This window comes from Musca autumnalis, unplaced genomic scaffold (assembly GCF_047663935.1).
Source record: "Musca autumnalis isolate F117 unplaced genomic scaffold, ASM4766393v1 scaffold_5, whole genome shotgun sequence".
In the NCBI taxonomy this organism is placed as follows: domain Eukaryota; kingdom Metazoa; phylum Arthropoda; class Insecta; order Diptera; family Muscidae; genus Musca; species Musca autumnalis.
Genome location: NW_027412088.1, coordinates 88135028 through 88279206, shown reverse-complemented (window position 1 = coordinate 88279206; position 144179 = coordinate 88135028). Strand labels below are relative to the sequence as shown.

Sequence of the window (144179 nt, the reverse complement as noted above, 5' to 3'; positions counted from 1 at the left end):
CAAAAAAAAATCAAAGTGATTTAATAGCAGGTCTTAAAGTGAACTTATCCAAAATTTTGTGTGGGAGGTACGGGATGGAGTGGACAAATATAGTCCATATTCGAACCTGATCTATATCTGGTAGATATTATGAGAATGTGTAAAGTATGAACCAAATCGGTCACTCCCATCAAGAGTTATGGTGCGCACAATTTTTCCGAATATTTTTGAACTTTTGTGGGGTAGGTACCTGAAGGAGTGGACCGATATGGCCTATCTACGAACTTAAAGTTGGTTTGGAAACAATATTACGAAGGCCAAATTTTGGCCGGAATCGGCATTTCCGTTCGAGAATTATCTTGCGCTTCCACCCAAAACATGGTTTGTTTTTCAACTTTCAGGCTATTTTTTCAGGAAGTATGGACTTGCCCCTGAGGAAACTTGTACCTTCGTATATGGGACAGTGAATACAATATGTTACAACAAAAACCAAGGCGATTCGAGAGCAGGTCCTAAACTGAACTTTTCCGAAATTTTGTGTGGGAGGTACTCGAAGGAGTTTACCGATTGAGTCCATATTGGAACCTCATCTAAGTCTGGTATTAATTTCATAATGTGCAAAGTATGGACCAAATCGGTTACTCCCTTCAAGAGTTATAGTACACACAAATTTTCCGAACATTTTCGAACTTTTGTGGGGGAGGTACCGGAAGGAGTGGACCGATATAATCCATCTTTGAACTTGAGCTAAGTTTGGACAAAATATTACGAAAGCCAAATTTTGGACCGAATCGGCAGGTCCGTTCGAGAGTTTTCTTGCGCTCCAACCACTACACACGGTGTCATAGGTTTTTTTGTAACTTTCAGGCTATTTTCTCAGGAAGTATGGACTTGCCCCTAATGAAACTTACAGCGCCGTATAGAGGACAGCGAATACAACTTGCGTAAACAAAAATCAAAGCGATTCGAGTACACGTCCTAAACTGAACTTTTCCGAAATTTTGTGTGGGAGGTACCCAAAGGAGTGGACCGATTGAGTCCATTTTGGAACCTCATCTAAGTTTGGTAGAAATTACACGATGTGCAAAGTATGGACCAAATCGGTTATTCCCTACAAGAGTTATCGTGCGCACAAGTTTTGCGACAATTTTTGAACCTTTGTGGGGGAGGGACCTGTATGGAAAGAGTGGACCTATATGGCCCATCTTCGAACTTAAATCGAATCTGGACAAAATATTTCGATACCCAAAATTTGAACCAAATCGATTGATCCGTTCGAGAGTTATCGTGCGCACCAGCCTGCCAGACAGACAGACGGACGAACATTGCTAGATCTACTCAAAATTGTCTGAAACGGATATCGTACCCGACGATTGGAACCTGAGTATCCTGTGCCCCGTCCACAAGAAGGGAGATAAGACTGTATGCTCTAACTATAGGGGCATAAGTCTACCCCCTATTGCCTACAAGATCGTGTCAGGGATATTGTGCGAACGACTAAAGCCAATGGTCAACGAGATTATTGGACCATACCAATGCGGCTTTAGACCTGGCAAGTCCACCATTGACCAGATATTTACCCTGCGGCAAATCCTGGAGAAGACCCAAGAGATGCAGATCGACACCTACCACCTTTTTGTCGATTATAAAGCAGCCTTCGACAGTCCGCTGCGCTCAAAGGTATTCCAAGCCATGTCTGAATTTGGTATTCCCGCAAAGCTCATCCGGCTTTGTAAAATGACTTTAACTGACACGAGGTCCTCAGTTAAAATAGGAAAGAACCTCTCCGAAGAGTTTGGTACCAAAAGAGGTTTCAGACAAGGAGACAGCCTTTCGTGTGACCTCTTCAACATCCTGCTAGAAAAGGTTATACGAGAGGCAAACGTCAAAAGAAGTGGCACAATCTACACCAATAGTCACATGTTACTTGCTTATGCTAATGATATAGACATCATGGGTCGATCAGTAAAAGAAGTAACTGATACCTTTATAAAGGTCGAAGGAGAATCTGCTAAAGTGGGTCTGGCGGTAAACGGTGAGAAGACCAAGTTGATGGTGTCGACGCACAATGCGTCCATTGAGCTCGGACCGACTGTGGAAGTTGGTTCCTATAATATTGAGGTAGTAAAAGACTTCGTCTACCTCGGCACCTCCGTCAACACAACAAACGACATCAGTTGTGAAATAAAAAGAAGAATTGTATTGGCCAACAGATGCTACTTTGGATTAAGTAAGCAGTTTAAAAACAAAGCCACATCTCGTCAAACAAAAATAACGCTCTACAAAACACTGATACTACCCGTGCTGATGTATGGCTCCGAAGCCTGGGTACTTGCGCAAGCAGACATGGCAGTGCTTGGTGTGTTTGAGAGAAAAATTCTTCGAAAGATCTACGGACCAATCTGCATTGACGGTGAATATCGACGTCGCATGAACCACGAGCTGTATCTGCTATACAACGACATCAATATTGTTAAACGTATCGAGATGCAGCGATTGCGTTGGCTAGGCCATATCATAAGAATGAGCGATGATGAACCCGCTAAAAAGGCGTATGAATACATGCCACATGGCGGTGCACGCAGAATTGGCAGGCCAAGGAACAGATGGCGCAAACAAGTGGATGATGAGATGACAAGGCGCGGTATTCCAAAGTGCAAAGCAACAAATAGAGAGGAATGGAGATCTCTTCTTAGTTCGGCCTATAGAACAAATGTTCTGTAATGGGCCAGCTAAGTAAGTAAGTAAGGATATCGTACAAACATACTTGGGGTCTAAAACCATTATTTCGATGTAAATACCCTCCTTAGCCTAAAGGCTGAGGGTATAACAAGTAAGAACGGCGTTAAGTTCGGCCGGGCCGAACTTGTTATACCCTCCACCACGAGTTATACTGAAGTAAAATGGAACAATTACAGGCTGTTTCTGTATGTCGAAAGAAGAATGTGTGCGAAAGAAACACGTCCAAACTCTTGTGTGTGTTTCAAATTTGTTTTTTGTTTTGAAGCAAAAGCAAAGGTAAAATTATTTCGAAAACTAAAGTTCGGGCGTGTTTCATTCGCACACATTCTTCTTTCGACATACAGAAACTGACTCTTACTGCCAGTTTCTGTATATCGAAACGATAATGTGTGCGAATGAAACACGCCCAAACTTTAGTTTTCGAAATTGTTTACCTTTGCTTTTGTTTCAAAACAAATAACCAATTTGAAAAACACAAAAAAGTTTGGGCGTGTTTCATTCGCACACATGTTCGTTTCGACATACAGAAACAGGCTGTTAGTTTCCTTTCGTTTATAAAGAAGACTAATTACCAAATTTCAGCAAATTTCGTCGATCTATACCGACAAATTCATGCGGAAAGTTTCAAAAGGAAAGACTCAAAGAAGACTAATTACAAATTTCCGATATTTCGGTAAGATAATGTGGCTAAAACCTTAAAAATACGAAAATTATACTAATAATTCTTTTCAGGAATACTTTATAACCCCCTGGAAGACTAAATAATAAAATCCAGTAATTTCGGGGGATATTGACGTCACAACCTTTAGAATTACGAAAATCGGGAGCTATCGTTCTATGGGGTCTATATAAAGACGTGGACCTATACCCACAAAATTAGAGGGAAAAGTTGAATACCCCCATCGAACTCAAAATACCAAATTTCAGCCACTTCGATGGATTATTGTGGCCATAACATTCAAGACACCGAAATTCGGGAGGTACCGTTCCATGGGGGCTATATAAAGGCGTGGACCTATACCCACAAAATTTCATATTGGAAGTTTTATACCCCAAATGATGACTAAACAGCCATTTAGGCGTAATATTGAGGCCACAACCTTCAAAATACCGAAAATCTGGAGGTACCGTTCTATGGGGGATATATGAAGGCGTGGACCTATACCGAAAAAATCCGGGGGAATGTTTTATACCGTTCTATGGGGGCTATATGAAGGCTTGAGCCTATACGGACAAAATTCTAAGGGAAAGTTTTATACCCCCAGCGAAGACTAAATACCAAATTTTAGCCATTTCGAAGGAATATTGAGGCCACAACCTTCAAAATACCGAAAATCGGGAGAATCGTTCTATGGGGGCTATATGAAGGCGTTGACCTATACCGACAAAACTCTGGGGGAAAGTTGTATACCCCCAACGAAGACTAGGTACCAAATTTCAGTCATTTTGGTGTGATAATGAAGCTAAAACCGTAAAAAACCCGAAAATCGGGTGGTGCAGTTATATGGGGGCTATATCAAAACGTGGACCGATATAGCCCATTTGCAATATCAATCATCCTAGGAGTAATAGACACTTCTATACCAAAGTACCAAGCTCTATCTTAAAAATTGCGAGCTGTATCTTGATTTCAACAGTATGACAGACGGACATGGTTATATCGACTTATGGTTATTTTACCAATATTATTTCGATGTGTTGCAAACGGAATGACAAATTTAATTACAGTGACTTTACAAAATTGTTAAAAGTTCTGAAAAATAAAAACTTTAAAAGTTTTTATGCGGAAGCTTTTTTATCGAATCACTTTATAATTAAGTTTTTATGTGGTCTTAGGTAAAAACTCATCAAAATATCATACAGGAATACGAAAAGTCATAACCCTAATGTACACATTAAGAAACTCTACCTCGTCAGTCCCACACTTTACTGCTACGCCCACCCCATGCATTCCAAACATGTGTCAGTAGAGTCAAGCTCAAGTTAGATAGGTCTTTGCTCTACAAAATGTTGTAACCATCCCAAAGTTGCAAGCTGCATGTGATGCTGAGCTTTGTTTCATGGATCGCGGTTGAATCACAAAGTCTACAATTCCGCTGACTTTTTTGCGTAGGACATTGCAATTAAATTGCGTTTCCGGGTGCGGAACAACAACTAGGGGAGACTGCGGGGTGTCTCGCATTACGACGATGACGAAGATGTTCTGGGAGATGTTCTTACTCAGCGCAGTATAACTGGAGTCGATTAAAACTAGCCTCGGAAATGCACCTAAAAATTGGTTTTAGCTTTGCTTAAGTAATGTATATGTATTTTTGAAAATTTAATAGAAGAACCGGCATTTAACGTCATTGTTGGTTTCGTTTAACCAACTATACTAAGAACTGTTGCTTTTAAGCGGCCCATACACTATCAAATTGGCTTGTCCAGCCGATGAAGCCCTTCTGTACGTGTGTGCCTGATAAGTGTGTAGCAAAACATTTTATTTTTTTAACTGCAACCGAAATCTTCAAATTTTCCTCTAAAGCGGGGCACTCACCTATCAGTCTGATTGTTGCAACTTGTATTTACTGTCCCCTATACGACGGTACAAGTTTCATCAGAGGCATGTCCATACTTCCTGAGAAAATGACCTGAGAGAGGCAAAAAAACCTATGACACAGTGTGTAGTGGTTGGAGGGCAAGATGATTCTCGAACGGATCTGCCGATTAGGTCCAAAATTTGGCCTTCGTAATTTTTTGGCTAAACTTATTTTAAGTTCGAAGATAAACCATTCAGTCCACTCCTTCAGGTACCTCCACCACAAAAGTTCAATCACCACAATCCCGCGACGGCCGGTTCTATGCACTGGATTGACTCGGAAGAATCTTCGACCAGGGGCCGCCACCTCAACAATTATGTGTTTGTGTTCGTGTATTTTTTCACTATGGGAGCGGCAATTTATCCCGGAATGCCTGCTCCGAGCTCTTCTGGTCCGTGCAGGGATAGGAATGAACCCCGGGCCAGTATGGATCTGTTCCGTTTGCCAGATCCGCATCCACCACATGTCAACAATGGTGAGATGTAATGGATGTATGGAATGGGTGCATTTTTTGCATTGCTCTGGCCTTAGTAGCACCCGGGATTACAGCGACAGGTATGTTGCTGCTTGCCTCATCAGCGCATCACCCAGTGCATCTTCTACGTCGTCGTCTGACTCTTCGTCATCGTCGGAATACGAGACGCCCCCGCAGTCTCCCCAACAACAACAACAGATGCAGCATCTAACACCACATGTTGTTGTTCAACGGCCCGGAAATGCATCATTCCTGCAATTCAATTGCAACGGTCTCCGCAATAAGGTCAATGAAATTGTGGACTTTATGAGTCGGATAAACATCATGGTCGCCGCGATCCAGGAAACAAAGCACACCGCCACCTGTAGCTTACGTTGTGATGGTTACAACGTTTTGCGGAAGGATCGCACAAGAAGCGGAGGAGGAGGACTTGCCTTCCTAATACACCAGTCTGTCCAGTACAGACCAGGGACGTACGCAGGATTTCATTTCGGGGGGGGCCCAACTTGACCAAAAATCATAAAAAAAATTAAATGTTGTGTAGCGTTACGTAAAGCTATTTAAAGGGGTTATGACCACTTATAAGCATCAGAAAAGCCATTTGCATGCATTTTTTATAAGACATCTATTAAACCTTGAGTTACCTTCTAACGTTTTTTTTTTTTGTTTTTTAAAAAAAAAAATCTTTCTGATTTTTGAAAAATCTTTCTGTTTTTACTAAAGCAGTTTGCGGTAACCACAGTGGTTTGAAAAAGAATAAACCGATCAGCATATATTTTTGTTGGATCATTACGAACCTAATAATCTTTTCCATTATCGAAACGGAATTAAAAAAATCAATTTTTATACATTTTGAAGAGTTAAAATCAAAATTTCGATTTTAACAAAAAAAAAGCACCGCTTTCAAAAGTGCCACTTCGAGGAAAAGACGTTTTTAATTTCTATGCTACATACAAAACACAATAAATGTTTCCCTTCGAATGCTAATATCTCGGTAAATTTTTGTCCGATGGACTGGAAATTTTGGCACATATTCTATTCTACATGTACTTTAAAATGAGCCAAAAAGTTTCGATTTTTCGAATTTTATATGAAATACTGGTACAAAGTATGTAAATTCAATAGAAAGAATTCAAAATATTTAGGATACAATTTTAAATATTTGCAGAGTAGTCACGGTGCTCTTGAATCAAATATAAATGGAAAGTGCTTACACATGGGAAGTTTTTGCGGATTCTGAAACTACAAAATTCATAGATGAGAAAAATCAAAAAAACAAAAAAAAATCGCCGGAGCGCTTTATAAAAAAATCGCGATTCAAGTTGACATTTTTAGGGGTAGTTTAAGTTTATGCGATTTTGCTTGGAAGCCGCAAGTCCTATCAAAATGGGAATAAAAAAATGTTATAGCTATCAAAATTTTCTACAAGATTGACCTTAATAATATTTTCGTAGGTTTTACAACTTTTGAGATATAGAAGTTAAAATTGGGACAATTCAAATTCAATTCAATTCTGTATCGTCTCCTTATAAAACAACGTCATGACTGCAATTTCCCAACTTAAACTTATATATCTAAAAAAAATGGTACAACCCAGGAAAAATTACATAAGCCAGTCTTGTAGAGAATTTTCAAAGCTATAAGATTTTCTCAGGTCCCACGCCGATAAGACTTGCCGTATTCAAGCAAAATCGCGAAACCCTAACAAAAAAACCTAAAAATGTAAACTGAGCTTATTTATCTCAAAAATGGTACAGCCTGAGAACAAACCATAAACATCAATCCTGTAGAGAATTTTCACAGCTACAACATTTTCTTTAGCTCTATTTTGATTGGACTTGTGGTTTCCAAGCAAAATCGTGAAAACCTAAAAAACATCTAAAAATTTCAATTTTGGCCGCGATTTTTTTAAAAATCCCTACAGCGATCTTTTCTTGTTTTTGGATTTTTCTCATCTATGAACATTGTTGTTTCAGAATTTACAAAAACTTCCCTGTGTAAGCGGTTTTCATTAAAAGTTAGTTAAGGCGCTCCCTTCATAACATTGTTTTATAAGGGGGCGATAGAGTCAGTGCATTGTCCCAATTTGAACTTTAATATCTCAAAAATGGTAAAACCTACGAAAATACCGTAAAGGTCAATCTTGTAGAAAACTTTCATAGCTTTCTTCAGTGTTATTTTGATAGGACTTGCGGTTTCTAAGTAAAATTGTGAAAACCTAAACAACCCCTAAAAATGTCAACTTGAATCGCGATTTATTTAAAAAACGCTCCGTCGATTTTTTTTTTTTTGGTTTTTTGATTTTTCTCCTCTATGAACATTGTAGTTTCAGAATCCGCAAAAACTTCCCAGATGTAAGCACCTTCCATTTAAATTTGATTCAACATCACCGTGTAGTATATTTAGAATTGAAAATAGACAATATCGGGCCACGTTCGGTAAAGTCGCCATGTAAAATTTACGCCCCGTTTTTAGTATATTGAAGTTTTTAATCATACATGCCCACGTTATAGTTTATCGCAGAATTTTACAACCACAAAGAATTGCCGTTGTCTTTGCTATAGCAAGATTTTTACTATTTCGATGATCTGAGCCGAATTTTTAAGAATATCGGCTGCCGTTGTCTTTGATATGTTTCCAAATGAAAACATTAAGAAAAAGTTAACAGTTTTTGAGATATGGTGCGAAATCTATACAAATTATGGAATTCTTAGATATATTATAAAATTTAAGGCAATAAATGTAGTTTTTCCAGTTCATTATTTGTCCAAATATTTTATTCTGACCCTTATCTACAAATTTGCTTCAGAGGTCAGAAAAAGATTTGCATTGGTTTCACAGATATAGCCCCGAGTTGCTTTAAAAAGTCAATATTTAACAATGTTTAGATGGGACCATAATATCCAAGCCCGATATGACTCAACAAAACGCAACTAGGGCTTTCGTACTTTGGGTCTGTACTTTCAAAAAATCCTCACTTCAAATTGTTTGCACAAGATTACCTTAAAAATGTTGCACAGTGTTATTTACTGCTAAAGTGGGTCTGGCGGTAAACGGTGAGAAGACCAAGTTGATGGTGTCGACGCGCAATGCGTCCATTGAGCTCGGGCCGACTGTGGAAGTTGGTTCCTATAATATTGAGGTAGTAAAAGACTTTGTCTACCTCGGCAACTCCGTAAACACAACAAACGACATCAGTTGTGAAATAAAAAGAAGAATTGTATTGGCCAACAGATGCTACTTTGGTTTAAGTAAGCAATTTAAAAACAAAGCCACATCTCGTCAATCAAAAATAACGCTCTACAAAACACTGATACTACCCGTGCTGATGTATGGCTCCGAAGCCTGGGTACTTGCGCAAGCAGACATGACAGTGCTTGGTGTGTTTGAGAGAAAAATTCTTCGAAAGATCTACGGACCAATCTGCGTTGACGGTGAATATCGACGTCGCATGAACCACGAACTGTATCTGCTATACAACGACATCAATATTATTAAACGTATCGAGATGCAGCAATTGCCTTGGCTAGGCCATATCATAAGAATGAGCGATGATGAACCCGCATAAAAGGCGTATAAATACGGACCGCTTGGCGGTGCACGCAGAATTGGCTGGCCAAGGAATAGATGGCGCAAACAAGTGGATGATGAGATGAAAAGGCGCGGTATTCCAGAAAGCGAAGCAACAAATAGAGAATTGGAGATCTTTTCTTAGTTCGGCCTATAGAACAAATGTTCTGTAATGGGCCAGCTAAGTAAGTAAGTTATTTACCGGGAGAGATAGAGTCTGATCATATTCTTTTCCGTTTAACTCCTTGAGGAGCATAGGGCCTCTAGAGTCTGATACCAGGATTATTTTTACTTTTAATATAATGTTAAAAAGAAGCGTTATATTTTTTTCTTGATTGTACGATTAGAAGTTTTTGGACTCGATGACAAACACTTTGAAGGACTTAGTTCTATATAGTTTTGACAAATAACAATTCGCTAATAATAAGCTAATTAATTTTAGAAATGGATCTTATTTTGAGATACACTCCTCTTGATAGTTACCGCGCCCATAAGCTATTTTAGTTGGTCGCCGTAGTATTTAGAGCTTTGTCAGGAAGCATGAATTTGTCCACGAAAATAGGATATCGCTGTAAACAAGACTACAAAAAGTCCAAAGGATCCTCGAACAGTCTTTAAACTGCAGTTATGTTAGACTTGTATGAGGACCTGAAGATGTTGTCCAAACATATTCTCTTGGAACTTGATGTACTTTTGGAATTAATTTTGCGAGTGGACCGAGATAGTCCATATTAGGTTCGATATGTCTAAATCATTATTTTGATGAGACCTATTTGTATACATAATCTCGTAACCTTAAAGTCTGAAGCTACAAATATACTTCGGTGATGATAAGGAAAAAAATCAAGTGACGCACAAAAACTCATTTGTCTTCAATATTTTCTCATACTGTTTAGCAGCAAATTTGTCTAAAATCGAATAACAAAGATTTGGCGATGGCAGTAAAACAAATATCTAATTAGCTTTCAAGATGTAGTCCACGAAGGACCGACCCTACATACATTTTATTCAAAAAAACATTTTTTCATATACTTCCATTCCCACAATACTGAACTCGTTATTTTTGTTTTTACAGGATGAGTTTTAAGCCTCGAGAGCTCTATTTAGTTCGAATATAAATAAACTTGGAGTATATTCATTAAGGAATTCGCATTTGATAGTGGAAAGATATGACAAGAAGAAGTAATTCAGATTTCATTGGAAGTTTCCCTCAAAAACAGCATACAAATAAAAATTTTTAAAATACTTTCTTACAAAACTTGTTAATGATGTACATTTTTTGTTCAGAGACTTAAGAAAATAAAAGTTTTAATTTGAAATCTGCAAACATACAAACATTTTTATGATAGAAAAATATAATAACTAGTTACAGTAGCTTAACAAATTTTGTTCGACCAAACCAATTCGGGGGGGGGGCCGGGCCCCCCGTGCCCCCCCCCTGCGTACGTCCCTGGTACAGACCTATCTCGCTTGAGCTTGGCTCTAGTGACCCATACATGGAGTGTATGGCGGTAGCAGTAAAGTGTGGTACTGCCGAGCTGCTTAATGTGTACATACCGCCGATGAATAGCTGTGCCCTGCGTTATATGCCCGATATTAGTTTGCTTTTAGAGGGCGATAACCGTCTGGTGCTAGGGGACTTCAATGCTCATCATGAGCTTTGGCACTCCGTCCTAGGTAATGACCAGAGGGGTACAGCGCTGGCAGAGCAAATCGATAGCTCCACGTTTTGCGCGGTGAATGAAGACGCTCCTACGAGGATTAGAGGAAACTGCCACAGCTCGCCAGATATCACCATTGTGGCAGCAGTGGTCCTATTCTCTAACTTTTTAACAACTTTACTCATTGTTTATTTTACAACAATTTCATTTGTACTTTATATGGGGCCTTATATGGGGGCTATACCAAAACGTGGACCTATACAACCCAATTCGGTGGTAAAATGGGCCAAATATCTTAAAAACTCCTTAAAACGACGACGCGTCACGCGTCATTTTGTATGGGGGCTATACGAAAGCGTGGACCTACATAGCCCGCTTTCAATACCAAAAGTCCTACGTACATATAATAGAGTTTTCCAAAATTTCATCCACCTACGTCAATCCGTTCGGACGCTAGAGTGATTTCCACAGACAGACGGATGGACATGGCTATATCGACGTAGAATTGCACGCTGATCAAGAATATATAGTTTGTGGGGTCTACAATGATTATTTCGAGTAGTTACAAACGGAATGACGAACTTAATATACCCCCATCCTTTCGTGGGATATACGTTTTTTTATATTTTTCATTTCTCCGTTCCTATATTTTCTTTATTTTTGACAACAACAATTTCCAGAGATACCATTTTAAAATATTTATTTTCGATAGTATTTTAACATAAGTTACTGAATAACACCATCGTTAGTGCAAACCCATGGTAGAATAAATACAAGGTAAAGTTAATACTACAACAAATACAACTCGAACAACAACCACAAAGGAATTTGTTTTTGTTTGGAACGTTAGTGTCAAATATAAATGTAAACAAAATAAGGAAATGTCTATAAATTATTGGAATTTAAAAAACTAATAATTTTTCACATTTGATTGAATATTTTGAAAAACATGAATGAAAACTGGTTAGATTTTCAGTTTGAATGTTTCCGTATCATTCCACTAAATACACAATATCACGCAGGAAGTAGAATTCTTGCCAAAATGTTTGGGGTCGCTCGTAATTCATTGAAAAAACAGAAGCTGTTTCAATCTTTTGTTTTTGAAAACAAAAAGCACATGTTTATTAGGGCTTTATTATTTTCAAGTTTAATAAAATACCACACATATTAACAAATATTGTACCGCCTCTATAAGTGGTGTTTTAGTGTGCGACATGTCGTTCGGACCTGGAGGAGGTTACATGTCATTGATATGAAGGAGTCTTTATGGGAAATTGTTTTTATTTCAGATGAATAATTTTTTTTCTTCAAAAAATATATATCCCTATTATACATCGAACATAGAAATAAATATATAAAATGTCGTATGGAATTTGACACTAACACTACAGCCCAGTTCTGTCAGCTGGGTATTGCTGCTACCTTTTCTTGTTCTACCATGGTGCAAACCCCAAAACCTGGCGATAAAAATAACAACTCGACTGTCGTTAAAAAGTTACAGAATAGGCCCACAGGTCTGATAAATGACGTATCCTGGCAATCCGTCATTTCCCATAGTTCGGACCAGCTCCCTATCATCGTCTCCGTAAACAGACCACCCGACTTTATAACCTCTGAACGCCATACTTTCCTGAACCATGGGAAAGCTGATTGGCAAGGTTTCAGAGAATTTACCAATCACCGCTTCAGACAATTGCCCACCCCCTCAGATCCTCGGGTAGCTGAGAGAACTTTCCGAGACATCATCACTAAAGCAGCCGCTCGCTACATACCTGCTGGTCGAATACCCGAAATAAGACCAAATTTCCCAGCAGAGGCGACGGGACTGGCAAACGTGATGAGCTTCGTCGTACGAACCCCGAAGACCCAAGAGTTAGAGAACTTTCTCTTGAAGTCAACAGGCTAGTGGGCGAACATAAGCGGAAAAAGTGGCTAGACCATCTGAAGCAATGCAACATTGGTGCAGGAATAAGTAAATTGTGGGCAACGGTTAAATCACTCTCGAGTCCGGCAAAGAAGGATGACAGAACGGCTGTTACTTTCAACGGCGTGACAGTAACTGACCCAAAGAGGTGCGCGTGTTATTTTAACCGGCAGCTCATAGAGCACACCGAGAGTGATAGGGCGAAGAGAAGTGTGCTACGTCGTATAAGAAGAGCTCTTCCAGCCGAGGAGGTACCACCACAATTTACGATGAGCGATGTTGCAGATGCCATCCGAAACGCTAAATCATCCAAAGCGTTGGGCCCGCACCGAATATCGATGGTAATGCTTAAGCAGCTGGATGAACCTGGAGTTGAGTATTTAACAAGTGTTCTCAACCTATCGTTAGCCACCCATGTTGTACCGGATGCCTGGAAAGTTGGCGGGGTGGTCCCGCTACTGAAGCCTGGCAAGGATGCCAGTAGAGGTGAATCGTACAGGCCGATTTCACTCCTGTCGCCAGTAGCAAAGATCCTAGAGGCGCTACTCCTCCACACGATGAGAAGGTGTTTTCCAGTTACCCAACATCAACTTGGATTTCGGAAAATGCATAGTACTACAACAGCATTAGACGCCATATCCACACATATCAGTAGAGGACTGAACCAGAAAAGGCCGTGCGACCGAACAGTCATGGTGGCTCTTGACCTATCGAAGGCCTTCGATACCGTCAACCATGCCAAGCTGTTCGAAGATATAGAGAAAACTAATCTCCAGCCATGTTTGAAACGTTGGGTAATCAACTATATGTGTGGACGCCAGTCGTTTGTAGAATTCAGAAACAAGAAGTCCAAAACCCGTAGAGTGAAACAGGGACTTCCCCAAGGAGGGGTGATATCTCCGGAACTGTTTAACCTCTACCTTTCTGAAATTCCACACACTCCAGACGGCATAGAGATCGTGATGTATGCGGATGATTGTACGATCTTGGCGTCGGGTCCTATCGTCGATGACATATGTGATAGGTTAAATGTCTACATAGCTGACCTAGTGCAGTTCTTCCACCTGAGGAATATCGAAATATCCGCCGCTAAATCCACAGCCACGCTGTTCACCACATGGACGCCTGAGATGAGACTCCCACTGAACATATTGGTCGATGGTGCACTGATTCCGACCACTAACTACCCTAAAATACTGGGTGTAACGTTCGATAGCATGTTCAAGTCGTCCGCACATGCCACAGCTATTTGCAATAAGATCAGAAGTAGGAACAAGGTTCTCAAGTCGCTGGCCGGTAGCACTTGGGGTGCTGATAAAGAAACCTTGTTGACCACCTACAATGAATAGGCCGGTCTGTGGTAAGCTATGCGGCGCCAGCGTGGTCCGCAAAGGTTAGCGCATCGCAGTGGAAGAAGATTCAAACCTGCCAGAATGCCGCCCTGAGGACTCATCACACCAGTGGACCATCTTCATGAGGAGGCGAGGGTTTTACCGGTGCGTCAGCACAATAAGATGTTGTCGATGTTGTCGGTGTTACCGCAGTGAGCATCCCTGTCACGATTTAATGGACAGGCTCCCCCCACCCAGGCACGTCAGGAGAGACCTTCATGATCTAGAGAGAGAGGTCCAAAGGTATAAAAGAGAACCGCTAGATCAACGAGCCTATCAGGCAGGCTTGAATCGCATTCACACCAACATGGTTGCGCAAGCAGTACGATGATACAGTTTGAATGCCGTACTTGGAGACCACCCTCCATCCATCGCAGCAGAAGAACGCCAGCTGCCAAGGCAAACACGAGTGGTTTTAGCTCAGTTAAGATCCGGACGATGCAGCCGCCTCAATTCGTATTGGGCCAGATTTGACGCCACGATACCCAACATATGCCCAGCATGTGGATTGGGACCACACGATACTCTGCATTTATTCAACTGCCCAGCTAACCCCACTCACCTGTCTCCTCATTCTTTATGGACGCAACCAGTCCAGGTTTCAGAATTCTTAAGTCTGGACACAGAGGAACTTGACAACTGAAATAATACACGAACGAACATATATGCGTTGCTCGACAACAACAAAAGTTCAAAAATGTTCGGAAAAATTGTGCGATAACTCTTGAAGGGAGCGACCGATTTGGTCCATACTTTACATATCCTACCATATCTACCATACATAGATAAGGGCTGAAAAGGGACTATATTTGTTCACTCATTCGGGTACCTCCCACACAAAATTTCGGATAAGTTCACTTTAAGACCTGCTCACGAATCACTTTGATTTTTGTTGAAGCAACTTGCATTCGCTGCATCCTTTACGACGGTAAAACTTTTTTCAGGGCAAATCCATACTTCTTGATAAAACAGCCCTAGCCATATGTAGTGGCTGGAGATAACTCTCGAACTGATTTGATCCAAAATTTGGCCTTCGTCATATTTTGTCCAAATTTAGTTTCAGTTCAAAGATGTTCAATACCGGTCCACATCTTCCGGTAATTTCAATTCGAAGATGGGCAATACCGGTCCACAACTTCAGGTACTTCCCCCAGTACTTTCAAATTCACTAAAATGGTATGCACGATATCTCTTGAACGGGCCAACAAATTTTGTCCAAACTTGGGATCTCCTAATATTTAGTCCAACTTTAGTTTATCTTCTAACTTCAAAGGCAAGTTGAAATGTCCAAAAAAGGGCCATGAAATTTCTGAAAATACCCTAAATATATTCGATCTGTCCTTTAGATGAAAGTTTCAATTCACATAGGCCGAGGGTATATCTCTGTCGGCAAAGCCGACTGATATTTTTTTACTTGTTTCATTTTCATTTGTTAATGTTAGTGGATGGTTTGGGGAAGTGCGGTTAAGGCCAAACACATTCAATATATCTCAAATGGGGGGAGCCCTCATATTGGAGCTTCATATAGCAAAACGAGAACCTACGTTTCTAATATTTCACAAAACAGTTTTCTACAAACGAAGAACAAAAAATGCCAAAATACAAACAAATAGGTTGGTAAACGTACTTGGAACCTTTAAAATATATCATATCGATCGGTTCCGCTCAATACTATACGCGAACAGGTATTGACAATATTCACTAAAACCCCAATATACCAATTTGTAGCAAAATCGGTTGAAAAATGAACCTAATATGTAAAAACGAAAAAAAAAAATACTGCGGGTCTATATGGCCCATATTTATCCACATGCGATCCACAAATATAAGAAACATTTTTGGAAAACTTTAGTAACCTACGTCCATATTTCGCATTGTGCGGTGCAAAGAACCACAAAGATAGTCTCACGGAATAAAACAAAGTTGTGAGCCCTCTGGGAGAAAATGGTGGTCATGAGTCCCAGTAACAATGTTCTGTAGAAGTTGGGAATCTTTATCTAGAATCTGCCCCGGAAGTCGACCAAAGCTAAACCCACACAATATGCAATCCCGCGCCTTCTTGACCCGTGTTTTTCACGTTTTTCTGATTTTGAAGCGGTATATCTCGGAGTGTCTGCTTCAGATTCTTTTAGTCCGCGCCAGAAACGGCTTTAAAGACAGCAGTATATGATTTTAGGCGCTTCACTTGAGTTTATTTTTGGGGGAACTAACGGATATCCGGTTCTAAGAAAAAAACTATATGAGTTTTTGATTTCATGCTGAAAACTTAAACCATTTTAGATTTTCTTTATTTTTAGACTTAAAACAATTGAACACTAGTCTTAACAAAAAATAAACGGGAAGATATAAATTATAATATAATTAAAAAAATATTTCATTAAAATTGCATTTCTGTTCGGTTCCTCTTTTATCTCAAAATTCATTTACGTTTGATGCCACCTAAGGTTTTAATACCAGTCATTTGCGGGACTTTTGCGGCTGCCTTCTTTGCCTCCTCAATGGCATGCAATACACGAAGTGGTTCGGTCAGAAAATAAACCCAAAGCAGTTGGCTGTAGCGCCACAATTTTTCTTTTTCCTGAAATCAGAAAATTAACAAAAAAAAAATAAAACATTGTAAAAATATTAGAATTTCCACTTTCTTGGGTCATAACAGCTCAACTCGAAAGAAAATTATTTAGAAATATTTTGGGTCATATATGGTCTGTTCCACAACTGCAAGAATCTACTAATTTTTACTATTTTTTTCCGATAACATAAAGGAAAACATGTTATCGTAGTAAAAATTAGTAGATTCTTGCAGTTTCTGGAGCAGAGCAATAGTCTATTCTGTGTCGTATTTTAAACTTACCAAACGCTCCTTAACATTCTCATGAAATTCTGTACGCAATTGCCTTAAATGTTTATCGATGCGATATTGTTGAGTTTTAACATTGAAAATTGGTCTTAAATAATGGACATTTTCAAACATTGGTGCATTGACTGGACTGTCATAAACAAAAGGACGTAAAATGCTTTCAATGCGATTACTAGAAACACACAAAAAAAATAAAACAACAAGCCGTACATTAACATAACAGCAAACAATAAAAAAACTGTTGAATAAACAACAACAACACTTGGGTAACAACATACATTTCTTTCAACTTCTCTATGGCTAATGAATATGGTTTACGATTCAATAGCCCTTGCAATGAATAGGCCATTAAACGTTTAAACTTTTCGTATTCATACAGGCATGCCTTGACCTCACAACGTAACTGTTGTTGTAAATGTTGACCCAACATTTGAACCAATTGTTGTACAAATTCTCCCGTCAATCTTTGAGATTGTGAACACTTCATGTGTTGTATACGCATGGCACAACGTTGCGAATCTATGGTCAATTGTTCCGTGTTATCAAATCGATTACGTTTCTTTTCCATATCCAGCTGTATGGTCATCCATATTAGTTCGGCATTTGATAGAGCTTCGGAGATTATTTTACGAAGATTACGATCGTTTTCATGGCGTTTGAGGGCCCTCTCCAATTTCTGTTTGGTATTTTCATAGAGTATTAGTTCAACGGTTTGTTGGGCCTTCTGTTGTATCTGATGTTGTAGATCAACCATTAATGTTTGATGGGCAATTTCCATGCGAGATTTTGCCTGGGCCAGTTCATGGGTTTCTCTTTCCATATCGGAGAGGCTAATGACATGGATTTGTGTCAGATTTAATGCATCGATGGCACATCGTAGGGCATGGCTTTTGGCCTTTTCCATAATATAGGCTAGGGTATATTTTTCAATGCTGCAAAGGAGAAAACAACGTCAGATTTAATTTAAACTTAAAGATTGGAAAAATGCAAATCTTCTAAATAAAACTTTATTGTTGTATTTTGAACCGTTTGGCCCTGTGGGTACCTAGCCCACCGTGTTTTTAATAAAATTAAAAAATTTTAAATTAAAATTAAATAAAATAAAAGTAACTAAAATGTTGCGGAACGCTGTGTCAAACCTCGACTTTATCGTTCTAACTACCTAAGTAGGCAATTTCTTGTAATAAGGGAGGGCTACGACATGATGAACCTAAACACAACCAACTAAAAGATGTTAGCCCTCTGGGAAAGAATGGTGGTCCTGAGTCCCAGTAACGATGATTGTTCTGCAGAAGTTGTGAACCGATCTCTAGAATCTGACCCGGAAGTCGGTCAAAGCTAGACCCAGACAATATGAAAACCCGAGCCGGCTTGCTCCCTGTTTATCTCGTTTTTCTGCTTTGGAAGCGGCATATCTCGGAGTATCTGCTTCGGATTCTTTTAGTCCGTTCCGGAACGGAGGAAAACTTGTACCAATTTGGAAGTGTTCGGTCTGTCACATCAGCATCTACCACACAAAAACTTTGCAATCCCACGGTGGCGGGTTCATCCATGTCATGGATGTCACCTCAGTGTACACATATGTTTGTATTTGTATAGTTTTTCTGCGTACCGGGACGGAGGAAATGCCAGGACCAATATATTTGTTGCCGGTTTGTCACATCCGCGTCTTCATCTACATCCAACGGTGAGATGCAATAGATGTAAGAAGTGGGTGCATCTCAGGGGTTGTTTTGGACTCGTCCATGTGAGGGACTATGTTGCTGCATGCTACGTGAACACAGTGAGTCTTCGTCGTCGTAATGAGACTACGCAACTACAGCAGCCTCATAGGCACGCACACGCAGCACCATCCGTTGAAGTTCCAATCCTAGAAAATGCATCCAATTTTTGCAATTTAATTTCAATGGACTTCGATGTAAGATCGAGGAAATAGTGGATTTCATGAGTCGGAAGAATATCAAGGTCGCGGCGAGGCAGGGAACCAAGCTCCACAACAGCAGCAGTTTACGTTTTGATGGTTCTAACGTACTGAGAAAGGATCCCACCTTTTCAACTGCCCTGCCAAACCTATTCATCAATCAACGCCAGTAGCTTTGTTATTACAACCCATCGAAGCAGCCGCAATCCCAAAACTAGAGATAGACTTAGAGCCAGATTAAGCAGAAAAAATTAACTTACAACTTAAAACAGAAATATTACTCAAAATTCTGGTCAAGGTATGTCAAGTATGACACGTAAGTCACGAATTTTTAAAACCCGTCTTTCGAACCGTAACTCCCGAAACCCATTTCATTGTCCACTTACCCCTTCTTTAGTTTTCCCAATTTTTCAACGGTCTCCTGATTTTCGGTGAAACTCGTTTCCAATTCAATGAACTCTTGTATTTTGAAATTTTCCTTGATATACAATGAGAAATATTGGGTGAATGATTCGCATTTTAAGAAATACTGGTCCAAAGGCAATTGGTGCATAAACAAGGGAGGCGATTGCTAGAAAGAATAACAACAAAACATTTATATCAAAAAACAAACAAACCCTTGCAAACCCCAATCTTACAATTTTTGAAAATGTTTTCAAGACCTCTTCACATTTCTTGTGATTTTCCATTTCCATATCTTCCAATTGTTTAGCCTTGGACTGGCATTGTGACAGCAATTCCTTTTCTTTATTCTTCAAGACATTAAAACGATCCTCCAAGCGACTAAATTCGCAGTTTAAACTGTTCTTTGTTTCCCTGAGAAAATAGAAAGTGACGGTATTTTAGAATAGTTTACTCCACAAGCTTTTTGCTTCAACTCTTTGTTTACCTCATATCTTCAACCATAACATTATAGTTATTATATGTCTCCTCCATTATTTCACATTCTTGCTGCAAGTTATCCAACTCATCCTTGGTGTGTGAAAACAATCCCACGTACTCCTTTTCCAAATCATCTAGGCGTGGTTTCCTTTCGATGGCATCTAAATATTCATTACGTTTAACATATTCCTCATGATCCAATAACTCAGTTTCCAGTAGAATATTAGTATCGGTAATGTTATTTGCAAAGAAATCAAAGAATTTGTGAAAACGTTCATCATAAAATATCCATTGATTGGAAGAATCAAAGTCCAGCTTTTTGAAAACTTCCATATTCTAGAATGGTACAAAAACAATCATTAAATTTTCTTGATATCGTATGTGGCATTGTCATTTAACGTTTGTTTCCATTACATTTATAATATCACCCATTTTGCAAATAATTTTGTTTTTTTCTTATTCAGGTAATAAAAAAATTGGTGGCGCGTTAAGATTTAAAAACAAAATAAAAAATGTCAAACGTCAGTTGACATTTTTTTGTTTACTCTCTCTTCAATGATGTCACTTGGTGAGGAGAGACGAACTTGTGTAATATCGCCTTATTATAGTATGTTCACACGTAACATTTAATACCCAGCAAAAGTTTGCATCACAAATTTGTACAAGTACACTCATAACTTTCTCAGGCGCGCGGCTAGTATGTCGCTCACTCTGCGTCCACAGCACATTTTTTGAAGATTTATAAGGCGGCCATCAGACCATCTGCTTTTTCACATGTATGTTGTCGCTTTGGGTATACTAATATACAGAACAGCTGATGTCATACATGTGAAAAAGAAGATGGTCTGATGTGGAGATGGGCGCGTGCTTAAAAAATTAGGCACGAACATGCACGAACACGAACCAAATTTTTAATGCACATTCACGCACAAACACGGCGTTTTTCGAGAAGGCACGAACACGTACACTCACGCACGAAATTGCAAAAAAGAGAAATCGATAAGGTTGTACATTTATCACGGCGCGCCTTAACTAATTTTAAATGAATGGTGCTTACACCTGGGAAACTACACTTGAAACTACAATGTTCATAGACGAAAAAAATCAATAAACGAAAAAATCGACAGAGGGATTTTCGCAATTTTGCTCGGAAAATGCAAACTCTATCGAAATGGAGCTAGAAAATGTTGGGAAAATAGTCTACAAGATTGACTTTAATGTTATTCTAGTACAAATTGGGACAATGCACTGACTGTTTCGTCTCCTTATAAAACAATGTCATAACGGCAATTTCCCAACTTAAATATCTAAAAAATGGTACAACCAAGAAAAAATTACACAGGCCAGTCTTGTAGAGAATTTTTACAGCTATAAGATTTTTTCAGGTCCCATATCGATAAGACTTGCCGAATTTAAGCAAAATCGCGAAACCCTAATAAAAACTTAAAAATATAACCTCAACTTCATAATCTCAAAAATGGTTCAACCAGGGAACAGATCGTAATTTTCACAGCTACATCATTTTCTTTGGCTCCACATCGAAAACATAATAATGCTCTAAAAAGCAGCGATTTATTTGAAAATCCCTCCGGCGATTTTTTTTTTCGTTTTTTTGATTTTTCTCATCCATGAATATCGTAGTTTCAGAATCCGCAAAAACTTCCCAGGTATAAGCATCTTTAATTTAAAATAAGTTAAAGCGCACCGTGTTATTTGTTCAATTCTTTTTTATTTTTAATTACACTGTGTAATTTGTTGAGTCATGTTTTATTCCCATATTCTGACTCCACAGTCATGGTAGAACAAGAAAAGGTAGCAGCAATACCCAGCTGACTGAACTGGGTTGTAGTGTTAGTGTCAAATTCCATTCGACATTTTATGTATTTATTTCTATGTTCGATGTATATTAGGGATATATATTTTTGAAGAACAAATTTATTCATCAGAAAAAAAAACTATTTCCCATAAAGACGGCTTCATATCATTGACATGTAACCTCCTCCAGGTCCGAACGACATGCCGCACACTAAAACACCGCTTATAGAGGCGGTACAATATTTGTTAATGTGTGGTATTTTCTTAAACTTGAAAAGAATAAAGCCCTAATAAACATGTGCTTTTTTGTTTTCAAAAGCAAATGATTGAAACATCTTCTCTTTTTTCAATGAATTACCAGCGACCCGAAACATTTTTGCAAGTATTCTACTTTCTGATAGAAATTATGCATTTAGTGGAATGATATGGAAACATTCAAATTGAAAATCTAACGAGTTTTCATTCATGTTTTCCAAAATATTCAATCAAATGTGAAAAATTATTAGTTTTTTAAATTCCAATAATTTATAGACATTTCCTTGTTTTGTTTACATTTACGTTGACACTAAGGTTTACAAACAAAAACAAATTCCTTTGTGGTTGTTGTTCGAGTTGTATTTGTTGTAGTATTAACTTTACCTTGTATTTGTTCTACCATGCTCCACAGTGTAGAGTGTAAAGTAGAAGTCGTAGAAAAAATAGAAATTGCTAACTCAGAAAACGCATGTTTTGAGTTATGCCACTCTTTGAGTAAATGAGCGATATGTGTTCACAGTTTTTATTCTTTAAGACAAGAGCTACAACTTTGCCTCTGAGATAAACTCAAAATTCCTAACGGTTTGGAAGATATAGTCCTGACTAAATGACCACTTTACATCAAAGTCTCAAACCTTTGGAGGCCTATAACCGCGATAGTTGATGAGATAGTAAAAACGGCGAGACACGTGTCTTCTCTTTTTTGTCTTCTATCACACTGTGAAGTCAGAATATGGTTAATAATTTTCGTGTTGCACAGTGTTATACTTATTTAAAAACATTATTTTGTCAAAGTGAAAACTCAAAAGTCTAGTACGTCTTTCTTTGACAATATGTCTGTACGATAACCCAAAAGTTTGTGCAAATTTGCACAAACTTTTACAAAATGCTGTTCGATAACAAACTTGCAAAGTACAAGAGAGAGAATTTGGAGACAATTGTGAGAGAATATTGGAGAGTTTTGGAGACTTTTGTTTACAAGTTTTTGCAAGGAAAATTTTTCTTTAAAGAATTTGCAAATTTGATCAGCTGATTTAAATTCGAATGTTTTGTGGCGGACTTCTTGGCAAAAACATAAACAAACGTTTGGCTATTAAAATAAATAGATATAAAAAGGGAAAAAATTATTTAATAAATTATGGAAAACGATAATAGGTGTGTACGATAACTTTCCCAGCAATAATTACTCAGTCAGTTCCAGCAACCTCTCTCAGTGAATTTTACTCTCACAAGCAAGAAAAATTGCAGAAAGTTATCGAACTGCATTTTGCAAAAACTAGAAAGAAAGTCAGCTGTTTCCGAAAATGTATTAAATTTGTTTTTGTTTCTTTTGATATTTTAAACCAAACGGAACAAAAACATAAATTTTAAAATTGCAGTTTACTTATTTAGTGCTATAATCCTATCCAGAACGCTTTAGAATCTAAAAAAATGTGAAATTGTGAAATGTTCTTGGTCAAAAATGTTAACATTTCGATTTGTTTACATTGAACAGGTGATTAAAAGTCAGCTGATCAGACTTGCAAATTTTTCCCAGCAAAAATTTGCAAGTTCTCAGTCACAAAACTCTCCAAAAATCTCTCCAAACTCGCTCTCTTTTGCTGGATAATTTTGTTATCGAACAGCATACAGCAAAAATTTGTACGAATTTGTACAAATTATTGGGTTATCGTACACACCTAATGTAAGTAAAATAACTTATTTTGTAGTTTGTGGTGACTATTTTTTATTTTAAAGGTATCAAATCCCAGCAAAAAGCGGTGCATCCATGGAGTAGGAGAAACACAATGTAGACGACCAGGTATTCCCAACGATATCAATAAATATTTATGCCAAACATCGCACTGTGTTCCAGTATGTTTTATATTTGTGCATTGGAAAGGGAATTATAAGGGCCTCGTCACATAAGAGGCAGAAATGATTTCAGCCTTATGTACCGAGGCCAGGACCACAACGAACAGCATCGGTATACATTTCCCAAGGATCCCAAATGTTGAGCTTTTGTGGCGGAGGTACCCTAATGGACCGATATGGGACCTTTTAGAAGTTAAACGAAATTTGGACAAAATATTAGGAAATCAAAAGTGTGGACCAAATTGGTTGCCCCGTTCAAGAGATATTGTGCGTACCATTTTAGTGACATTTTTTAAATATTGGTGGACCGGCATTGCCCATCTTCGAACTAAAAACTAAATTTGGACAAAATATGACGAAGGCCAAATTTAAGACCAAATCGGTTGATCAGTTCGAGAGTTGTCGTGCTCTCCAGCCACTACGTATGGTGCCATAGAGGTTTTTACAACTTTCGGGCTGTTTTCTCAAGAAGAATGGACTTGGAAAAAATTTTACCATCGTAATTGAGGCAGCGAATGCAAGTAGCTTCAAAAAATATCAAAGTGATTCGAGAGCAGGTCTTAAAGTGAACTTATCCGAAATTTTGTGTGGGAGGTACACGAAGGAGTGGACAAATATGGTTTATATTCGAACCTGAAGTTGGGGAATGTACCTGAAGGAAATGGAAAATAAACAAGTAAGAAAGTATCAGTCAGCTGAGCCGACAGAGATATACCCTCAGCCACGTACCCGAAGAAAAAAAGTTAACACAATACTTCTGTAGGTTTTTTAGCAGTTGGGAAAATTTTCCAGAATGGAAAGAGCCGCAAAAACGACATGTTGCAACAAAATTCAGAATGATCCAAGTGCATTTTTTCCAAACTTTGGTTAGGGTGTACCCGCAGGATTGATCCGATGTAGTATATATTCGGACCTAATACAAATCTGTATGAAATAATTTTTTTCTTTATTAGTCTATGGATATTTTCCTTACAGACAATATAATTAAAAATGTTGTACTTAATTTTCTGAATTTAAATATATTACAATTTTACTTTTCAATTTACAAAGTTTGAGCTAAATCGATTTCTCTCTTGAAGGGTTATTTTACACATTAGCCAGTTTAGGTGGTGCCGGTAGGATTTTCTGGACCTTTTTGGGTCATTATCTCAGGAAGTATGGACTTGCCCACGAAAAAAATACAACGTCGTAACAGGGGCCGCAAGTGCAACCTGCTGCATCACAAATTATAAGATAAGAGAGGAGTTGTTAAACTATACTTTTTCAAATTTTGTGTGGGAGCTACCCCAATGAGTGGACCGATATAGTCCATATTAGAACCCGATCTATGCCTGAAAGTAATATTACCAATAGCAAAGTTTGACTCAATTCGGTTACTCCCTCCTAGAGTTATCATGCCCACAATCTTGGCGAAACATTTTGAACCTTTGTGGGGGAGGTATCGGAAGGAGTGGACCGATATGGTCTATCTTCGAACTTAAACTAAGTTTGGACAAAATATTGAAAGACCCAAAATTTGAACCAAATATGTTGATCAGTTCGAGAGTTATCGTGCGCTCCAACTACGACACATGGACACATGGTATTATATGGGCTGTTTGCAGTTTTTGTGCTGATTTCTGAGGAAGTATGGACTTGCTCCTGAAAAAATTATATCGTCGTAAAGGGGGGTAGTGAATACAAGTGGCTGCAACAAAAATCAAAGCGATTCGAGAGCAGGCCTTTAACTGCACTTAAGCAAAATTTTGTGTGGGAGGTACCCGAAAGAGTGGACCAATAGGGTCCATATTGGAACTTCATCTATGTCTGGTAGAAATGTCACGATGTGCAAAGTGTGGACTAATTCGGTTACTCCCTTCAAGAGTTATCGTGCGGACAATTTTTCCTAACATTTTTGAACTTTTGTTGGGGAGGTACCTGAAGAAGTGGACCGATATGGCCCATCTTCCAACTTAAATCAAATCTGGACAAAACATTTCGATACCCAAAATTTGAACCGAATCGATTGATCCGTTCGATTGTTATTGTGCGCACCAGCCAGCAGACAGACGGACGTACATTGCTAGATCGACTCAAAATTGTCTGAAACGGATATCGTACAAACATTCTTGGGGTCTAAAACCATTATTTCGATGAGGCACATTTTTGGTCGTATCAAAGTGTAAATACCCTCTTTAGCCTAAAGGCTGAGGGTATAAAAAATGGAAAATAAAAAAAATGGTAGACCTTCAATTGCTAAATTTAATCTTTTCCGCCAACTTCTTCTTGTTTGTCAAATCAGCTGACTTCTTGCAAGTTTTTGCAAATTGCTGTTCGATAACAATCTGCAAATTTTTTGCTTCGAGAGAGTAAAATTGGTGGAGAGAGGTTACTGAGAACTTGCTGAGTGCTTGCAAGTACTTTTCACTTGCGAAGTTATCGTACACACCTAATATTTCCATATGTGGAAAAAAATTTCTCGTTGCTTTGTATATCAAGTAACATTGCTTTTACATTCATCTCCTTAAATGGTGGAAATAAAAACGCCACTATAAGATGTGTCATTGTTGGTACAAAGTGTTTAAGCCATGATTAGGCCTGTTCGATAACTTTACAAGTAAAAAGTATTTGCAAGTTCTTGCAACTACTTGCAAGCACTTCTCATTTCTCTTTTACTGAACAAGTTTGTTATCGAACAGCATCTTGTAAAAGTTTGTGCAAATTTGTACAAACTTTTGAGTTATCGTACAGACCTATTGCTTAGTTTTAGCTTTCAAATCCTTTCATGAATTGAGAGTCAATGGTATAAATTCAGCAGACTGTCATAAGTTTTTAGACCAAAGGGCAAAAAAGTACATATTAGGGTACTTTTCCGAGCTTAATTTTTCGGAACACTCTCTGAATATTCTATGAAAACTTAATAGAGGTTCTATCAATGAAAACTTTAAGTCAGATATACAATCCAACTCATACTTTTGTAGCAAAATACCCTTAATCTTATTCTGGACTTGGTATATGCTCTCAAGCATAATATAGGTATGTTGAATTCAAAGTGTTCTTATATCTTATTTTAACATTTTCGACAATTTTTTGTTTAGCTCCAAGTGTTTAAAACATCTTATATGCTGTTTATATTAGAGCTTTTTGCAGGGTTAACCAACTTTATAAGGATTTGTTTGAAATATAAGCAATGGAATTGACATTTAAAACCCAGTCGGTTTGTTAAATCCGGTTATATATAAACGGGGTATTACAACGTTTTTGGGCCAATCAGTCAATCAGTTTTTCCAATTCGGAAAGAGAATGTTTTTCAATAACATCACCCATAACAAATAATGCAGTCAGATAAACATATGATTTGCAACGAAATTATATTTCATTAACCCTTTGAGTAGTTTCTGTATTTGCTTCTCTCATGAACAAAACAAATGGCAAACAAACATCATCTTTCTTCACTCATTCTCTGGCCTTTCCATGACAAAACGGCAATAAGTACCAGACTACAAAAACGAAGCATATATTTTAGGAAATTTTTTGTCGGTTTTATATTCTTGTTCGACTCTCGTATTTAGTATGGTCTTTTGCACGACTTCTGAAGGGAGACCAAAAATTTAGCACGATCGTGTCACATAGTGCAGATCGTGTTTAGTCGTGTCGTGCAAAACCGTGTCGAACAATAAAACACGATTACGCACGCCCAAAAATATATTCCGGCACGACACGCACAAACACGGTGTTTTTCGAGAAGGCACGAATACGCACTACTCACGCCATGACACGCGCCCACCTATAGTCTGATGACGGCCTAACCTGTAAATCCGGTTATATTAAAATCTTCCCAGCAACATTTTATAGAAGTGATTTCACGCGATGTCATGATTTCACTGAATCTTTTGCATTGGTTCAAATGAAGTCGTGAAGGATGCCATCTTTTTATCAGCAATAGAGATGCAGTTTGTGTTCTTATTTATTTACCTAAAACGCCTGCTAGACTATACACTTATATCATGATTAGGTGTATCATCTCGGTTTATTTGACATAAACTTTGTTCCCGTACTTTTTAATAGTAAAACTCGTAAAAGAGAAAAAGACATTAAAATTGTTGCCACACAAAAGTTTTTTCAAAAAGTTCGGGAACGCAAACATGGAAAAAACGTCAAAAAACTGGAACAAATGTCAAAGTCGGCGTACAAGCCAATCAGATGCCGGCATCCATGTTACTATTTTTTACACGCTCAAATTTGTCGAGTAAAAAGTTTTTAAAAAGCGTCATTCAGCGCCATTTTTGTTTAAAGAGAAGTGAACATTTTACAACTTTTTTATGTACGGGAACGGGTTTTAGGGTAAAATGTGTAAAAGTCGTAAACATTGTAAAAACTTTTTAGTTCTGGAACAAAGCTATATATTGTATGAAAATGCTAAATCCAGTGGCTCAATTATAGCTCTGTTCCAGAACTAAAAAGTTTTTACAATTTTTACCACTTTTACACATTTTGCGTTCCCGTACACAAAATTTATATGAAAATCGTTTACGACTTTTACAACTTTTACGACTTTTACCACTTTATAAAGTACGGGAACAGGCCATATGTTTCTATGTAATAATATGCTGTTTATATTAGAGGGGTATAATATAATACCCCGTTTATATATAACCGGATTTAACAAACCGACTGGGTTTTAAATGTCAATTCCATTGCTTATATTTCAAACTAATCCTCTCAAAGAAGGTTAACCCTGCAAAAAGCTCTAATATAAACAGCATAAAAATGTGAAATGAAAACTTTTATAAAGGAGAAAAATGTCAAATTAAAAAAATTATAAAGGAAATATTTGTCATTTCAAATTTTCATAGAACAAGAATCCAGCCCCAGCACAGTCTAAATGTACTGTAAATGTGTTTAAAGCTAGATAATAACCTATTTACATTACAGCTTTTTGCAGGGTTAACCATCTCGTCTACGTGGGGAACTAGAGAACTTTCTGGCCTAATACTACGTTTACATTTACGAAATCCTCTCGATTTCAACTCTCAATTCCATTGCACAAATGTCAAATGAAATCCAATCGATTTCAGATGAGTTTTCATTTGACGTATACACAAAGGAATTGACAGATGAAATCGAGTGGATTTCGTAAATGTAAACATAGAATAATAATGGAAACGCAAACATTTACCATCAAAAATAAAGTCTGTCTGGTTACTTTCCCAGCAAGAATTGTCCAGCAAGAACTTTCTCAGAGAGTAAGGGGTTTTTATTCTCTTCTGCTAGAAAATTTTAAAAAGTAAACAGACACCTTCCCAGCAAAAACCAGCAAGCAATCAGCTGACTTGCCAAAACAGAACACTTTGCCCGCCAACAAAGGAAGCAAACACGTTGTATTTTATTAAAAATAAAAAAGAAAATGAAACAAAAAAGTATTTTTCAACATGACAAAATTGTTCTCCATAAAACAATACAATTAGACTATGTTATTTCCACAATAAAATTGTTTTTAATGTTCACAAACATAAATCAACAACAAACTAAAAACAGCTGATTGATTGTTTTCAGGAAGAAGAAGAGCTTGCAAGTGCTTGCTAGAAGAAATTTGTCCAGCAAGAATTTGCAAGCTCTCAGTGAAAGAACTGTCAAAATGTCTCTCTCGAATCGCTCTCTTTTGCTGGTTTTTTGTGTTAACAGACGACTTCCAGCAACAATTCAAAATTACTAAACACAATAGCAACATCTTAAAACCTTTTACCAGAATTAAAAAAACGCGAAAATGAATGAGGTTTCAGGGATTTTCCACATAATCGAGTTGTGGATATGATTTATTGTTTGTTTAATTGCAAAACTGAAAAAATACTTCCATACAAATGTTTTAAAAACATTTTTAAAATTTATTGAATTCAATTGTTTTTTAAATTGTTTTGGCATGTTATTTCAACAGTGCACCACATACATAGATTGTGCATAGTATTTTGACATTTTAGGAATAGTTAAAGTCCCGGTCCACACTAGCGTGAATTTCATTAAAAAATTTCATGAAATGAGGTGTTCTTAAATCGAATTCCCCACTACAGCGATTTTGTGACGCATAATGCCATGCCATTTAAACTGACTGAAAGCTTTAGCTAGTAGTACGTTTAGACTACGGTGGTTTTATCAAATCCAGTCGATTTAAGTTTTCATGTTAATACAATATATTAGCCCGTTTAGACTATACCCTTATGCTTGGTTTACATTTACGAAATCCACTCGATTTCAACTGTCAATTCCATAGGTTAAACGTCAAATGAAATCCAGATGTGATTTCATTTGACGTTTGAGCTGTGGAATTGACAGTTGAAATCTATCGATTAGCTGTGACTCCTTTGGGTAACATGCGATAGAAAAAGTTTGCTGGAAATATTGACACCAAAATTTGAAAGTGTATGGACCGCTTTACACTCCTGTGTAAACAGTCGATAGAACCTTAAAAAATTACGAGGCCGTTATTACACAAAACATATGATAACAGAGTTACTTTGGAACGTATCGTTAAAAGTAATATTTGATACAACCCTGCACAAACAATCCATGGCAATGACAAGTAATTTTCAGAAAAAGGCAAAAAGTGCAAACAGTTTTTGCCGATTGAATTAGTTTCATTTATTTACGAAAATACAATTTTAAAAGAGAAATAACTCAAAATGGTTAGTATTTATGTAAATTCATGTCCAATGCTTTGTTGTTATGTTTACATATTGGAGAATTGACATAATTATCGTGTTTGTTTTGCAAATCTGTTTGTTGTTAATGATGATTTGCTAATTTGCAAAAAAATTCATGCATTCGTTCTTAATTTTCTTTTACAGGCACGTCGTTATGATTCTCGTACCACAATCTTCTCACCTGAAGGCCGTTTGTATCAAGTTGAATATGCCATGGAGGCTATTTCACATGCCGGCACCTGTTTGGGCATTCTAGCTGAAGATGGTATTCTCTTGGCCGCTGAATGTCGCAATACCAATAAATTACTGGATCCCAGCATATTTGCTGAAAAAATCTATAAACTAAATGACAACATGGTCTGCTCGGTTGCTGGTATTACATCCGACGCCAATGTCTTGACCAATGAATTACGTATCATTGCTCAGCGTTATCAATTCAGTTATGGTGAATCCATGCCCTGCGAACAGTTGGTATCATATTTGTGTGATATTAAACAGGCCTATACCCAGTATGGTGGCAAACGACCTTTCGGTGTATCCATTCTCTATATGGGTTGGGATAAACACTACGGCTATCAATTGTATCAATCCGATCCTAGTGGTAATTATGGTGGCTGGAAGGCTACATGTATTGGTAATAATTTTGGAGCTGCCATCTCACAGCTGAAGCAGGAATTAAGTGAAAATGAAAAAATCACTTTGGAACAAGCCAAAGACTTGGCTGTTAAGGTTTTGAGTAAAACTTTGGATACAACTAAATTGACATCAGAGAAAATCGAAATGGCTACATTGCAAAGAGTTAACGATAAGACAGAAATTAAGATCCTCACCAAGCCTGACGTGGAGAAGCTTATTGAGAAATACACTAAAATGGAAGCTGAGGCAGAAGCTGCCAAGAAGGAAAAACAAGCTGCCCAAAAGCCCTAAATCTAATGAAGATATAATATAAATTATGTTTTTTTCTTATCTTTTCTAAATGGAAATATAATTTTAAGAGATTTCTTTTGAGGGAAATAAAATTTCTACAAAAATGTTATGGTATGAAATTTTTGTAAAGTGTGAGTTAAGTGGATATTTTACGATTAAAGCAATAAAGAGGACTATTCTATTTTTCATCCTATAAGAGACCTTTCATAGACTGAAGTCGTAAAAAGACCCTCAATAATTAGTGGCTATATGAAAGGAATGCAGTGGGTGGATTTGAAACTTGACCCACAGAAAGTTCTCAAAAATTAAAATTGAATAAAAAAAACCGGAATTTAGGTTTTTCTCTTATGGAAAGATGGTCAACAGGGCTAACGTGATTAAAATGTTTTTCAATTTTTTTTTTTTTTTTTTTTTTTTTTGTAAAAAATCATATGAGCTTTCGGAACTCTCGAAGTCTGGGGGTTATCATGAACGGCAATTCCCCGTGAATTTTTTCACTTTATCCCTTAAGTTGCAACGGCGGAAAAACAAAACTCACGGGGAAAGTTCATTCATGATAACCCCCTATATCTCGGGAAATACGGACTTCCCAAACATGAAAAATATTTATATATATTGGCGTATCCAGCATTCCAAGATCTACCTGTGGACAACATTTTCTGAGTCCAGCCACTACATTAATCTTATGGCCTCCCATAACTATCACAAAGGTAAATTGAGTAGATTTGGATGTTGATCTATGAGCTCAAACTTGTGTTTTTAGAACTCTCTCTCTTGATCAATCATCTGCACTGGTAATAGTATGATGCATCGCCGAAACCATCTCAATCAGAGCTTGAGAACTTGGACATGATCGGAGTATTAGATTATATACATATGTATGCATGTATAATAAGAGTGCTAGTCTGACATTTACATGGACGTAGCTTTCTCAGTGCAAGGACAGAGTTTCATTCACCACTTCAATTTATGAGTGATTAGCGGTACCTCAGCGTGGATTAACCAATTTATTTCTAGTTTCAGTCCTATACGATCACATACCTATTTTTCTCCGGAGAATATAATTCCATATCGATCCTCCCTCGGGATATCTATGATTGGGAGTTGAATTGGAGCGATAGCATAGTTCGGCCTATTACTGGCATTTTATCTTATTAACTGTCTGCAGGAATTTCCGAGAATCCTAATCAGTTAATGATCATAAGTTCCTTGTACGTGCTAGCTACGCCAAAACCCTCTTGCTCGATCACGATTTCCTATCAGGATCTTGATTGTGATCAGAAGACTATCTGGAAGCTTAACGTCTCCGTGGTTCCTTCAGTACGTCCTATGAGTCGGCTGAGACTGTATTTATCATTTTTGTTAAAAGCGATTTCCTGCTGCGAGAATGAATTTTGCCTCTAATTACTAAAATAATGGAGGTTAAATAATAATGTACAGTACAGTCGTTATTAATTCCATATTTTATGTGCAAATATGAAACAATTGATGGGAAATACTATGACCAAGGCATGTTTATATAGGGTAGAAGTGACAGTCAGCTGTATTCTTACTTTTTGAAATTTCATGAAATTTGAAACGTCGAAATTTGTTACCATAAAATAGGTACTGCTTTTCATCCTAAACGTGTAATAAAAATTACCTACGACAGTTCTGAATGTAGAGGATTTTCGAAATGTATTAATGTTTTTCTGAAAAAAAATTGGAACGACCCTATTATTCAATATTTTCTTTGACAATTAATTTCCAATAACAACAATGTTGTTTTTGTAAATTTGTTAGTTGTTGTAATTCATGCATATATGTACCTTATATAAATTTGCCTTGACTATAACGAAGTAAAGGCCTGCGTACATAAGCTGCCTCGCCTGCTTGCCTTGCTTGCTTCTGATAAAAGAATAAAAAAGAAAAGGGCAACCCAGTTCGAAATTTGCTGGGCCTTCTTTATTCTTTTATTTTTATTATGTCAGAAATGAATCAGGAAAGCAAGGCAACCAGGCGAAGCAGCTTATGTACCCAGGCCTTAAGATTTAAAATTAACAAAACAAATTTTTAATTTTTCCGTCGTCTAGGTATAGATGGCGCCTGTGTGGGTGGCAAAGTTCGTATTCGTATACCTATAAGCACTATATATTTGGGATTTTTAAGGAGTTTTAAAGCAAAATACCGCCAACTTTAGTTCTTTTCTTCTTTGGAATGCCTCTGCTATGGATTTATGTAAAAATAACGATAAAGGCCTCGTCACATAAGAGGATTTCTGGCTTAATTCATTTAAGCTGAAAACAGATACAACGTTTGATTAAAGTTTTGTGTCGTTTTGGCCGTTTTTACACTGTTGGGCATGATGCCGAAAAATTCAAATTCATTTGAAATATATGCCGACAAACAGATAAACGCTGGACTTTGGTATCGTCGTCGCCCTGTTGTTGTTGTTTTTTTCTCGACGCCCAACGCAAAACTTTAATCAAACATTGTATCTGTTTTCAGCTTAAGTTGCATGTTCTTCCGGCTTTAAGTCCCAATTTACATTAGGCGAGTTTACTTGCGGCAATTGTCAGTTTGATGGAGAGAGAGGTGAGGTATATGGTAACCCTTTGCCTCTCAACACCCTCTCTCACCCACAAACTGACAATTGCCGCAAGTAAACTCGCCTAATGTAAATTGGGACTTAAAGCCGGAAGAACATGCATGATTTTCAAGAATTTACCAAAAATGTGGGTTATTTTGGAACTTCACTACATTTCGAAAACATTTATTTGACAACTTGCATTGCATGTAGTTATTGGTTATCGTTACTTTTTGTTGGAATATGTGGGTTAATTTTTTATTTATTCATCCTATCTTGTCTTAAATAAGTCGACCAACTATTTTTTGCAAAAAACCCGAGATTTTTATCACAATTACCAGTCATTTTTCATAAATTAATACAGAAAAATGTTAGTTTTCTTGGTTCGAAAACAATTACTTGACAAACTGTACCTTATATAAATTTGCCTTGACTATAACGAAGTAAAGGCCTGCGTACATAAGCTGCCTCGCCTGCTTGCCTTGCTTGCTTCTGATAAAAGAATAAAAAAGAAAAGGGCAACCCAGTTCGAAATTTGCTGGGCCTTCTTTATTCTTTTATTTTTATTATGTCAGAAATGAATCAGGAAAGCAAGGCAACCAGGCGAAGCAGCTTATGTACCCAGGCCTTAAGATTTAAAATTAACAAAACAAATTTTTAATTTTTCCGTCGTCTAGGTATAGATGGCGCCTGTGTGGGTGGCAAAGTTCGTATTCGTATACCTATAAGCACTATATATTTGGGATTTTTAAGGAGTTTTAAAGCAAAATACCGCCAACTTTAGTTCTTTTCTTCTTTGGAATGCCTCTGCTATGGATTTATGTAAAAATAACGATAAAGGCCTCGTCACATAAGAGGATTTCTGGCTTAATTCATTTAAGCTGAAAACAGATACAACGTTTGATTAAAGTTTTGTGTCGTTTTGGCCGTTTTTACACTGTTGGGCATGATGCCGAAAAATTCAAATTCATTTGAAATATATGCCGACAAACAGATAAACGCTGGACTTTGGTATCGTCGTCGCCCTGTTGTTGTTGTTTTTTTCTCGACGCCCAACGCAAAACTTTAATCAAACATTGTATCTGTTTTCAGCTTAAGTTGCATGTTCTTCCGGCTTTAAGTCCCAATTTACATTAGGCGAGTTTACTTGCGGCAATTGTCAGTTTGATGGAGAGAGAGGTGAGGTATATGGTAACCCTTTGCCTCTCAACACCCTCTCTCACCCACAAACTGACAATTGCCGCAAGTAAACTCGCCTAATGTAAATTGGGACTTAAAGCCGGAAGAACATGCAACTTAAGCTGAAAACAGATACAATGTTTGATTAAAGTTTTGCGTTGGGCGTCGAGAAAAAAACAACAACAACAGGGCGACGACGATACCAAAGTCCAGCGTTTATCTGTTTGTCGGCATATATTTCAAATGAATTTGAATTTTTCGGCATCATGCCCAACAGTGTAAAAACGGCCAAAACGACACAAAACTTTAATCAAACGTTGTATCTGTTTTCAGCTTAAATGAATTAAGCCAGAAATCCTCTTATGTGACGAGGCCTTTATCGTTATTTTTACATAAATCCATAGCAGAGGCATTCCAAAGAAGAAAAGAACTAAAGTTGGCGGTATTTTGCTTTAAAACTCCTTAAAAATCCCAAATATATAGTGCTTATAGGTATACGAATACGAACTTTGCCACCCACACAGGCGCCATCTATACCTAGACGACGGAAAAATTAAAAATTTGTTTTGTTAATTTTAAATCTTAAGGCCTGGGTACATAAGCTGCTTCGCCTGGTTGCCTTGCTTTCCTGATTCATTTCTGACATAATAAAAATAAAAGAATAAAGAAGGCCCAGCAAATTTCGAACTGGGTTGCCCTTTTCTTTTTTATTCTTTTATCAGAAGCAAGCAAGGATCATCTCATTTCGTGATTTCAGCGAAATCAACATCGAAATTACAGTACACATGATATACAACCCTGTTTTTGCCTAAAAAAGTACCGAAAGTTGCAACACTTTTCATGTATTTATCAGAATAAACAAGGGAGATGGTCAATTGCTGTAACAACAAATTTTAGTATCAACATTTGTAAACAATGTGAAAAAATATTAAATTACTTTGTTGCAATGCTATTTTTCATTGTGTTGCCGTAAAAAATACGGGAACGGAAAAATGACGGAAATTGCAAAAAACTCCAGCAGAAATGTCAAAATTAACGTCTCAGCTATCGTATTTAGATGCCAATGAACATGCTGCTAGTTTCTACTAGGCCAAAATTGTATGGCAGAAAGCAGGAGAAGAGGGTGTCTGTTTAAAGAGAAGTGCAAGTCTTGCTAGATTTCGAAGTACGGGAACGCATTTTTAGCACTAAAAGGGAAAACTGCTGCAAGTAGTAATATTTTGCAAGTTCTGAACACAACTGTTATCTATCAACATTTATTATTGTGATGTCTCAACTATAAAATCAGTTATTATTTTTTTATTTGTTAGTACTATATACAATTAATACGATATATAGATAATTTTACGATAACTTTCGAATAAAGTTGTAAAGTTCTATATTGTCGCATATTTGACCAATTCAATTTACAACAACTTGTTTTGAAAATTCATGTTCAGCTGCGCATATGAATCTACCTTGATTATTGTGATATGTTTGAAATCAACAAAAAATAAGTGTAAACACCGGGGTGTATTTCAGGATTTCGTGAAATCCAGTGGATTTTAGAGCGCAAGTGTAAACTTGGCATTAAGCACGAATGCCATGCTTCTTAAGCGGGGTACACACGATCAGTTTTGACTGTCGATTTTTCGGATATATCGATTTATGTCAAACTGTCCAGCAACCACAAAATATTTTGTGGTTGCCTGATGACTGACAAAAATGAACGGCCACACTGGCAAGCAACCGATTTATTGAGTAAAAGTGACAGTCAAAACTGATCGTGTGTACCCCACCTTAGCTTAGTTCCTTTACTTTTTAAATAGTAATGCAGTTTTCACACGGTCTGCTTTTTACATATTCATACATAGCAACTGTCACTTTCTTCGTCCATATATAATTCCTTCTGCACGGCATAATTTTATTTTTCATTCGTTTTCTGTTGTTTTCTTTATTTATATCGCGTACAAAGAAAACAGCTGTTTACCTTTGGTTGTACAGACGACAATAGAGCGCGTTCTATTCGAAAAAAATAAATATGTATGCACATAACACTTTGATGCATTGAAATTTCTGTATGGTTTACACTATGTGTAAAAAATTCAGATTTGTAAAAAGTGACAGTGACAAATATGTAAAAAACATACCGTATAGAACACCCTTAAAGAAGATTTTTTTTAAATTGTAAGTTTTTTCTAAGTAACCGGCCTTCGGCCGGGGATTTAAGACCTTCTCCTATGGACAGGAGCCAATTTAAGGCACGGGAACAACATTTTTTCAATTTAAAATTTTTTCTTACTTTAACAAGGGAATTTTCGGAACTTCAGAGGCCCATATCTCGGGAAGTATGAAATTCCCCCCAACAAACTTTACAAAAAAAAAAAATAAATTTCACTTTTTTATTTTTTTATTTCATTGGTTTAAATTTTTATTATTTTATTTTATTTCTTTCTATTTTGCTTTGACAAAGCGCGTAGCTTTCTTTTTTCCTTTTTCCTTATTTGTCAAATAAATGTCAAATCAGCAGTTTGACAGATTTTACACAACGAAATTTGTCGAGTAGAAAGTAGTAAAAGAGAAGGCCATTTTGGCTCTCTCTCCTCTCTCACTCTCTTAAAAATTGCTTCCAGTTTTACTACTTTTTGGGGTTAAGGAACGCTTTCCGAGTCAAAAATGGTAAAACTTGAAGAAACTTTAAGGCCTCGACACATAAGAAGCATGGCATTCTTGCTTAAGTCATATCTGGTAAATGACTAAAGACCAAGCTCGACCAAATTCAAATGTGATTCTGAAATCTTTTTATTATAGCCGTTTTATACTATGCTCCTGGATTTCACGAAATCCAGAAATACAACCCGGTGTTTACACTTATTTTTGATTGATTTTAGAGTCCCGGGCCACACTAGAGTAATTTCATTGAAATTTTGACATGAAATTATGCCTCTATAGATCGAGTTCCATAGAAGAGTAAAAATCATAAAATTGCTGTAGTGGGGAATTCGATTTATGAACACCTAATTTCATGAAATTTTTAATGAAATTCAAGTTAGTGTGGAACGGGACAAACATATCCAATAATCAAGGTAGATGCATATGTGCAGCTGATTGAACATGAATTTTCAAAATTGGTTCTTGCACATTTAATTTGTCGTTAAAAATATACGACAATATACAAATTTACTGCTTTATTTCGAAAATAATCGTAAAATTGTGTATATCAATATATGTTATAATTACTGTTTATAATAGTCCCAATTTACATTAGGCGAGTTTACTTGCCGCAATTGTCAGTTTGTAGGTGAGAGAGGGTGCTGAGAGGCAAAGGGTTACCATATGCCTCACCTCTCTCTCCTACAAAATGACAATTGCCGCAAGTAAACTCGCCCAATGTAAATTGGGACTTCTTCTTCTCTTCTTTATTTGCAAATTCGGTATTCGAATATAAGCGACCATACAATTGTAGCATATTTCATTGCAATTACATAGATTACAAATCGACACCTCCAAATAATAGTATGCTAAGTCTGAAAAGTGAGTTTTGCAGGAGAAGCTCTCAAAGTTTACAGTTTTCTTTGACCTTCTTTACAATGCTAAGTAAACATTTGTTTATAACTTCTGTTCGGATTGACCGATCATTACCAAAATTTGACAGAATTTAAGTTAAAGGACGTAAAATGTAAAAATGTAAAGAACTTGAAAACATGCTAAGTCGACTTAGCATACTATTGTTTGGAGGCGTCGAAATGTGATATTTTTTTCATGACATTTATAAATTATTGATAATTCTTTCAAAACTGCTTCTATTTCTTGATATACTGAGAAGATTAGCCGTGTTGTTGATATTTGTCCAGTCTTCTATGTTTTTTATCCAAGTCATCTCTTTTCTGCCTCTGGTACGGCGTCCTTCAATGGTCATTTTAAGTATTGCCTGCAGGAGCTTATACTTTCCATGTCGCATGATGTGTCCTAAGTATGCCGTTTTTCGTTTTTTGATGACAGATACAAGTTCTCTCCGTTGGTTCATTTTTGTCAGTACTTCGAGATTTGTGACGTGTGCAGTCCAAGGTATTTTTAATACTCTTCGATAAATCCACATTTCGAAGGCTTCTAGTCTTTTTATGTCAGCAGCTTTAATGGTCCAGACTTCTGCAGCGTATAATAAGACTGACCATACATAACATTTAATAAATCGTACTTTTGTCTCAATGTTTATATCATGGTTGGTCAAAACTTTTTTATATTTGAAGAATGCATCTCTTGCCATTTCTATACGACATCTTATTTCCTTTGAGGGATCCCATTGGTCATTAATTAGAACCCCGAGGTATTTAAAACTTTGTACTCTTTCGACGTGTGCGTTGTTTATTTTTATTGGGACTTACTAAAGGTTAAAATACAATGAACTTTGTTGCTTGCTTCACGCTTGATTACATGTAAAAGCCTAATGGCCAAGTACTACCTAATTAAAATGCGATATTGCATTTCTTTATTCTTATACATAAATTGAGGCTTGGATAAGCGTGAATTTCTCATTCTGTTCTAAGCTTAAAGCCGTCATCAGACCATTTTTTTCCGCATGTATGACATCAGCTGTTCTGTATATTAGTATACCCAAAGTGACAACGTACATGTGAAAAAGCAGATGGTTTTATGACGGCCTAACAAATGTACAAATAATTTTTTTTTTCATCGTTGAAATGTCAAAATTAGAAATTTGGACTTACCGCCAGTTCATGTATGTCGCACGAAAACCCGTACGAAAGGAAAGCAGGTACTCACTTCCGTTTAAAAATGCGTTCATGTATTTCGCAAACTATCGTGCGACTGTCGTTACGTATCCTGTGCGAAATACTACTAATTTGAATGTACATTTGTAGAACTATGTTCCATAAATGAGAGCTCAATGAGAAATAAAAACAAAATCCACATATACATACATGCTCTGTTCCAGAACCTGCAAGAAGCTACTACTTTTTACTACGATAACATTTTTTCCTTTATGTTATCGGAAAAAATAGTAAAAATTAGTAGATTCTTGCAGTTCTGGAACAGACCAAATGTGAGCAAATTGAATTAGCTTGTAACAATATTAATATTTCATTGTGTTCCTGTTCTTTTTTCATGGTAAAATTAGCAAAAGAGCGAAACGTCAAAAAATACTTTCCTATACAAATTTGTTCAAACAGCGTGGAAACGGAAAAATGGCTGAAATCGTAAAAACTCTAGCAGAAATGTAAAATCAAATGGTCTGTTCCAGTACTGCAAGAATCTACTAATTTTTACTATTTTTTCCGATAACATAAAGGAAAAAATGTTATCGTAGTAAAAAATAGTAGCTTCTTGCAGGTTCTGGAACAGAGCAAAATCGGATATATCGATTTATGTCAAACTGTCCAGCAACCACAAAATATTTTGTGGTTGCCTGATGACTGACAAAAATGAACGGCCACACTGGCAAGCAACCGATTTATTGAGTAAAAGTGACAGTCAAAACTGATCGTGTGTACCCCACCTTAGCTTAGTTCCTTTACTTTTTAAATAGTAATGCAGTTTTCACACGGTCTGCTTTTTACATATTCATACATAGCAACTGTCACTTTCTTCGTCCATATATAATTCCTTCTGCACGGCATAATTTTATTTTTCATTCGTTTTCTGTTGTTTTCTTTATTTATATCGCGTACAAAGAAAACAGCTGTTTACCTTTGGTTGTACAGACGACAATAGAGCGCGTTCTATTCGAAAAAAATAAATATGTATGCACATAACACTTTGATGCATTGAAATTTCTGTATGGTTTACACTATGTGTAAAAAATTCAGATTTGTAAAAAGTGACAGTGACAAATATGTAAAAAACATACCGTATAGAACACCCTTAAAGAAGATTTTTTTTAAATTGTAAGTTTTTTCTAAGTAACCGGCCTTCGGCCGGGGATTTAAGACCTTCTCCTATGGACAGGAGCCAATTTAAGGCACGGGAACAACATTTTTTCAATTTAAAATTTTTTCTTACTTTAACAAGGGAATTTTCGGAACTTCAGAGGCCCATATCTCGGGAAGTATGAAATTCCCCCCAACAAACTTTACAAAAAAAAAAATAAATTTCACTTTTTTATTTTTTTATTTCATTGGTTTAAATTTTTATTATTTTATTTTATTTCTTTCTATTTTGCTTTGACAAAGCGCGTAGCTTTCTTTTTTCCTTTTTCCTTATTTGTCAAATAAATGTCAAATCAGCAGTTTGACAGATTTTACACAACGAAATTTGTCGAGTAGAAAGTAGTAAAAGAGAAGGCCATTTTGGCTCTCTCTCCTCTCTCACTCTCTTAAAAATTGCTTCCAGTTTTACTACTTTTTGGGGTTAAGGAACGCTTTCCGAGTCAAAAATGGTAAAACTTGAAGAAACTTTAAGGCCTCGACACATAAGAAGCATGGCATTCTTGCTTAAGTCATATCTGGTAAATGACTAAAGACCAAGCTCGACCAAATTCAAATGTGATTCTGAAATCTTTTTATTATAGCCGTTTTATACTATGCTCCTGGATTTCACGAAATCCAGAAATACAACCCGGTGTTTACACTTATTTTTGATTGATTTTAGAGTCCCGGGCCACACTAGAGTAATTTCATTGAAATTTTGACATGAAATTATGCCTCTATAGATCGAGTTCCATAGAAGAGTAAAATCATAAAATTGCTGTAGTGGGGAATTCGATTTATGAACACCTAATTTCATGAAATTTTTAATGAAATTCAAGTTAGTGTGGAACGGGACAAACATATCCAATAATCAAGGTAGATGCATATGTGCAGCTGATTGAACATGAATTTTCAAAATTGGTTCTTGCACATTTAATTTGTCGTTAAAAATATACGACAATATACAAATTTACTGCTTTATTTCGAAAATAATCGTAAAATTGTGTATATCAATATATGTTATAATTACTGTTTATAATACTAAAGGTTAAAATAAAATGAACTTTGTTGCTTGCTTCACGCTTGATTACATGTAAAAGCCTAATGGCCAAGTACTACCTAATTAAAATGCGATATTGCATTTCTTTATTCTTATACATAAATTGAGGCTTGGATAAGCGTGAATTTCTCATTCTGTTCTAAGCTTAAAGCCGTCATCAGACCATTTTTTTTTCCGCATGTATGACATCAGCTGTTCTGTATATTAGTATACCCAAAGTGACAACGTACATGTGAAAAAGCAGATGGTTTTATGACGGCCTAACAAATGTACAAATAATTTTTTTTTCATCGTTGAAATGTCAAAATTAGAAATTTGGACTTACCGCCAGTTCATGTATGTCGCACGAAAACCCGTACGAAAGGAAAGCAGGTACTCACTTCCGTTTAAAAATGCGTTCATGTATTTCGCAAACTATCGTGCGACTGTCGTTACGTATCCTGTGCGAAATACTACTAATTTGAATGTACATTTGTAGAACTATGTTCCATAAATGAGAGCCCAATGAGAAATAAAAACAAAATCCACATATACATACATGCTCTGTTCCAGAACCTGCAAGAAGCTACTACTTTTTACTACGATAACATTTTTTCCTTTATGTTATCGGAAAAAATAGTAAAAATTAGTAGATTCTTTCAGTACTGGAACAGACAAAAAAACATTGGAATATTTTGTTTTGTTTGAGAAAATAAAATTTGTCAGTATTTTGAATTATTTTATTTGATTGATTTGTTCAATATAACGAATGAAACCGCCATTAAAACGTGTCTATATATGGTAACATGGGGCGCCTTCGCCACTGGGGCGGCTACGCCAGTGCCGATTTTCTCGCAAAATATAAGCGCTAGAAAAAATCCGTTAAAAGCAAAATTGTGAGTTTAATAAAGATCTATCATATCCCAAAAGTTGGCAGTTGTGCCATAGGTATGATAGCGGACGCACGCGCTTTCGTGTTTTCAGGGTATTGGGAAAAATAATTATGGTAGGTATTTTTGCTGATATCTTCTTTACCTTTTGTGATATCAAAAACACATTTTATACCGTTAGAAGACAACTACTGAAGAATATAAATCCCAATAATTCGCATGAAAAAAACAATTGCAAATGTCAATATATTAATATTATAAAATATGTAAGGGGTGGGGCGCCTACGCCATGATAGGGGCGTGGTGGGTTAATGTTCGAAATATGTCATGATTAACTTAAATTCTTCATACCATAGATATACCACACTATAATATGAAGTTAAAATCAAATATTATCCAAAACGTATCTTGTTTTAGTTATATTATGATTTTTGTACCTAAATTCAAGGCACCTACTTCAATTAACCTCTAGGAGCGGTTACTTTTTTGTGAATTTTAAAATCATTTTTGATTATTCAATAGAAAACATGTTCCTTTTTTGCATAATGTTGATATTTAAGGGATAAGTATGGTAAATTACAGTTTTAGAGTCCGTTGGAGAATGTTCAATATTAGATCTGTTCCTTTACGTTCAAGAATCTTCAAGTTTTACTACTTTTTACTCGAAAAGCGTTCCTTTACTTCAGACACAATACAATTCATATGGAAGCAGTTTTCAACTTTTACTACTTTTGCCGGTTTTACCATTTTCAGAAGTAAAGGAACAGACCAATTGATGGCGAAGCTGCCCCATGGGTGGGGAGGCTTCGCCACCTTTTACACATTTTGTAAATTCTCAAAAATAATATTTTAAAAACAAAATTTTAACCATTTATATATCAAAACTTGTAGTCAAGATATGCTAATATTTGTACCAAAAATAATATTTGAAAAAAGTTTAACGGTGTCGGTATGAGAACATTTTGAATAAAAACGTGGCGAAGGCGCCCCATGTTACCATAATTTTTATTTTGTTTCAAGATTGTGTTGCGTATATTTGTTTTAAGATTTTCGGTGTTATACCCCGGTTACACTTAACCGGATTAACCCAGTGGGTTTGGATTTAAAATGTCAATCCCATAGCGCAAACGTCAAATAAATCCTCTCAAAGTGGGTTAACCCGGCAAAAAACTGTAGTGTTATACCCTAGACAGACGGCAGCGTTAATTTGCATTAACTGCCTTAATTCAAATAAATTCGTGCATTATCCACATTCTTAATGCACAAAATCAAAGGAAATTTAAACTGAATTTAGCAATTTCAATATGGCAATGCTGTTGAAAATCAATTGTCTTTTGTCAAATTTCCATGTTTAAGAAAATAAAAAGGGAAAGCAAATCAGCAATTTTCGCGTTTCTTCAAAATAAGTAGTGGTCTTTCGCGAGTAGAATAGCAGCTACTAGTTTTTCACGCCTTCTAACAAATCTCTTTTTCAAATTTTTATTTTCACAAAAAATTTCATTACCCACCATACCAATTCTATCGAAAATTATATCTTCCTCAAATGTTTTTTTAAGTTTTGCAATATTTTTATAATATTAAAAAACTCAAAAATATCGCGAATAAATTAAATTTATTTTTGCTTCATCGTGGTGAAAAGATCAAAGGTAGAAAGTGTATTTCTTTCGCATATTTTGGCGAACCTTTGTAAAGCTTTATGAAATGGTCTGCTGGGTACAAACAAACAACACAAACAGCTGTTTCATAAATGCAGATACTATCGTCTGTCAGGGTGAAAAATTAATTCAAATTAGGACATTTTTAATGCAAATTAACTCTGCCGTCTGTCTAGGGTATAACCGTTATATTATTCGCAAGTTTACGTTCTACTCGGCAGCTACAAAGCAAGTGAGTGATTTTGACATTCTCTTTCTATAAGAGACAGTCCTTTCGAAATACATAAACCCAAATTTACAGGAAAAGTGTACGTTTACGTGTTATTTCGTATGGCTTGTCGGTCGCATACATTTTCGTTTCGAAGGTGTTTACATGAACAGAAAATGATTTTTTTCCACTTTCGATGGGCAAGAAATCTTTCGGTCGACATACATGAACATGCTGATAAAGTTGTGTTCCAGAACTTGCAAAATAGTACGACTTGCACAATTTTTTCCTGTTTTGTGCAAGAAAAGCGTTCCTGTACTAAACTCGCACATCTCTTTAAACAAAAATTGAGGTGAATGACATTTTTAGCTATACAAATTTGGCCGAGTAGAAACTAGCAGCTTGTTTGCTGGCATCTGATTGCCAGATACTTTTGCTCTGTTCCAGAACCTGCAAGAAGCTACTATTTTTTACTACGATAACATTTTTTCCTTTATGTTATCGGAAAAAATAGTAAAAATTAGTAGATTCTTGCAGTACTGGAACAGACCATTTGATTTTACATTTCTGCTAGAGTTTTTACGATTTCAGCCATTTTTCCGTTTCCACGCTGTTTGAACAAATTTGTATAGGAAAGTATTTTTTGACGTTTCGCTCTTTTGCTAATTTTACCATGAAAAAAGAACAGGAACACAATGAAATATTAATATTGTTACAAGCTAATTCAATTTGCTCACATTTGGTCTGTTCCAGAACTGCAAGAATCTACTAATTTTTACTATTTTTTCCGATAACATAAAGGAAAAATTGTTATCGTAGTAAAAAATAGTAGCTTCTTGCAGGTTCTGGAACAGGGCAATTGTTTACAAATGGTCTGTTCCAGAACTGCAAGAATCTACTAATTTTTACTATTTTTTCCGATGACATAAAGGAAAAAATGCTATCGTAGTAAAAAAAGTAGCTTCTTGCAGGTTCTGGAACAAAGCAAAAATTTTGATATTAAAAATTTTTGTTGCAGCAATTCGCACACAAACCTTGTTTATTGTGATACGTGAAAAGTGTTGCAACTTTTGGTACTTTTTAGGATAAAAACAGGGTTGTATGTCATGAGTACTGTGATTTCGATGTTGATTTCGCTGAAATCACGAATTGAGATGATTTCGTTTTTGTATGCGAAATCATGGTAAATTTTGCTTGATTTCGCGCGAAATCACGAAACGCCTCCGAAATCACGAAACGATGTCGAATGTAAACCAAACATTAGTCTTTTATCAGATATGACTTAAGCAAGAATGTCATGCTTCTTATGTGTCGAGGCCTCTAACGTAAAGGAACAACGCTTTTATGTGTCGAGGCCTTAAGTGGGGTACACACGATCAGTTTTGACTGTCAGTTTTGCTCAAATAATCGGTTGCTTGCCAGTGTGACCGTTTATTTTTGTCAGTCATCAGGCAACCATAAAATATTTTGTGGTTGCTGGACAGTTTGACACTTATCGATATTTCTGAAAAAGTCGACTGTCAAAACTTATCGTGTGTGCATTGCATTGGAACAAATATTTGCTCCGTTCCAGAACCTGCAAGAGCTACTATTTTTTACTACGATAACATTTTTTCTTTTATGTTATCGGAAAAAATTAGTAGATTCTTGCAGTTCTGGAACAGAACAATTTAATCATATTGTTACGAATGTAACTAATAGGTTTAAGCTAATTTAGTTTGATTTCCGTAAATTTAAAAATTTGAATTGTAACGTAAAGTTTTTATTACGCAGATACTTTTGGTCTGTTCCTTTACTTTTGAAAGTGGTAAAACCTGCAAAAGTAGCAAAAGTTGTAAACTGCTCCCATATGAATTGTATGGTGTCTGAAGTAAAGGAACGCTTTTCGAGTAAAAAGTGGTAAAACTTGAAGATACTTGCACGTAAAGGAACAGAGCTTTTATTTAAGCAACACCAACTACCATGTAGAATTCTCTTCATCATTCTAGTTCTTACTTTACCTTTCATTAATGTGCTTTTGTTTTGCCATAATCATGTAATTATCGTTTAGTTTGCTACTTCTTGTATTTGTTTGTTGTTGTAATTACGTCATTAGTGTGCTTTTCCACTTGTATTGATCTTCGCACATGTATGTGAGTATTGGCACCGGCACATACGGTACGTTGTGCGTCGCGTTACAGCAACCACATGAAAAATTCAAGAACAAACTTGGCATCACTTACATTTTTTTCATGTGGTTGTTGTTTTTAACGCGTGACGCAACGCACAACGTACCGTATGTGTCAGAGCCATATGGTTGTTCGCTTATGGGGGTTTTACACGATATATTATTTTACATATGTGTTGTCACTTTGCTTATACATTTTGTATATAAAATTTGACAACTCATATGTAAGAAACATATCGTGTAGAGTACCCATTAGTGCGAATGTGCGTCTGTGTGTTCGTTGCACAGATTCGAGGTGTTACCAGACGTTCTGTAAAATTCCCCAACAGGGACATTTTGATATAAATACAGGTGAAAACAGCAACGACGAGTCAGTTATGCATTTTATCACGAAGTGTAAGCATCGACTAGTAAAGAACTCTAAAGCCACACGCTGAAACTTTCCCATTATTTTGGCGTTCATAGATCGAGTTCCATATTAAAGTAGTTTTATGAAATTACTGTATTGGGGAACTCGACCTAAGAACGCCAAAATAAAGGGACAGTTTCGTATGAAAGTTCCAGCGTGTGACTTTAGAGGAAGTAAAGTTGTGTACTTAGCTATAACAGTCAGTTCCAAATAAGTGTAATAAATTAAATAAAGGCCTGGGTACATAAGCTGCTTTGCCTGGTTGCTAAAGCTGGCAAAAAATCGATGGCACTATCGATAATATCGATTATTATTTAAAAATTCAACATCGATAGATAGTTTTGCCTATCGATATTATTGGAATAAAAACCCCAAACCTGAAATCCATTGAAATAAATAGAAATTTCGCTGCTTTTCGGTTATGTGTATGTAAGAAAGTAAGTCCGTAGTCACACGTACAAATTTTTCGGTAAAATAAAATGTATTTTTTTACATTTTTCATAAAATAAAAGCAGTTGTTTATTCTCCTTTACATTTCTGTGAACTACTTTTGCATAATTTCAAGAAAATCATTGACATTTCCGCCATTTTCATGTCCAAATTAATGACGATGACAACTTAACGATAATATCGATATCAATCGATATTTTAAAACATTATATCGAAAATATCTAATGTTGGGAATATCGATAGTTTACCAGCTCCAGTACTAGAGCTGGCAAAAAATCGATGGCACTATCGATAATATCGATTATTTTTTAAAAATTCAATATCGATAGATAGTTTTGCCTATCGATATTATCGGAATAAAATCCCTATCCTGAAATCTATTGAAATAAATAGAAATTTCGCTGCTTTTCGGCTATGTGTGTGTGTAAGAAAGTAAGTCCGTAGTCACACGTACACATATTTCGGTAAAATAAAATGTGTTTTTTTACATTTTTTATAAAATAAAAGCAGTTGTTTATTCTTCTTCACATTTCTGTGAACTACTTTTGCATAATTTCAAACAAATCATTGATATTTCCGCCATTTTCATCTCCAAATTAATGGCGATGACAACTTAACGATACTATCGATAGCAATCGATATTTTAAAACATTATATCGAAAATATCTAATGTTGGGAATATCGATGGTTTGCCAGCTCTATCCAGTACACAGCCGATATGTCTGATGAGTCGCTACCATGGCGGAATAATGGGCCAAATACATACGGTCCGTTGAGCGTCGCGTTACAACAACCACATGAAAACTTCAAGAACAAACTTGGCATCACTTACACATTTTTCATGTGGTTGTTGTTTTCAACGCGTCGCACAACGGACCGTATTGGCCGCGGCACATACGGCGCGTGGAGCGTCGCGTTACAACAACCACATGAAAAATTCACGAACAAACTTGGCATCACTTACACATTTCTCATGTGGTTGTTGTTTTCAACGCGCAACGCGTCGCACAACGGATCGTATGCGCCGAGGGCTTATGTATTTGGCCCATAAGTCGATGGTCAGACTAGCACGATTTCAACATGGCGACGTCAAGTTTATAGGCGAGGGGTATGAGGTAGTGAAAACCATGTACATGGTTTTCTGTGTTCGTTGTGTTGCATCTTCTTGTTATTCGTTGCAAGATTTTTTTTTTCCATTTTCTTTAATACTATGTTTACATTTACGAAATCCACTCGATTTCAACTGTCAATTCCATTGCTCAAACGTCAAATGAAATCCAATAGATTTTAGATGAGTTTTCATTTGACGTATACGCAAAGGAATTGCAGTTGAAATCGAGTGGATTTCGTAAATGTAAACATAGTATAATTTTTATTTTCTCAAGCAAACGTTAACAACAAAACAAGCATAAAAAGATTAAAAAAAAAGATTTAATTAATGAAATAGTGAACATTTAAATTTTAATATTAATTATTTTGTGTTGTTTTTTAGTTTATTTATGTTTGTTCCATGATGACATAATAAGGTGGCGTAAAACGGCCAGCTGATTGGTTTCAATCTGTCAAATTTTTTGTTATTGTGAATAAATTGTATGAAAACGTAAACAAACATTTTGACATATTAGGCCTGTTCGATAACTTCACAAGTAAAAAGTATTTGCAAGTTCTTGCAACTACTTGGAAGTTCTGTCGATTATTTTTTACTGAACAAGTTTGTTATCGGACAGCATTTTGTAAAAGCTTTTACAAATTTGCAACGTGTGTGGTAGAGCTGGCAAACCATCGATATTCCCAACATTAGATATTTTCGATATAATGTTTTAAAATATCGATTGATATCGATATTATAGTTAAGTTGTCATGGCCATTAACTTGGAGATGAAAATGGCGGAAATGTCAATGATTTTCTTGAAATTATACAAAAGTAGTTCACAGAAATGTAAAGGAGAATAAACAACTGCTTTTATTTTATAAAAATGTAAAAAAATACATTTTATTTTACCGAAAAATGTGTACGTCTGACTACGGACTTACTTTCTTACACACACATAACCGAAAAGCAGAACAAAAATTCTATTTATTTCAGTGGATTTCAGGTTAGGGGTTTTAATTCCGATAATATCGATAGGCAAAACTATCTATCGATATTGACTTTTTAAATAATAATCGATATTATCGATAGTGCCATCGATTTTTTGCCAGCTCTACTGTGTACAGGGATGCCAGATAAGTTTGGTCGAAAATCGGCACTTTTCGGGTGCCAAAATCGGCAAAATCGGCAAAAAATTTTCAAAATCGGCAAAAAATCGGCAAATTAAATAACGTTTATTTCAGTTCAAATTATTGCTATATTTAATAAACATAAGTTAAACAATAATAAACATAAGTTAATAAACATAAGTGCAACAAAACAATTAACAATTCATAAACCAAGGCAATAATTCAAAATATGTATGAATATAAATGGTTTTACATATGCATATGTAGTATATATTTATAAGTACGTGAAATCAATATATTTTCAATTCAGTCAAGCTGAACAAAACGTATACAAATATTGTCTTAAGAGGTTATTAATAAGGTGATTGTTTTTATACCCTAAGCATTTATGCTAACAAGGGTATATAAACTTTCATACGGGCAAAATGTGCCTCATCGAAATAATGGTTTTAGACCCCAAGTATGTTTGTACGAAATGTGTTTCAGACAATTTGGAATCGATTTAGCAATGTCGGGTACCTCCCACACTAAATTTCGTATAAGTTTTCTTTAAGACCTGAGGCCCAATTCCGTTTCTATGAAAATAGGTTTGTCCTTGTACTTTCTCAGTAAATATTTCTCAGTAACTTATTTTTAGAGAGTAATGAATTTTATACTCTTTCAAAGGAAAAAATTAAAAAAGTAAAAAGACAACATTCAGTAAAAATTTTCAATTTGATTAATATTTAAGATTATAATATTTGAATATTTTAAACTTTTGACAACTGCCTAAAGCTACAAAATGTTACTGAACAAAATTCCTTCAGTAAAAATTATAAGTTCTCAGTAATAAAAATTACAAAACAAGTTTCTCAATTCATTCTCTTTTACTGAACATTTGTGTAAAAAAACAACATTCAGTAATAATTTGTAATAATTATTACAAATTATCGAGTACACAGACACACTTAATGTAAAATGAAAACTTTTACAAAGGAGAAAACTGTCAAATGAAAAAAATTATAAAGGAAATATTTTTCATTTCAATTTTTCATAGAACAAGAATCCAGCCCCTGCTCTCGAATCACTTCGATTTTGGTTGAAACAATTTCAATACGCTGCCTCCATTACGACGGTAAAAGCTTTTTCAGGGGCATGTCCATACTTCTTGAGAATATAGCCCGAGAGGTGTAAAAACCCCTATGGCACCAAATGTAGTGGCTGTAGAGCACGATAATTCTCGAACTGATCAACCGATTCCAAAAGTTATACGATGATCCACTGAAATGACTAGTGGGCGCGATATCTATCGAAAAGATATAACTCTCAAAATAAAATCCACTTTCCTAATGGACTATGTCGGTCCATTCCTTTAAGTACCACTTCCTCAACACTTTTGAATTTAAATTTTAATCCACATTTTTCGGCAAGTTCAAACGTCTAAAAACGTCCGTAGAAGAAAGGCTGAGGGTATACCGCTGTCAGCAAAGCCGACTGACACTTTCTTACTAGTTGTATTGGAATTTTGAAATGTTGGTTTACAATTAAATTCAATTTCTGTAATAAATATTTGAATTAAAGTTTTGTAACAAATCATTTTTAATGAGAACATTATAACAGTTAGACTTATATAATTTTAAGTAGTCTTTAGTGAAGAGAATTCCTTCCATCGAGTCCCTAACTAATCGATCTCGGCACTTGTTTTTATATAAATGTACTTGACTAGAAACTCTTTCCACATTTGCTGAAGAATGTGGCAAGACTAAAACATATTTAATAAATTTGGAGAAAATAGGAAATAATGATTCAGAATTTGCACATATTAATTCACACATTGTTTTCCAAAATTCTAGCAACTCTGAGTTTTTATCTTTAAACAAATTTTTGAAATTTAAACGTGAAAGTTCGCGTGTTTCTTGCTTTTCGTTTATGTTTATAAAGCATTCGTATTCCTTTATAATGTCGAAAAATGAATCTTGTGTGCCATTTATTATAAAACTTTGATTTATTGAAGCTAGGCACTTAAATTTATTTTCAAAATTAAACCGCTTCAAAATCTGACCACAAAGTTCAATGTAAAAGTTTGTGCAGTTTTTAATTATTTCCACTAACCCACTTTTCGACAATTTCGTTTTTTGAACAATTTCCTTGACGTATATACTGAAGTACACGTTATGGTAATCAAGAAAATTCAAACTGTTTTTATAAAATGTTTAAAAAATGTTATTATTATTAATCAAACTACTCTTGACGATATAGTTGTCTTTGTTATTGTACCAAATTAGTTCTAGCTACCACAATTTTCATACAAAATGGAAATTTTATGTGAACAAGTTGCCTTAACTAAAAATCGGCATTTTAGGGGTAAAAATCGGCAAATCGGCATTTCTATTTTTTTGGACTAAAAATCGGCAAAATGCCGATAAATCGGCAAATCTGGCATCACTGACTGTGTACTCTCTGTTGAATAATATTGGCACCATTTTTCTTCGATTATTGTTGCCATTAAAAACAAACCGATTATATCTATAATCGAATATTGGTGTATATTCAATCTAAGTAACCCTATTGTTAAACAAACCAAACTATAGATCCATATGTTCCGACGAAACGACGAAGAAGAATAGTAAAGGAGAATTGAATTCGTGTGTGAACAGTAAAAGCGCGTAAATTTCTCAATAAATCTAAGTAATTATAATAAATACAATTCAAACGAATATATTTCAATGAAATATATAACGGAAAATGTGTAAAACACATAAAATTACAAGTGTATAACAAGAAAAACCACACAAAACAACCAAATCATTGCTACAACGCGAACGGTCTGCAAAAAACACGAAGAAGAAATAAATACCCAAATACCCAATCACGAATGGTTGCTCTGGTCTTTTTTGAAAAATAGTGCCACAGCTAGCGCACAACAACGATGCAAGTAAAAGTGGCAAGACGAATTAAAAGAAAATATCTAGAAGAAATTTGTATATTTTATGTCAAAAACAAGTGAAAAAATAGCAGCCACAAAAAGCAGAAGAGTTGCCTCAAATTTCGGGCCAACAATTTATGCAACTCAAAAGACACAACCAAACACACATCATCATGTGTGGCAGTAGTGCATCAGAGTTGATGGTGTTGGTGTAGAAAGAAAAAATGTTCATAGTTTGAGAAGCCCCCAGATATAAAAAAATAATTCACAAAATACCAAAGAGATAGTCTTGCTCTGGTGTAGTGGTGGTGTGGTATATTTGTAACCAGAAAAAAGAAAATAAATCACAAAAAAGAAACGTGAAAAAATAGCTGCTACTATTGTGTAAATGTGTTCTATAATAAAATACAACAGCAGCAGCAACAAAAAGGAATAACGTGAAAAATTCGTTGCATGTTGCCCAAAAAATGTGTGTACATCTAAAAACGACGACTGGAATTTAATTGGAATATTTTTTAATTTAGAAATGATGTGAAAATTCCGAAAGGAAATAAGAAAATCTGTTACACACAGAGAAGAGTAGAGGAGATTGTGTGCAAAAGGAAAACCAAGATAAAAGTATAAGAAAAACACATAATTCACAAGAAAAGTCAATAATAAGAAAAAATAGTATATTAAAACGACGAGATGGCAAACTACTAATAAGAGAAAGAGGAAGAAGAAGAGGTAATCACACACACACGCCGTACATAATACATTCACTTGCACAAAACGCAAAAGAGAAAAGAATAGCGCGCAATCGGCGGTTAACGTACCCCATCGTTTGTCTACATCACATAGCAATACGAATAAAAAATAGTGGAAAATAAGAAAGAAAAAAAAAAACAAAAAAAGAAGAATACGAAAAAAGTAGCAGAGCAAGCTCGCGAAGCAAGCAATGACGACGACAACAATATTGGGATACATTTGTTCAACGTAGAAATGGATATGTGTGGGAAAGAGAGAGCGCAAAGGAGTGAGAGATACAGTGATAGAATGCGAAGTGATGGTACGCAAAGAGCGCCGCGAGTGTGAGTGCTATAACAACAAAATAAATGAAAATAAAAAATGCGAGTTTATTTGTGTGTTCTGCTATTCTCAACAAAAGAACAAATACATAAGCAAATGTGCATTAAAAATCAAGAGCAAAAAATAAACATAGTTAAATAGAAAACATCAAGATATAAAGTATACACTACAAAAGATACTACCAATAAAATAAATAACAAAGGAAATTCGAAAATTCATTGCAACACACAAAAAAAAAACGAGTAGCAGCAACAACAAACCTTTACAAAAATAAAAGAAGAATGTAAGAATGAAATAAAACAAACCCAAGAAATTCAAATTCATAAAAGAAATCAACAAACACACACTCAAGCAGCAGGAACAAAATGGATACTACAAATACAACAGCTTCAGTAGCAGCAGCAGCGGCGTCTGCCGCCGCCGATGTAGCAGCAACAACAAAAGCAAAGCAATTGGATTTTAAAATACTGGTAATTAAAACTTATACGAATGGCATATAATGAAACAATAAAATAACCCAACAACCATTCATTTTCATTAGAATTTCAGTGTTTTTTATTCTATCTTTTCTCGTCATCTTCGTTATTTGCCCAAACCTTAAAAAAAGACAACAAAGCCAAACAAACATGTTTAAGGTCGGCGTTAGTACACAAAGCGGCTTTTTTATTCTTTCGTGTCTTTTGTGTTCTTTGTGCCACAACAACTCGAATCACTCATAATACACGTTTTTCCATTAAGAATATTTATGTACCAATTTGAAAAAAAAAGAAATTATTTTTTACGATTTTTCAAAGAATGAAAAATAAACTCTAGTTAGTAGAAAATCCCAGATTTTTTTACAGTGGTAGTTATTGATGTGGGGTTTAAAATGTCGTGTTGTGGCACCTCTTGGATCGAGTTGAAATTTTTATTATAGGTACTCATTGGGCAATATGGGTGTCATGTTAAAACTTTTGGAGAGTATCTTTGTTCGCGTTCCCCACTCTTGGACTAGTCCATAGAAGAACGTTTTAAATCACAGTCCGAAGGCTGGTTATTTATAAAAAACTTACAATTTAAAATTAGGAAAAAGTTGTTAATCCCCGGACAAAGGCCGATTTCTCTAAAAAATTACCCATATCTCTGGAAACGTGGACTTCCCCCACAGGAGGGTATGTTTATGTTTGAATATAAACACTTATGGCCTGTTTCACTAAGACGATTCGAATACAAATTCGTTCGAACTACTACCAAACATATGCTTATTGAAAAATATTTCATTCATTTTAGTTTTCAATCAAACAAAAATTTTCTACACAAACAGAAGTTTGGTAGGTAGTAATTCGAAAGAATTTGAATTCGAATCGTCTTAGGGAAACTGGCCATTACTCTACATTAAGTAGAAAGCATGTTTGTTGTGATTTCCCCAACAACATAAAGTTTTGACATAACATATTCAAAATTGTACGATGCCACATTTATTGTCCATTCGATGAAAACAGTTTACCAGTTCTTTGTAGTCGTTAAAGAAGTAATCCTTCAAAAAATTTTGATAATCGGGTCAGATTTTAATATTAGCAATATAAGGACCCATGGAAACTTTGAGGCCCCTGTGGCCCGTGTTAACATATTCCGATTGAGCTCAAACTTTGGCAATCTTAATTTTTAACAAAACTAAACATTTTAAGATGGTGTCGCATTTAAAAATCCGACATCGATTTTTTAAAACCACTCTACTGAACACATGAGTGGTTTGTTGAGACATCTGCCCAACCATATCCGAGGTGACGTAGATGCTTCTCGTTGCAACCATTTTAAAAAAAATACCCCTCTGTAATGTTGACGACATTTCCTGATTATTTCAGCCATGTAAAACTTCTCTACGCGTTCGGACTCGTCGATAAACAGAGGGTCCCATGTCATTGAGCTAATATGAATCGGGGTGCACTCAGTGATATGAGAGATTTCTTCCTTGTCCCTTATGGGATGTTTGTGGAACATTATTATAATATTTTTCTGTATAATATTGCAATGGCCAGCAAAAATAGGGATTTAGATCTGCGTTGGGAGGACATATTGCCCTGAAAACACTGGGAAACTGTGTTAATTGTGGCAAACCCATTAGGGTTGTTGTTGTAACAGCATATTATAGGTTTGTATGTTCGTTTTTCTGCTTAATCTGGCTCTACCTCCAGTTCTAGGGAATGTGGCAGCTTCGATGGATTGCAACCACAAAGCTAACAGTTGATCCAACTAGAGGTACTTTTTTCAATAGCATTTTTTTGACTGAACACGTGTGATTCGTGTCATGGTATTACGCTATTTTTGTTTAGTATTGTTTGGCATTTTATCGTGGAAAGACTTTCAATTGAACAATTTTTGCAAATCGTTCAACTTTATTGTGAAATTTCGCTTTCTTTGAGGAATGTGTTTCGAGCCAAATTTAGTTCAGCGATGAGGTCCATTTCTGGCTTAATGGGTATGTAAACAATGAAAGTAGCCGCATTTAGGTTAAGAGCAACCTAAAGAGAATCTATCAATCAGTTTGGTGTGTTTTGTCCGCTGGTAGAAATATCAGCCCATATTTTTTCAAAAATGATGTCGGTGAGAACGTATCCTTCAATGGCGACTACGATAGCCGAATATTTGATGCTTGAAAATGAAGCTCGTGATCTCGGCTACATTTTGGTTTCAACAAGACGACGCTTTTTCTCCACATGACAACAATCAATGGGGAACACTTCCATGAGCAGACTATTTCAGGTTTTTTGACGGTCGATTGGCCACCAAGATCGTGTGATATCAAACGTTAGGCTTTTTCCTGTGGGGATATGTAAAGTCTAAAGTGTATGCGGACAACCCCGTATCAAATCAGGCCTTGGTGCAAAAAATCACGCGTGTCACTCGTCAGTTGCCAGTCGAAATGTTCGAAGGAGTCAACGAAAATTGGACTCTACGCGGCCAACATTTGATAGACATAAACTTTAAAAAATAAATACCAAAGAATGTCCTTTCAAATGATAATAATAGTTTAAAAAAGTTAGGAACCTCTAGTTGGATCACCCTATACTTCAGTTTATTGAGTAGGATTGGAAGGGCAGTTGATAAGGCGCAGTGTGACGTGCTGGCCTGTTTCGCATGCTGGGCAGATGTTTTGTACGGTGTCATCGATCCTTGCCCTAGACGCTGAACCATCCCGAGCGTAGTTTGTTGTGGTAGCTGACGCTCCTCAGCCACGATATATGGGGGATGTTCTCCGAGGACCGCATTCGCGCTACAGCTGTTATTAAAACTTGCTTTATAGGCCTGCTGATCTAGGAGTTGTCTCTTGTAACGTTGGACCCTCTTTCTAGATTATGAGGATTCTTCGTGCCATCCTCCAGTGGGGGTCCTATCCACCATATGATGATTAGAATGGTTCTCACGGTAACACTCGAGCAAGTACTGCAACGAGAGCATGCCTTTGTGTTGCAGTACTGGAAGAATCTTCGTCTCTTCATGCATATGGTCCCCTATGACATAAGGTGGCATCTTGTTGCAGTTCTCAGGGCGCTATTCTGACAGGTTTGAATACTGTTGCCGCATAACTTGCCACTGACCGACCTATCGCGTTATATGTGGTCAACAAGGTTTCTTTGTCTGACCCACATGTGCTGCCGTTTCTCAAACAGCGTGGAGTGATTGACAGTATCAAGGATTTTGGTGATAAGTCGAATGCAAATAAAACTGTCCTTACACACGGCATGCTGTGATTGAGTCCTCAACTAATATGTGTAGAGATGGCGTGCAGCGCTGTTATGGTGCTGCGTTGCTTACAGAAACTATGCTGATGATCGGCAACTGGATAGCTTTTTCTAAAGTTGGGGAGGAGTCAAGCCTCGAGGTCTTTGACACGGGCGATAAAAGGGAAACCGGCCTGAACTATATACCTTTGCTGGCATCCTTGCCAGGCTTCAGTAGCGGGACCACCCTGTATATTTTCCAGACTTTGGAAACGATGTGGGTGGTTAGCGAAAGATTGAGAACTTTAGTGAGATACTCGACTCCCGGCTTCATCTAGCTGTTTCAGCATTGCCATGGAAATTCCATCAGGTCCCAACGCTTTGGATGATTTAGCGTTCCGGATGGCATTCGCAACATCATTGTAAATTGTGGTGGTTGATCCTCTCCAGGAAGTGATCTAATAGGAAGTTGTACTTTTCTCTTCGCCCTGCCACTCAGAGAGTGCTCGACAAACTGTCGATTAAACAACTTTGCACCTCCTCGGATCAGCCAGCTTAACGTAGCAAAACGTGACTGTGGTCCTATCTTCCTTCTTTCCAGGGATCGAGAGTGACTTACCGTTGCCCACAATTTACTGATTCCTGTTCCAATGCTGTAACTCTTCAGTGGTTAATTAGTTACGTTTATGCTCACCGACCGACCTATTAACTTCCAATGTCATCTACCTGAATCTGGGTTCACTGGGTTTGGCTCGACGAAGCTCATTACACTCATTTGTTAATCCAATTGCCTCTGCTGGTCTCACTTGGGGTATTTGACCAGCAGGTATGTAGCCAGCGACTGCAATTTTGACGTTCTCTCTGAACTAGATTAGCTTTCACATGAGTGTGCTTCGAGCTTCGTTCAGAGGTGACGAAATGGGATGGTCTGCTGATGAAGACAATTATGGGGATATGGTTTGAGCCAAAATAAACGACGGATTATCGGGTGACGTCATTAGTAAGAACACGATGGTACGTTGGTTATATCTGGCGAACTGTGATACTCACCGCTAATAGGGTCTTCCTAATTGACCGTACAAAACATAAGGCTAATAATCTGCTATGCCAGCACTACACCCTTTGGTCATTTCCGAGAACCGAATACCACCACATACGATCAGAATTAAAGTCGGTTATGACCTTCCAAAAGCGTGCTCAGGCTATCAATCTGCTATGCCAGCACTACACCCTTTGGTCATTTTCGAGAACCGTATACCACAACATACGATCAGAATTAAAGTCGGTTATGACCTTCCAAAAGCGTGCTAATGTTAGGCCTATAACCTGTAGTACAGCTATATATCGGCGGGGTGTATATGTTAAGGAACTCTACATTTACTTGTGGAACTGGTAAATGCTACCCCCCTACACTCCATGTAATGGTCGTTGGAGCCTGGCTCATGCGAGATAGGTCTCTATTGAACAGACTGGTGTATGAAACTCACCCACCTTCACTTCTGGTGCGATCCATCCTCAGTATGTTATAACTATCACACATAGTCTCTGGCGCAACCCGGGAGATGCACCCACTCCCGGCATCTGTTACCTCTCACCGAACTTTGAGTGTGGTGGATGCGGATGTGATGTAACGTGGTTTTGTCGTAGCATTGGGTAGACTTAGTCGTGTGCAGGGTCGCCATAAGGGCCAACTAAACCTTACGGAATAATAAGACGAGCTATCTCCCTTTCCTGGGGGTTTAAATAGGATATTTATTGATGTAAAATTAATTTATAATCTACTGATGTTTTTAAATGCGATAAGAAGTGTTTAAATAGCAAATGGTAGATCGGATAATTGACTGGGTTAATTGATCGGCAACTTGGATGCAGTATTTGTTGTTGGAAGCTTCGTACGAGATTAGTGGCTGGTGGAGTGGTAAGGCCCAACGACTCGTTATTAGGTTCGGTTGCGGCGATTCGCAGACGCCCTGGAGTTGGATGACTCGGTGTTCAGTAATAGACGGAAGAATGAACGGCTTGGGGATTCGTTGTTGTAATTGTAAATGATTTGTTGATGATCGGGAACTCGGTGATTCGCTGTTCGGTTGTAAATGATTTGATGATGATCGGGAACTCGGTGATTCGCTGTTCGGTAGTAGGCGATTCAAAGATAATCGGGAACTCGATGATTCGTGTTGTAGATGTTCGGCCACTCGGTGATTCGTGAAGTACATGTTCGGCCACTCGATGTCAGGAGTTTGGCCACTCGGGGTTCGTATGTGTTCGGCCACTCGGCGATTCGTGTTGTAGATGCTCGGCCACTCGGGGTTCGTATGGTTGGTCGGGCCTTCGGCTTGGTTGTTCGGGTCGTCGTTCGTCGTGGTTGTTAGTTCTAAGTTAATCTCTACAGTATACTACGAGTACTGACTAGTGGAACAGCACCCGAAGGTGGAGTGGAACAACACCCGAAGGTGGAGTGAATGTAGCAAAGGGGTAGCTCCCAAAAGTACTTCCCAACCTCAACACAACACACAACTGGCCTGCAGTAGGGATAAGTAAGTCGGCTTTCGGTTAATCGACTAATCGACTTTTTGCAGTCAAAAATCTAAACATCGTAGTCGACTTTTGTCTGGAGGGAAATTCGCATAATCAATTATCTTGCGACCGATTTTGAGTTTGCCCATAATTTGTGGACTTGGCGGTTTTACACCTTTGGCGATTTTACAGTTTAAAAAAAAAAAAACTCGAAAATCGACGAATAGTCGATTATAATCGATTTTCTGCGGTTATGAAAAAGTCGAAAGTCGAGTTTTAAGACAACTGAAATAATCACTAGACCGAAAAATCGAATTTTTAGTTTTAGACCAAAATCGGAAAGTCGAAAAATCTATTATTGCTTTCCATTACCTATCCCTAGCCTGCAGTAGTAGTAGCAAGCCTGTCAGTCGCAGTCGCTTCACAAACTGAAATACTTAAGTGAACGGTTGCACAAAGCGATTGAGAAGTACTCCGTTGTTGTCATGCTGGTGATTTATTACATTACATTATAACGCACCGTTTCCATAGTAGCGTTAGGGGTTTTATCAGTGTTGGTGGCATTGAGTTGTTGTATAGTGGGGCCGTAATGTTGTTGGTATTATGTTCGTGATCATTTTGTCACGTTACAGTGACAAACTGAACACATCCAAAAGAATCCGGGGCAGGCGGGATATACTGCTGCTTTCAACACAGAAAAACGATACAAATACAAGCATATGTACATTGAGGTGGCAGCTGCTGGCCGCACCTCGGGTGTTGTGTGTTTCCGTGTCAATTTTGTATCGAAGAGCCGGCCGCCAGAGGATTGATCCCTTTTAGGTCTGTTCTACCAGCCGAATGAAGTGGAATAAAGGTGGCTTGGTCGGGTTATCGATTGTAACATCTTTGGACTTCTAAACAAGTGGTGCATGTTGTTCGGGGGCGACGATTAAAAGGAGTTCCCTTAACATTGAGCTAAGTATAGAATCGGGAATTTCACAATCCTTTTGTAATGTTTAATTTCCACAAAACCTCTATCTTGTTTATTGTTGTTTGGCGGCTTGCCGTTAAACCTTGTTTGGATCGACTTTGGATTGTTTGCTTCTTTTTACCGTTGTTGCCATTTATTTTTTTATATAATTGAGTTGTATTTAATTAAACATAATTAAGGAAGTAATCGCTATAATACATTGTAAATTATTCAACATCATGGATGGTACGATGACGATGGCTATGATGATGGTATGGTTTGTCAGTCAGCCATTCTACCGTCGTCGTCCCTCCGTTGGTTTGTTGTTTTATTGGTTCGACAACGACGACTATCTGATGGCGGCGTGATACCAATTTTGCCAGTCTTCTTTGGTTTGGGGGGGTTTCTGTGAGGCGCGCGCTCTACTTGCACTGTGTTTTTTATTTAGTTTGTTTTCTTTTTTCTATTCGTTCCCCATTGTGTGTATTGCTATGTGAACGCAGAAGAGTAGAGAGTTTGTGTATGTGTGTGTGCAAATGTGTTTTCAACAGCATGGTATGTGTGTGTGTGTGTTGTGTAAATGTGGAAAGAGGAGGAGTACAGTTAAGATAAATGTTGTTGAAAAAATAAAAAACAAAAAAAAAAAAAACAGAACAGAACAAAAGAAAGAAACAAATCTTAATTAAATGGATCGCAGTTGTTCGTTCATACACTCCTCGCTCGCTCGTCTGTCCGTTCGGCCGTCGTTCATCCGTTCGTTGCCGTAGCTGCCGCCGCCGTTTGTTTACAACGTTTATCTAATTTACTCTTTATTTTACGATAGCTGGTATTTGGGACATCGTTTAGAACCAGTATTTTTTTATTAGTTCGCTGCGTTTTTTATTGGATATGAGAAAATACAAGTTATTGTTGTGGTTTTTTTGCCAATGTTGAAAATAAAGAAAATGTTTTTATGTGTTGACCATGGCAAAACAAACATAAAAAATGTAAACAAATATCTATGACATTTTCTAAATTGATTTGTGTTAAATGTTTTCTTAAATTTGGTTAGGTTTTAAAATGCTGATGTACCTATTTGAGCGATCATTTCACTTAAAAACATTTTCCACGAACTTTTCCGAAGGGATAAAAGGGGAACTCCTCTCATACCAACAAACAAAAAAATTGGGAATTCAAGTATAAACTGCTTTTATGTCTAAATCGCATTTTATAAATATTTTTTAGGAACAACTATAGTCTAGTAAAAACTCTGGGCTTAAGTCTCGTTTAGGGGCACCTCTCGGATCGGGCTGAAATTTTCACCATAGGTAGTCCTTGGGACCCTGAAGACAACGATATATAACTTTTCCGGTGGAAGTACATACTTCCCGCTATATATATGGGTCTTGACATTTTACTATTTTTACTTGCGCAATATGGGTATCATTTTAAAGCTCGTGGTGAGTACTTTTGATTGCGTTTACGACATTTGATCCTGTCCATAGGAGAAAGTCTTAAATCCCGTCCGAAGACCGGCTACTTAAATCTCGGGAAGTATGGACTTCCCCCTGGAAAGATATAAATAGTTGTGATCAGGGTCCCAAGGACTACCTATGGTGAAAATTTCAGCCCGATCCTAGAGGTGCCCATAAATAAAGTAATGGTGTTAAAGTAGGACTTTCCCGAAATATCAAGACCCATCTCTCGGGAAGTATGGACTTCCCCCGGGAAAGATATATATAGTCGTGATCAGGGTTCCAAGGACTACCTATGGTAAAAATTTCAGACCGATCGGAGAGGTGCCCCTAAACGAGACTTGTTCCAAACTCTGCGATTTTATTTTTGAAATTTTGTTGCGCTGATCGCGGGAATGTTTAATTTTCTTTTCTATTGAACCAATTGCTACAAAATGGATATCATTGGAAAGCTTATGACAATTATTGCTCGCACTTCCGACCTCAAGAACATTTTTTTTCTTGCCCGTACAAAGCATAGAAATGCCTCGCTGATAAAAAATTAATTTAAAAATTAATCTTATGGCTATGGCATTATATTATGCTACTACTAATCGAATACATTGATTTCCATAGGTTTGGTTCAATCAGCTGATTGATATGGCCTTTTGGTGTTATGGTTATGTCACGTCTAATTCTATCTTTAGATTGTTCCAAAAATACGCTTAATTCTGAATTCTTTCCAGAGGAATGTATTCTCTGGATCTAGAGAAGGTATTACAATCTCTGGTTACAGAGAAGGTATTACAACATATAGCACCGTTTTGGAAAGGTTGAAGTGAGAGCCCCATTATGGGTCCATTTTCCGCTTTTGGGGGTTTTATGGAAAAATCCGAGTCCAAAAATCGGGTTTTTTGCTATATTACCAGAACACCTGCTATATCACGTGAACGTGTGAGCAATGAACATATTTCCAATGATACCCATTTTGTAGCTATCGGGTAACCGGGTTCGTCCCCCAAGAAAAAAAATATATTCCACCTGAACAACAACTTGTGGTGTTAGGTGGGGGCGTGTCGTATTCCGACGACGACGAAGTATCAGACGACGACGTAGAAGACGCACTGGGCGATGCGCTGACGCAACAAGCAGCAACATACCTATCGCTGTAATCCCGGGTGCTACTAAGGCCAGAGCACCCACGAAAATGCACCCATTCCATACATCCATTACATCTCACCATTGCTGGCCAACAGAACAGATCCATACTGGCCCGGGGTTCGTCTCTATCCCGGCACGGACCAGAAGTGCTCGGAGCAGGCATTCCGGTACAAATTGCCGCTCCCATGGTGAAACGAACACAAACACATAATTGTTGAGGAGACGGCCCCTGGTCGAAGATTCCTCCGAGTCTATCATGTGCAAAGAATCGGCCGCCGTAGGATTTCGGTTCCTTGGTCGTTGTTACAGAAGCATGAAACCTATATAGAAGCATAGGTTTGATAGCGGATGGGCAGGAAAAACATCAGCTAATTGGATCAGAAAATTAGCTTAACATAATGTGGTACTGTTATATTGGGGACTACGCCAAAATGTGGGCCAATGTCTAAAATTTATGGTGTGGAAATTTTCTGAAAACTGGGAAACCCAATGACCAACTACAGCAAATTTGGGCCGGAAATGAAGAGTAAAAACTTCACATAATTTTTAGTGGAGAATTGGTTGACCATTGAGAAAGTTTAACGTTAATTACAGCAGATGCTATTGGAAAATTAGCTAAAATATTAAAATACTCAAAATCGGGTGGTACTGTTATATGGGGGCTATACCAAAACATCTAAGTCTACAATTAATGATGGGCAACCAACCCTAAGTACTGGAAATTTGGGTCAAAAATTTTTATAAAAATGTCATGATACCCATAATCGGGTGGGCTAATGGTTATCCATGTTGTGATCTCCTAGGATTCAGAGATCTATGGATGTTGAAGGTTTGCAGTTAGGGTACCAATTGTATTAGAGCGGAGCTTCGTTGATATCTGAGCGCCTCAAAGCAGTAAAAACTTAGTTGTAAAGTCCTTGCAGGGCTATGTTATAGTGGACCTCTACACCGCCATCGATTAATGACATATGATTTCCGAAAAACAATTAAAAAACAAATTCAAACAAAACCAATGTTGGGAACAAACTAATAACGATCACGAATAAAAACAGGTGTGAGCCATCCCAATCACAATCTTGTGGGTAGGTCCGACACATTCAGGCAGATCAGGAAGGATATCCATGCTCTAGAGGGAGAGGTCCAACGATACAGAAGAGAACCCCTTGATCAGCAAGCATATCAAGCAGGTTTAAATAGTATTCACACGGATGCAGTTGCCAAGGCCTTAAGCAATTATAGTGTGAATAAAGTCCTTGAAATACATCCCCCATCTATTGCAGCTGAGGAGTGCCAGCTGCCACGACAAACTAGAGTAGTTTTCGCTCAACTACGCTCGGGATATTGCAGTCGCCTAAATTCTTATTGGGCGGAAAAAGACCGCGCCATGCAAGACATCTGTGGAATGGAATGGGCCCACACGACACAAAACACCTTTTCAACTGTCCAGCCAAACCTACTCAACTAACTCCAGTGGATCTGTGGTTACATCCCATCGAAGTAGCCACTTTCCTGGAACTGCAGATAGACCCAGAGCCAGATTGAACAGAAGAACGAACATACAAACATAATAACAAACACTGTTACAACAACAACAACCGGAGGGATCCAGACTACGTTCAGGGGGGCATTAAATCCGGAGTGGACCCAATCTCGATGTAGTGAAGTATAGTCTAGCTGAGCAAAGCAGAGCACTTGCAAGCACTTCTGGGGAAAACGGTGGCCCTGAATCTCAGTCATGGTAGTGGTTCTGATGCGGCCGAAGACGAAGTTGAGACCACGGCGTCATAGCGACTCTAGTTCCAGGTCAGGCAATGTGCGCTTACTGAGAGCAAGTGAGCGAAAACTTCAATGTAAAATGCATTCAAATGTATGCTCACTTGCTCTCAGTAAGCGCACATTGCCTGACCTGGCTCTAGTTATCGATATACTGACCTCGGCCTCTGTTGAAAGGACGGAGATTGATAGAACTAGCCTTCGGAGAAAGGACACAATTGAGTAAGGAACCTCGACTAGGAAAATTGACTGAGAATATTCCCAACAAGTGTCGTAAATGACATAGGGAAAGAGGGCTTAACGTAGGTCGATGCACTATATTAGGTTTTTCAGCAGGAAACCTTTCGTGCACCTCGATTAAGGGTGCAGGTTGATCACGATTGTTCTCAAAATGGATAGCAAGTTCAAAAGATGATATCCTCACTTAAGAATTCCTAAGACTGAGGAATTTTTCATAATTTCAATTGTGGTTCGCCAGAAAATTTTCATAATTTTTGGAGTTTTGTTTTTGGGATGGATGTTTAGACTTCCCAAAAATAGCACAGCTTTTAGGCATTCGGCCAAAACGTACCTCATCGAAACATTGGTTTTAGACTCCAAGTATGTTTGCACGAAATCCGTCCGTTTGTCGTACGATTACTCTAGAATGGATCAATCGATTCTGCTCAAAATTTGCCTTTCTTAATATGTTGTCGAAACTTAGATCAAGTTAGAAAATCGGCCGTATCAGTCCACTCCTTCGGGTACTTCCCCCACAAAAGTTCAAAATTTTTCGCTAAAATGGGGCGCACGACAACTTTTGAAGGGAGTAACCGATTTGGTCCATACTTTGTACAATCGTAATATTTCTACCAGACATAGACAATGTTCGAATATATACTCTGTATCGGCCCACACCTTCCAGTACATCTCGCAGAAAATTTCGAAAATGCAGTTTAAGGCCTCCTCACAAATCGTTTTGATTTTTTGCAAAAGGTTGTACTTGGGTCTCCTTTACGACGGTTGTTTTTCTCGGTGGCAATTCCTTACTTCTTGAGAAAATAGCATAAAACTGTAAAAAAACACGTGTAGTGTCTGGTGCGCACGATCGGATATTGCGTTGGTTCAAACTTTGTATATCGTAATATTTTTGAGAATCTTAGATAAATAATCGTTCCACTCCTTCGGGTACCGCTCCCATTAAAGTTCGAAAATATTCGCTAAAATGTTACGCGCGTTATCTCTTAAACTAAGCAACGAATTTGTGCCTTACCGGTCCATTCCTTGGGATACATCCCTCACACAATTTCAAAATGTTCGTTTATGTGTAGCTTAAGGACCGCTAGAGTATACCTTCGAAATGTTTACCGAAGGTACTCTTTGCGGTCCTTTTTACAGCGTTGTTATGATTTTCGTGGGCAGGACCATGTTATCTGACTTTTCGAGATTTATATTTCAAACCTATTTTGGGGCCTATATTCATTTTGTCCTAAGAGGTGTCATACGAATTGAGGAATTCCCTTTTTGATTCCAGACGTCTACGAAAAGTGCACGGATACACCGCAACACGGTTGATGTTAAACAATGTGTGAGATAATCCTGAGGGGTGATAATCGAAATGTTGAAGATTTTGGCAGAATTTGCAACTTCTTTATTATTGATGTTATGAAATAATGTTTATACTTCTTCTCGAGACAAAAATTTACCCATTTTTTAAAAAATATATACCCGAGCAGATATTTAGTTCTAAAGAACTTTATGATGGTCCCTTCTTTTCCTTCCTTCTTTTCCTATAGCCCAAAGCCTTCCATAACCAATCTCTCTCCTCTTTTGCCAGAAAATCCAATTTGTTTAAAGCTTAAATACGTTTTTCTCTTGTTCTGCCAACAACTTCCCTTTTCAATTTAAATTAACTTCCTTTGTTGTTTGTCCTTTGGACGTTGCTGTTGTTGTTGTTGTTGTTGTTGTTTTTTTTTAATATTTTTGTACATATTTTCTTTATTTTTTGTTTTTGCTGAAATTTATGTATAAAGCTTTCCTTCGACTCAAAATTAAAGCCTTTTAAAATCCAATTTTTGTTCGTTGTGTGTGTTTGTTGTTTTTATTTTTTACTCCCCACCCGACATCCAGCCCTCACCCCCAACCACATTATTTAATGCTGTGGCGGGGGCTTAACATAACCTTACTAGTATTTTATACAACATCGCAACATACAAACGAGGTATATATGTATGTACGCACAATCTACAACATAGATGTCTGGGTGTATGTGGATTTGCATGAAAGTAAATTTGTGTTTGAGTGTTTTTTTTTTTTGTGTAACCACCCATGCCACCCAACCACAACCACACGAATTGTTTGTTAGGTTCGTTCTCTCTTGTTTCATAATAATGTAATATGCATATTTGCCGCACCCTCTCCTCTCTGCTTGGTATAATATGAATAATGGTGGGAGACACTAAACCCCCCACCAGCCAGCCACCCATTAAAAATGTGTTCGACCCACAAACCATTCATAGAAAACGACCAAACAACAAACCTATCTACCTACCACCTAGCTACCTTCCCATCTCTAGCTTAACTATCTAGATACCAATAACGGCAACACTCATTCATTCAGTACTCTCTCTAACACACACACAAACACACCTTACTTTACTTCCGTTATAAATGGCTGAAAATACAACAACTACGATGGGTTTGTGTTTTAGGCCCCCCTTTGGAAACCCCACCCCACCCACTCTGTTTAGATTTTTTTTGCATGTTAGAAAAACGAAAAATTTCTCCCCAACATTTTTGGTTTGTATTTGTTCTCCTCTCTTTCTCTAAAAACTCATTTTTGCTTTGAACTCGATGTCAGGATGGAGGGAGGGGTACTACTTTACTCCCAATTCCGGGGATTTTGAACAATTTTTTTGCATTTCCAAAATGAAAATGGCAATTCAGCCAGACATAGCCAGCCAGCCTTTACAGCAGTCTCTTTGGGCAGTTAGGTAGTAGGATGCAAGTTTGGTTAGATCTAAGTGTATGAAGACTTAGTTGTTGGTACGTCAGCTAGTCTAGCAAACATGCCGGCAAGGCAGTTAAATTAGTCACTACAACATTTCACCATTTCGCTTTGCCGGGTTCGCATTGCCATTCCAACTCAACTCAGTTCTCAGTTGCAGCGGCAGACTGAAAACATTTTCCCACTCTGACATAAAAAAGCAATATTGTTTTTTGTTTCTTTATTTTTTATGTAATTTTCTTGTTGTTTTCTTTTTATATGTCTTCGTCGTTGTTGTGTGGTGTTTATTGTTGTAATTTTGCATTTTTACTGAGTAACAGTCCGACGAGGATAAAATGAAAAAATGGTTATAACAAACATGACCCAACAAAAATTCGGATCAGTTAGTTATTATGTAACCCATTACAAAGTAATGTAAACAAAAATAACTACTTATGTATATTACTCCTTTCACAGGAAATGTACACGCTGACACAGCCGCTAAGTATGCATGTACAGTAGGGCTATAACCAAAAAAATACCACCACATAGCCGTGTAGAGCATGGAAAACTATTATGAAAAACGGTGTAATTTTTTCTCTATCGTGAAAAAAGTTTCCGCACCAAATGCATTGAAGTTCAGTAATGCATTTTTTAAATATATCTGTTATAACAACATATTTGCATTTCTTTAAAATTTTTATTTTTTTGTAATCTAATTTAAAATCATTATCAAACCGTTCTGGACCAATTTGTTCTCAAATCGCGCCATTTCGGAGCATATTAGGATCTTTTGACACTATTGCAATTTTTGGTTTTTCTTTATAAACTCGTGAATTTTATGTTTATATTTTTTGTACCTATCGGACAAGAGAATATGGGGTCATTTGCAACGAATTCGCGAAAGCTACAGGCTGTTTTTGTTGACTTTGCCTGTGAGAATCGTATTTGTTTTCTACAAAAATACAACACCAGTACCATGTGGGGAATTTTGTGCTAATAATGAAAACGCGTTTCTAAGATCGATTCGGTGAAAAAAGTTTCCGCACCGACTGCGATTACTAAAAGCCTTTTGATATTTTTTCTACTTAAAATTTTAAAATTTTAAAAATTGCTTTGTTTGAAAAATATTTTTAGAAAATAAATACGATTCTCACAGGCAAAGTCAACAAAAACAGCCTCTAACTTTCGCGAATTCGTTGCAAATGACCCCATATTCTCTTGTCCGATAGGTACAAAAAATATAAACATAAAATTCACGAGTTTATAAAGAAAAACCAAAAATTGCAATAGTGTCAAAAGATCCTAATATGCTCCGAAATGGCGCGATTTAAGAACAAATTGGTCCAGAACGGTTTGATAATGATTTTAAATTAGATTACAAAAAAATAAAAATTTTAAAGAAATGCAAATATGTTGTTATAGCAGATATCTTTAAAAAATGCATTACTGAACTTCAATGCATTTGGTGCGGAAACTTTTTTGCGATAGAGAAAAAATTGCACCTTATTTTATAATAGTTTTTCATGCTCTACACGGCTATGTGGTGGTATTTTTGATATTTGCAAAAAAGTGCAAAAAGTTATATCCCTAATGTACAGCACCTTTAGTGTGTGAAGACATCGTCGAAAAAATAGATTTGAAAACTCATATGGAAACTGAACTTAGATCTATATCGAAGCACAACAACATGCTCTTCAATCATTTTCATTATAGCAACATCAATCCCAATCGCATTAGCCCTAATTATCCAACCAACGTAGAAAAAAGAAAAATACGAATGTTCTCCAGACTTCGTATGAGCCACACTATTGCCACACATCAACACCTTCTTAACAAAAACATCGACAACAAATGCGCAAAATGCGGTAACATCAACTCCATTGAACATATGCTGCAATCATGCAACGCATTCGCAAGTCTTCACCATATATTCCTCAATAATAAAGGATTAGAAATTCTTAAGTCACCAACTGCTGTTAACATTAATGCTGTATATAACTTTAAAACAAATTCTCGCTTCATTATATAACAAAATTATTCTCTAATTTGTAATTAGTATTATTATAAAAGCGCTAGCTGATGGCCTTAGTAGCCAATGCTACCTTCTTTTATTAACTTTGTATTTACTACTAGTTAATGTAATAAATAAATAAATAAATATTACTCCTTACTAAGTTATGAGTAGGGTGGCACAGAGCGTGTTCTTCCGACTACAAATCCTTGGGTTGTGTGTTCAACGCTCACAGTCGGCCGGGTACTTTTTGTTAACAACACATAGAACAGTTGGTGGTGCACATGTTAGCACATGCAAGTGTTTAAACATCCCTTGATGTGTGTACAGGTGGCATAGTGTGTTCGGCTACAAAGCAGAAGTTCGTGTGTTGAAATCCAGCAAAGAGCGAAATAAAATAAAACACGTAAAAAATACAAATCGTCTTTGCGGTCAGAGATATACCCTCAGCCTATGTGAGTTGAAACATTTATCTACGGATTTTGTGGACCTTTTTGGACATTTGAACATGCCGACAAAAATGTGGATTAGGATAAAAGTTCAAAAGTGTTGTGGAAGTGGTACTTGAAGGTATGAACCGACAAAGTCCATTATGGAAGTGGATCTTATTTTGAGAGTCATTTCTTTTCGATAGATATCGCGGCCACTAGTCATTTCATTCGGTCATCGTATAATTTTTTTTCGAAAATTTTTGAAGTTTTATGGTGAGGTGGCTGAAGGATTGGACCGCGATATGGCTTATCTTCGAACTTAAACTAAGTTTTGACAAAACATTACGAAAGCCAAAATTTGGGTCGAATCGGCTGCTCCGTTCGAGAGTTATCTTGTCCTCCAAACACTACACACTGAACTTTTCCGAAATTGTGTGTGGGAGGTACTCGAAGAACTGGACCGAATGAGTCCATATTGGAAACTCATCTAAGTCTGGTAGAAATTTCACGATGTGCGAAGTATGGGCCAAATCGGTTACTCCCTTCAAGAGTTATCGTGCACACTAATTTTCCGAACATTTTCGAACTTTTGCGGGGTAGGTACTGGAACTTAAACTAAGTTTGGACAACATCTTCGAACTTAAACTAAGTTTGGACAAAATATTACGAAAGCTAAATTTTGAACCGAATCGGTTGATCCGTTCGAAAGCTATCGTGCGCTACAACCAGACCGACAGACACACGGACGGAAATTAATAAATCGACTCCAAATTGTCTGAAACGGATTTCATCCAAACATACTTGGGATCTAAACCATTATTTCGATGAGGCACTTTTTGCCGTATGAAAATGTATATACCTTCGATAGAATAAATGCTGAAGGATGTGTAAATATAAAGTGTCTTGAAATTGAAAACAAATTCCACCTCAACTGTTCTAAAAATAGAAAATATTTTTTTAGCTTATAGCTTATTTTTCAACTTCCAGTGGTCATAGAATAACTAGTAAATCAGTGCAACATGCCCTTGTTAAAATAATAAGTACGGTGTTGTTTTTTAAGTAGTCACGACTATCAAAAAGCACCATAAAAACTCATTATTTAGTAAGAGCACATACAATTTGCCAGCTATTTCCAGGACTTGAAAACTGTACTATTTCTCAAGAAAATCTAAAAAAAAGAGAAGTGACGACTGTTTTCATAAGAAATAGTGCAGCATAATTCTAGTTCTACCTAATTATAAGAGACTTCCTTTTGGCGCCAGAGTCCGAACGACGCACACAGGTCTAAACCACTGATCTACCGGCGCGAAAGTCAAAAAATCAAACTATAAAATTCCGAAATATTTTCCATTGTATCGATTACTTTTCTCACAAAAATTTTGTTTTTAAATTTGTTTGAATTAAATTGGACACTCTGGATACGGGCTGCAAATATTTGCAAATCTTCTGATAACTGAACTTTTAAAATATGGGACTTTCTTGGAATTAATACAAATTTAACTGTGCATATGTATGGGAGCTATATCAAAATATACATCTATCTTGAGATTTTTTTGCAAGGAAGAGTTCTACCCCCGGAGACACTAATATACCATATTATAGCTAAATCTGTTAATAAATATGGGATAAGAAGTAAAAATTCAAAGAATCGGCAGGTACCATAAAAGGGGGCTACATCGAAACATAAATCTGTATTGAAAATGTTTTGTAAGAAGATTTTACGCGCAGTGAAAACACGGAATATAAAATTACAGCCAAGTCGGTTGAAAAATGTGGTCATGATATTCAAAATACCTTAAATCGGGCGGTACGGTTACATGGGGACTATATCAAAACGTTCACCTATGTCCATACTTTTTGGTGGAAATGTTTTGTGACAAATAGAAACCCTAAGTACCAAATTAGAGCTAATTTGCTACGAAAATGTGGCTTAAAATATCGAAAATCGGAAGGTACCGTTATATGGGGGCTATACCAAAACATTAGCCGATATTGTTTATATTTGGCCCTTTATTACCCACAGACACTGGCAGAGTTTGTGTAAAATTTCAGTAACATCTCAATTCGTTTATAACTTAATTTCGCGCAGCTAGATCAGTAGTTTCGACCACTATGCGACATTTCGAATATAGAACGATACCACTTCTACAGGAGCTTTACATAGCTGGGAAAATGTAAGGCAATGTTCGCATGTGGGATTTAACCAAAAACATACGAAAAAAAATACTTAAAAAGTGTATGTCCCTGAGAGGAGACAATTGATCTCGGGCATCCTGTTGTTGTAACAGTGTTTATTGTTATGTTTGTATGTTCGTCCTTCTGTTCAATCTGGCTCTGGGTCTATCTCCAGTTCCAGGAAAGTGGCTGCTTCGATGGGATGTAGCCACAGATCCACTGGAGTTAGATGAGTAAGTTTGGCAGGGCAGTTGAAAAGGTGCTTTGCGTCGAGTGGACCCATGCCGCATACTGTGTACATGTCTTGCACGGTACGATCGATTTCCGTCCAATAAGAATTTAGGCGACTGCAATATCCCTAGCGTAGTTGAGCCAAAACCACTCTGGTTTGTCGTGGCAGCTGACGCTCCTCAGCTGCGATAGATGGGGGATGTACTCCAAGGACTTATTCACACTATTTTTGCTTATGGCCTTAGCAACTGCGTCCGTATGAATGCTATTTAAACCTGCTTGATATGCCTGATAATCTAAGGGTTCTCTCCTGTACCGTTGGACATCTCCCTCTAGATCGTGGATATCCTTCCTGATGTGCCTGAATGTGTCGGGCCTACCCACCAGATGGTGATTGGGATAGCTCTCACGGTAACATCCAAGCAAGTACTGCAACGAAAGCATCTCATTGTGTTGCTGTACTGGAAGAATCTTTGCCTCCTCATGTACATGGTCCACCCCTGTTGCTATTCTCAGGGCGGCATTCTGACAAGTTTGAATATTTTTCCAATACGTATTAACTAGATTCGGGGACCAAACTGGCGCCGCAACCTATCGCGTTATATGTGGTCAACAAGGTTTCTCTATTTTTATTAATTTTCTCGTTTAGAGTTAAGGTTGATGATCGAAAATTTTTTTGCAAGTGAAAAAGGAAATCCAAGGACTACTACCGTCGGCCACGACATTCACTCTCATCCAAACCGCGCTGTCCATGTGGTGAACAGAGTGTCTGTCGATTTTGTGGCGGAAATCTGCATATTCATCGCGTGAAAAAGTTGGTAAGATCGGTTAAAAAGGATTTCAGTCTCTAACAGATGTCATCAGGGAAGGTATCTGACGTCAAGATCGGCATACGTTACGATCTTGACGTCAGAATACAGGAGAGGTAGATGTTAAACAGTTTCGGAGATATCACCCCACCTTGTGGAACTCCCTGCTTCACTCTACGGGGTTTGTACTTATTGTTCCTGAATTCCACGTACGACAGGCGTCCACACATTTATATTTGACTATCCATCGTTTCAAGCTTGGCTGGAGGGTTGTCTGCTAATTGTCCTCAAACAGCGTGGAGTGCTTGACTGTATCAAAGGCTTTTGGTAAGTCAAGCGCCAACATCACTGTTCTATCACACGGTGGTCTCTGGTTGATTCCTTGGAGATGGCGTGCAGCACTGTTGTCGTGCTGTGCTGCTTAGGGAATCCATGCTGATGATCGGCAACTTTATAGCTATTTCTTGTACTGTTGAGGGCTAACGGTCTTTCCTTTCTTCCCTCCTTCCGGGGTTCGAGACTGACTTAACCGTTGCCCACAATTCACTTATACCGGCTCCGGAAAAAATTTCCTTTACCAACAGTTTGCAATTTTTTTTTTTCAAAAATCGTAAGTTTCTTTTAATAGCCGGCCTTTGGCCGGGGATTTGAGACTTTCCCCTATGGACAGGAGCCAATCTCGGGAACGGGAACAACATTTTCTTTTAAATTAAAATTTTTGTCTAAGTAGCCGGCCTTTAAACAAGGGAATTTTCGGAACTTCAGAGACCCATATCTCGGGAAATATACATTTCCCCAACAAAAATTATACAGCGTTGGAATCAGCATATTTGGTTAATATTTCATATTTTTCCGAATACTGTCGGTAAAGGAAAGATATGCCCCGGCTCCAATGTTGCAACTCTTCAGATGATTTAATCACTTGTTCCGCTTATGCTCGGGCATTCTGTTCCAACCTTCCTTTATTTTTCAAAACATAATTCCAATTAAAGTAGTTTATGGCAAATTATGGTTTATAACAACTAACGAAAATATGGGTCATAAGGCGTTCCTCATATTCCAGCTCAACTGGGTTTGGATAACATATTTTTTGGTAGAGCTCCATTGTGTTGTTATTTTCAATTTCTAAGAGTGTTATTTGCTTTTTTTGTTCAGAAAATATTTACTTGTCTGTCATTCTTTATTACTCTACTTGTGTAAATGTTGGATTATTAATATGCATGAGATGTGCATGCACATGTCAATGTACATTAGGGTTTTAACTTTTTTCGCAATTTTTGTAAATATCAAAAATACCACCGCAAGCAGGTGACACAGTCTAGGAAACACAGTCCACTGTGTTTCGATCTTTGAGAGTTTTTTTTTTATTATTTAAAAAAAAAAAATCCTTCTAATTGACTGTATTTTGGTAATCTCAGGCATACTAAATCGCCTTACCAAAAATTGACTACATAGGCCCAGGTTCATTAAAACCATGCCTCTCGCTTCCAGGTTTTTGCGCCGCACAATGGTTCAAGAATCGATTTTCCTGGCCAAAAATCAAAATTTTGTTTTATCAAAGATATTTAATTTCTATATGGGATTCGATGGTAAACATATTGAAACTAAGGAAACCAAAAAATTAGGTCAAAATATTGGAAGGTGTGGGCGTGGTGTGCCCCAAAAGACGAACATTTTCCCCATTTTTGGGAAATACGTAAGTTTTGCAAATTTCTCAAGAAAGACGTAGCTATTTCTCGGAAACTATAACAGATATTGCATTCACTGTTTTTTTGTAAGATAGGTAGGAATTTGGCCGTTAAAAATCGTTTTAGTAAGTTACCGTAGCGTTTACACAACATGAGCTATTTTATTTTTCTTCAGGTACTAAATTTTATGAAATTCCAAATTTAGTGGACTAGAACTTTTGTGGAACAACATGGAACAAAGTTCTGTTTTCACAGAAAGATGCCCAAGGGTCTCCTCTTTCAGCACTTTTTGTACACGTCCCGTTCAGTCCGTTTAACACTTTTTTCAATTTATTGAAATTACATGGGTAAAAATGTGTGTTTTCTATACTGTTTCCATATGAATTACAGCTTTTTGACACAAATTAACATTTTTTTGAGTATATGAGTTTTTATACGAGTTATATAAGTTTTATGAAAACCCAAGGAGTATTTTTTTTAATTTTTGAAAAAAATAATTTTTTTTGTAAAAAATTTTTATACAAATTTTTGAAAAAAAAATTTCAACATTTTTTTCGATTTTTTTTTTTAATTTTTGGTAATGTTAATGTTTATTTGTTGGTGTTTAACCATCTTTAATACATAGGAAGATATAACAACCACAAAAACACTCATATTTTTATAAAAAATAGTTGGAAAACTCAAAAGTTTAACTTTGACCTTGAATTTCTCTGCATCTACCTGACCGAATTTTACCGCTTATAATTCGTCTGATAGCTGATTGTATTATCTATCTAAAAATATGAAAAATATGAAAATATCTCTATCCGTTCAAAAGTTACAGAATTTTGACCAGGAAAAAACGATTGTGAACCACTGTGCGCCGCCTTCCAATCAAATCTGCCGTAATTTTGCTTTTATGGCTATCAGTGGACAGATACCCCCTTTTTCTCGAGACAAAAATGTATCCAGTATTTATCAGTTTTTTTCCGAAAATTTTACCGGAGTATTCAGTCCTGAAGATCGTAATGTGCCCCCTTTTCCTTCTTTTACTCTAGCCCAAAGTCTTTCATTACCATTCTCGTTCTCCTCTTTTGCCGAAAAATTCAATTTGATTAAAGCTTAAATAACTTTTTCATATTCTGCCATAAACTTCCCTTTTCAATTTAAATTAACTTCTTCCTTCCTTTGTTGTTTAATCCTTTGGACGTTGCTGTAGTTGTTTTTTTTTTAATATTTTTATGCATATTTCCTTTTTTTATTGTTGCTGAAAACATTCCTTCGACTCAAAATTGAAGCCTTTTAAAATTTAATTTTTATTCGTTGTGTGTGTTGTTTTTATTTTTAACTCCCCGTCTGAGCATGGTTTTAGAACGCTTCAACAGCATCTTTTGGCGAAAAAAATCGTTGAGCCCGAATTTTTTTCTTGATGTGCGGGAATGACATGAGGCCATTCGGTACCAAGATAGCGCTGTAGGATGACCCAACAATTCCACGTTTTGGCCGGTCAAAAAGGAGCTGGTTTGAGCCGATGTGTGAAGAGCTCGCATTGTCATGGTGCACAATGATGCATCTCCTCTTGTCAGTTTTCGAATTTCTCCGAAGACTTTAGGCATACCACTCGGAATTGACTGTTCAACACTGCTTGAGCGGAATAGTCGCCACATGTTGTTGTTGTTGTAACAGTTTTAGGAATATGGCTGCTTCGAAGGACTGTAGAAACAGAGCTACTGGAGTTAATGGAGTAGGTTTGGCAGGGCAGTTGAAAAGGAGCAGTGTGTCGTGCGGGGCAGTGCGGCATGCTGTGCAGATGTTTTACACGGTGTCATCGATCCTTCCCAATAGAGATTTAGGCGGCTGCAATTCGCAAGCGCATTTGAGCCAAAATTACTCTGGTATGTCGTGGCAGTTGACATGCGCGGACAACGGAACATGCTGTTGAATTTCACCCCTAGAATCTTCGGGTTGTTGGTGGTCGGAACGCCTCAAGCGTCTTTTCAACGGCGACCAAAGCAACACTGTTTGCTGACATCATTGCCTGGCTTCCGTAGTGGGACCACCCCACTGTGGTCCCAGCCCGCGACAAAAATACAAATACCGATGTCTACAAATTATGATTGTAACGATCGTAGACACATCAAATTTTAGTATTCCGGCTTTCTTTTTACAACTTCTAACGGTACTTGCTAAAGCAGAGCCACAGAAGTGAGCATTTCCATTTGAAGAAATTGAGACATTGAAATTTCCAATAACGTAGTGACAAGTTACAAGTGATATCACAAAAAAGTAATGTGTAAAATTGCTATAGTAAGAAATGGAAGTTAAAGTTAATGTTATTGTTATTGTTTTTAATGGATAACTTAATAAAGTTGTATCTTTATTTTGTAGTAAAATTGATCTCTTTTGAAATGTACTTTTGTGAGTGTTTTTCATTTAATATTGTGAAAAGAAATAGACTTTTAGTACCTTGGATCCTCGCGGATCCTCACGTTATTTTTATTTAACTGTTTGTGGAAGTTATGTATTATGTCGTCTGCCGAAACTTGCCGAGCGGTTTATAGTTTTCATTATACTGAGTATACTCTGAGTTTTGTGAATGTTTAGTGTAGGGTTTTTGGGTGTTTTCTAGCAATCGGTGTTGTTTTTTACATTTTGTTTCGATCTTATTTTATAAAAAATTATGTTTTTAGGATTACAGTATGAATGTGTGTTTTCACATTTTTATGTTTTTGAAATATTGTGTTCCAAAAACTTTGTCAATGCCAGCATGGGATGGACGGCATTCGAAGAAATTATAGGAAACCTTCAGGTGGATGTTGCGGGATATGATTTCTCTAAGTTGTTAGATCACATACACTATCTCTGCAAAGGAATTTTAAAAACCTGGATATAGAACAAGAGAACAAAAAAATGATAAACATCATGCAAATTGGCTTGCTATAAAAGACACCATTATTTTTGAAGGATACATGCCACTTCAGGAATTATCTGCCGTTGAAAGTAAAAACGCGGAAAGCCTGTGTAGATTTAAGCCCTACACAGAAAACAAACCAACGTAGAACGGTTAAATTGGCAAGCAGCACCACCTGTGTGGTCTTGTTTACTGTTTATATATCCTGGTAAATTTTTAGTCGAATTGGGAACTCTCCTAATCGAGATTTCCTCTAGCTAGTACTTATTGTAATAGATAGTTTCCAGATATTCCCTGTTCGAGACCTATAGGACATTGTTTACATCTAATATAATCTGGTACGCTCTTGGTCCATATATTAACCCACCTAGTAAGAATATTCCGTGCCTCATATTGATGATATTTGTTACCAGTTAATCCTTGTCAAGAATAAAGTTTATAAAATGTTATGATTTTTACAAACGTTTTTATAGAAAAATTAGGCCTAATAAATGAAATAATAAAAAAACGGGATGTACGTTTATATGGGGGATATACAACAAGTAAAAAAGTATCAGTCGGCTTGGCCGACAGAGATATACCCTCAGCCTGTGAATATTGAAACAATTTTTTCCCAAAAAAACGCATGTATTTAGGGAATTTTGGGCGTTTGAACTGACAAAAATGTTGATTAGGATTAGAGATCAAAAGTTTTGCGGAGGAGATACTAAAAAGAATGGATCTCCAGCCACTACATATGGTACCATAGGGGTTTTTTACAACTTCAGGGATGTTTGCTCAAGAAGTATGGACTTGCCCCTGAAACAACTTTTACCATCGCAATTGAGGCAGCGAATGCAAGTTGCTTCAACAAAAATCAAAGTGATTCGAAAGCAGGTCTTAAAGTGAACATGTATCCGAAATTTTGTGTGGGAGGTACCCGACGGAGTGGACCAATTGAGTCCATATTAAAACCTGATCTAAGTCTGGTACACGCTCCACGATGGGCAAAGTATGGACCATATCGGTTACTCCCTTCAAGAGTTATCGTGCGCACAAATTTTCCGAACATTTTCGGAAGGAGTGGACCGATATAGCTCATCTTCGAACTTAAACTAAGTTTGGGCAAAATATTACGAAAGCCAAAATTTGAACCGAATCGGTTCATCCGTTCGAGAGTTATCGTGCGCTCCAGCCAGCCAGACAGACAGACAGACGGACATTGCTCAATCGACTCCAAATTGTCTGAAACACATTTCGTCCAAACATACTTGGGGTCTAAAACCATTATTTCGATGAGGCACATTTTGCCCGTATGAAAGTGTATATACCCTTCATAGCCTAAAGGCTGAGGGTATAAAAACATGGACCTCTATCGACCATGGACCTACGCAAGATATTTAATACCACCAAAGAACACAAACTGTCAAATTACAGCGAATTCACTTTGAAACCAGTAAGGGCGGGGCCGACTATATTCCAAATTTCATCAAAATTGGACAGATCGGGCGAAAATATACATAGGAGCTATATCAAAATCTGAAACGATTTCGATATAAGTTGGTACACTTATTTCTAGACCAAATTCAGTCACACATTCCAAATTTCATCAAAAATTTGACGTAAATAGCGTTTCTGGTGCAGCAAATACGTCAAATCGGCCCAAAATATACATGGGAGCTATATCCAAATCTGAACCGATTTCGATGTAGTTTGGCACATTTATTTTAAGACAGAATTAAGTTACAAATTCAAAATTTCATCAAAATCGGACGTATATAGCGTGTTTGGTGCAGCAAATACGCCAAATCGGCCGAAAATATTGTTACGGAATTAGATTTAACTAATCTCCGTGTAGACGTTGTTTTATTCCCCGATACGATTTGTACCAAATAAAACAGGGTTCGTTTTAGATTACGTTTCTACAATGCTTTATTTACTTTATTACACTTATTCAGAACCGACTTTAATTACAAAGCACACAGCAAGTCTCTAGTTAGCACGCAGCTCTTATTTAACCGATCTGTTCAGTTCAACGCTTAAAACACAACTCAACTCGTCATTGCCAGTTCCTCTGTATTTATATCCCAAAGTCTCCCTGTTGGAGAGTCCTCTAGAAAATGTCTGGCAACTCCTCGAATATGTACAACGAACACACAGACGCACATTCGCACTAAGCGAACAACCAGACTCACATTCATGGGGGATGATCAATGACGTAATTACAACAACAAATAAATGCAAGAAAAGAAGTAACAAACTAAACGATAATTACATGATTTTGGCAAAACAAACAAAAGAACATTAACAAAAGGTAAAGAACATCTAGAATGATGAAGAGAGTTCTACATGGTAGTTGTTGTTGCTTAAATAAAATAACTGCGTAATAAAACGTTACGTTACAATTCAAATTTTTAAGTTAACGGAAATTAAACTAAATTAACTTAAACCTATCAGTTACATTCGTAACATTGCCTCCCGCTTAAGCCTGTTCGTCCCGAATAGGCACAGTACCCTCTCTGTGGTATGGGCATTGGTAACACTGCCTCCCGCTTAAGCCTGTTCCTCTTGACTAGACGCAGTTCTCGTTCCGTAGTGGTGGCAACCGATTTAGATGTACCCTCTACTGCGTCAGCTTTGGACTTCTGCTCTTCTGGACGTTGCTTTCTCTCCAGGAATCTTGACGTTATACCTTCTTTCTTTGTGGTCACCTTCCTAAGTGCCACCTGGTCTTCATCGGACTTGTCCTTCCTTGTTGTACGGCCGCTTTTCGATGGACGTTTCCTCGACGTACATCTTCGCTTTTTCCTCCTCGTTGCGAGATTTTTCCGCTTTCGTACTGGCCATTTTTCGGCGGCTTCCACCTTCAGCGTACGGACATCTACAGCGATTTCGTCAGATTCTGCGCTAGGGCGACACGTGCTTTTCTTCTCTTTGTAGCCCACATTAATCGGTATTTCCACATTGGACCAAGTCATCACACGGTGCTTTATGTCCAGGTTTATATCGAAGGCAATCATGAAGTCTACACCAAGTATGACTTCGTCCACAATATCGGCCACTATAAAATCGAAATTTACAGATTTTCTACCCATGCTCAGCCTTTGGTAGGCCTTTCCATGCACCGTTGTAGTCTCGCCTGTGGCCGTCCGCAATTTGACCCCATTTAACGGCAATACCTTCCCTTTTACCAAATCCGGTCTAATAATGGACTTTGTTGCACCCGTGTCCAATGTCAAGTTGCGCAATACACCATTGATGAAGCCTTTAACCGTTAAGTTGTGATTCTTCTGCTGGACTATGGCTATAGAAATTGTGGGACCATCGTTTTCATCCTCTGCCAGCGGCGCCTCGTGATCGACGGAATTCATTTTATTTGATTCACCTGATATCTCTCTTTCCAGATTCTTGGCCACCGGTTGGTCGTCGCTTTTTGAAGGCGGTGAGGTGGATCTGGGCCTTGGTCGTTCCAATATGCATTCTCGTGCAATGTGTCCAGCTTTACGACAGTTATAACAAGTCTTTTTCGTTCTAGCAGCCCCTCGTTTCACACGCATTAGTGCATCTTTCAGCAGGTCGACAACGGTCTGGGAATTGTTGTCCTCAACTTGCAGCCTCCGCACGTTGTAAGCTTTAGGTTTCACCAGCATCTTCGCGGTTTCTTGGGCCAGGGCAAATGACACGGTTTCTGCAAATGTTCCTATCGGTGCCGCATACGTCGCAAATTTTATCTCTGGATCGCGAATACCACTTGCAAATGTCTCAATCTTTATGCGGTCCACCAATGGATGTGTCTCTCCTGGATATGCCAACTGCGCCAACCGCTCTATATCAGCCGCAAAGTCTAATTTGGCTTCTGGACTCTTCTGCTTGTGTTCACTACCGTACCTACGTTCAAGAGCAGCCATTATATCTCCATAGTTGTTCCTAGAAGCGGCGGGAATACTCTGTAATACGTCAGCAGCATCACCCTTCAATGCCATCAGGAGTGATACCGCTTTGTCGTTGTCGTTCCAAGAATCTCTAGCAGCCATTGTCTCGAACTGTAATTTGAACACATTGAAAGAGGTAGAGCCGTCGAACACTGGAGGCTTCATTTTTAACGTGTTATGAATAGCTCTCACTGGGCCACCTTTGATTTCCAGTTCCGACATATTCTTCTCCAGGTTCACAAATTTCTCGTCATGGGCCAGAAATTTCTCGTCAACAGACAGAATCTTTTTATCCAACTCTTTAATTTGCACCTCCACGTTTTCTACTCTCTTTTCAATCACTATAGTGATGTTCTCGAGTTTCTCGTTAATTTTTCTAGAATTCTCTTCCAACTCCTCTTTTAAGTTTCTTGAATTTTCTTCAAACATCCTAGAATTCTCTGCCATTAAGTTTTCGGTGATTTTTCTGGAGTTCTCTTCTAACTTTGCCTCTAATTTTCTGGAATTTTCTTCACTCTTTCTGGACATCTCTTCCAACATCTTACAGTTGTCAGATTTCATTTCCGCCATAAGTCTGGAAGTTTCTTCATTTTTCTTATTCATTTCCATGGAGTTACCTTCTATTTTCTTAATTTCCAGCATCATCATAGCCAGCATTGATTTCAAATCGTCTCCACTGGCAGCTACCGATGAAACTTCCTCAACGGAGGATTCGCCCTTTGCCGATAACTCGACTTCCTCCTTACTGTCGAACTCATATGCGTCGATGTTCATTCCACGGCGCTCGAACTCTTCCAACAAGCGTTTTTGTAGTTCGGCCTTGTTGCCAGTAGAACACAACTCCAACTTACTTAGCTCCTTCTTCAAGTCTTCCACTCGTAGATCCTTAAACTTCATTGTAGGATGATCGTAATCTCACTTCCTGACACCAATTGTTACGGAATTAGATTTAACTAATCTCCGTGTAGACGTTGTTTTATTCCCCGATACGATTTGTACCAAATAAAACAGGGTTCGTTTTAGATTACGTTTCTACAATGCTTTATTTACTTTATTACACTTATTCAGAACCGACTTTAATTACAAAGCACACAGGAAGTCTCTAGTTAGCACGCAGCTCTTATTTAACCGATCTGTTCAGTTCAACGCTTAAAACACGTATCGGCACTAATACAAACGCATTGTTTGCGGCCTCACGCATACGACTCTCTCCACAAACAGCGTGTGCGTTAATGCATTGCTAAAATTAAAAATCATTGAAACAAGCGACAACAGAACCTTCTTCATTGACTTCTGAACGAAGACTGAGTGGTGGTTGTTCTGTTGTTATTCTCATCAAGGGCACGTGTGCTCCTTTTTGCCGGATGCTGGCTTAAAACACAACTCAACTCGTCATTGCCAGTTCCCCTGTATTTATATCCCAAAGTCTCCCTGTTGGAGAGTCCTCTAGAAAATGTCTGGCAACTCCTCGAATATGTACAACGAACACACAGACGCACATTCGCACTAAGCGAACAACCAGACTCACATACATGGGGGATGATCAATGACGTAATTACAACAACAAATAAATGCAAGAAAAGAAGTAACAAACTAAACGATAATTACATGATTTTGGCAAAACAAACAAAAGAACATTAACAAAAGGTAATGTAACGACTAGAATGATGAAGAGAGTTCTACATGGTAGTTGTTGTTGCTTAAATAAAATAACTGCGTAATAAAACGTTACGTTACAATTCAAATTTTTAAGTTAACGGAAATTAAACTAAATTAACTTAAACCTATCAGTTACATTCGTAACAATATATATGAGAGCTATATCCAAATCTGAACCGATTTCGATGTAGCTTGGCACATTTATTTTTAGACCGAATTCAGTCACACATGCCAAAGTTCTTAAAAATTGGACAGATATAGCGTGTTTAGTGCATAAAATACCTCAAATCGGCCGAAAATATATATGAGAGCTATATCCAAATCTGAACCGGTTTTCACCAAAAGCAATAGCGTTCTTCCGACGGCTAAAAAAATGATCTTGCCCAATTTTCAGCCAAATCGGACAACAATAGCGACTTGTACGTTGCGAACGGACGTACGGACGGACATGCATAAATCGACTCAGAAAGTGATTATATGCATATCCCTAGAAGGAACTATGGGTCTATCTCTTTTCCTTATGCATGTTACATACAAATGCACTAACACATAATACCCCTTACCAAAGTGTGGTGTAGGGTATAAATATAGACAACATCTTGAAATTAATAAAAAAGTGGAAGTACCGTTATGGGGTGGGGGGGGGGGGTCTATACCTAAAAGTGGACCAATCCTGACAATTTTTGGGGAAAATTATCTTTTAGTCACTACGAGTTTACGATAAAATTTTCAGATTGATATCTTGATTAGAAATATTTTTGTCGCTCTCTCCCATGCAAGCTAAACCACAGTGCACCCTTCCCATTTTCCGGACTTTGGAATGATGTGGGTGGCTAGCGACAGGTTGAGAAGTTTGACGACAAACATGACTGGGGTCCTATCTTCTTTCTTTCCATGGTTCGAGAGTGACTTTGCCGTTGCACAGTGGCCAATTGGCCAAAATTAAAAAATGAAAGTCAAAATTTTGGTACAAAATGTGTTCATAACTTGATATTCTATTATAAAAAATGTTCTTCTAAAAGCATAAGAATTAAACAGGCACATTTTGGGATAAACTTTCTTCCAGCTATGGAAGAGCTGGAGGAGGAGAGGAGGCACGCGTGACAAGATGCCTGACACTAGCAGAGATAGTCTGTATTGCATTTTTTAGTTTAAGAACCGTCAAAGCGTGGCGTTAAACTTTTTAATGATAAACAGATAACCTCTGAGGTTATATCTGAGGGAGCCAAATTGCAAGCACACACTGTCATTTGGAGATTGTGAAAAATGTCTTCAGTGCTCTGCTCCACCTTGTTTTCGACTTATCACGTTGGATACAGGAGACATAAGCGCCAAAAGACCAAAGCATCATCTTACTGTAGAAGATCATAAAATCTTCTTATAGAAACCCTTTTTACATAAGATTACAACCCAACAAAAAAAAATCCTTACTAAATAATGGAATTTTATAGTACTTTTTGGCAGTCGTAACTACTTACAAAACCTCCTACTAACCCATTATTTTAACAAGGGCATGTCGTACTGAATTACTAGTTCTTGTATGACCACGAGAATATCTATGGCCACTGCACACAGAAAAAAGCCTCTCTAACATATGTCCCATACATATTTTCCAGCAAACATATATTTGTATGCAAGCAGTCCCAAACATAACATATGTTTGGGTCCTGCAAACAAATATATGTTTGGGTGCAAACAAATTATATGTTTGGTGCAAACAAATACAAACCCAACAGCAACAAAAAAAAAAAAAAAAAAAAAAAAACACACATGCACCAGTGGGCGCTTACTGAGAGCAAGGGAGCGTTAATTTCAATGTAAAACACATTGCAATGTATGCTCACTTGCTCTCAGTAAGAGCTCACTGGCTATCTCTATCATATACACACAAATGGTGGTTGTTTATTGAAAGGCAAAGCAACAACAGACACATGGTTACATACAAAATTCCAAAGAAATACACAACACACTTTAATAAAAGAAAAACTGAATGAAATAATTTGTAAATAGTCACACTTTTAAAAAGAAAAAAATATATAGAAGCATCGTTGAACGCTTCTCCTTAGTTGTGAAAAAACACATTTTCCTCAAAGTTGAAATCATCAGCGGGAAATCGGCATAAATAAATATGGATTGAAATATGGTACTTTCAAATATACATATGGGGATTTCTGAGTGAAATCGGACACTTTTTCAAGATGAGGTTTTTGATTTCCTTTATTTTTTGCTGTGGCAAAACATTTTAGTATATTTTCAGATTTTTTTTGACTAACGGTTCCAGAGATATCGCGTCTTGAAAAAGTCAAATTCTGTAAAAACTACATGCAAAGAAATACTCATAACTTCTTTAATATTGGTCCAATTTGAAAAAATCTTTTTTTGTGTGTTTTGTTGTTTTATCTGTTATTAATTAAAAAATAGCAAAAAAATTTGCACAGTGGGCATGGATGCTATTTTCGCGATTTAATATTTAAAATCAATTTTTAAGGATGTTCGACCCCTTCGATTTTCTTTAAATTTTTTTGTATTAAACTACGTTCAACTACAAAAATTTTAAGCCCTATGTGGTAATGGGATTCGGAAGATTACTATTTTTTCTTAATTTTTTAAAATTTGTCAATTCAACTTTTGCTTCATACCTTTGTGCAAAATTTATTATTTTATTAAAAAAGTTAAAAGATTCATTTATAAATATTTGTTTTGATTTTATATTTATGAATTTATCTCAAAAGTCTTAAAAACTGCCTAATTTTTCGATTTTGAAAATGCACCAGCGAAAATTCGATTAAAGCCCACTGTGCATGTTTTTCTATTTTTTTATGATAAATATATGATATATAATGATAAAAATGTACTCTTAGCTTCAAAAATACAGGAAATATAAATTTTGGACAAAGGTATAAAGGAAAAATTGAATTGATAAATTTTAAAAAAAATAGTAATCCTCCGAATCCCATTACCACATAGGGCTTAAAATTTTTGTAGTTGAACGTAGTTTAATACAAAAAAATTTAAAGAAAATCGAAGGGGTCGAACATCCTTAAAAATTGATTTTAAATATTAAATCGCGAAAATAGCATCCAAGCCCACTGTGCACATTTTTTTGCTATTTTTTATTTAATAACAGATAAAACAACAAAACACACAAAAAAAGATTTTTTCAAATTGGACCAATATTAAAGAAGTTATGGGTATTTCTTTGCATGTACAGTGTTGGTCACAGAAGTAGCACACCCCTTTGGTTCAAAATGATTTCAGTCAGCTAAGCGTTTTGATAGGGTAAATTGAAATATTTTCGTAAACAAAATCCTTTTCTATAATGTATTTAACAGATTTAAAGATATAAGTGAATAGTATTACCAGTGGTTTTTTGAAAATAAAAGTTTTGTGAAGACGACCAAATTATCAAGGGGACATATAATTAGCACACCCTAAGAGTTTTTAATTTAATTCAATTAATATACAAAAATTAATTTATATTGAAGTTAATTCATATTCAAAACGTATTGAACAAATCATTTTTTGAAAGAAAAAATAATTTATCACCCCGGAATCTCAAAATATATCCCAATAGCGGACCATTTTTCGTAATGTACACTTAAACCTCAGAAAGTCGCCATAACTTTAAGAAAAATGTACAATTTGATCTGAAATTATTGGAATTGTTAACCGATTACCGAAATTTAAATATAAAGTGCAAAAACTTTTCAAAAAGTGTTTAAGGTCGATGATTCATTCAAGAAAATTTTCGATTTGGAATAGGTTTATAGAAAGAAGATCAATAAAATGCACCCTTATTTGAAGAAGGATCAACTTATAACACCATTTGTTATTCAAAATTACACGTCTGAATAACACCAAAGACCTATCACTACAAAACTGCCAACAAAGCACTAGGTGAACACGTAGCACATGAGTATGTTTAAAGGTATAACCCCTTTCTAAAAATAAAGGATTTTGAGGTTTGCTGAAATTGGTTAAAATCCATGAAAGTAAGCATATACGGTTCAAGATAAATGTTTTCTGGATTATTGATTTTAAATTTAATCGTTTTAAGCTCCGGGAAACATATTATCTTGCGGTCTCACAAGACTATCTCCCATTTGCCTTATGTTTAGAAAATTATTGAAATTTGCATAGGTCCCATAGAGATGAACATAGGTTTATCATGGCATACATCACGAAATATCGGTAAAACTCAGTCCAGATGGATAAGTATTTATAAAATCAGTAGCTCGAAAAAAATCGATAAAAACACTAAAAAAACTGAAATTTCCATCAGTCCTTGGGACCCAAGGTGTACCCCATATAACTCCCTTCTGACACTGAAATTTCGGAGACTGGTGGAGAGTATAAATAGCAGATTAGAACTTATTCCCAAACGAAAGGGATTTAAAACTGAATATGGACGAAAATATTGAAACTATTCACAATATTAGTGATTCTTTTAAGGTGTGCTAATTACGTGTCCAGTGAATTTAGGACATTTTTTATATCTTTGGAGGTTATTCAAATTGACAGTTATGTTTCAGTTTCTGTATTGCGTTGTATTCTTTAAGCATACTACTGAGAATATATTAGTACAAATACTTTATTAAATACAACTACTTTTGAAGGTCTTTTTAGACAAAATAAATGTTGATAGTGGGGTGTGCTAATTGTGTGACCAACACTGTAGTTTTTACAGAATTTGACTTTTTCAAGACGCGATATCTCTGGAACCGTTAGTCAAAAAAAATCTGAAAATATACTAAAATGTTTTGCTAATGAGCAGCATCACCACAGCAAAAAATAAAGGAAATCAAAAACCTCATCTTGAAAAAGTGTCCGATTTCACTCAGAAATCCCCATATGTATGTAATTACCAATATTAAATGCGATTTCTTCCTTGTCCAATAAAATAATTCCATTCACCTTTTCGATTCAATTATAAAATGTATTGGGCATTTAATTTACTAAAAAGCACCATTTTTTTAAGAAAACACAAAACACTGATTTATTCACTCACTTTACCGTCTTTACTCTACGATAGTATTTAAAAACTGAAGAAAAAATAACAAGATAATTCATACCATTTTTTCTTTTCCTCTTCGCTTGCTACGTTGGTTAACAACAACAAGACAAGAAACACCCTTTTTCGCTTCTACGTCTTCTATTATACCATACACGCAGCTCTATATTATAAAACAGCATTCCGCAGCCGCGAGAGCACTGTTGTTACTCTCTTTGACAAACATTCTCTCTCCACCCATGAAAAATATGTTCTAACATAAAAAATTACAAAAAAATTACAAATTACAAAATTACAAAATGTTGCAAACATATATTTGTTTGCAATCAGTCCCAAACAAATTATGTTTGGATCCAAACATATATTTGTTTGCAATCAGTCCCAAACAAATATTTGTTTGGATCCAAACATATTTCTAACATATATTTTTCCTGCGTGTAGAAGTTGCAAAATAAGCTAAAAATTTCTATTTTAGAATAGTTGAGGTGGAATTTGTTTTCAATTTCAACACACTTCATATTTTTATTCTATTCTATTTCGCTCTCTGCTGGATTTGATCATGCGAACTTTGTCAACAAAAAGCTGCTGACGGTGGGCGTTGAACACACAACCCTAGAATTTGTAGTCGGACACACCGCTCTGTGCCACCGTACTCATAACTTAGTAAGGTGTAATATAAGTAGTTATTTTTGTTTGCCTTACTTTGTAATGGGTTACATAATAACTAACGGATCCTAATTTTTGCTGGGAAGGTCTTCTTTTAGCAGAATTCCACAACATCTTAAGAAGGCCAAATTGTCTACTTTTGCCAAACCAAATGTTTTTCTATAGAATAGCGACCACCTGAACTTCTTAGTAAAAAGTGAAACTCCTGGGTTTGTACTGCAGTTTTCTACGCTCAACGCACGTTTTTATGTTTCTTTGATTGGTTATGTGTGTGTGTGTGTGTGTTTTATATATCTTTGGTAAACATGACCGGCTGCACTTCTTTGAACCACTGTTTATTGTTGTTTTTTTGTTGTTGCTTTTGTATGTATTTTTTATTGTTATTTCATCTTAATTAATTCCCCTGAAGTTTGTTTTTAATGTTCGGCAATTTAAGTTTTCTGTTTTTATCACTTTTAATTGAGTTTAAAAAGAAAAACAAAGAGAATTGAGGAAGGCAGCGCGAGAGATGGGCTAGAGAGCGAGCTAGTGTAAAAAAATGCATACAGAATACAATTTATATTGTTTTAGTTAGATTTAGTTAGTGTGCTTGTTGTTATTGCTCTTGTTGTTGTAGTAGTTGTTGATGATGATGTATTTTTATTGTTTTATTGAGGCAATAAAAAAAGAAGGTAAAACAACAACAACAATGATGATGACGATGATATATACAATAAAAATACAAACACATACCTATAACCGTGCATCGTTATATATAGCGAGCGAGGTAGATATCGCTCCCCCCTCCCCCGTTCTCCCATTCTAAACATTTACATTGTTGGGCAGTGGTGTAGGTGAATGAGTTTGTTGTGTTCGCGAGAAGGGATGGGAAAAACGGTTGGAAACAATTTTATATATTACCCAGCTGTGGCGTTGACATTAACAGTGGAGCAGCAACATCGCCAAAAGCGGCAATCCTTTGTCCACCCTCCCATCCCCAACTTGTGTGCTAGAAATCGATCATAAAATCTCGAATGTGTTGAGTTTTATTTTCTATTTATTTTTTATCTTTGCAAACATCCTCCCGAGTGAATCATAAATCATAGAAGTAATTTGTGTTGCCAAACTAACAAACATTTTAGATTTTAATTCAATATTTAATGTTACCATCTAGATTAGATGAATTATGATGAATGGAAATAAGTTTTTTTGGTTCTACCTACAAAGTGAACAAATTTCGGAATTAGAAACTAATTTCAAAAATAAAGAAAATGGATAATTTTTTTACTTTTCCGAAAATCTCTACCTACTGTCAACATTTGGCAAAAGGTAAGACAAATATTTATCCATGTTCTTAATTTTCGAAAATTTGTCTCGAGTTCAGAAGAATTTTCAGTTTGTAGATCTAAAACCCTATTTAGTCATGTTTTTAATTGTCGACAATAAGTTTCGAGTTTTGGAAAATTTTCAATTCATAAAATTCCAAACCTATTTTGCACGATAAACTCTTGAAGGGAGTAACCGATTTGGTCCATACTTTGCACATCGAGAAAGTTGTACCAGACTTAGATAAGGTTTTAATATGGACTCAATCAGTCCACTCCTTCGGGTACCTCCCACACAAAATTTCGGAAAAGTTCAGTTTAGGGCCATCTCTCGAATCGCTTTGATGTTTGTTTTAGCAACTTGTATTCACTGCCCGCCATACGACGGTGCAAGTTTCATTAGCGGCAAGTCCATACTTCCTGAGAAAATAGCATTAACCCACTTAGCGCCGAGAATTTTTTTGCGAGAAAACTTAAAATTTTTTATGAAAATTATATTTTTGAGATTTTTTAAGCATTTCTTAAAAAATAGCTTTTTTTGTCTAAAACGTATAGTTTTCCTCCAATCGGGCCTTCTTTTAAAAGTTCCAAAAACTTTGGAGGGTAATATAGGTGTATCCTTACATGCTAATCCCTTGGTTTTTGATTGAGAAAATACTCTTACTATAATCCTAACAAATCCCTGACTTTATATGATTCTAACATTTTTGATTAAATTTTTATCGCATATTTAAATTTTTCATCAAAAGTCGAAAATTACAAAAAAGTCGATTTTTTTGAATGGCTTGGGTTTTTGGCCAATTGCGTGGAAATGCGTAGGTCAAATGAAGCGTTGTCAGCGTGAACTTACAGATAACAGACAATACTATAACAAAATGTAAAAAACCCCACAAAAATCTTCGAAAAAAACCCGAGTTTTACGTCAATTTTTGCAACCATTTTTTGTGGCGTTTAAACGACCAGTGGCTTTATCTGGGTTAAAGTTGCAAAAAACCCCTATGACACCGTGTGAGGTGGTTGGAGCGCAAGATAACTCTAGAACGGATCTTCCGATTCGGTCCAAATTTGGCCTTAGTAATATTTTGTCCAAACATAGTTTAAGTTCGAAGATAAGCCATATCGGTCCACTCCTTCAGGAACCTCCCCCAAAAAAGTTCAAAAATGTTAAGAAAAATTTTTTCGTACGGTAACGCTTGAACGAAGTGGTACTAGATATAGATCAGTGGGCCTATTCTGTAACTTTTTAACAACAGTCGATATTGTTATTTTTTCGAGAAACTCATTTAAACAACGTAATTAACAACCTTTGTATTCTGTAAACAAATTTTAACAACTTTTGTTAAAAATGTCGTTATGAAAATAACACAAAAATAGTAGTTGTTAAAAAATCGACAAAAATGTTCAAAATTGGATTTGCCTTTGGTTTGTGTGTATATTTTGTTTATGAATACATTCAAAATTGAAAGCTTTTGAAAGTTTATAGCCAATTTGTCTACATTTTTACAGAATAGCACAATCGTTACTGCAAACAATTTTTAGTGTCGACAACGTTGTCGATTGTCGGATTGTTAAAAAGTTAGAGAATAGGCCTACAGGTTCAAATGTGGACTATATTTGTCTACTCCATCCGGTACCTCCCACCAAATTTCGGATAAGTTCACTTTAAGACCTGATATCGAATCACTTTGATTTTTGTTGAAGTAACTTCTTTTTGCCTCAATTACGATGGTAAAAGTTTTTTCAGGGATAAGTCCATACTTCTTGAGCAAACAGCCCGAAGGGTGTAAAAACCCCCTATGGCACTATATGTAGTGGCTGTAGATCCACTTCCATAATGGTCAATGTAGGTCCATTCCTTTTAGTATCTCCTCCGCAAAACTTTTGATCTCTAATCCTAATAAACATTTTTGCCGGTTCAAATTCCCAAAATTTTTAAAGCCCCTTGGGAAAAAATTGTTTCAATATACACAGGCTGAGGGTATATCTCTGTCGTCAAAGCCGAGTGATACTTTTTTACTTGTTTTTAAAAATTTTCGTAAAAGTGCAGTTTAAGACTAACTCTGAGAACGTTGAGAATTTTTTGTAACAGGGTGTCCTCACGGGATCTCTTACGACAGTAAATTTTTGTTCGAAGGCATTTCAATGCTTCCTGAGATATATATAATTATATATAATTCTTCCACAAACGTCCCAGATGGTACAAGGAAGACTTCTCTCATGTCAATGAGTGCACCCCGATTCATATAAGCTCAATGATATGGGACCTACTATTTATTGCCAAGTCCGAACGGCGTGTCCTAAGACACCACTTGTAGAGAAGTTTTACATGGCTGAAATACTTAGGAAATGTCACCAACATCACTGATAGGGTGTCCAAAAAACCGGTTTTTCCAAACAAAACGGTTTTCGGTTAACCGAAATTTTCAATTTTTTCTAAAACCGGTTTTCGGTTTTCACAAATTTTCAAAACCGGTTAACCGGTTTAAACCGGTTTTGTAAAATAGATACAAAATTGCTCATAATTGATAAATATTTGATTAAAAATGTGCGGAAAGGGGTAAATTAAGTAAGACGACTTCGTCATTATATAATTATCTCATAATATCCCTGTTATTTGACATTCAACCTCGAAGTGAGAAAGTAAAATTAAGACTGAATTTGTGCTCTAAAAATTGTAAAAACCCTTACATATGTATATAAAATTGTGTACCAAAAGAATTAATTTTGTATTTTATTAAGTCTGGATTCTCCCTCATGTGTTGAGAACCTCAAATTATAGTGCCGGAATCAAACATGTATTTTGTTATCGTTACCCTTTACAACCTTAAATTCGACAAGTTCTTAGTTTACTGTACTAATTTAAAAACATATGAGTAACGTTATTCAAACTACCTTGTGATATTACGTATACGCAGTTTTTTCATAGATCGTTCAATTGAACTAGATTGGCAAACTATACATTTTACACAAAATACTTTTCCAATTTAAAGGTATCTGATATTTACAACAGTGCCAACACCTTGTGTTAGTTAAGTTTAGTTTACTTTCAATTTAATATTAAAAATATTACTATTTTTTTGAAACCGGTTAACCGACACAATTAACCGGTTTTTTCGGTTAACCGAAAATGACGTTTTTGGCGAAAACCGGTTTCGGTTTTGTAACTCAAAACCGGGTAACCGGTTAACCGGTTTCGGTTTTGGACACCCTAATCACTGAGGGGTATTTTGCCACCGTTGAAAATTTTGACGTTGTCTGGCCTGGGAATCGGGTGCATACCATTGCACCACGGTGGCACCTGAGATAATAACTCTAAAACAATTCTTGCGGCACTAACTAACTAAAGTGACTGATGATCACGAGCATGGGTGTTGTGTGGTTCCGGGTCAACCCAGTATCGAAGACCCCGCCGCAGTCTAATGACCCTTACAAGGAATGTATGGGGTAGCAGTCATGTGTGGAACTGCCGAGGTGGAGTTGCTTAATGTATGCCAATTTTAGTCCGTATGCTTTAGGTTTATCCCATTTTTAAAGCTTTTATTAGCACAGGGGATAGCTATCTCGATCAGCTTTCCAATGGTACCCATGTTGTCCCGGCAGAATTTTCCTTAAAGGATCTGTGGCCCAAATATCCTTATTGCAGGGTTTATCCCAAAAACAGTAAATATCGCGGCATCAGGCAATATTTTTTAAAGATTTTACTAGCGCAGGGGATAGCTATCGCAATTTTCTTAAAGGATCTGTGGTCAAAATAATTATCCTTATTGCAGGGTTTATCCAAAAAACAGTAAATATCGCTACATCGGGCAATATTTTTTAAAGATTTTATTAGCGCAGGGGATGGCTATCTCGATCAGCTTTCCAATGGTACCCATGTTGTCCCGGCAGAATTTTCCTTAAAGGATCTGTGGTCAAAATAATTATCCTTATTGCAGGGTTTATCCCAGAAACAGTAAATATCGCGACATCCGGCAATTTTTTTAAAGATTTTATTATCGCAGGGGATAGCTATCTCGATAAGCTTTCCAATGGTACCCATGTTGTCCCGGCAGAATTTTCCGTAAATACCCTAAAAAAGATATTTTTAGCAAAGAAAACAATTTTTGAATAGCTCTGTTAACATTAACAGTGCTCTGCTAACGCGCTGTTAGCAAAAGCGTTAACAGAGCGCTTTGTGTCTGCGCTAGAATGATGTGTGTCTTCGCTAGTGATTTGTGTCTTCGCTAATTAAATACGAATTTATCTTTAAGGGGTACTTTACACGATATGTTTTTTACATATGAGTTGTCACTTTGTATATACATTTTGTATGGCAGAAGTGACAACTCATATGTAAAAAACATACCGTGTAAAGTACCCCTTAATGGACATTCGTAACCCGTCGTTTCTCTTGGTTCTACCCACAATTGTATTTATCAGCAGACCTCCCGATTTCTTCACCTCTGAACGCCACACTCATCAATCACGGGTTTTTTGATTTTCGCGCCGCTGATCAGTGATTTGGACCAGTGTGCATCGTTGAATTTTTCAGTCAATTTACCAAATTCATCATTTTAATTTTAAAAGCCCATAGGTACATACCTACAAGAACTTTTTTCTATTTCAAGAAGCTTTCTTTCCAATAAAATAAAATGTTATCCAGCTACGTACCTATTCACACCGCATTCTAGAAGCAAAAGAGAGAGTTGCATTTTATTTTCTGTGGTGTGTAATTATTAGCAGATTTGCTTGTTATTTGTTATGGTTTTTTATTTCATAAGTTATTCATTAATTTTGTTTTTGTGTTAAGATGTCAGTAGTAAATTCATTTCATTTTATCTCAACTGTAAAGAAGACAATCATGCTGTCGGTGTACCGACAACCAAACAAACATATCTAAACTTAATTGTTAAAATATGTATTTGCACTAGTTTTTTGTTGTTTTTTCTTCATTCTTGGTTTCTTATTTATATGGCAATTTGTGAGATTGTGTGTGAAAGATGTGTTTTTTTCTTCTTCTTAGTTTTCCTCCTAGTCGTCTTTATTTTTGTGTGCATTTTTGCTTCTTCTTGTTTGTTTTTCTTCGTCTTGTAGCACTTTGCCAAATAGTCGTATGACAGCTTCTAAAAATGCATTTGTCCCACTTCCCACTCAGAGTGATTACAATAATAACAACAACAATAATTGCAAAACAACAACGACGACGGCAACTGCACAAACACACCAGTAAAAACAATACCCCCAACATATTCTAATACATAGTTCACACAGCACCACAACACACAGATACTTGTCATTTCGACTAAAGACAACACTAATAATAATAATAGCGACAGTGGCACCACCACAACTACTTGCAACAACATAATAAGGAAAAACAATAATAAATAACAAAAAATAATAATACATTTTCTATTTGAGTGCTTTCTCTTCTTGATAAGCAAGTTTTCCTTCCTTGCCTCCTATTTTTGTTTTAATTTACAACAGCTTTTACTGCAGCCAACGACGACGATTCTGTTGTTGATTATGTTGCTCTGTTGGGGCTCTGTTAACTTCTCTGCTAGTATTGTTGCTCGCTCTCTCTGAATATTGCTCTCCGTGTATGCTGTGTGTATTGTTGCCTCTCAATACAATTCATATATTTACTGTTTTGTTTTCTTGTTTCTTCTTACAATACTGGCACCCGGTGGGGACGAAACCCCCTCTCATTCCCCACCAACAACAAGAACAGCTTACCAACAGCAAAACAAGCAACCAAACCAGCCAGCCAGTCAACCAACCAACCATCCATTCGATATACAGACCAAAAGCACAAACACTTCTTATATACCTACCTCTTCTACTCAAAACGTACAGCTGCTGAATTTCGTTGTTACTTTTTTTCCTTTTTATTCTTAAGCTTCTTTTATCTTTCGCCCCACTAGTGCTTCCACGCCGATTGCCCACTGCCTGAATTTCCCCCACTCACTGTTTCCACTTTACATAGCATTCATCGGCAAGAGCATTATCGTTGTTGTCCTCCTTCATCGCTGTCTCACCACTCTGCTGCTTCTTCTTGCTAACGTTACAACTCTGAGCACACATAAGCCCGCAGCAATAAATTTAATTTGCTTTAATATAAATATAAATAAAAAACCAACAACAACAAAATGGAAATAAAATATTATCGTATTTTTAGCATGCTTTATGGCAATAAACAACGACTGTTGTTTACACTACATCACCATGGTTAAAGAGTGAGGCAGACAAGAGTGTTGTTTGTAGTACTTTAACAATACATCACTGTCAGCTGTTGTAATTAGTGCTAGTTAGTGCATTAACGTAACGTAAAGTTGCGTTCTAATTCACGTGTGAATAATTACATTTGTTGTATAGCCATTATTTGTATGCAATAAAGGCATAAATTAAGGCTCTGTTCCAGAACTAAAAAGTTTTTACAATTTTTACCACTTTAACACATTTTGCGTTCCCGTACACAAAATGTATATGAAAATCGTTTACGACTTTTACAAGTTTTACGACTTTTACCACTTTATAAAGTACGGGAACAGGCCATAAATTAAAATGTTAACAATACGTTTACATTAGAGTTCATTATCATGATAATCGCTCTATCTAGATTTTAGATTTATTGGGTGTATATTTTTATACACTTTACGTGAAGTAGATATGTATGACACAGTATTGTATAGTGGAAAAAACGTCGTAAAGTATACCAGGGCTAATCGAAAAGTTTCGAGCCCAAGCAACACTACAGCTTCGTTCCAGAACTAACAAGTTTTTACACATTTAACACATTTGCACATTTTTCCCCAAAATGCGTTCCCGTACACCAAAAAAGTTGCAAAATGTTCACTTCTCTTTGAACGTTTTACACGACAAATATGGACGAGCAAAAATGTGCTTCTGATTGGTTGATTCGCCGACTTTGACATTTGTTCCAGTTTTTTTGATTCTGCTATTTTTCCGTTCCCGTACATTTTAGAAAAATGTGTATGTGGAACTCATTTTCGACAGTTTGCTCTTTTGACACTTTTATCATTAAAAAGTACTGGAACGAAGCTTACGTGCTGCCAGGTGTCATTTGACATTTCCATTGGAAAGTTTGATATGTTTCAGCATAAACGTACGTGGATTATCGTGGCAAGAGTGCATCCATCAATCAAATTAAATCTTTGTAGGCGATGAAGCATCATCCAATGCACTGTGAAAAATTGATCTAATTAATTTATTCGTTCAAAAACATAAGTCGTGAGGTTCGTTTAAAAACGGCCATAGTGCCAGAAAAAATATAAGTCATGCGTGCAAGATCGCCATGTTATATATCGTGAGATCAGAGTTCAGGGGCCTAACTACGGTTTCCGTTTCGATGGAGTATTTGCTCGTGAGTGAAAAAATCGAAATTTAAAAAGTTATTCGCACCACTAACCGTATATTTACTAAGATAGATACATTAGCATCTGTTACAACAATATCAAAAAGTTTTATAAAAATGAATCATTTCGTACATTTTTCTGGCACAACTTCATTCCGAAATTATCACCCAATCTTTTGTTCAACGATTTCAACAAATATTTACCTTTTTTCATTAATAATTTTGTTTTTTAGTTTTTGCTTTAAAATAAACACATTTTTACCATCTACCTTTTTAATGTCCTTTGAAGAACACATAGGTTTTCATAGCTCGATTTTTCATTCACGAGCAAATACTCGATCGAATGGGAACCGGAATTAGGCCCCCGATTTGCTCGATTTTATTCCGCGAGTGCAAAATTCTCGCGAGTGGGAGTACTCGAAGAGTGCTAGTTAAAAGTCGAATTTGCTCAATTTTACTCGCGAGGGAAAAGTGCCTGAGAGTGGGAGTATTCGAAGACTACGAGTTTTGCTAGAAATGTACTCTCCATTATTTTGTTTTATTTGGGTGACCTCGCGAGCAGTTTAAAAATAAGAGTGGGAGTAAAAATGCTCGAAATAGAGCACTGGTGCTCAAATATTTTATGCATTAGCCTCTTTGAGAGTGTCTTTCCCTTGCTAAACAACGGAAGATGAGAATGAATAGAGGGTATGTTGTTGTTGTAAATCCTTACTTACTTACTTAGCTGGCCCATTACAGAACAATCTTGTCCGAACTAAGACAAGATCTCCATTCCTCTCTATTTGTTGCTTCGCACTCTGGAATACCGCGCCTTTTCATCTCATCATCCACTTGTTTGCGCCATCTATTCCTTGGCCTGCCAATTCTGCGTGCACCGCCAAGCGGTCCGTATTTATACGCCTTTTTAGCGGGTTCATCATCGCTCATTCTTATGATATGGCCCAGCCAACGCAATCGCTGCATCTCGATACGTTTAACAATATTGATGTCGTTGTATAGCAGGTACAGTTCGTGGTTCATACGACGTCGATATTCACCGTCAACGCCAATTGGTCCGTAGATCTTTCGAATAATTTTTCTCTCAAACACACCAAGCACTGCCATGTCTGCTTGCGCAAGTAACCAGGCTTCGGAGCCATACATCAGCACGGGTAGTATCAGTGTTTTGTAGAGCATTATTTTTGTTTGACGAGATGTGGCTTTAGCCAATACAATTCTTCTTTTTATTTCACAACTGATGTCGTTTGTTGTGTTTACGAAGGTGCCGAGGTAGACAAAGTTACTACCTCAATATTATAGGAACCAACTTCCACAGTCGGTCCGAGCTCAATGGACGCATTGCGCGTCGACACCATCAACTTGGTCTTCTCACCGCAGATTCTCCTTCCACCTTCATAAAGGTATATCATCAGCATAAGCAAGTAACATGTGGCTATTGGTGTAGATTGTGCCACTTCTTTTGAGGTTTGCCTCTCGTATAACCTTTTACAGCAGGATGTTGAAGAGATCACACGAAAGGCTGTCTCCTTGTCTGAAACCTCTTTTGGTACCAAACTCTTCGGAGAGGATCTTTCCTATTTTAACTGAGGACCTCGTGTCAGTCAAAGTCATTTTACAAAGCCGGATGAGCTTTGCGGGGATACCAAATTCAGACATGGCTTGGAATACCTTTGAACGCAGCGGGCTGTCGAAGGCTGTCGACAAAAAGGTGGTAGGTGTCGATCTGCATCTCTTGGGTCTTCTCCAGGATTTGCCGCAGGGTAAATATCTGGTCAATGGTGGACTTGCCAGGTCTAAAGCCGCATTGGTATGGTCCAATTATCTCGTTGACCATAGGCTTTAGTCGATCGCACAATATCCCTGACACGATCTTGTAGGCAATAGGGAGTAGACTTATGCCCCTATAGTTAGAGCATACAGTCTTATCTCCCTTCTTGTGGACGGGGCACAGGATACTCAGGTTCCAATCGTTGGGTACTCGTTCTTTCTGCCAGATGTTGCTAACTAGCTGATGAATACACCTTATCAGCGTGTCGCCTTTCTGCATCCAGATCAATTCTGCGGCCATTTTGATCGCGAAGATTTCTGCTTGGAAAACACTACAGGTGCTGTTCAACCTATAAGTGGACAAAACTAAAACTAAACTATTTTAACTGAGGACCAGGTATTAGTTAAAGTCATCTTACAAAGTCTAATGATGCTCTAATAATGCTCATTTTTTAGACATTTTCTGTATATTTTACTTGCAAACGTTCAAATTATGTCCATTGGACCTCCCCGAAATGGTCTCGAGATGCATTTCTAACTACGTCCCTGACATGAGATACCTTGGACCTAAGGTGCTGTCTCTTTTTTTCCCTCTCTTCAGTGGGAGAATGAGCGCAAATAAAAATGATGTGGACAAGTTTTGCTTTTATCCGAATTGTAGAAGTCTTTCATTTACCGGGCTGAAGCTGAAGACCAGAGGTTTTAACCTACGACTAACTATACAAATCCGCAACCAAACTCATGCTTTATGTTGTGACAGCTATAATACTGTTACAAATAGGCCTGTAACTATAACCCAAAAGTTTGTAAAAATTTTTACAAACTTTTACAAAATGCTGTTCGATAACAAACTTGTAAAGTAAAAGAGATCGAATTTGGAGAGAATTGTGAGAAAATTTTGAAGAGTTTTTGCAAGCAAAATTTTCCTTGTAAGAATTTGCAAGTTTGATCAGCTGATTTAAATTCGATTTTTTTGTGGCGGACTTTGCAATTCTTGGCAAAAACATAAACAACATTTGGTTATTAAAATAATTACAAGATAAAAAAGAGAAGAGATAACTAAATAAATTATGGAGGACGACTTATTTTGTAAAATAACTTATTTTGTAGTTTGTGACGATTGTTTTATTTCTAAGGTATCAAATCGAAGCAAAAAGCGGCGCATCCATGGAGTAGGAGGAATGTGGACGGCCATCCGTTAATTTATGATATGGAAAGAGAATTATTTTTGTAGCAATGGATAATCAAATAATTTTCGTAAACAACCTTCAATTGTTAAATTAAATCATATCCGCCAAACTGTTTGTTTGTCAAATCAGCTGACTCCTTTCAAGGTTTTGCAAATTGTTGTTCGATAACATTCTGCAAATTTTTTGCTTCGAGAGAGTAAAGTTAGTGGAGAGAAGTTACTGAGTTACTTTCGAAGTTATCGTACAGACCTAATGTAACTGATACGTTGAAGTTAGTTAACATGAATTTCCGTTAATTTAAAAAATTGAATTGTAACGTAAATTGCTATTATGCAGTTACTTTATTATGTTTACAAAAATTACGGCCTGGCATTTGCCGAGTTCATCTGCCAATGCGTAAACTGCATTTTCTCTAAATACCTATCCACTTAGAAAAACCGGGCTGTCAAAATTCTAAGCGCCATATCTCTGGATCCAGAGGAGGTATTACAACATATAGTACCATTTTGGAAAGGTGAAAGTGAGGGATACAATCTGGCATACATTAAGTGAGCACACATAATGGGCCAATTATCGACCTTTTGAGGGTTTTATGGAAAACCCGGGTCCAAAAATCGGTTTTCGGGCTATATCTCCTAAAACCGTCGTATGGCCAATTGTTGGATGGATAGGTATTTCCAAAAGCTTTCCAACGATACCCATTTTGTAGGATTCCGTTTTAGCAGAGTCGAGTCTAACCCGGGATTTGTACCTGGATTTTCGGGCAAATAAACGGATAATCGGGTCCGTCCCCCAAGAAAATTATACAACCCCATGATCAGCGTAACTATATATAACTATGAAAAAAAAATTTTAAAAAAAATCGGAGAGTTTTTACTAAACTAAAGTTGTTTCAAGGTCACTGTCCACTTGAGATGAAAGAGATGCAAAGATAAGCCATGTCTGGTAGGCTCCCAAATATTAACGCAAATCCAGGTATTAAGCTATTTGGTATCTGGTTAAAGTGTTATCGTAAATAGGCTAACCGCAGAATTTTTCTTCACTCGTGCTAGTTTTAACTGTCAAATAAGTCAGGGTCAAAAGTTTACATACACCCCATAAATCTCGGGTTTTAGGATAAGTAATGATTTTTATGAAATTCCAAGTATGCAGTTTTATTTCTTCTCTCTAATAAGCAATATTTGAAACAACAAAAGTATAATCCATTATACAAATAACGCTAAATTTTACAAAAACCAAAAAATGGTGAGGACAAAAGTTTACATACACCCCAAGGAAATATGTGTATTGCCGTAGAATTTATGGAATTAGCAGCAAAATTTATACATTTTATTGTTTCAGCGAAAGTCTCTGGGTGTCCAAGATATATTTTAGAGAAACAAAAATAATTTTTGGGGGTTAAATGCCGTTATTTAAGGTCAGAATTCTTGTATTCCTCATCAAAGCTGGCCCATGCTTAATTCTTTGCGTTTTAAGGTATTGTACGTTATAAAAAGCACAAAAGTAGTGTCAGATTGCAAATCTTGAGACACTAGAAAGCTTTGAAGTTGTTCTTGTGCATAACGTCGATAATGCACGTTTTTCCTCAGAATTCTTTGCGCAAATTACATCCAGAAGGGCTTGAAGTGCCTTGTAATATGGCCTGATACAATCTTTGGACATCAATCGACTCAGAAATGTACAATTATCCGAAACCTTTCGCACCTATAGTGACGGTAATGATCATAATACAAAAACGACATTGTTCACGGTACAAATTGCATGCTTTATTGGTAGTGTTTATATTTGAAGCAATGGAAGCTTTGGGAGCAGGTTTGTAACAGAATATTTCACATTTCTGGTTCAACTGATGTCCAAGCATTGTATCAGACCATATTACAAGGCAATTCAAGGCCTTCTGTATATAATTTGCGCAAAGAATTCTGCGGAATCTATTAACTTCCAGCGAAATCTGGGGAAAACCGTGCATTATCGACGTCCCGGAAGGTATATTATGCACAAGAACAACTTCAAAGCTTTCTAGGGTCTCAAGATTTGCCATCTGACACTAATTTTGTGTTTTTTATAAAGTACAATACCTTAAAACGCAAAGAATTAAGCAAGGGTCAGCTTTGATGAGGAATACATGAATTCTGACCTTAATAACGGCATTTAACCCCCAAAAATTATTTTTGTTTCTCTAAAATATATCTTGGACACCCAGAGACGTTCGCTGAAACAATAAAATGTATAAATTTTGCTGCTAATTTCATAAATTCTACGGTAATACAAATATTTCCTTGGGGTGTATGTAAACTTTTGTCCCCACCATTTTTTGGCTTTTGTAAAATTTACCGTTATTTGTATTATGGATTATACTTTTGTTGTTTCAAATATTGTTTATTAGTGAGAAGAAATAAAACTGCATACTTGGAATTTCATAAAAATCATTACTTGTCCCAAAACCCGAGATTTATGGGGTGTATGTAAACTTTTGTCCCTGACTGTATAAATACAACATAATTTAGATCTCTTTATCGATATGTCATTTATTTTTAATATTTATTTTACAATTAAACTGCTGTAGTAAGAAGATATGCAATTTTAATGAATGAAAAACGAAAAACCACAATCGCACACCACCGCAATACACAATATAAACAAATTAAAACCGGCTGTAAGAAATATGACTGGAATAAATAAATACCCACCCCATCTACTCATGCTGCTGCGTGCCTTTGCACGTTGTTGTCATTTAATTTTTATTATTTGTTTTGTTGTATTTTATGAATCAATAATAATAATAATATTCTCATTAACTGATTTCTTCTTTTGTGAAATACCCCCACAATTGATTGTAGTAGCAACAACAACAACAGTAATACACACATTGCTCTCACTCTCTTCTTAATCTATTGTTGATTAAAATTTAATCATTAAATAGATTCGTTGTTGTCTCGTTTTTTTTTCTCTGGTGGCGACGACTATGCGTAACGTGTGTGTTCATTCTTAATAGAAAGTACAACAATAAAGAGCTAAAAATTGTAATAAAAATAGATCAACAAAACATTGCATTCAATTAAATTAAATATAAAGAAGATAAAAAAACAAGAAGAATATAATAGAAAATCTGGCAATATTGTTTGTCTGTCGGTATGTGTGTGTTGTGTATCTGCAACACAGTGAATGCAAATGGTGGAAACAAGGTGGTGGGGCGGCCCAACAATAATAACAACGCCACTTCATACCATTACAATAATGATGATGATATTTGAAATTACTCTCTCCTTTATGTGCGGTTCAATGTATCTCTCATTCTCCAATTTACCAGTCATACACTCAGATAGAGTGGACCTTTGAGTACTTTTCGTACTTTGTTGCTGTTGTGTATTGTGGATGTCTGTTTGTCTGACATTTTTACGTCCACTGTCCGTATGTCTGTCTGTCCATATGGTTTTTATATACAATACCACCATGTACAAAAGAGGGTACTTTGAAATGCATTCTACTTACACATACCCACTGTTGTTCTTCCTCTTTCGACGCAATATGAACAGTGCTGCAAACTGCTGCTGCCGCCGTTCGTCGTCATTGTGTTCTTCTTATTCTTATTTTTGTTGTTTTGTTTTATGTACATTTGGACGAACGTTTGTCTGTGTGTAGCTACAAATTTTACAATAAGCACAAGAAAAAAAAATAACGATACACGATGATGACGTTTATGTGTAGTAACAAAGAGAAGGTGAAGAGGAAGACGAACAGAAAAAAACAAGTACAACAACTTGCTGTAATAATAAAAACAAGTACACACCATTTTTACATGTACACTTGTATGTATGGGTTTTTATAGTAAAAATAACAACAACAATACTAACAACGATGGCAATGCCAACAGCAACAACTTAATACAACAATACCCATGCAACGATGGTCGGTCGGTCATGTACCCAGCAAACCAAAATCGGAAGAATTATCCGAATTCGACCCCGAAAGTCGGAAGAAACATCCGAGTTCGGATGCGAATTAGGTCCGAACTCTGAGCGAAAGTCATATGGCGTGGTTGACGTGTTCTCTGACCGAAATTCGGCTGAAAGTCGAAAGTTTTTGCAGACTTTCGGACAGAATTCCAAATTTATTCTCCGATACAGATATTAAAACCCAAGCACTCATTTTTTCGTTCGTACTTCATCAACGTCGGCACATCAACTATTACATATTTATAATTTGTTCACAATGCGCTAGCGCAAAAGAAGCACAATTCTTTTCTCTCTGCTTATTTATAATGAATATTGCCAAAGCAGGACAAGAGAAAATAGAAAAAATCGCTTCAGAGGGAGAGAGAGAGAGAGAGAGAGAGAGGCAAAAAGTTCGTCAGACTAACCGGACAGAGTTCGGACCGAAGTCGGTCAGACGCTTCGGAAAAAACTTCCGACTTCGAGCAGACGTGTTGGACGTCCGACATTGTGTTTGCTGTGTACACACCAAGTAAAACACAGTGGGCAACAAAACATGATGTTCTGTGTTGGAGGTGTTGTGTGTAGTGGGCCAGAATTCGGGGGGTCGCGGTCGATCGCAATGTTGCACAGTTGTAGTAGTATATAACGAGATGTACATAATTGTATGTATATATGTGCGTAAATTGTACTTGCATAGCTACATATTTACATTGTTCTTATGTAGTCGTCACTAGCTAACAGACGGGGGATTAGACGAGGTGGTATTGTATCCAAAAGAACATGAAAAATGTACAAGAACATCACGACAAAAACAACAAACAATTCATGTTACTTTACACTGAACAAAAATTCCTGTTGGAAATTGCACTTTAAAGCTCTGAATACGAGTTGGGTTTATGGTGTGTGGTCAGAAAATTAAGATTAAAGGACAGGTCCTTGAGATAAACGTCCCCCGATAGTGGCCTGTTGTAAAGAAGTTGAAGGATTTATCAGCTTAAATTGCTGCTGAAATTTTTACCATAAGTAGTCATTGGGACCCTGATCACAACGGTATATAGCTTTCCGGTATATACTTCCCGAGATAGGGTTCTTGACATTTTACTATTCTCACTTGGACAATATGGGTATCGTTTTAAAGCTTATGGAATTTATTTTTGTTCCCTTAGCCGACTTTTGCACCTATCCATGGAAGAAAGTCTTAATCGCCGTACGAAGGTAGGCGAGTTAAAGAAAACAATTTAAAAAGATTTTTTTATCAAAGGCCGAGGGCCGGATAATTTTAATTTTAATAAAAAAAAAAGCCGGCAAAAAAGTAAAAAGTTTCTAAAGAGAGAGCTATTCACCGCCATTTTTGTTTAAAGAGAAGTGAACATTTTGCAACTTTTTTGGTGTACGGGAAAGCATTTTGGGGAAAATGTGTAAACACTTTTATATGTGAAAATACCCGTATTTTACGTCAATTTTTGCAACCATTTTTTGTGTCGTTTGAACGACCAGTGGCTTTATGTGGGTTATTAATGGTGATAAAAGTAAAAAAGTCTGCTCTACTAGTTGATAAAAGTTGTGTGCCGTCCTTTGGCTAGTTCCTTGTCTTCCATGGCGATATCATGATAAATAAACTTTATCGGGTCGTTATATTATGTAACACTTCAGCAGCAACCGTTTTGCAGTGATGCAAGTTGATCTGCAAGATGCTAAGAGGTTGTTGCTTGCCTTCTTTTATTGATTTTGAACTAGATCGAACCTTATCCATCCTAGCCAAAGGTGCAGTTTACCCTCACAAATTCTTAAATATTTCTGGCCTTGTGTGTGTCTATTGACCCCCTGATAGCGAGACACCCATGCTCCGGACGGCAAGCTTTCAAAAGCTAGTCTGGAGATTGGGATTTTGTCTACTGAGTATTGTCGGTATGCGCGCTGGGTCCAAAGGGAGTGGTGGCACCCGTGCTGACAACACATTTCTATAGGGGATCTCCTTAGTCGCTAGTCGGCACCCTTACCAGAGTCCACCAAGGCCTTTTATTGTGTTGACAAGGAAGTCTAGTGATTCCTTGTTTTCGCAACAGAAGACCTTGATTCATCTGTAGGGGCAGCGCAGTTTGGGGAGGTTACCCATTGCCCGCGAACGCAACGTCACGCAGGCGTTCTTCAATTAGCAGCCATAGATTGTTCCTGATCTTGCCTTCAGGAACAGATCTATCGATGACTGCTACTTAATGTTCATCTGGTACCATTGATCTGCCTGTCTTTTGTCCAGAGCCGCTACCCGTGAGAGGAGATCTAGAATGCCCAAGTTAGCTTGAGAGGATACCTTAGCTGTGGTTTCTTTCCTGCTCTACTTCTTTTGATAGCCCGCAGAGGAGGTAGAAGGTTTGGAGTCCTGGCTCAGGTTGGTTCTCTTGGCCTTGGGGTATGGTTCTTCCGTTGACATAAACCTCTTCACATTATTCTTCGGTGAAGAAGGGTTGGTTGTGGTAGGAGCCACACGTCCAATAGTGGGATTCCCTAATTTATTTTTTGAGTTACAGACAAAAATCGGAAAAATTTAAATCATTATAATTTCGGTAATTAACGATATTATTCTGTAAATAAGCGACCTATTAAAAGTAGTCGTAAAGTTCTATCGATAGCAACGATATTGTAAACTTTTTTTCAACTTTTCATTCATAATTTTGCTTTCTATTGTTACCGATTTTTGTCGGTAACTCAAAAAATGAGGTAGAGAATCGTACGATAGGTACAGAGACCGATTCCGGGTCAGACTTCCCAATCCTCTGCGTCCTTGATTTTATTTAGGTTGATTCATCTCTTTTGCCTTTAGCTCCCTCAACTTTGAGGAGGACTCCGTTTGCACCGGACCTCCCAGTGAAGAGATTGTGGAAGTCAAGAGAGGTGAGTCAATCCACCATCGCTCCCAATTTGCGCTTTGAGGGTTTCAGGTTTTCTCTTGGGCAAGTGAGGATGTTTACTTTCAAACTATCGATGACTGCTACTTAAAATGTTCATCTGGTACCATTGATCTGCCTGTCTTTTGTCCAGAGCCGCTACCCATGAGAGGAGATCTGGAAGGCATCTTACCCATTGTCCGCGAACGCAACGTCACACTGGTGTTCCTCAATTACCCGCCATAGACTGTTCCTGATCTTGCCTTCAGGAACATATTTATCGATGACTGCTACTTAATGTTCATCTGGTACCATTGATCTGCCTGTCTTTTGTCCAGAGCCGCTACCCGTGAGAGGAGATCTGGAAGGCAACTTTTCGCACAAGTTAGCTTGAGAGGATACCTTAGCTGTGGTTTCTTTCCTGCTCTACTTCTTTTGATAGCCGGCAGAGGAGGTAGAAGGTTTGGAGTCCTGGCTCAGGATGGGTCTATTGGCCTTGGGGTATGGTTCTTCCGTTGACCTAACCCTCTTCACATTATTCTTCGGTGAAGAAGGGTTGGTTGTGGTAGGAGCCACACGTCCAATAGTGGGATTCCCTAATTTATTTTTTGAGTTACAGACAAAAATCGGAAAATTTTAAATCATTATTTCGGTAATTAACGATATTATTCTGTAAATAAGCGACCTATTAAAAGTAGTCGTAAAGTTCTATCGATAGCAACGATATTGTAAACTTTTTTTCAACTTTTCATTCATAATTTTGCTTTCTATTGTTACCGATTTTTGTCGGTAACTCAAAAAATGAGGTAGAGAATCGCACGACAGGTACAGAGACCGATTCCGGGTCAGACTTCCCAATCCTCTGCTTCCTTGATTTTATTTAGGTTGATTCATCTCTTTTGCCTTTAGCTCCCTCAACTTTGAGGAGGACTCTGTTTGCAACGGACCTCCCATTGAAGAGATTGTTGAAGTCAAGAGAGGTGAAACAATCGCGGGGAGCTGAGTCAATCCACCATCGCTCCCAATTTGCCCTTTGAGGGCTATAGGGATCGGTGTTGGCGTTGAGCCCAGCATGGCCTCTTCGTTCATGTGGATGTGTGAAATCCTATAAAATTCAGGATGTTTACTTTCAAACTTGCTCAGCACCCTGAGATTCATCCTAATAAATTTGATTTCTCTCATCGAGATTTTTGTCGAGGTTCCATCCTCAATAGCATCCTGCCTCGGGAGGCTAGTTTTATCGGCTGCGGCCAATAGTCGCTATGCTGGTACTTTCGATGGTCCTGGGTTCAAGGAGTTGTTTGCTGCTTGTGATGAGGTCAAATTATAGTCGACTAAATTCGCTGGGATGACTGGTGTAAAGATCGTCTTTCGATAAGCTGTCCTTGGGCCCCAAAAGAAGTACTACCCTGGCTGAGGCTCAGGGCCAGCGTCCGTTCCAGAGAGGTTAGAAGTTTTTGGCTTAGTGTTCAGCCAGACCGTTCTTGACAACTTTTAGACTGGATTGTTCGTCCCCACCCGAAACTACCATCCCGTAAACCGTAGATTGGTTGGTTTTCTCTAGTCCTTTTTATCTAAATCATTGTCCATTGGCATTGCGGAGTTGCTGTCATCATTTTGGTCTTTATGTTTATTTTTTTCGGATCCATATGTCATTATCATTAACGGGGGAATGAAGGTCGACTATGGCATAGTCCTCCAGTACCATGGCAACTAGGTCTATACTACCTTGGAACACCGATATGCACAGGTTCGCCTGACACACGTTAGGGGATCTCTAAATCGTAGGAGATTGCTACGTGGATAATCTTTGGTCGGTCAAAATTTTCCCCGTTCAACACTTCTAGAATATCTCCCAAAGATGCCAAATTAGAGTCTAATCAATTTGAAATTGTGGTCAAGACCCGTGAAATAGCTTAAATCAGTGGATGCCCATGCACATAACGTGGACCTATATTGATTAAGAACCAAGAATTAGTTAGGTGAAACATAAAAAAACGAAATCGGCGTATACCCTTATATGGGATGTGGCAAATCCCCTCAGTGTAATGCTGGCTTACATTTCCTGAGTATGTTAGCCATGAAAAACTTCTGTACAAGAGGTGTCATTGAGCCAATATTAATCCCAGTGTGTTCATTGATATGAGAGCAATATTATGCAATTTAATTTTCTAATAATATTTTATTAAATTAATATACATATGTACGTCAACATTAAAAAACGAAATACTTTTTCCCTTTGCGAACAAACATTTCATATAAATTGTAAGTTTTTTTTATGTAGTACAAAGTACTCTCCACAAGCTTCAAAACGATACCTATATTGCCCAAATAAGAATAGCAAAATTTCAAGACCCCATATCTCGGGAAGTATGGACTACCCAGGAGAGCTATATATGGTTGTGATCGGGGTCTCAAGGTCTACCTATGGTAAACTTTTCAGCCCGATCCGAGAGGTGCCCATAAACAAGATAATGGTGTTAAAATAAGAAATTTCCGAAATGTGAAGACTCATATCTCGGGAAGTTTGGACTTCCCCCCGTTAAATTTATATATCATTGTGATAAGGTTCCCAAGGACTACCTATGGTAAAGATGTCAGACCTATCCAAAAGGTACCCCTAAATGAGACTTAAAAGCGAGGTCACTAAATGAGTTGTTTGAAGGCACGAACAACATTTAAAAACTCACGCAAGAATAACAATTTAAAAAATAAATTGTTCTTTATTTTTGACATCCCATATCATACGGGCCTCGTAACATGTTTACTGATGCATGCCTGCTGCTGCATGTATTTAGTGGGTGGATGGTGTTTTCGGTTGACTTGAAATACTAAAACACAACATCATACAAGTAACAACGACCGACGATGTACACGACGACGAACAACATAACCAACATTTTTCATATTGCCCCTTTGGAAGCGAGAGAAGAGACACGCATCTATGGTTGAAAAAAAAAACAAAAAAAAAACGAATATGGCAACAACGTTAAAGAATATTAGTTAGTGGTGGCAAGCGGAACTAGATAAAGTCTGCCTAGCGCTAACTCTAGTAAGTAAATGAATAAATGGCAAAACACAGTAAATATTATCAGCCAGCAGCAGTACACTGTACTCCATACATACTTACGAACATCAACGAATGTTATTTGCAGTTGCCTGCCTGCTAGCTATATCTAAAAAACACAGCTGTGTATAGTATGTAAGTACGAGTATGCATTCTTCTTCTTCTTCGTTTCGTTCATTACCAACGAAGAACTAGCAGAACTACAAAGCGACGTTGTTGACGACTACAACAAAAACAACGATCATCATCAAAATACAAACACACATACCTATACATACTAAAAACAAACCAAACTACAACTTCTGTTTTACTTACAGCGAGCGGTTGCAGCTTGCCTTTGCAGTTAACGTCGCTGTCCTCACTTACTGGTATTTGTTGGTTGGTTGCGCTCTTCTCTTCTTCTAAGCTTGACTTCATGAACAGCAGAAAAAAAATGTTTAATAGATTGATATATGGGGGAAAAGTGGCACAAATTAAATTTTAGTTTTGCTTCTTCGTGTTGTTGCTCTTGTTGTGTGTTGCTGTGTTTTTATTCATTCTGTGTTCTCTCTTCTTTGGTTTTTATATTTTGCGTTTTTTTTTTCGTAAAATTTTTTGTATTTGAAAATAGTTTTAAAATCTGCGGCGGAAGATAAACAAGTGAATTTCGGGTTGGTGTGGTGTGTGCTACGTTTTTTGTCATTTCTTTTCTTTGGCTGGCTGGCAAAGCTATTTTTTACGACATAAACTACATTTGACGTACAAAAAATATCAAATTCAGCGGTGCTGATATTTTCGGAGGGTTTTTTGCTTTTTCTAATTTGGAAGTTTTCATTGCCGTTATCATTCATTCATTGAGTGATTACTTACATCCGTATTTGATTGTTGTTGTCGTTTTTTATGTTAAGTGATAAAAACGAGGGTAACTTAAACTACGTTTATACATATTTTTGTGCGCGCAATTTGTGTATGTTAAAAAAAAAAGAGTGAAATTATGTTTTTCAATATAAAATAAATAAAACAATTAAAAGAAAGGTTTGTTTAAGCCATCGTTTTTTTTTTAAGATAATCGTGTCTTTTACGCAAATAGAAACTTCCTCTCTAAGTCTCTCTCCATCGCTTCATTTCCCCCCATATTTCCGTAGAGAGTTTCGTTTTAATGAGAGCATCATTCATTTTAGTTTGTAACTAATTGTGTTGTTGTTGTTAACATACATACATATGTTATCATTATAATTGTTGTTGTTGGAATATTGTATTTGTGTCATTGGGAGTAATTAAAAACTTCATATTGGTATTTGCGCTCTTCTTCTTTAAGTAGGGCTCTGAGATAATTAAAACTGACGTGTTTGTTAAAGTGTTGCCAATGTTAGTGATTATAAAAAACCGTTGAAAAAACGCAAGGTGCGAATACTATTGTTGTGATTAAAAATTAAACTTAAAAAATAAATAAAAATAAATGAAAAATTAAAAAAAAAAAATTAAATTAAATTGTAAATTAAATATGTATGTGAAGTGCTTGATAAAATTAAGAAATTTATTTGATTATTTTTTATAATAACAAATTTGAATAGAATGGAATAATTTGTTACAAAAAAAGAAGAAAAAAACGTTTAATTAAAAAAATAAAAAACATTTTCATTAAACTGGTGTTTTATCTAGATCGTTTTGAGGCAACTATCTTTGAAAACCTAATGGTTTTATTATAGACAGTTTTTATTATACCTAGCTCTTTTGTCGGGTTTAACCTTCAGTATGAAAATTTATCAGACACTAGCGGACCCGGCGAACTTCGTCTCGCTATTAAGGAATAAAATTTCATACAAAACCTCAATTTTCGATTTTTCCAATTTTCCGACTTTTCCAGAGAGATTTTCCAAAATTTTCTTCCGTAAAGACCTTCTCCTCGAAAATACGAATAACTGACAAAAAATTTTACAGAAATCGGCCTAGCCGTTCTCATTTTATGAATTACTATACATTTTTTACACCATTTTTATATATATAGATTTATTAACCAACTTAGAGGCGAGAATTTTTTTGCGAGAAAACTTAACATTTTATATGAAAATAATATTTTCGTGAATTTAACAACAAACTTTTTTCTCTAAAACATATATGCTCTGTTCCAGAACCTGCAAGAAGCTACTACTTTTTACTACGATAACAATTTTTCATTTATGTTATCGAAAAAACTTGTAAAAATTAGTAGATTCTTGCAGTACTGGAACAGACCAATGGTTTTCCTGCAATCGTGAATTCGTTTAAAAGTGCCGACAACTTTGAGGGGTAATATACCTAGGTGTATTTTTTCATGCATATTATTATTTTTACATTGCCAGCTCGCCCCAACAATGCCTTAAAGGCGCGGGGCACCTTTTCAATATGCAAAAAGTTTTTTTTTTTTTGTGAATAATGAAGAAATGAATTATAAAAAATAATATATAGTAACATTTTTAATAGGTTTGTTACTTTACGTGCATCTTTAAGTTATACCCCGTTTTCATTTGACCGGATTAAGCCTGTGGTTTGGGTTTCAAATGTCAATTCCATAGCGTAAACGTCAAGTTAATCCTCACAAAGAAGGTTAACCCGGCAAAAAGGGAACAAGACGGGTTTACACGCGCACGCCCGATTTTTTTGAAATTTTTACCACAGGTAGGCCTCGTTGCCCTGATCACAAAAATATATATATCGTCTAGATGTAGTCCATACTTCCCGAGATATAGGCCATTGAAGTTCCAAATTGTCTTTTAAATTATAATTTTCTTTTGCAATAACCGGCCTGGACAGGGGCAAATCTAGGGAACGGGAACAAAAATTTATTTTAAATTATAAATGTTTCTCTAATTAGCCAGCCTTCGGCCGGGGATTTAAGACTTTCTGCTATGGACAGGTACAAGTCTCGGGAATGGAAACAAAACTTTATTTTATATTATTAATTTTTCTCCAATTAGCCGGCCTTCGACTACATATTTTTGGAACTTTAAAGGCCTATATCTCAGGAAGTATGGACTACATCTAGACGATATTTATATTTTTGTGATCAGGGCAACGAGACCTACCTTGCGCGTGTAAACCCGTCTTAAGCCGCAAAAAGTTCTAGTGCAAACGCCGTTTTATACCGCTTTTTATGTGAAAATCGTTCCATTACTTCAAAAAGTATAGACATAGGTTCCGTAAGCATCACAGCACAACAACAGCGCTGCACTCCATCTCCACACATATTAGTCAAGGACTCAAACAGAGCAAGCCGTGCGACGGGACAGTGTTGGTGGCGCTCGACTTATTAGAAGCCTTTGATACTCTCAAGCACTCCACGTTGAGGACATGGAGCAAAATACCCTCCAGCGAAGTTTGAAACGTACTTGGAATTCAGGAAGAATAAATCCAAGTCCTTAAAGTGAAACAGGGAGTTCCCCAAGATGGGGTAATATCTCTTGAATTGTTTTAGACTTATATCTCCTGTATTCCACCTCTCCAGACGACATAGAGATTGTAATGTATGAGAATGCCGTACTAAGAACTGTAACAGGGTGCCTCCTCATGTCTTCAGTGGACTGTAGATGGTGAGGAGACAAACATTCTTCCAGTAAAGCAACACAATGGCATGCCCTCGTTACAATACTTGCTCGGGTGTTACAGTGAGTGCCATCCTAATTAGTATATGATGAGAGGACACTCATCCGGGCAAGTCTGGGTGGATCTTCATGTTACAAGAGAGATCCCCAGAGCAACAAGCCTATCAAGGTTTAAATAGCATTAACACAGATGCAGTCGCAGATGCCATAAACAACTATGCGTTCTGAATGCGTTCCTCGGAGAACATCCTCCATCTATCGCAGCTGATGAGGGTCAGCTGCCACGGCAAACCAGAGCAGTTTTGCCTCAACAACGTTAGGGATGGTGCATCTGTCCAAATTCATATAAGGCAAGCAAAACATCTGCCCAGTATGCGGCTCAGGCCCGCACGACACACTGCAAGTTTTCAACTGCCCTGTCAAACCCACTCTACTAAGCTTTGTGGTTACAGCCTATTGAAGCAGTCACATTTCTAGAAGTGGTGATAGTCCCAGAGCAGAAAAATTAACTTGCAAACATATCATATGCAGTTACAACAACAACGACCTTATTCTTGCTGCAATAAACAATAGTCCAAAAATATTGTTCCATTGTTCAAAGCCGACTTTACGACCAACAATTTAAGGCTTCTCGGCCTCTGTTGTAAAAAAATTCGAAGAAAACATTGTCCATATTTACATTAGGCAATTTTCCTTGCGACAATTGTCAGTTTGATGGAGAGAGAGGTGAGGTATATGGTAACCCTTTGCCTCTCAACACCCTCGCTCACCTACAAACTGACAATTGCCGCAAGGAAAATTGCTGCCTAATGTAAATATGGACATTCCGACATCTAAATTTTATTAGTCTATGCAACTGATAAGCAACTGGTTGTTAAATAACTTAATAGGCATCTGTAGTTTATTGATAACGGAATCTACTTTTAGGGGGCATCTTCATCTCAAGAAAAATGTAAAATGAAACAGCTATAATGTCTCAAATTAAACCCCGCAAAAAATAAATTTGCATAATAAATTCGAATGTAAAAGCCATTTAAGAAATGCATTCATTTTCTTGCGATTTTTAAAAAACGCGCTGTTATTTTCACCCACCTATTGACAACACTAATCTCACATTTCTATTTCAACTTTCTCTTGTGTTTTCTAAAAATTTAATTAAACAGACACTCTCTCACACAGACATTTCATTCTTGTTTGTTTCCTTCTCTCTGTTTCAGGTGGATCAAACACTGAATTCATTAAATGGTTTTGATCCGATATCCCGTTGTGATGCGCTACACTATCTCCTGCAAAATTTAAAATTTAAATATTCCGAAACCTGTGAAAAAGTTGTACCCAGCGTCTTTGCATATCTATTGGATCGTGATTACGCCAGCACAACCAAAGGAGTCTCCAAGAAACAATTGCAATTGTTGCTAGCCACCAAAAAGGAGGATATCAAAAATGAAGATGAAAATGCCTCATCGACAGATTTAAATCAGAATTTCGAAAAGATCCTATGTAAGGAGGAATTTATGTGCCTGGATGAAGACGATGGTGATTATGCCGATGATGCAGACAATGAAAATTCAAATTTCCAAAATAAAAGATTGCGTCGTTATCCATCATCTGTAGCAGCAGCGGCGGCAGCAGCAGCAGCCTCATCTGGTCTTGTAAACTCCAAAGCCAACAGTAGAGATCCCTTGGATTTGATACCCTCTTCCGTAATACACGCCCGACGTCTTGGCCGCATAGCAACAACTATAGAGGGTGATGAAAGTAATAGTTTAGATGCTCTTGCCACGGATAGCCTGAAGAGAGCCCGTAGACGTGGTGGATTTGCTTATGGTAAAAATAATCTGGGCAAATTACATCATTCGCGTTTGTTGTTTGAAAAACTACAACGTGTTTCCCATTTGGGTGAAGGTTATGTCTTCCATCCGGACAATGAGTTTACAATTCATTTCCATTGGAGATCTGAAGAATTGAGTATACGCGTGTTCCAAGAACAATTTCGTTTACATTTGAAGATAGCCCTGAGAGAACGTAACAAAGAATTCCTGCGACAATTTCAACAAGATTTCGTATTTACGGGCCGATTACTGGGCACAACGCCACCGAAACATGTGCTGGAGGCATTGCGTCTAGAGCACGAAGAGGAGTGGCGTCAACAGAAAATACGAAAACAACAATTACAACAGCAACAAATGCTGCTTATGCAACAGAGGAGACGTAATCTAGCAGCGTCCAGCAGTGCCGGTAACGCATACGATTCCGAAATGGATTTCGAGCTAGAATCAGAATCTCAATTATCCTCAGCTTCCCAAGAAATAATGAAATTCGAAGAGATCATTGATGAGGGCATGGGCCCGGGACGTCTAATTGATGGTTTAGTTATGGAACCGGAAATCGAAGATGTCATTGAACGTAGTGGTAGTGGAGCCAGTGTTAGTGTAAGTGGTGGCAGTAGCAACAGTGGCAATGGCATGGATACATTGCCCAATGACATGGTAACAACGGATAGTGCTTCCACGTTAACTTCACCGTTTATTGGTAGCGGTGGTGTGGGCAATGATTTGGGTGCAACTAATTTCAAGAATCATTTATCCCAGCAGCAACAACAACAGCAGAACTCCAACAATACTAATTTACTTATGAATGGTCTTACTCCATCAGCAGCTGGGGGTGTGGGTCAACAAAACAACCTTCTCCCCAATAATTTAAGTAATCAACAACAGCCACATGGTATGGCCATGGGAGGAGGAGGGCCAGGAGTCAACCACAATATGATGAGCAAGGAACAACAACAGATTTATCATCATCAACAACAGCAGCAACAACATATGATGCATAATCAACAAATGTCAGAAGATGGCATGAAAGTGGGTGCTCCAAATATGGCACAAATGCCAGGGGGAAAGGCACAGCATCAACCACACCAACAACAGCAGCAACACAATATTGCCAATCTTATGAATAATAATTTGGGTCAACAACAACAACAACAGCAGCAGCCACCACAACAGCATTTCCAAGGAGGTCATCAACAGCAAACACCACAACAGCGTTATTTAATGCAACAGCAGCAGCAACAACAACAACAGCATATGCAGCAACAAGGGGCTCCATATAATTCTCAACATATGCCGGCCCAAAATCATCCGCTGGCTATGATAGGTGGTATGATGGAATCTGCTAATCAACAGCATCAGCAAATGCAACAACAACGCATGCAAATCAATAGCTCCAATAATGCCATCAATAGCATAGACAATATTCTGGGTGTTGGTGGTGGAGGAGGGGGAGGAGGTGGCAGTGGAGTTGCCTCTGGTCCAAAACCACCAACAACTCCAGATAATTTGCAGTACATGCAACAACAACAACAAACACAACATATGCCACCTCACATGCAAAATATGCCACCACACATGATGATGCAACAGCAACAACAACAGCCTCAGGATCACACATCGTTTTTAACTGGTCCTGGTTCTATGGGCTCAACTAACTCACAAAGTGGTATCCTACCAAATCCCCATACACCCACAGGCAATAATTCATCGGCCAATGCTTCCTTTGATCATGATGATCCTGATATGTCACACGATGAAGACGATGAGGATCATGAAAATGATACAAACGATGGAATGGAACCGAAACAGCAATTGATTGATGGCGGCAGTAGTAGTAGTACCTCATTGCAAGCTCCACCGGGTGGGGCAAATGCTTCTGGTGGTGGCTCCAAGAAAGAGAAACCCATTTACAATTGCTTGTTGTGCCCCAAGTCATATCGTAAACGCAAATCCCTGCTGGATCACTACAAAATACATCCAGGATATTGTCATGACTGTGGCAAGGCCAATGGCACTTCGTTAGAGGTAATAAAATAATCGCATGTGTTTCTGTTGTTTTCATTTGTTAATATAACTCCTCGTTTGTTTGTTTTTTTCTTTTCCAGGAAATCATACATCATAATCGCACGGTACATGCCAAGGACTTTCCATTTGTTTGTGAAACTTGTGGTGAATCTTATTCAAGGCGTCAACAATTCCATGCCCATGTTGAATCTCACAATAAGAAGGAATTCAAAAGTGAGTTTGTGTCACGAATCATAACAATCGATGACTAACATAGTATTGAGAGTAAATTTCATTGCATTTAACTAACAAAACTAAGCTTGATAGAGACTTGAATAATATCTTCCTCCTCCCAATTAGAGTAGAAAATTTAAAATTACAAAACAGAAAAAAGAAACCTTTAAATATTGTTTAACTATTTAATTTTGTATTTGTCGTCTACAGCTTATTCTTGTATTGAATGCGGTCAAAAGTTCTCTCACAAAAAACTACATCAACAACATTTAGATGATACTGGCCACAAGGCTGATGGTGCTATTTGCGAGGTATGCGGCGATGAATTCCCCTCAAAGAATGCTTTGTATCAACATATCGTTAGAGTTCATAAAAAGGATAATTTGTTTGAGTGCCACATATGTCAAAATCGTTTTACGCTAAAAGCTAATCTAGAACGTCATGTCCAGTTACATACTGAGATTAAAAGGACATATGTAAGTACCACGTATTTGAAAAAATTCTTTGAGTAATAAATTCTAAAACTGAACATTTTTTGTTTTAGGTCTGTGATATTTGCAACTCTTCGTATTTTACATATCCAGCTTTAAAAGATCATTACAGCAATGCCCATACGGATTCCTCAGAATGCAAATGTCCATTGTGTGGCAAACGTTTTGGTTCGGTAAAATCATTACAACGTCATTTACCATCACATTCGGAAGAGAGACCACACAGTTGCTGTTATTGTGAACAGGTATGTTGTTTTGTTGTTATTTTATTGTTAAAAACCTATTTTCCACAAACATCTCTATCTAGTACACGGAAGAGTTATTTTATATTAATGAGAACAGCCCGATTCAATATAAATTCAATTATATGGGACCTCATATTTATCTACGAGTCCGAACCACGAATCAAACATAGTACGACACCAATTATAGAAAAGTTTTTCATAGCGGAAATAATCCGAAAATGCGGCTAGTACTTGTTTTGGGGTGTTTAGTCGCTTTCGAAGTATAGAAAAGTTTTTCATAGCGAAAATACTCCGAAAATGCGGCTAGTACTCGTTTTGGGGTGTTTAGTCGCTTTCGAAAAATGAGATTCTGTTGTTAGGGGTCGAACACGGACCTTCTCTGTGTAAGGCTTGCATGCCATGCCATCGTATTAGACTGACCAGCTTCAAGTTTCAATGGGCCTAGCGCAACTACTCATTCGGTGCTTCACAACTACCCATTTCTACTGTGGTATTTTTACAGCTTTTCGAACCGAATGGTCTTTGTCCTATTTGCCCAAACGTTTAGCTCCCAAAATTGCTTCTCAGAGATTTCCGTTGGGTTCCAACATGAAGATGACAACATTAACAGGCCAAGGACTTTTTCTCCTCACTTCCTTACAGGTTTTCGAAGAGTACATCATGTCAGGGGGAAAAAGGCATCGCCCATTACAAATGATATTAAGTTTGTAATGAAGTCTTCGAGAGTTACAGCTACAATTACCGGATTTTTTAAACCCAAAACATATCCTATAGAATCTCCCTCACCTGATGGGGGCTTTGAAGAGGCTATAATATGTTCATAAAGGTATTTCTCCTCAAATTTCTTAAAAGACCAAACATCGGACCTGTCATTCAAATTTTCGGGGCGATTTCTTAGATCTGCCTCTTTCTACCTAGATCATAATTTCCACGAAAACTCCCACAGATGACCTTAACTCCTCTGTAGGGGGCAGCACTAACAAATTGCGTGTGATTAAGAGGTTCCCATTCGCCCATAAACACAATGCCACGCAATCGATCATTGATAAGCAGCCATCGATTATCACTGATCTTCAGAAGATCAGATCGAAGCTCAATTTTTTCTATTCAGCTCTGTTGCTCCTAAGAAAATAAATTGTGGGTCAGGTTAGCTTGTGAAGCTAACTTTTTAGTTATATTTTTCACCTCTCAGTCTTTTGGTATCAGGCAGGCCTAACTCTGGTTGGGTCTCTTAGCCTTGGCTGTGATTACTTCGATGACCTATTTCATTTCCCTGTGGTCTTTGATGAAGAAGGGTTGGTATTGGTAGGTACCACACGCAGGTACACAGGCCGGTTCCGCGTCATACTTTCCAACTTTCTGCATTCGTGGTGTAATCTTTTTACGATTCATCCCCTTCGACTTTGAGGGTGCTAGTTCACCACCTTGAGATTAATCCTAATTAGTTTTCACTCTCTCATCGGAATGTACGAGGGTAACCTGCTCTTTGGTCAATCAACTAGCAGAGTGAGATTATCTGCCAAAGTTTTTGTCGGCGTTTCATCCCCAACAGCGTCATACCTCTGGAGGCCAGTTCTATCGGCTTCGGCCGATGGTCGGCCTTTCCGAGCATTCGCCGGTCTTGGTTTCATGGAGTTATTAGTTTCCGCTGAGGCCGAGACCAGTTTATTGGTGACGATAGTCGCTGGAAGGACTGTGTGGACCGATAAACTGTCCTCGGCATAGCAAACTACTACCCTGGCTGAGGCTCAGGTTCACCGTCTGCTCCAGTCAGACAATCCTTGACAAATTCTATACAGGAAATCTCTTGTACATCCTCTCCCGAAAATTCCGTACCGCAACCGTAGGTTGGGTTTCGTGGGCGTTGCTCTGTTGTCATCAGAGTTTTAATAGTTGAATCCATGCGACAATTAAGGACTTGACAACTAAGTCTATGCTACGCTGAATCCTTAACCAATATTTTATAGTTGTATAGCGTAATCAGATGTTACCTAAGCGGGAACGGTCGAATTAACAACACATGTACCGAGTTTCTTTGTCCTTTCCCCAGAAATTTCCTGTTGACGCTTTCAGGATTCTGTTCTTTGACCAAACTTCCTTCTTTATGTACGCGGCATGTTTTGTGAATATAAGGAGATTATCAAACACAACACTTAGGCTCCCGCATGAAGACGGCGCCATCGTCTCATCGTGCAGTTATCTGCGTACGAAACCATTTTGTTACCAGAATTCGTGCAGGAAAATTCTTAAGGTTTTAGTTAGAATTGTCCTTGCTGCTGTCGACTGTGGGTACCAAGAGCTTCCCACTGCAATTTGCATGTACTATAGTGTTTTAGGGGTTCAATAGCAACTATACTTTAAAAAAAATATCTCCATGATATCGAAACTTTATTAAAATGTTTTTTTCTTTTTCCAGACATTTAAATGGAAAACACATCTTGTACGCCACAAACAAACCGTTCATGGTAACCAGCCGTCCCCTAAAAAGGTTAAACGGTTCGCAAAGGATGGTGATGGTGAGTATTCGATTTAGATATTAGGAATTGATATCTGAAAAAATTGAGAACCCAAAAAAGAATAAGCTTTAGCACATTTATAGATCTAAAGACCATTAATTAACAGCATATCCACACACATTCAGCAAATAAATATTGATTAACCTTGTGTCTTCTCATCTTTTTAGAATTAGTTCCAATGTCTGATGTTCCCGGTCCGCCACCGGCTAAGGTTGCAAAGAAATCAAATGCTAGTAAACCAAAACAACAGCCACAGCAACAACAACAAACGGTACAACAACAGCAACAACAAAAAATGGGAGCTGTTGCAACACCACCACCCTTATCAACAACACCAGGAACATCATCATCCTCACAACAAGATCCCTTCAATGCTGCCATTATAAGTAACAATAGTTCACAATCGTCAACTGCATCAACATCACAACACTCACTGCAGTCTAGTGAATCTCAACCGAATTCCATGTACAGTCAAAACTTTAGTGCTGAAAAACTGCTAGGACAACAGCCACCACATCCAGCATCACAGGGACCACAAACGTCGTTAGCGCCACAACAACAACAGCAGCAAGCGCAGCCCATGTTAACACCACATAGTCAGCATCCACATCCGCAGCAACATCAAAGACCAACACCACCTCCGCACCAACAGCAGCAGCATCATCGTCACACACCTAATAATAGTCACACGCCGGACAATAACTTGCCCCGTATTAATAGCTTTGGTGGTGGTGGGCCCACTCAACCGGAGACACAATTTCATTTCGATCAAAGTGCCGCTGGCGGCCCAACATCAACCATTACTAATCCAGGTGCTTATCCACAACATCAAATCATTAATCAGTACCAACAGCAACATCACCAACAACAAATGCAAACTACTCAACCCCCACCACAACAACAACAACAGCAGCAGCAAGCGCATATGCGTAGTCACACGCCACAGAGTCCACATCCCCATAGTCATGTGCCACAACAACATCCGCACTTCTCGTCGCCACATCAGCAACATATGCCCAGCGCTGCACAGCAACAGCAGCAACAACAACATCAACAGCAAATGCACCACCATCAGCACATGATGCAACAGCAATTGCAGCAGCAGCAACAGCATCAGCAAGCCAGCGCTCACCAGAGACACAATCAACAAAGATCACCTCATCCCCATCAAACACCAACACAACAGTTGCAACAACAACATCAGCAACCCATGCATTCACCACAGCATGCACGACTGCAATCGCCTCAGGCTCATACGCCACAACCACAAGCTACACCACAGCAACAACAACAGCCAGGTGTAGCTGTCAATCATCAACAGCAACAACAGCAGCAGTACACAACAGATGCTTGGGGTAATATTAACTTTGTGGGACATGGAGCAAGTGGTGCTAGTACACATCCACAGCAACAACAACAACAGCCGCAACAACAAAATAATGCAAGCAATTTATCGGCATCCGATAAAGACAATCCTAATAAGTTTTACATCGTTGATTCTTCCGAATTCATGGGTCTTCCAATCAATGTTTCTGGCAGCAGTACACCGGGTACAGAATCAAATCAATTGAGTAGCGCTCAACAGCAGCCACAATCGCCGATGGTGGCCAATAAGACAGCTCAACAGCAACAGGAGCAGGATTTGATGAGTTTTCAGGTAAGTCGAAAGATATTAAAACTTTAAGGAAGAAGTAATGGATATTAATTTTTTTAATATTGTTTTAGAATATGTGGCCCCAAGCCAATCAAACATCAAATCAGATGGCCTACAGTGCCAATGGTGGTCAACAGACAGCCGCCCAGCAACAGCAGGTTCAACAACAGCAAGCTCAACCTCAAGCCCAACAGGCTCAACAACAAAGTGCCGCCAATCAACAAGCTGCCGCAGGTGTTGCCAATGTTGGTGGTACAACTGATCCCCATAGCTATAACAATATTGGCAGTATTTTGACGAATCTCATTGATAACAATCCCAATCCAATGGAATATAATTTCGAATTAATGCAGCAAGGATCGGTGCCCGTTGCAGGGGCAACAGCTACATCGGCAGCAGCAGCAGCGGCGGCACAAAGTCAACAGCAGCAGCAACAACAACAGCAACAAAGTGCTTTGGGTGTACATCATCAACAACAACAGCAGCAACATCAAGCGGCTAGTTCCGCATCAGCCTATGGCTTGCAGCCTACAGCTGGAGCTGGCTTGATACGTCATGCTGGAGTATATGGAGCTCCTGGGTCACTTTATGATCCCCATCATCATGCAGCAGCCCACCATGCCTCCAGTTTGACCGAAATGGGTGAACAGCAAAAGAATAGCTTTCAACCCTATCATCCACATGCGTTGCAAACGCATGCCCATGCCTTGGGTGGCCATCCGTTGGCACCAACTGCCCATCATCCTTTAGCTGCTGCATCCCACCTGTTGCCACCACCACCTCCACATGCCGCTCATCCTCATGTATACGATCGTGGCGGTTATTCAGTGCTTGGCGGTGATGATGGCAAGGCAGTACTACCACCAATCAGTGATTATATGCATCACATGCAACAACAACATGTACAACAGTCCGATTTATTGTACTATTCAGTGAAAAATGACTGACATTTAAAATAGGTCATGCCCACTGGTGGGGCTGGCGGCGGCAGCAATGCAAATAGTAGCAGTGGTAGCAATGCTACGGCTAGAACGGCGGCACAAGTCTATCACCAGGGACTTGCAGCAGCAGCAGCACACCACCACCACCATCATTATCAGCATGCGCAAACACCGCCCCAGTATCCATATCACCACCCTCATCATCACCATCACATGCAGCAACAATACCACCATCATCAGCGTGCTAAAACAGCGGCGGCAACGCATCCTGCCCACCATCATCCGGGGCATGCTGCAGCGGCGGCACACTCACAAAGTGATTTGCTGCATTGGTGGCCGCCACCTCCACCAGCAATGACAACATCAGCAACGGCATCTGTAACAGCCAGCAGTAATTCGGCGTCATCATCAAACACATCATCCGCAGCGGCAGCTGCTGCGGCATCATCATTAACCACAGCAAATACAAAAACTAAGAGAGGCGATGTTTCATATTAATTGTAAGTTAATTAATTTTAAGTTGTTTTTGTTTATACATTTTTGATTTAATACAATTAGTGTGTAGTATGTAAATTTATTTTTTCAACTAAAAGAAACACAACAACAAACATCAAATTCATCAAAATCATGAACAAAACATAAAAACGTATAATAGTTTTTGAACCAAAAGAACGGAAGCTTTAACTACTTCTTTTGTTAAACTAAAACGACTGCATCTTGCCTTAATGAGAAAGGTTTGAAGCCAAGCCCCCCAAAAGCTTCCGTATTATACATATACATAAATACATATATTGTTTGTTGTTATTGTAATTGGTGAATAAGGATTACAATCCTCCTCCCCCATTTAGTGTAGATATTCCAATCATGTGTGGAAGCTTAGGTTAAAAAATAATTCAATAAATTAAAAACAAAGAAAATACATTTTGTATGTAGTAACAAAAAATAAAACAAGTGAAACAACAACAATAAGAAACAAAAACGGTAAAAATTACACATCTTTGCTAACACTCAAACAACTATTTTCTAGACAAACACTGAGTGTGAGTGAGCATGAAATGAATGTAGAAAACCCCTCAAAACAAGAAATATGACATACACTTCTTTCTCCATATTGCAACAAATTTTCAAGAATTTGGTCTACCTTAACTAATAGTTAATGGTAAATTTGTGGTGATCTTGGAAGAAGAAAATTGTATGTCCTTTTGACCCACGGTGTAAAGAATAATGCTTTAGATATTTAAGAAAAAATGAATAGGTACTAATAGAAGGTTGTTCATCTATTGAACTGTACTGCATCCACATACAATACTTTCAACGTTACCCAGTACTCAATTTAGATTCCTTCACATATTGGGTTTATCCAAACTCCAGTTTTTACATCTAAAATACACCCTTAAAAATGGAGATAACATTGTTTTGGTATATTGAAATATACATACATATGTATATGATTTGTAGCCGAATCTACCGAATCTAGACCTTAAGACTCTTAACTTAAATCACTTGAATAAATTTGTTGCGGAAAAGGCATAAATAGTAATAATAATATTGCACATCTCTTATGCCAAACACTGAAGGCTTGTCGAGCGAAATGTTGAGTTTTTAGGAGAAGAAAATGGTTAGCGATTCCTTCTCCTGTTTAGACATTTAACGCATATACAACTTTCCCTGCTTGGCATAAGACAATATTGCAATTTGGTTCCGATATTTTCTCTAAACCATTTCCCAGAGTCGAACATGTTTAACTTCTTATAATCAAATAACACTGTGCAACACTGGAAATGCAAACAACTTCTAATGGGCATTTTCTGAAAGTACATATTGAGACTACAAAAACCTCAATTGGGTTTTGTGTTCTTAGATCGGGTTTAGATTTTATGGCCTCATCTAAACCGACCTAAAATGAGCCTTTTTTCCAGTGATCGGACCTCTATCTCCGAAACTAATAAGAATTTTGCTTTGCAGTCTTCAGCAATATTGTAGCCCTAAAGTAGTAGAACTTATGTGTCAAACAGATGAACTAGGAAAAGCTGCATCGAGCGCATCAAACTCGTTAAAATATAGAAAAGTTTACATAATTTCTAAAATTCTGGTCAGTAACAACTAAACTGTTGGAAGTTGAAACAAGTAACCATTCTAAAAATTTTCCAAATAATGTGACCATCAATTCTTCAGAACGTTCTGAAACTCTAAAATTGTTATTTCACGTTGTTTAAGGGGTATTTTATAACATACCTTTTACAAAATTTATTTCAAACAATGTTCACACAGGCTGTTTATTCTCATGTTGGGGATTTCAATAAATTATTGAAATATTTACCAAATTGTTGTTGAAAAATTTGCTATAAACAAGGCGATAGAGGCATTTTACAACAATATAATGTTCTGAAGAGTTGTGTATTACATTTCAGAAAATATTTTCCCAAAAGGTAACATTAAGAAGAATTTAATATTTTGGGAGATACGCTGCGAAATATACACAAATTATAGAATTTTTAGATATATTATAAAATTTGAGGTAATAAATGCAGTTTTTCGAGTTCACTATTCCTCCAAATATTTTCTTCTTGCTCTTGTCTACAAGTTTGCTGCAGATGTCAAAACAAGATTCGTATTGGTTTCAGAGATACAGCCCCGATTTGTTTTAAAAATTCGATCTTTAACCACGTTTAGATGAGGCCATAAAAACCGAACCCGATCTAAGAAAACAAAACCCAAATATGGTTTTTGCCTATTGGTCCTCTACTTTCATAAAATTCTAGACAGAAGTTGTTTGCACGCGATTGACTCAAAAATGATGCACAGTGTAATATTCTTTTCAAAATATTACCCTGTTGTTTTTACCATAATCCCACAATTGTAAATTCCACGCTAGATACATTGTTCCGTGGTATTCATCTATATCCTGCAGGAAGGTTGTGAATAAAGAAGAGACGGCATATAACGAAGAAAAATAATTTGTTAACAATTGTGGTGTTATCTAAAATGGCCGGCTTCTAGACAGTGGGAAAGTGTGTGTTCGAAGCTGCGTCAAGAATACATACATATACAGTCGAAATCTTAAAACTACCGACAGAGGACTGTCAGAATTGGTCTCTAAAACCGATATGTTGTTATAAACGATATTTGTTTTGTGTGGATTGTAAAGGGCACATACATTTGGGACTTTTGGATTTTGTCGTTATAACCGATGACCCCACAAACTTCCCTGAATGGACAAGGGCGCCAAGCACATCCGCCTTGGACACTTTATGCACAGGTTCGATTCCCAGGCGTATTGTTTGCGACATTTGCTGATTATTTCAGCCATGAAAAAGCGATTTGCCGTTCTCCTACCGGACGCATGACAGATAGGAAGGGTGTTATTGTGACATGTTGTATCAGAACTGACTAAGGGCTACCTCTGACAGACCTGACTCAACATGTCTATTTAACCTTGGGGATCTCTTGGACCCTCAGTTTGATGGGGTTAGAGAAACAGCATCTAACAGAGGGTTATCACCAAGAGATGTTTGCTCCTCTTTGCCTTTGACTTGTTTGATTTAGTCATAGGTTTTTTGGAGGCTGTATGCTTTATCCATAGAAATGGTGTTTCAGGTTGAAGAATCAGGGGTCCTTGAAACCTTTACAAATTTTCCAGATTGTGACTATGTCGTCCCTTCGAAAACACCATTCCCTCTGAGCAGAAGGTTCCAGAATTTGCACATATCTAGGGGACAATTTCGGAAGCAAAGTCGTTACGATTTCTAAACAATTTTTCGGAGAGGAAATAGTTCAGATTTTGTACCGATTTCGTTCCGATTTCGGAACGAAAGTCGGAAAGAAATTTCCTTTCCGAATTTCCCAAGGATTTTCTTCAGATTTCGTTACGAAATCGGACCGAAATCGATCCGATGCCGCCCCGACATGATGAAATCATAAGGTGGCGTAAAACGACCAGCTGATTGGTTTCAATCTGTCAATTTTTTTGTTATTGTGAATAATTTGTATGAAAACGTAAACAAACATTTTGACATATTGAAAAATGTTCGGCCAAAATAGAGTTGTTGTTGTGCTACTTACGTGACCTTATAAATAGATCTTGCGCCTCGACATTTCATTCCGAAATTATGTCAACCACTTCATACAACTTTCGTTAAGATATCGTTACGATTTCGGATCAGATATCGGAAGTATCGTCTGAATTTTGTTCTGATTTCGTTACGATGTCGGTACGATTGGTTTGCTGGGTTGTGCTATTCTTTGACTTCCTTGGTGTCAGTTGTTTGCATGAGACTGTGACCTAGCGGCATTAGTTGAAATGAAATGTTGTTTTTTGAAGGCATAGTCTCCTTACTGTGATAAGGAATCAGATGTTTTAGAAATAAGGATAATTTCACGCAAATTGCAATTTTTGTGGTCACTGTATGTTCGGTTTAGAAAAGGGAAATTCACAACAACATGGGATGAAATCAAACATTTTTAAAGACTTCAAATAATATGCCTTGAACCATATTTTTCCGAACATTCAGATTTATTCTGATCCATTTGAACAATTTTGATGAATGAAATTTCCCCCTTGCGCTTTGTTTTTTCCGCCGTTGCAACTTAAGGGAGAAAGTGAAAAAATTCACGGGGAATTACCGGTCATGATAACCCCCTATATCTCTATTTTTAATGGTGTATTAATTGCATTTAAAAACTGCAGTTTGAATCAAATCACCAGGAGTGTCCACATTAAAGACTGGGTCATTTTAAAAGTATTGCAATTTTGTTTAATTCTGTTGAATCTATTTTGTTAAAGTTTATACACAATACAAATGAAAATAACCATCATTCATCATGTTTCGCTTACAAGAATTTATATTTAATTTATTTTTTTTTTTTTCAATATTTTTGCATTATATAGCCTTAGACCATCATCCGCTATTCATTCTACATAACTATCTCAAAGAAAAAAAACTTTTATAAACAAACATAAAAAATGAACAATTTTTTTACTCGATTTTTCAAGGCTTTATGATTTTCTAATAACAGAAGAAAAACAACAGCAACAACACATAATTCTATGGTGGCAAAAAATACATGACCATCAGCAAAAGAAAGAAGCCAGTTAGTTTTGTTTTAATATAAATACATATTTTTAAATATAATAATGTAAACCATATACTTCAAGTAAAACAAAAATAAATTTATAACTTAAGAATGATTTTTATCATAAAAAAAAAACAAATAAAAAATTTAATTAAAAATAAGCAATAATAATTAGTTATTAGATATTATTGTAATATATAAAAGCAAAAAAGAAAAAAGTGTATATTTATATTATTAATTATCGATTTGAAAATTTAATTTCCTAAAAAATCTCCTTATTTGTATTATTTTCTTTAAACCTTTAAAAAGTGTTTCTTTATACTCCATTTTTTTTTTCTAACATACTCTGTTTTTTCTCTTCCTCTCTCTCTCTCTTTCTACTTCTCTTTAAAAAAGAACAAATTTTGTATAAATACATTAATAATAAAAATAATATTTTAACATAAGCCGATAAGTAATTTCAAGAAACTCATACATATGTTTAAAAAAAATTAGTACAAGTGTTTATTATTTTTGTAAAAATAACAAACAAATATGCCTAATTTGTCTATTTCAAATAAACAGACAACTAAACAATAAATCTCCCCCCAAAAACCCACCCACCTCTTCCACATTGCATGCCCATTATTTACTTTAATAACTTATAGGTTATTTCCACTCTCTTTCCCTACCCACTCTCATACCCACTACTAATGTATACTCGTAAATCAGTACCAAGTATAATTATTACACATTTTTATTATTATATAGAACTGTTTTAATTCTTACAAATTATTTTGTTTACATATTTTTGTGTATTTTTTTATATATAAATATATTTTTTGCTATAGATTGTTTTTATTATTTAAGCAATTTTTCTATTTATAAATAAAAAAGTGAGAGTTTTACAAATTAAAAAAAAAAGAAAAAACAAATAAAAAAATTAAGAAAGTTATAAATATATCAAATTACAATAATTATCGTAACCTACAACAAAATACACATTATATAAGAAAAGAAAACGTTTAGCGTTAAAATACAATAACAAAAAAAATATACATCTTAAAAAGTATGCTAGAATGATATAAAAAACAAATTAAATACACCATACACCCAGATTTTAATAAATATTAATAATAATACATATAAAAACCGAAAAAATTATACCTAAAAATTGTAATTATAAATTTAAACAAAACAACAACCAACGTTTGTATATTAAATAAAAAAGAAAAATAATTAAAAAACATGGTATTTTTATTGCATAGCAAGTTTTTAGTTGGGTTTGCTAGTAAAGAACGTTTCTTCTCCTAACACTTTCCGGTCGACTTCTATCTGTCGAGATTTGATTTGGGTTTCTTTTGCCGATTAGAGTGCAGATAATTTTTGCTGTTCTATATAATCAACCTTATTACGGTTGGCGTAGTCGTATCAAACAAGTAAAAAAGTATCAGTCGGCTTTGCCGACAGAGATATACCCTCAGCCTGTGTACATTGAAACAACCTTTCCCAAAAAACGTATGTATTTAGGGGGTTTTAAAAATTTTTGGGCGTTTGAACCGACAAAAATGTTGATTAGGATTAAAGATCAAAAGTTTTGCGGAGGAGATACTAAAAGGAATGGATCCACATTGACCATTATGGATGTGGATCTCCAGCCACTATATATGGTGCTTATGGGGGTTTTACATCCTTCGGGCTGTTTGCTAAGAAGTATGGACTTGCCCCTAAAAAAAAAACTTTACCATCGTAATTGAGGCAGCGAATGCAAGTTGCTTCAACAAAAATCAAAGTGATTCGATGTCAGGTCTTGAAGTGAACTTATCCGAAATTTTGTGTGGAGTAGACAAATATAGTCCATATATATATTAGGATGTGTAAAGTATGGACCAATTCGGCCACTCTCTTCAAGTGTTACCGTACAAACAATTTTTTCGAACACTTTTGAACTTTTGTGGGGGCGGTACCTGAAGGAGTGGACCGATATAGCTTATCTTCAAACTTAAACTATGTTTGGACAAAATATTACTGAGGCCAAATGTTGGACCGAATCGACAGATCCGTTCTAGAGTTATCTTGCGCTCCAAACACCTGACACGGTGTCATAGGGGTTTTTTGCAACTTTCATGCTATTTTCTCAGGAAGTATGGACTTGCCCCTAATGAAACTTGTACCATCGTATTGGGGGGAGTAAATAAAAGTTGCTAAGACGAAAATCAAAGCGACTCGAGAGATGGCCTAAACTGAACTTTTCCGAAATTTTGTGTGGGAGGTACCCGAAGGAGTGGACCGATTAAGTCCATATTGAAACCTTATCTAAGTCTGGTACACATTTCAGGATGTGCAAAGTATGGAGCAAATCGGTTACTCCCTTCAAGAGTTATCGTGCGCACAAGTTTTCCGAACATTTTCGAACTTTTGTGTGGGAGGTACCTGAAGGAGTGGACCGATATGGCTTATTTTCAAACTTAAACTATGTTTGGACAAAATATTACTAAGGCTAAATGTTGGACCGAATCGGCAGATCCGTTCTAGAGTTATCTTGCGCTCCAACCACCTTACACGGTGTCATAGAGTTTTTTTGCAACTTTCATGCTATTTTCTCAGGAAGTATGGACTTGCCCCTGATGAAACGTGTACCGTCGTATGGAGGGCAGTGAATACAAGTTGCTAAAAGAATAATCAAAGCGATTCGAGAGATGGCCCTAAACTGAACTTTTCCGAAATTTTGTGTGTGAGGTATCCGAAGCAGTCGACCTATTGAGACCATATTGGAACCTCATATTATTACTCTGGTAGAAAGTTTACGCTATACAAAGTATGGAATAAATCGGTCACTCCCTTCCAGCCAGCCAGACGGACGGACATTGCTCAATCGAGTCCAAATGAATCTGGAGAAGCTGAAACAAAAACGATCGAAATGAAATTACGGAATTGAAACGATTCTGATCGGAAAAATTTTCTCATACAAAATTAAAAAAAATATATATATTTGTTTAATTGTAAAATAAGAAAGAAATTTTGCATTGCTTGAATAGTTATACGAGGACTCGTAACAGATTTTCAATTGATAGTTTTTCATCTGATAAAAACACGAAAATTGTCATACGAAAATTAATAAAAAAGTAAAATATTTAATTGTTTTAGTTATTTTCCAATATATATCATTAATCGTTGCCAAAAAAATTTTTTTGAAATTGATTTATTTTTATATCCAGTCGTTAAAAAAATCGGCCACGACTCTTTCATCGTATTCCAACGCCATAAGTGATACCGATTTGTCGTATCAAAAAAAAAAAAATAATAATAATAATAATAAAATAAAATAATAATAATAAATGTTATTTATAACCCAAAAAATCCGTCCAGGGAATTATGAACGTGTTTCTTTCGAGATTTTATGGACATAAGATGCTATAAAAAAATAAAAATGTTCGTAGTATATAATTTTTCATCATATAGAAAATGTAAACTACGCCTACGACATTTGAACGCATGCGACTACGCCAACCGTAATAAGGCCGAATGTTTCATATTTTCTTGAGGGTATACATTAGAGCGACGCCATTTTTTTCTGAACTCCTACCCTCTACCACCTACTCTATTTCTGTGGCATCTTCGTAGTATTATCTACTATGAGATTGGATGCTCTTTCTATAACTTGAATACACTATCTCTATCTGTAACCAGATTATCTTGCTCGTCTCTACATGAGGATGTACGCGTTGCTACTGGTTGTATAGTAACCCTATATGCAGCATTCTTCTCTTCGGTAGCAGGAATGGATTTGGCTGTTTGCATGGAGCTGATATGTTAGCAGAACGAGGAGTGCTTTCATTAAGCAATTGGGCCAGTTGAGAGAAATATACAAATCAAACTCTTGCTTTGTGTCATGGCAACGTCATGTTAACGCCGATCGGGCCCTTTGCTTGGAATCTTTCATTCCCTACGTTACCCTACTTCTATACATAGTTAAACAAAGGTGTTGTATTTAACAAAAAATTTTATTAGAAAAAAAAAAACGTATGGCATATTTCACAATCAGCCAATTTTAATTAACCATGTACATATATACATTTTCATACAATATATTGCAAATGATATAACAATAAAATACATTTACCCTCTTTTTGTTAAAAATTTTTCTAAACACCACCCAACAAATTAACAATACGATTCTTATAACGTTTCGATATATCTTGCTCAATTTTGCCTTGCAGATCTTTTGTTTGGGCTATTAATTTATCGAGGACCGGTGTCAGGGCCACACGTTGTTCTTTAAGTTCTACAGAACGATCTTTCAACACCTGTTTCGTGGTGCGTATTTTCTCTACTGCCTTTAGCATTTGTTTCAATTTTGATGCTAAAAGATCAGCATATTTTGGCGAATGTTTCAATTGGAAGAGGTGACGTGTTTGTTCACTGCTCATTTCTGTTAAGACTACATCAAGATTTGCTAACATTTTTCGTAATGATACCTCGTCATGGGTGGATATAGATTCCATGAGTGAGAACATAACATTGCTGCTGGCAGTGACTTGACGCAGTTCGTAGCAACGCATGCGTAGGAAGGCTTCAAGCTCATATAACTCATCAATGAAACGTTCACGATAGGAGGGTGAATCTAGTAAGGTATAAGCCTGATCGCCCTTGGCAACGCCACCATCCATACCAGCTCCTTCCACAACAATACCATATTCCTCGATGGGTATATCGAAATTGATTTCCACACCTTCGGTGGGAGCACTTTCAATGCCCCAATCAATATCACCAGTTTCGCCAGAGTCTCCAAAATCAATACCGCCCTCACCACCACTTTCCAAATTCAATTCACCAAAATCAATCATTTCTCCAGAAATAGTGGACGAAGCACCACCATTATCATCACCACCAAAGTCGATTTCATTGTCATTATTCTTCATTTCATTTTCTTCACTTAAATTCAATTTTATAGGTGGTTCCTCAACAGAAAGAGGAGCTTCCTTGTGGATATATTGATAAACAGTTGTGTTGCCAAAATCAATTAAATGCCTGGTTATCGGTAAACATTGTTGTTTAGTTTGCCCAGTGGTTGTGGCATACAAATTTAAGGCCTCCTCCAAAGTACCAATTTTCTTTATACTCTTATCGTAGATCTCAGACAATCCGGAAAGTACTTGTGTGAATTCTTCACGAAGATTTTCACCTTTTACTCCGATTTGCTGCAGCAAGGCGGCATGCTCGGCAAGTAACTGTGCTTCAGGTTTACTCAAATCGTTGCTACGTTTCAAGCATTCATCACTTTGTTGCTCCAATTTGGTCATTTGTTTGCGAACATTGGGTATTTCATAGTTAATATTACGTACATAAAGTTGGGCAGTTTCCGCCAAGTATACACTATCCTTTTCGTATAGACGAACAATTTCTTGCCAATCTTTCATACGTTGACTTCCATAGCTGCCAAAGAGACCTTTTGTGTCTTTTTCAGTTTGCTTTAAGATTTCAATGATTTCTTTACAATGGAAGTAGTTTATATCTGGAAATGGAAGGAAGATGTTAGAAGGTTTATATGCCATTGTGGACTTTCACTTACTTGTTCCCTTTAATAGCTCTATAAGCTTTTCGTGAGAGGGCATATCTTGTAGAGCTGTAGTTATCTTCGAACGAATGTCTTTCAAATTAGCCTGTATATTTTTGGGAACTATACGCCTGCTTACAAGCCAATCTTGTAACTTCAGGGTATGGATATCAATTGGAATGTCAGCCTCCTGCATGGCGAAGATAGGAAATCATACATTACTGTGTTTTTACATAGAATATTTTAACAAACTTACATTCATTTTCGCAAAGTAAACGTCCACGCAAACAAAAATATTCCACTCTTCTTCTTACTATGTAGAGTATGCAGGAATGAATGGTAACGCAGTAAGAAATTAATATTGCCACATTACATTATTTGAACTTGGGGAATTTTGAATATCATTCGTCTAATTCGAATTGGGCTGGATTCCAAAATGCAAGTGAAATGTAAAGCGTCCGATTAGTTCCTACACTTATGGTCTGTTCCTTTACTTTTGAAAATGGTAAAACCGGCAAAAGTAGTAGAAGTTGTAAACTGCTCCCATATGAATGGTATGGTTTCCGAAGGAACGTTTTTCGAGTAAAAAGTGGTAAAAATTGAAGATCCTTGTACGTAAAGAAACAGAGCTTTAATGTCCTCTAGAAGAAGCTTATCCCCACAAAGAGCTTTAATGTAAAAAAAAAAACAATTGGTTTATCCTCAAGGTACGGAAAGGAAAAGTGGAAGGAATGATAAAAAGTCAATAATATTAAAATAAGACGAAGCACAGAATCGAATGTTGTTTTTGTTGTTGTAACAGTGTTTTTATTATGTTTATAGCTTTATTCCTTTACTTTTTTAATCGTAAGAGTGGTAAAAGAGAAAAATGTCAAAATTGCTCTCTCATGAACATTTTTACCAGAAAAGTAAAGGAACGGAAAATGGTAGATCTGGCAGCAACGTCAAAAAGAAACATAAAAAATCAATTTTCGTCTTTTATTTCACAGATTTTAATTTACAGCCAGTTTCTGTATTTCGAAACGAAAATGTGTGCGACTGAAACACGACCAAACTTTAGATTTCGAAACATTTTTACCTTTGCCATTGCTTCAAAACAAAAGTCAAATTTGAAAAACACACAAAAGTTTGGGCGTGTTTCATTCGCACACATTTTAGTTTCGACATACAGAAACAGGCTGTTAGTTTTGTCAGCGTTCGACTTTTTCTTCTGCTTTTCGTCCATTTTCTTCTTCACTGTGAAATAATCGTCAAACAAAAGTCGAAAAATCAGTTCTGCCATTTTTTACCTGCAGAAATTTGTCTGGTAGCCTGTGGTAGAAGAGAAAGCCATTTTCGCTCTCTCTCCTCTCTCACTCTCTTAAAAATTGCTTCCAGTTTTGCCACTTTTCGGGGTTAAGGAACGCTTTGCAGGTTAAAAATGGTAACAAATGGTAACCTCAGGTAAGTAAAGGAACACAGCTTATATGTTCGTTCCTCTGTTCAATCTGGCTCTGGGTCTATCTCCAGTTTCAGAAAAATGGCTGCTTCCAGGGGGTGTAGCCACAGATCCACTGGAGTTAGATGGGTAGGTTTGGCGGGGCAGTTAAAAAGGTGTTGTGTGTCGTGCGGGCCCATGCCGCATACTGGGCATATGTCTTGCACGGCGCGATCGATTTCCGCCCAATACGAATTTAGGCGACTGCAATATCCCGAGCGTAGTTGACCCAAAACTACTCTGGTTTGTCGTGGCAGCTGACGCTCCTCAGCTGCGATAGATGGAGGATGTACTCCGAGTACTTTATTCACACTATAATTGCTTAAGGCCTTGGCAACTGCGTCCGTGTGAATGCTATTCAATCCTGCTTGATATGCTTGTTGATCTAGGGATTCTCTCCTGTATCGTTGGACCTCTCCCTCTAGAGCATGGATATCCTTCCTGATCTCCCTGAATGGGCCGGGCCTACCCACAAGATGGTGATTGGGATGGCTCACACGATAAGTTTGAATCTTTTTCCAGTTCGTATCACACAATCTCGGGGACCAGACTGGAGCCGCATAGCTTACCACAGACCGACCTATCGCGTTAAACGTGGCCAAAAAGGTTTCTTTATCTGCACCCTAAGTGCTGCCGGCAAGGGACTTGAGGACCTTGTTCCTACTTTTCAACTTGTCGCAGATAGCTGTGGCGTGTGCGCACGACGTGAATGTAGTGTCGAATGTGACCCCTAAAATTTTAGGGCAGTTTGTGGTCGGAATTCTGCTACCGTCGACCACGACATTCAACTCACGTCCAAACTGCGCTGTCCATGTGGTGAACAGAGTGGCATATTCCTCGAATGGAAAAAGGTGGTAAGATCGGTTAAATAGTTATTCAGTCTCTCACAGATGTCATCAGGATAGGTACCCGACGCCAGGATCGTGCAATCATCCGCATACGTCACGATCTCAATGCCGTCTGGAGGGGGTGGAATACATGAGAGGTAGAGGTTAAACAGTTGCGGAGATATCACCCCACCTTCGGGGTTTGGACTTCTTATTCCTGAATTCCACGTACGACTGGCGTCCACACATATAGTTGACTATCCAACGTTTCAAGCTTGGCCGGAGGGTTGTCTGCTCAATGTCCTCAAACAGCGTGGAGTGCCTGACTGTATCAAAGGCTTTTGATAAGTCAAGCGCCACCATCACTGTTCTATCACACGTCCGTCTCTGGTTGAGTCCTTTACAGATATATGTGGTAATGGCGTGCAGCGCTGTTGTCGTGCTGTGCTGCTTACGGAATCCATGCTGATGATCGGCAACTTAATAGCTATTTCTGATACTGGGGAGGAGCAAGGCCTCAAGTGTCTTTGCTACGGGCGACAAAAGCGAAATCGGTCTGTACGATTCACTTTTGCTGGCATCCTTGCCTGGCTTCCGTAGTGGGACCACCCTGCCCATTTTCCAGACTTCGGGAACAACGAGGGTGGCTAGAGACAAGTTGAAGACTTTGGTGAGATACTCGACTCTTGGCTCATCCAGCTGCTTCAACATTACCATGGAGATTCCATCAGGGCCCAACGCTTTGGATGATTTAGCGTTCTTGATGGCATTGGCATCATCATCCATTGTAAATTGTGGTGGTTCATCCTCTGCAGGAAGAGATCTGATGCGAAGTAATACTCTTCTCTTCCCTTCTTCCAGGGTTTGAGAGTGACTTAACCGTTGTCCACAATTCACCTATACCGGCTCCAATGTTGCAGCTCTTCAGATGATTTAACCATTTGTTCCGCTTATGCTCGCCGACCAGCCTGTTAACTTCCAGTGTCAGCTCCCTGACTCTGGGGTCATTGGGGTTGATACGACGAAGCTCATCATGCTCATTTGCTAATCCCGTCGCCTCTGCTGGGAAATTTGGTCTTACTTCGGGTATTCGACCAGCAGGGATATGGCTAGCGACTGCAGCAGTGATGATGTCCCGCAACGTCCTTTCCGCTACCCGAACATCAAAAGGATTGGGTAATTCTCTGAAGCGCTGATTGGTGAACTCTCTGAAACTCGGCCAATCAGCTCTTTTATGATTGACGAACGTGCGGCGTTCAGAGGTGACGGGTTGCCAGGTAACGTCATTTGTCAGACCAGGTGACACGATGGTTATGTCAGGCGAACTGTGACACTCTCCTCTAATTCTGGTAGGGGCGGCCTCATTGACCGTGCAAAACGTAGAGCTATCAATCTGCTCAGCCAGCGCTGTACCTCTCTGGTCGTTTCCGAGGGCCGAATGCGATCTCATGATGCGCATTAAAATCCCCCAGGACCAGACGATTATAATAGCAATATTACATTACGTGTACTTCGTGTGTATGTTTTGCATTTTTTTACATCTACATGTTGTGCACATAGTTGGTCTGTTCCTTTACTTTTGAAAATGGTAAAACCAGCAAAAGTAGTAAAAGTTGTAAACTGCTCCCATATGAATTATATGGTGTCTGAAGTAAAGGAACGCTTTTTGAGTAAAAAGTGGTAAAACTTGAAGATTCTTGCACGTAAAGGACAGAGCTAGTATGATCCATATAATAAATTTCATCTTTCAGAATGATGTGTGAACCCATGTGTAACTCTTTCGTTTTAGAGCCCCTCCTATTTTTGTATGCGCAATAAATAGAAAACAGCTGATTTGTTTGTTTTGATGAAAGCAGAAATTTGCAAAATTTGCTGAAAGAAATAGTTTCTTAAAGAAACTTAAATAAATCGATTTGATAAAGGATTTGTTTACATTTATAGGTTATGTCACACAAAAAAACATATACTGGTGTAATAGCAAAAATTATAAATCATATGTAAAATGTCATTTTTCGCACACGCAAAAAATTACACGAGGACAAAAAATTCAAAACTTACACATGAAATACACGTAATGTAATATAGCTATAACCTTGCAAGAGCGGGATAATGTCAGGCCTATAATCAGGGATACAGCTTTTTCTCGGCGGGATGTATACATTCAGCAACTCTATCTCGGCAGCTGCACACCTGACTGCTACCCCCATACATTCCATGTACGTGTCATTAGAGACAGGCTCAAGCGAGATAGGTCTGTATTGGACAGACTGGTGCAATAGGAAAGCCAATCCCCCACCTCCACTTCTGGTGCGATCTTTCCTCAGAACATTGTAACCATCACAATGCTTTAAGCTGTGGTTGTTGTTCAGCTTGGTTTCCTGCACCGCCGCGACCTTGATGTTCTTCCGACTCATAAAATCTACTATCTCCTCGATCTTACCTCGGAGTCCATTGCAATTAAATTGCAAAAAGGCTGCATTTTCGGGGATTGGGAGAACAACGGCTGGTGTTTAAGGCTGCGTGTGCGGTTGTTGTCGAGGGGACTGCGGGGGAGTTTCGTAATCAGACGACGAGGGAGTCTCGTAATCCGACGACGACTCAATGGGGACTGTGTTCACGCAGCATGCAGCAACATGGACGAGTGCAGCAACATGGACGCAGCATGCAGCAACATGGACGTGGACGAGTCCAGAGCAACCCCTTAGATGCACCCACTCTTGACATCTATTGCATCTCACCGAAGGTTGGATGTGGGTGAAGATGCGGATGTGACAAACTGAGCACAGATATATTGGTCCTGGGTTGTATTCTATGACAGTGACTACGAGAGAGTTAAAATGGTGAGAGGCAAGATCTATTTACCAGGTAAGTGGCATAACAACAACTCTATTTTGGCCGAAAAATTTTCAATATGTGTAAATGTTTGTTTACGTTTTCATACAATTTATTCGCAATAACAAAAATTTTGACAGATTGAAACCACGACACTGGCGTTTTATGCCACCTTATAATTTCATCATGGTGCGAGGTCTTCGCTTCTGGAACACAACTTCTAAGCATTCCAATCAACAAGCGGTTAATTGTGGAATTAATGAGATGATACGGCAACACTATTCAACTGTTTTTTTTTTCATCACCTGCATCCAGCTGATTCTCTTCTCTATGTCTCCTATGTCTTATTCGTAAACAATAGAGACGTTTGGTGGAACGTTTCTGGGTTTGTTTGGTCCACTATTTGCCAAGGTCCACTATCTTCCCCCTTGACATGGATTTGGACGAGGAACAGCTTCAATCGAAATTGCGGACCAGAGGCAAATGTCGTAAGTGTCACAAATGTATATTCTATGGAGGGCTATGGGGATTACGCGGTTTAAACCCTTCATCCTTACCTTTCTAATCAATAAAGACAATTCCAAGATGGTCGATTTACTGTGAAAGGATATGTATTGAACGACGGTCTTCGCGACAGAATTGATAAGTCTAGATGCCGAGATCTTTGAACCGGTTGGTTGTTTTATCATCAAATCTGAGACCATTCTTGAGTGCAAATCTAACAAATGATTTCAGTCAGTGAATAGTGAATCAGTGAGTGCTGAATCGTCGCTGGCAAGTCTTGAAACCATTAAGGCATACGATTTACATGCAGTACCCAGCTCTTTACGACAATCAGTATTACACATCAATGCAGAATTAGAAGATCCACGATCGAACTGTAATCAAAAACCTAATACACCTGTACAGAAACTTTTACAGAATATGTCGGACATTGCAAAATTACCTCTCGAACAGCGGTTGGCTTTGGAAAAAGAAGTTCTCGATTTAAATGCTGAACTGGATGGTAAACAGATTAAAAAATTGGATGCTCAAGAAAAGGAACAAGTCAATCAAGAGGCTTATGAAAAAACCAAAAACCAGGCTGATGATGGGTACCCAAGACACTGTGACATTAGGGGAACAGAAGGCAGATGAACCAACTAGGCGTGGATCACAGTCAAAAAATCCAGCAATCACCTCTATGTCACCTTATTCGGAATGTTAACGATCTTTGATAAAAGGGACAAAGAATTATTGCATAATGAACCTAGGTGCAACGTGTCAAGAGCCATTTGGCCCACTCTGTCGACCAATAGAACGAAACACTAACCCAGAGCAAAGCTAAAATCAGGATTATGGCAGGACTCCTTAGATTATAGCCTTTGGTGTTGATTACCGCAGACTGTGAAGAGAAGATGACACAATGACAATACAACAATTATAACACCTCCTGTATCGTTGTCCAATGCTTGCTCGCAAGTGGCGTGGCTTAACTGCCACACAAGTCTAACCATCTACTCAATGATAGGACCTGTTGTCCTTCACGTTATCATCAAAAATTTGAAATTTGAAATGGCGGGGCCGCGCAACCTGGATACGTAAACTACAACTCGTACCGATTTTCACCCATCACTACCCTCAAATTCTATCCTTATATTACCTCTTTTTGCCTCCTTTAGTTTTCCTTCATTTACTATTCACCAATTCTGACTTCTTATACTTCTTTCGGGTGATCACAATGAACCGGAAAGTATTCGAGTAGCGTAGTGCACTTGTGGCTGCACATTCCCTAACCTAATTGATGAAAATAACTCTGATAAACATTATCATTTCTTTACAGAAACATATTTATTACGATCCGATTTCTTGGAACTAAAACCACGAACACGACGTGGCAAATGTTTAGGAGCTGCCGTCGAAGTCTTGGAATATGAAATGATGTGTGACAACGACACTTCCACTACTTCAAATGAATATTCATACATCAGTAATGATATATGGTTTCATTTGGCCAACTATATTCCACCAGAAGATGTGCAACGTTTTGCTTTGATTTGTTCACAAAGTGCCAATTGCTTGAAATCTAGGCATTTCTGGATGCAACTGTATAGGAAATATTGTCAAAAATCTAAAGATAAAAGTAAATGGATATTGCAACTGCCTGCCCATTTACAAATGCATCAGCTATCGGAATGTGATACAAATATATTGAGGCAACGGGTTATAAAAGCTCTATTCTATTGTCATTCACCGTTTGCGGAACGTCTCAAAGACAATTACAAATTGGAGTCACTGGTTGGCAAAACATACCAATCTTCATGGCATCTTACAGTTCAATGTGTATGGATAATGGTTTATAAATTTCGTGATAACACTGCCAATTCAATTTTGAAACGTGACCAGAAATCTTCGAGTAAGTCTTCTGTAGTCAGTGATGAACTTGTTGAAGATTGGGAATCATTAGAAGATGATAATGATGCTGAGAGTAATAACAACAAACATAACCGAAGGAATTTAAATGTCATTCATTCATCTGCTGTGGATAATTGGGATGGCCTGAGTCTTTTGATAATATGTTGTGATCGTTTTATTCCATTTCCCTCGGATTTTCTTTGTGCAAATTCCTCATCTGCAATACGCTTAAAGGATACAAGAGAACTATTATCCACTGACATGAGATCAACAAATTTGGAATTGGATTTTGTCTCGTTGACGGGAGATCAAAAACTGACATGGAAATATCAGCGTATTCAAAAGTATAAAGTTCTTCCGTGGTGGCATCCAGATTTTAGTAAATTTAATAAATGTGAATTGTGACCGGAAATCACGGTATTAATGGTATATTTTTTTAATTAGGTCATAATAGTGTGGTTCATATGCAATGTAACTATGTAAATAATAAACATTAGAATGAATGTATTAAAAAAAGGATAACTCATGGGATTTACTGAAAATATGAAAACATATGAAATTTTTTTCTATAGTGTCATTCTCGAAACATTCTTCTTATTGATTTCAACAACACTTTTCCCAGATTAACTAATCTGACTTCGATCTACCAGACTAATCCCACCGCGCCCGGTTTAAGCACCGGATTGACTCGTAGAATTTTCCACCAAGGGCCATTACCTAAACAATTTTGTGTTTTTGTTCGTATATTTGTTTACTATAGGAGCTGTAATATATCCAGGAATGTTTCCTCCGAGCTCTTTTGGTCCGTGCCGCGATAGAAAACAATCCCGGCCCATGGATCTGTTCCGTTTGCCAGATCCGTATCCACCATATGTCAACATCGATGGGATGTAACGGATGTAGGGA

At 37.3% G+C, this 144179-nt stretch overlaps 6 protein-coding genes across 11 annotated transcripts; 4 read left to right on the top strand and 2 right to left on the bottom strand.

The window, feature by feature from the left end:
- Positions 1–16565: 16565 nt before the first annotated feature.
- Positions 16566–20487, bottom strand: dgt3 (dim gamma-tubulin 3). The gene is made up of 7 exons (XM_073990142.1): positions 20396–20487; positions 19989–20317; positions 19738–19915; positions 19486–19670; positions 17457–18110; positions 17173–17350; positions 16566–16899 (listed from the first exon to the last, which is right to left on the bottom strand). Exons 1-7 carry the CDS (start codon positions 20411–20413, stop codon positions 16741–16743), a joined length of 1701 nt encoding a protein of 566 aa, XP_073846243.1. The 5' UTR covers positions 20414–20487; the 3' UTR covers positions 16566–16740.
- A 9941-nt stretch (positions 20488–30428) lies between these two features.
- Positions 30429–31618, top strand: Prosalpha3 (proteasome alpha3 subunit). Its single transcript, XM_073957400.1, has 2 exons — positions 30429–30564; positions 30727–31618. The coding sequence occupies exons 1-2, from the start codon at positions 30562–30564 to the stop codon at positions 31507–31509; spliced, it is 786 nt and encodes a 261-aa protein (XP_073813501.1). The 5' UTR covers positions 30429–30561; the 3' UTR covers positions 31510–31618.
- Positions 31619–52781: 21163 nt separating this feature from the next.
- Positions 52782–130304, top strand: LOC141386572 (uncharacterized). 5 transcript variants are annotated; one of them, XR_012408406.1, is made up of 9 exons: positions 52782–54638; positions 116435–119074; positions 119155–119287; positions 119498–119763; positions 119832–120023; positions 122440–122539; positions 122707–124196; positions 124265–125634; positions 130128–130304. XR_012408406.1 is itself a non-coding variant. In XM_073955357.1 (8 exons), exons 1-8 carry the CDS (start codon positions 54534–54536, stop codon positions 125138–125140), a joined length of 5802 nt encoding a protein of 1933 aa, XP_073811458.1. In that variant the 5' UTR covers positions 52782–54533; the 3' UTR covers positions 125141–126113. The 5 variants fall into 5 exon arrangements, 4 of the variants coding, with proteins under 4 accessions (XP_073811458.1, XP_073811459.1, XP_073811460.1 ...); XM_073955357.1 differs by lacking the exon at positions 130128–130304 and having other exon boundaries at positions 124265–126113; XM_073955358.1 differs by lacking the exons at positions 52782–54638; positions 130128–130304 and adding an exon at positions 112084–112671 and having other exon boundaries at positions 124265–126113.
- LOC141386573 (uncharacterized) lies at positions 125156–125632 on the top strand. Its single transcript, XM_073955362.1, has one exon. The coding sequence runs from the start codon at positions 125156–125158 to the stop codon at positions 125630–125632; it is 477 nt and encodes a 158-aa protein (XP_073811463.1).
- Positions 130305–134171: 3867 nt separating the features above from the next.
- LOC141386571 (CDK5RAP3 protein homolog) lies at positions 134172–136084 on the bottom strand. Of its 2 annotated transcripts, XM_073955355.1 has the most exons (3): positions 136000–136084; positions 135759–135933; positions 134172–135701 (listed from the first exon to the last, which is right to left on the bottom strand). In XM_073955355.1, exons 1-3 carry the CDS (start codon positions 136003–136005, stop codon positions 134332–134334), a joined length of 1551 nt encoding a protein of 516 aa, XP_073811456.1. In that variant the 5' UTR covers positions 136006–136084; the 3' UTR covers positions 134172–134331. The 2 variants fall into 2 exon arrangements, with proteins under 2 accessions (XP_073811456.1, XP_073811457.1); XM_073955356.1 differs by lacking the exon at positions 136000–136084 and having other exon boundaries at positions 135759–135939.
- A 5134-nt stretch (positions 136085–141218) lies between these two features.
- fsd (transmembrane protein fates-shifted) lies at positions 141219–143789 on the top strand. The gene is made up of 2 exons (XM_073992477.1): positions 141219–141367; positions 142702–143789. Exons 1-2 carry the CDS (start codon positions 141313–141315, stop codon positions 143676–143678), a joined length of 1032 nt encoding a protein of 343 aa, XP_073848578.1. The 5' UTR covers positions 141219–141312; the 3' UTR covers positions 143679–143789.
- Positions 143790–144179: the final 390 nt, after the last annotated feature.

Bases quoted from the DNA above. Each gene is read 5' to 3' on its own strand.
- LOC141386573 (XM_073955362.1), top strand. From the start codon at position 125,156: ATGCCCACTGGTGGGGCTGGCGGCGGCAGCAATGCAAATAGTAGCAGT.
- LOC141386571 (XM_073955355.1), bottom strand. The intron at 135,702-135,758 runs GTAAGTGAAAGT...TTCCATTTCCAG, and splicing joins AGAGCTATTAAAGGGAACAA to ATATAAACTACTTCCATTGT.
- LOC141386572 (XM_073955357.1), top strand. From the start codon at position 54,534: ATGGATACTACAAATACAACAGCTTCAGTAGCAGCAGCAGCGGCGTCT. The intron at 119,075-119,154 runs GTAATAAAATAA...TTTCTTTTCCAG, and splicing joins CCAATGGCACTTCGTTAGAG to GAAATCATACATCATAATCG. The intron at 119,764-119,831 runs GTAAGTACCACG...TTTTTGTTTTAG, and splicing joins CTGAGATTAAAAGGACATAT to GTCTGTGATATTTGCAACTC.
- fsd (XM_073992477.1), top strand. From the start codon at position 141,313: ATGGATTTGGACGAGGAACAGCTTCAATCGAAATTGCGGACCAGAGGC. The intron at 141,368-142,701 runs GTAAGTGTCACA...ATTTCTTTACAG, and splicing joins GCGGACCAGAGGCAAATGTC to AAACATATTTATTACGATCC.
- dgt3 (XM_073990142.1), bottom strand. The intron at 18,111-19,485 runs GTAAGTGGACAA...TCTCCTTTGCAG, and splicing joins TTGGGAAAACTAAAGAAGGG to CATTGAAAAATATACCCTAG. The intron at 17,351-17,456 runs GTATGTTGTTAC...GTGTGTTTCTAG, and splicing joins ATAGAGAAGTTGAAAGAAAT to TAATCGCATTGAAAGCATTT.